The sequence below is a fragment of the Pseudorca crassidens genome, chromosome 10 (genome assembly GCF_039906515.1).
Source record: "Pseudorca crassidens isolate mPseCra1 chromosome 10, mPseCra1.hap1, whole genome shotgun sequence".
NCBI classification, from domain to species: Eukaryota; Metazoa; Chordata; class Mammalia; order Artiodactyla; family Delphinidae; genus Pseudorca; species Pseudorca crassidens.
Window position 1 is genome coordinate 29,297,090 of NC_090305.1, and position 144,179 is coordinate 29,441,268.

Consider the following 144,179-nt stretch of genomic DNA (forward strand, 5'->3'; position numbering starts at 1 on the left):
GGAGAACTGAAAAAATTCCCAATGCCCAGGCCACATCCTGTTCCAAGTAAAGCAGAATCTCTGGGGTAGGACCAGGCATCAACGCGTATGTTTTAAACTCTCCAGCTGATTCTAAAGCGCAGCTACGTTTGAGAACCAAGTTGCTGGTCTCTTTATGGCATACAGTTGATCTAATGCTTTATGGTCGTTTGCTGTCCTTAATCATTGAGCCAGAAGCAATAGAAAGGCGTCTGTCACAGGAAATAATTTACTGAGAATCATCTTAGAAAAAGGAAATAAATTGGGGTCAAGGGTGTGCATACCTTCGCAAAGTTTTCCCTGGGTCAATAAGCAGCTGCAATTTCTTCGGCGAACGCCAGGCGGCAACTTCTCCCTCCGCGCTCCTCCTGGACCGCCTTCCCACTTCTGATCGCACAAAGAGCCGGCCTCCTTCGCGGTGACATCACAAAGGGCCGATTCCCCGCCCCTTCAGCACCACCACGTGTGTCCCCGCGCCCGGCGGCCACCCGACTCATTCCCTCGCCGGCCGGTCTGGGCAGCGGAGGAGGGTGGTTGGCAGCGGCTGGAGGCTTCGCTATGGGAAGTTGTTCCTTCGCTCTCTCGCGCCCAGCCCTCCTCCCTGGTTCTCCGCAGCCGCTGTCGGAGGAGAGCACGGGGAGGCGCGGGTTGCAGCCGCGGCTGCTTCTCCCCGCCCGGGCAGCCGCGCAGCTGGGCAGGTGCTGAGCGCCCCCGGAGCCTCGCTCGCCGCCTCCCTCCTCTGTCGGGCTGTCCGGCTGCCGCAGTGCACATGGAGTGTTGGAGGTAGATGGGCTCCCGGCTCGGGAGGCGGCGGTGGATGCGGCGCTGGGCAGAAGCAGCCGCTGATTCCAGCTGCCGGGGGGCCACGCGCCCCGGGCGCCCTGCGAGCCCCGGGCTCAGCCATGGGGATCTCCGCGAGCAGCAGCACCGCCCCGGCCTCCTGCAGCCGCATCGCCGGAGCCACGATGATCGCGGGCTGCCTTTTCCTGGTGAGAGCTCGGGGTTGCTGGGGGCGGGGGGGGGGGAGCCGGGGGCGGCGGCCGCGTGGGAGCAGAAGGCACCGCGCTCCGGGAGCCGGGCGGGTCCTCGGGCCGGGGCTGCGGGGGGCTGGGGTCCGGCCGGCTGGGTCGGGAGGTTTGCGACCGAGGGAAGGCAACACAGCGGAGGACTCGGACCGGGTCATTTGGGGGAGCCGTAGGGCTCAGCCGGGACTCCGGAATGAAGGCGAATTGTTTTCCTTGCAGTCTGGCTGCGCCGGGCGAGGTGCGGGAGGTGTCCACCGGTCTTCCTGCGCATTTCAGGGCTTCTCCCCCTCCTCGGCCCCTCCGGGGGCCTCCACCCCCTCCACGCACCCCCACGGCCACCGGCCGCTGCCCCCGCCGCGTGGAGTGGGGCTGGGGCCGCGGGGTGGGCGCCGAGGCTGGCGGCGGCCGCCGCTTTGTTGCAGCTGCAGTGTCATGTCGGGATGCTACCGCAGTGGGAGAGCGCGGGACCTGTGCGCGCCGGCTCCCAAGACCGCCGCGTGCATCCGCGCCTAGTGTTCGGCGCGGGCGCCTCGCCCCCTCCCCCCATCTCTCCGCTTTGGCTGGGTGGGTCCCGGTTTCTGCACGCCCAAAGAAGAACCCTGAGACCCGCTCTGAGGCGCCTCCAAAGCGCCGGCTCGCAGCCAGGCAGCCAGCGCGTTGGCACTTGAGTGGGGGGAGGGGGAGAGAGCTCTCCATAAAGGAAGCTGAATTTTCTCCAGTCTTTCCTATCGCTCGCTTACCTGTGGCCGGGCAGGTGAGCCTGCAGGGTGAGGCAGCTTCCTCCTTGGGCACTCGGTCTGCATTCAGCTCCAGGGCGTGCTCTGTAGGTAGTCCTTCTGTCACTTATCTGGTCAGAGCCTGAAAGCACCTTTGACCCAAAACTTATCCCCAACTTCCCCAGAACCCTTCCCCTTCTTTGCAAATGTTGGGGGGAATGGGATGAGTTAGGGGGAAGAAAGTTGACTTAAGATCAAGCCCGAGCCACCACAAGCTTCCCGTGCATATCTTTTTGTCTCCTCAAGGAGGATGGAGATTCTTAGCTAAAGGCCGAACAAAAACAAAAAACAAGAGCCTATTTTCATGGCAGGGCTGTGTCAGGGAAAGGCAGGCTTGCTGTCTCCTTCTCGCAAAGGGCTTAATGCCTGGCCAGCCAAGATCTCTTAGATCCCAGGGCATTGCAGTTGCTATGGCCTGGGAATTCATCCTACAGACACTCTGGTTCCCTGTGTGAGGGTGTGTTTTAAAGGGGAAGAGAGAGACTAAAGAAAAGTTCGGTGCTGTTAGCATTTATAATGAGGCAAGTCCCAGTCTTCCTTCAAAGACCCTTTTCTGCCCATTTTATAGAAATGGCAAAGTCAAGATTTTTATCGTTGACTCAAGGGTGGTGGGTGATGAGCGGTAGAGGGGGAAGGTCTCTTAAAGCAGGGAACCTGGATTGGACAGTCTTGGTGTGGAGAAAAGCCCATCTAAGGCCCAGGGAACATTGATCCTAAGATGAAGTAGGTCCATCCTTCAGCTGCCTCCTGGTCAGCCTAGATCTACTACTGTGCCCCACTGTGTGCCACCCCACTACATGCCTGTCCGATCCCTCCAACACATCTGATCATTAAGCTCCCCATAGAGCCCATCTCTGGGTTAAGTCTTAAGTCAGTGCAGTATTTCATTGACTTTCCATTTCTGCATGAGATGCTTAAAGTAAGGTCAGAACGTAATCCAAGTGCAGCTTGCTTTAACCTCCGGAGAAAGAGCCCAGCTCCTTTTCCGAAATCATTAAGTCCAGTTGACCTAAAAATTGTGCACTGAATTTGCAACTGAAGACTTGAGAATGTAAGTTTGGCTGTCTTTAAAAAAAAAAAAAAAAAGAAATTTATAGTCATGTTTAGAAGCAATCTCAAGATATTAACTAAAATGAGTCCTTATTCTTCTGCTAATTATGATAAGAAAGGTTCCACTTCAGTTCACGGAATGGCCTAGAGTTGACCCCTTTGTCCTGAAGGGAAATTGAGAGGGTGGACCAGGGGTCACCAGGGTGGGGAGGCAATGTCTTTTATTTTTCCTATTCCCGCTCTGCAAGCTCCAGTCCTCAGCCCAGGCATTGTTACTGTATAAAATGATGATCTCATGGGACTTCCCTGGCTGTCTAGTGGTTAAGACTCCACGCTCCCAGTACAGGGGGCACGGGTTCAATCCCTGGTCAGGGAACTAAGATCTTGCATGCTGCAAGTCACGGCCAAAAAAAAAAAAAAAGATGACCCCATGACATCGTTATAAGGATTCTTTATCCCACTGGGATTCTTGGCCATGTGAAAATGGCAGACTCCAGGTACTGGAGCTCAGGTAGACACGGAAGCACGCTCAGAACACTGCCGGGGCCAGTGGGGAGATAATGCCCTACCCATTCGTTGCCGTTAGCTTCAAAAATAATAAACCCAATAAAATGTTTTTTTATTATGGCTTTCCATCACTCTTCTTCTTTCAAATATCTCCTTTTTTGGGTGACAGTGTTTGTTGTTGTCATGATTTTTGACAATTTCTTTCGTGTGATGACAGGCTAACTGAAAGAGAACTTACTATAAGCTTTAAAAAATCTTTATATAATATATATACATATAACATATAATATGACTATTATTATTGTATGTGTCAGGTGCTTTATAGAGAGTATCTCTCTTACTCCCAACATCTCTGAAGCAGGTGGGATGATTTCCATTTTACAGTTGGGAAAATGGAGGCTGCAAAAACTTCATTGATTGTCCTGGGCCACCCAGCTCCCAAGGGATGATGGCACTGGAGCTGGGACCGAGGACAGCCTGACTCCCTCTCCCACTTCATGCCTCCCTCCTGTGCCACTCTGCAGGTTTCACAACTCCAAATTGCCCGATAATGAAATGTAACAGGAGAGAAGGCTCACTGGGGGAGAGTTGAGGCTGGTGGTTTGGTCTGTTGCAGGACGTTGATGAGAATTACACCAGTGCCTTTGGAGGAAAGTGTTTTCGCTGCTTGCACTTCTGTCTCTGATGCGTTTATTTTTGTTGTTGTTTTTTTTTTTGGCCACACCACGTGGCTTGTGGGATCTTAGTTCCCTGGCCAGGGATTGAACCCACGCCCTGTGCAGTGGAAGCACGGAGTCTTAACCACTGGACCGCCAGGGAAGTCCCTGTTTCTTTTTTGTTTTTAATTAATTAATTAATGTGTTTATTTTTGGCTGCGTTGGGTCTTTGTTGCTGTGCGTGGGCTTTCTCTAGTTGCGGCGAGTGGGGGCTACTCTTTGTTGCAGTGTTCAGGCTTCTCTTGTTGTGGAGCACGGGCTCTAGCCTCGCGGGCTTCAGTAGTTGTGGCTTGTGGGCTCTAGAGCACAGGCTCAGTAGTTGTGGCGCATGGGTTTAGTTGCTCCGTGGCATGTGAGATCTTCCTGGAGCAGGGCTCGAACCCGTGTCCCCGGCATTGGCAGGCGGATTCTTAACCACTGCGCCACCAGGGAAGTCCGAAAGCCCCTGTTTCTGATGCGTTGAGATGTCTGTGTGATATTGGAAAGTGAACCACACACTGAAAGGCAAAATATTGCGTGTTTCAGGGCTTCCCTGTTGAAGCCCACACGCCTGGAGCCCATGCTCCGCAATAGGAGAGGCCACCGCAATGAGGGGCCCCCGCACCTCAGCGAAGAGTGGCCCCTGCTCGCCGCAGCTGGAGAGAGCCGCGCACAGCAACGAAGACCCAATGCAGCCAAAAATAAATAAATAAAATATATTTTTAAAAACCCCAAAAAACAATATTGCGTGTTTCAGGCCAAAAGTCTGAAGAGCAGATAAATGAGACCTTAAGGTTTGTGCCGGAGTTAAGGAATGCCCTAGAAGGGCTTGCCCAGCATGACACAACACACTCAAAGGTGTCTCTTGCCCTCAGGGAGTTGCTTTGACTGGACAGATAGAATATTGGCAGTGGGACAGTCAGAAGAAGGGAGCTGTAATTGATAAGGAAATGAGGTCTGAAATTTTAGAAACCACTCATCTGCACAGATTATGAATTCCAGATAGGACAGTTGCTGTAAGATCCTTCAGCTGTGCTAGTCTAGAAAGTCCCAAGTATGGTGTTTGTCAGTGTCTTTGAGACTAGATGTCTAGCTTAATGCCATCTCCTGACCTTTGCTTATCAAAGTTAATTTGATAATTTGATAGTACGTTTGGTGTATAAATGTACGTGGCTATCAATAGTGCTGGTTGGGTTTCACGCGTTCAGAAAGAATCAGTGGATGAATGTACTCAAAATAATACACAAAATGGGATAGATGTTAACATCTTTAAACTACTTGAAATAATTTTGGCTTTTAGTCTGAAAGTCAGAAGAAGAAACGTCTTCCTACTCTCAGAATGATATCTAGTAGCCTTGGTAGGGAAAGTGACTTATGACTCAGAAGAGTAGGGAATGCAGACCTGTCCCGGAAGGCAGGGTTTCTCATGTACCCCGGGAATCTCCCATCCCTGTTGTCAAAATTTATAGAATGGGATCGAGCTTTCTCATCTGAATTCTCATCTCAACTGTTTCTAAAGGCATATGGCTGAATCTGTCTCAGGCCCAGTCCGAAACAAATAAACAAACCTACCGTGTAAAGAAAACACACAGGCGCACCAAATCAGCAAGAAAACGATTCCTTGTCATGGAATGCATGCTACCTTAAGTTGAGGAAGTACCTGGGACTATATCGGCATAGGTCCACCAACCGGCTAGATTACATATTTTCGTGTGGCTAAATTTGAACAGAGTCTTTCAAGCTGGATGTGGTTAGCACAGTTAATGCTGTCTTTTCCAGCACTGTTTGCAGAAGGCCCCTTTCTCCAGGTGGATGGGGTGAGTGTGCGTGGGCTCAGTCTGCTTGTAGATCAGAAGACATCACATTTCACCTTACACGTGACTCCATCTGTGAGGATGAGAGGTAACGTCTCTTCGGAGATTCCATAGAGAAGTTGCAAATGGGTTTTGTACTCAGCCGACCCTTTATAAAGCATTCAAACTATAATTGGCTCAAGTAGACTTTAGTGTGTGTGTGTGTGTGTGTGTGTGTGTGTGTGAGAGAGAGAGAGAGTGATGGGAAATGGCCAGCTGCATCATCAGATCATTCAGGGGCCAGTGTGCATTGAGTGACTTTTCTTTCTGTCAACTGCCATGCTTTTTTTTCCGGTAAGCACTCGCTCTGCTGGCCCTCTTCCCCCAAGCAGGCCTGGCAGACTCTGGTGATGCCAGGTCTCCCGGCAACTTCCTGGAAAACTCAGGTGCTTCTCTTCGGTGACAAGAGCCTCTCATCGCCCTTGGGCGTGTGCCCGACGACCATTTGGAGTGATGCAGTCTGGAACATGAGGCGCAGCTATGTCTGACAGAATGAAAACGGAAGCCGTGATAGGAGTTAACCTGGTCCCCAAATTGAATCCCCGTTTAGCGGTAGCGGGACCCTGGGCATGACTGTTGCTGGGATAGCAGCTGCTGAGCCTCGATTCTTTAGGGGCGGGGTGAGGTCGTGAATAAATACTGGCCTAGCCCCAGTGTTTGTATTTGTCAAATACCAAAAAGTAAACAGGCATCCTAAATCGGCTTGTGTGCTGCCACCTGGCTACTCTACCACCTCCCATTTCCAGCCTGAGTCCAAGAGGAGAGGAGCCAGGCAGAGATTATAAGTAGGGAGGAACCTGGCAGATGTTTAAGTGTCTGCTGAACGCTCACGAGAGCTGTAGAAACCTGGCGCTCACGGACGTTTAGGCCGTTGCTTGAAAGCAGTGGTGACCTCACGCTTCGTAAGAGCTGCTGAAGGCCTCCAGGAACGGTCCGTTCTCCTGGCTTCTGGCTCTCTGGAGTTTTTCCACATGTTAGCACCCTGGCCTTGGAGATGATGGATGCTTGCAGTGGTGGGAAAGTTGCGCTCAGGGGGTCCTCAAGTAGGGGTGGGACTGGGCGGGGCATGGGTGGGGAGTCGGGGCAGCGTGCTATAGCCCCATCTTCTCATGGCGAGCGGGGGCCACTCTTCATCGCAGTGCGCGGGCCTCTCACTATCGCGGCCTCTCTTGTTGTGGAGCACAGGCTCCAGACGCGCAGGCTCAGTAGTTGTGGCTCACGGGCCCAGTTGCTCTGCAGCATGTGGGATCCTCCCAGACTAGGGCTCGAACCCGTGTTCCCTGCATTGGCAGGCAGATTCTCAACCACTGCGCCACCAGGGAAGCCCCAAGGCTTCATTCTAAACGAAAAAAAACAAAACCAAATTTAAAAAAGACGGGGCTTCTGGGACTTCCCTGGTGGTCCAGTGGTTAAGACTCTGCACTTGCATTGCAGGGGGGCAGGGGTTTGATCCCTGGTCAGGGAACTAAGATCCTGCGTGCCACATGGCGTGGCCAAAAAGTTAAAAAACTAAAAATAAAAAAGAGGAGGCTTCATAAACGAAGTCACAGCAAGGCTCGTGAGCTTATCTTGATATAATTTTTTTTAATTTTATTTTATTTATTTATTTTTGGCTGCGTTGGGTCTTCGTTGCTGTGTGTGGGCTTTCTCTAGTTGTGGCGAGTGGGGGCTACTTTTCGTTGCAGCACGCGGGCTTCTCATTGCGGTGGCTTCTCTTCTTGCGAAGTACAGGCTCTAGGCACATGGGCTTCAGTAGTTGTGGCACGTGGGCTCAGTAGTTGTGGCTCACGGACTCTGGAGCGTAGGCTCAGTAGTTGTGGCGCACAGGCTTAGTTGCTCCGAGGCATGTGGGATTTTCCCGGACCAGGGCTCAAACCTGTGTCCCCTGCATTGACAGGCGGATTCTTAGCCGCTGCACCACCAGGGAAGTCCCGATATAATTTTCCGTTTGCTCTTTGGCCACCAGGACTGCTTGGTGGCTCTAGTTCTTGGAGCCATTTGCTAGTCTGTTTTGGGAGAAGGAGCCTGAGTTGAATGGATTTAGGAGAAAGGAAAGGAGTGAGTTCATGGGTTCTGGAATCCAATGAGCAGTGATGGCTTTAAGAGGCCTTTGGCCCTGACAGCCCAGAGGGAAGGAATAGTAATGGCTCTTAATATGAATCATCGATGTTGGTATCGTTAAGCTTCTATTTATCGAGCATGTTACCATTGACATTGTGTTGAATACCTTCTACAAATGATCTCAATAAAACCTTGAAGTCCATGAGGTAGTAGCATTAGTCCCATTTTGTAGGAAATGAGGCTTAGGAGAAGTTATGGTCAAGCAGTTGTCAACTGCCAGAGAGAGAGTTCAGATCTAGGCCGACCTGGCTTCCTACACACTGCTCTTTCTGCCAAGATGTGGGTAGGGCACAAGTAACCTTAATTGACTGGAATTTTGTTTCCCGTTAAAGGAATGCTTTTACCTGAGAGTCGAACATTCTCTTTCCACTGGGTGAGCATTTCTGCTCCACGATGGCATTTGGACGTTTAGCCCAAAGGGCTGATTACAAAGTAAAAGCAACCTGTGTGTGTGTGTATTGAAAGGGGAGGGCATGGAGCCATTGGCAAGCATTTTCCTATGGTGTGATTCTGACAAGGAATGGTGCTATGGTTAAGATGGAAGGATACTCCTGCACATTGAAATGTTATAAATAGGGAATAGACGCTTTGCTTTCCTGCTCCTTGGGTCATTTTGAAAAATATTTGCTTAGTGAGTAACAGTATGACACGGGTTCTGCTTAGCATGGCAGTTTCAACTCATCCTGAGAACTTGAGGACCTCTTGGGCTTTTTTCTTTGCTGCCAGCCTGAGTATTTGTATAGGATCAGTGCATGGGTTTGCCTCATCTGTTATTAGTATTTTCTTTGTTAACTTTTCATTTCAGGTCTCTTAGAAACTGGTTGGGCTCCATGATTTGCGTGGTCTTGTAGGTGATGTGTTTGTGTTTGGCTTATCACACTTGTAGCGCTCTCCTAAGCAAGGTTTTCATAGATTGTAGGTGCTGAGTAGACTAAAGAAAGGCATAAGGGGAGAAGAAATGTTATCACTGGTTCCAGGAAAGAGATTGGCATTCTGGTTTCCCAAAGAATCCTTTAGAGACAAGACCATAATCTGATATCAACTTAGGTATGGCCACTTCAGCATAACCAGGGTTAATAGAGGCAAGAGGATGGGAAGGGGGAAAAGTACTCAAAGGCAAATGGTGACAGGTTCCCAGAATAATCTAACTGGGCGTTAGTCACTCCTTGCTCTTCCTTTACTTCTGGACGTCCATGGCTCTTCTCTCTTTGGTTGAAATCTTGTGTACCTGGTCCAGGAGAAATACGAAATCGGACAAGATCTGGGTATGCTTCCCTCCCCATGTGGGATGCTCAGGGCCAGCGTTACTCCATTTCAGCTTCTTACTGACAACAGACAATGTGCTATTCATCTTTGTGTTTCTGGCTCAATGCCCTGACACATAGTAGTTAAGCAATAAATGATTGTTGAATGAATTCCAGAAGGATTTTGCTGTAAACTAACTGTTCATTCATTCTAGACAAGTTAGAGGGTAGTGAGAGCTTGATCTATCTCTCAATACTTTGAGCTACATCTCAAGGGTATTTGAGTTACTAACAAGGAACATTTTATTTATTTATTATTATTTTTTTTTTAGCCACGTTGCACCGCTTGTGGGATCTAAGTTCTGTGACCAGGGATTGAACCTGGGCCCGGGATTGAACCCGGTCCCTTGGCAGTGAAAGTACGGAGTCCTAACCACTGGACCGCCAGGGAAGCCCCTTCCCAATTCATTCTTATTCTTGGATGTTACACAACCATTCCTGTACGGTTAAAACTAATATGTACGTGCTTGTGCTCTGCGTTTCTTTCTGTAGCTATTTTTCTGTGATCTTACAGGGACATATTTTTCACTCATTTAATAAATATTTATGGTGCATCTGTTAAACATCAGGCATTGCTAGACTCTGGGTATGTGATGGTAAAAGGCTATTAATGGGTCCTCCCTCTTGAAGTTTATAGTTTATCAGGGAAGACAGAAGTGTTGATATTTAAAGACTAATCTTCTGAAAGAGCAGAAGGGTGAATATTCCAGTAAGAGGGAACAGCACGTGGAAGGGCCCAGAGGTAGGAAAGGGCCCACATGTTCAGAGACTGGAAAGAAGGCCATTGTGGTTGGTGCTCAGCAAATAGAGGCAGAGGGAGCATGGACTGAGGTTGAAGAGGTGGGCAGAGGCCAGACTGTACAAGATCTTTAAAGATACGAATATGTCAGGATATCACTCAGAGTACAGTGGGAAGCAGGGTTATAATATGGCTTTAATTAGATTTTTTTTTTTTAATAGATCACCGTGGCAGTTCTGTGGAAAATGGGTTGGAAAGGAGAAACGTAGATGCAGGAGGCCAGTTGGAACCTTTTGCCATAGTTCAGGGGAAAGATGATGGTTCTGGGGCAGTGGCAGTGAACATGGGGGGCTACCAGTTAGATCTGCAAGAGTTTGAAGAGAGTTTCCTGATGGTGAAATACGAGCGGGCAGGTGCGGTGAAAAGAAAGCAGTCATCAAGGCTGGCTCCCTGGCACCGTGTGGCTTGTGGGATCTTAGTTCCCTGGGGGGCACAAGTGTTGAAACTATGCCCCCTGCAGTGGAAGCTCGGAATCCTAACCACTGGACCGCCAGGGAAATCCCATGACTCTCTGCTTCTTGAATTTAGTCTTTGATGGTCTGATTCCTTTGAAGGGGAGGCTGGGGAAGGAGTGGGTGGGATTGGGGCACCCAAAGTTTGGATGTGAGTTTGAGGTGCTGTGATTTGTGTCAGTGCAGTCTTCATGCCCGCCAGTTTTTAAGTCCACCTCTTCTCTGGTTGGCCGTTTGTTGAGTCATCCCCCTGTTGTTGGACACTTAGGTTATTGTCATTGTTTTCCTACTGCAAGCGAGCAGCAGTAATAGAGTTGTCTCTGTACAGACGAGCTGCTCTTTTCCCTTTTGGGTTGTTCCCAAAAGTGAGGTGCATTTGAAGTGTATTCCCCAAAGTGGAATTGCGGGGTCGCAGGAAATGAATGAACCATTTTATGGCTCGTGCTGCATGTTGCCAGATTGTCTTTAGAAAGACTACATTCATTAAGAACATCACCAGCAACCTATAAATGTACCTTCTACCCCACAAGCCTGCCAACGTTGAAGTTTCTCATTTTAATTTATTTATACTGCTTTAATATAGGCATGTAAAGGTCCTTGGTTGTGCAGATTTACATTTCAGTAGTTGCTAGGGATATCATCAATTTATCCATGGGATAATTTCCCTTGTAATGTTTCTGTCTCAACTATTGAGTGGAATTTGTGTTAACCTCCTTTGCATTAATTCTTTACATTTTTAGTTGTAAGCTTTTATTAGCTATATGTGGCATATATTTTTCCAGTCTACTTTTAATGTTTTTATATTTCGTAATGCAAACATTTCTGTTAATGTTTTTTTTTCTTTTTCTTTCTTTTTCTTTTTTTCAGCCGTGCCGTGTGGCTTGCAGGATCTTAGTTCCCTGACCAGGGATTGAACCCGGGCCACGGCCTTTAAAGTGTGGAGTCCTAACCACTGGACTGCCAGGGATTTCCCTCGGTTAATTTCTTAAACCTATTTTCTGAGAGTATCAGAAAATGAGTGTATCTTCTTTTGTGTCTGAGAGTATCTTCTTTTTTGTTGTTGATTTTTGTTTTCATAGTCAGACATTGATCTCTTTTTTTTTTAACATCTGTATTGGAATATAATTGCTTTACAATGGTGTGTTAGTTTCTGCTTTATAACAAAGTGAATCACATAGACATATATCCCCATATCTCCTCCCTCTTGCATCTCCCTCCCACCCTCCCTATCCCACCCCTCTAGGTGGTCACAAAGCACCGAGCTGATCTCCCTGTGCTATGCGGCTGCTTCCCACTAGCTATCTATTTACATTTGGTAGTGTATATATGTCCATGCCACTCTCTCACTTCGTCCCAGCTTACCCTTTCCCCTCCCCGTGTCTTCAAGTCCATTCTCTACGTCTGCGTCTTTATTCCTAGACATCGATCTCCTTACAGATGGGCTAAATCAACTATTGCTATTACTTTAAATTTTATATTTGATCTTTTTAATGTTGGGTTTATTAACCTTTCTGGAATTCAGCATCATGTTGGTGGTGAGACCTACATCAGTGTGTTCTGCAGAATGTTCATACTCCTAGTGTGAGTAAAGGATTTCATGGTCAAATAAGTTTCACCATTTTCTGCAGCCCTCCCTCTGGGCCTCCTGGGGCCATCATCAGGCTGCCATTAATTGTGCCTCTGCAAGACAGGGCGCCAGTCAGGAGCATTTCCTAAACTTTTAGACCAGGGGTTGGTGAACTTTATCTATAAAGAGCTAGATAGTATTTTCGGCCATGTAGACCCTGTGATCTCTGTGGAAACTACTCAACTCTGCCTCTGTACTTTGAAAGCCGGACCTAGGCAATGCCCAGAGGAATGAGTGTGGCTGGCTTCCAAGTAAAACTTGATTTGTGGACACCGAAATTTGAATTTCAAATGATTTTTTTCATGTGTCACAAAATTTTATTCTTCTGTTGATATTTTTTCCCCAACTATTAAAAATGTAAAAGCCGGAGTTTGTTCACCGGTGTTGTAGACCCTAGAATCGGGAACCTCTGACTTAACTTCTTTTCCCTTTGTCTCCAGGGTACCGACTAGTAACACATCCTTTCTCCTCTGTGTTTTCTCATTTGCTGTATAGTAAGTTTATCTTCTAAATCTGTTTGGAAACGCCAGTTGGTCCTTGCTTGTCTTTTACCTCTTTGCCATGCGGTCTGTATGTTTTGTTCTGTGTGGGCTCCTAGCCTAGTAGCGTGTGTTTTAGGATTACAGTGTTTTTTGTTTTTTTTTTTAATCTAGAGTCTTTGACACACTTATCAAGAATCGGATATTTTCGTGTTTTTTTTTTTTTTTTTTTTTTTTGGCCGCACCTCACGGCTTGTGGGATCTTAGTTCCCCACCTAGGGATGATGGAACCCGTGCCCTCTGCAATGAAAGCACGTAGTCCTAACCACTGGACCTCCACGGAACTCCTGTGTTTTGTTTAGTTTTTTAATAAAAAGGAGGCTACATATTTATTCTTTAGTTAGTGTTGTAAAAAAACAGGTATTATTTATTTTTTTATTGAATGAAAGTTTCTTTAAATTCTGTAGTGCTTTACAATTTTCAAAAGTTTCATACACGTGATTCGTATTCATATAATCCCATAGGAACCCTTTTTCCCCCATCCCCGTATTGCTTCTCCCCCTTGCCTCTTTCCACTGGTAACCACTAGTTTGTTCTCTATTGGATATTTGTGTTTTAATTGAGGTGTTTTAAAAAGTTGTCTAATCCCAAGGGACTGAAGCTAAACTAGAGTAAAATGACAGTAGAAGGAGTGATGATTAAAATAACTAACATTCATGGAGAACTTCCTTGGGTCTTGCGTGTTCTACCTGCTTTATGTGTGGTAACAATTGTGAAAACAACCCTAGGATTGTTATCCTACGTATTATTTTTACTGCATTATTATTAAAATTATTTAATTGTATTATTATTATCTCCATTATATTAATGAGGAAATGGAGACACAGGTCAAACCACTTCCATACCCTCCCCCTTCCTCCCTCCCCCGCCCACCCCCAGCTCCAAATCAGGATCTGGTAGAGCTGGGCTTGCTCAGATGCTTCAGGCTAAATTAGATTTTGTTTATACTTTCAGGCTGGAGTTGCTGGCCTGGCTGGTGGTGTTAGTTTTGCCTTGGTTTATATGAGGATTCTATAAATTCTTAGTGAGGCCAGAGGCATGTTTCCCCTACACCTTTACCTGTCTTATTTATAAGTTGGCTTCTCCACGTAGGTGGGGTCTTAGCCTATAGAATTAGCCATCGTGATGGATGGAGGGAGATGCGTTTCTGTGGTCAAAGACCTGAAGGCTGAGTACACACTCTTCTGCATTTAGGTTCCAGGGAAGACAGCATCCGGGTTAGTTCAGTCTTGCCCATTTTTTTCCCTTTTCCCCTGTGTCCCCCGAGCTTGCCTCCTTCCGGTCCTGTTGTCAGCACATTCTAGCCTCAGCATTCTCTAGATCTGCCAGCTTTAACAGCAGTCCCTGCTTTTACCCTAGCAACAGAAGGCTTTTTTATATCAGAGAGGATAGTAGACAGTGCCAGAGCCAACCACATTTATATAACACAACTGAGAACAGGTCTGTCCGTGCTTTGTAGAAGCTTTATCCCTGGTGCCTTTCTCTTTGTACATTCTTTTTCTTTCTTCAAGTCTAGAGAATTCCCAGCAGTCAGTGTCTTGCGATTACAAATTTAATGTGATGCTGAAAATAAAATGGTCAGAACTTCTGGGGGTGTTTCTACCCTGCCTGGTTTTTGCTGTTTGAGCATCTATTAGTATGTCTTATAGTCACCATCTCAGGAATAACTTGGTTCCCTTTTCCTTGTTATCGTAACCACAGTAGCGGAGATTCCTTTTGATGTACTAGTTTTAGGCAGCATTGAACCATTTTCTATAGCAAACTCACAAGTGGTCTTCCTGCTGATCCCTTACGAATAGACAAAAGTTTATCACTGTCTTGAGTTTGCTCATTTTCCATGAAAAATGATTGGAATTTGATAGGGAACAAGAATGACATAAACACGTTGTACTTATAAACTGCGTGGAATTTCTTCCCCATTTGTTTGAAGGACGACGTCACGGGGTAAGAATTGTTAGAGAAATAGGCATCAGTATTCTGACATGTATCAGCACAGCTGGTGCTTCTTGGGTCCATCTCTGTGCCCTAGAGTAGAAGCGATATAACAGGACAGGTGTGATGTGTATCACCAAGGTGAGTGTGGAGGCCTTTATAGCTGGTCGTTTTAGAGCTACCTCTTCCCTCCTTTGAAATTTGCTTTGTCTTGGGTTTTCCCTTTTAATCACTTCATAAGTATTTACAGTGCTCCCATATCCTGTACAGTTTGGGGTGGTACACTGATATTTGCTCATTTAACCATGATTGGTGGTGAAATAAGTGTCCTAAGTACATGAAATTTTTCAAATAACTAAAGTTGAAGCTAAGATGGGACATAGGTGACTTGCGGAGAATAATCTCATTACACTGCTTATAATTCCAAGCACCAAGTTAGTGTAATCTTTTTATGAAACGAAGGGGAGGTATTTTAAATTCTTCGTTACATTTGCTTGTCATCTTAAGCACCACACAAAGCATAATTCTTATAAGCCAGTTTTGGTTCTGTTAAAACAGAGTGATATCCTCAGGGGCTTTGGAGGCGAAACTATCTGCCTTTCCGCCGAAAGGTGCCAACCTGCTTTATCTCTTGAGTGATGATGGCTACGTGGTGGAGGCATTTTGGTTTTCTCTCACTTGCCCTTATATCCGTGCTCACGCCCAGCAACCTCTTCCATCCCCACCTTCTACTTTGATGCTTCTAATTACTTACGGTCTGCAAAGCCATTCATTCATTTAGCCAACAAACCCTCGCCAGTTACACCACACATTGGGTACTGTCCTCAAGGACTTGGAGAGCATCAGAATGTAACAGAGTCTATTCTTATCCTCATGGAGCTTGTGGTCCAGAGGGGAAGACAACACTAAGCAGATGAATGTGTAACTACAAAATAAAGGTAGTCGTATAGGAAAAACAGGGATGAGGGGATGGATAAACAACAAGGTCTTACTGCATAGCACAGGGAACTGTATTCAATATCCTGTGATAAACCATACTGGAAAAGAATATGGAAAAGGATGTATATATGTGTATAACTGAGTCACTTTGCTGGACAGCAGAAATTAACACAACACAATATAGTAAGTCAACTATATTTCAATAAAATAAATTTAAAAAAATAAAACATTTATTAGCCTAAAAAAATGTATATGAGGGGAGAATATGAGACCAGTTTTAAGTTGGGGAGGGGAGGGCAGGGATGGCATTTCCAAGTAAGCCCTAACTCTGGTAAAGGTTTTGCATTCCATCGTAAGTCATGTGGGGAGCCATTGAGAGTTTTAAGCAGGAGGTGGAAGGATCAGATTTGGCGTGTCCGTTGCAATGGGTGTCAAGAAAGGAAGCCACGAACTCCATACTCTGCTGGACTCTCCGAGGAGGTATGAGTGTTTCTGTGAGTGAGCTCCTGGTCCCTGAATTTTTTGACATTTCTTTTGATGGCTGAGCACAGGTATTGGCAGGCTTCTTCTTTTTTTTTTTTTTTTCTTTCCTGTAAAGAGCCAGATAGTAAATACTTTAAGTTTGCAGCCATATGGTCTCTATTGCAACTCTCCAACTCTGCCGTGAATAACATGAAAGCAGCCATAGACAGTACGTGAATGAATGCCGAGGTTCCCATAACACTCATTTACAGGAACAGGGGGCATGTAGCTTGCTGACCGTTGGCTCAGAGGATACGTTGTTTATCATTTCCATGATCTTCGTCACAGGTGGTTGAGCAAGGAAGGAAATGCAATCTACGTGGTTGACCCTGGCCTCGGGCTGCTTATAATCATTATGGGAAGATAAGTATGTACACTGAGGAAGCCGTCAACTAACATTACAAGGCAATATGTTCGTTAGGCACCAGCACGATGAACAGAAGAAGCAGGAAATGTGTTGAAGAATTTGCTCATCGGCTTGGCATCTGGGTGTCTAGGAATGGTTGTAAAGGCTTCATAGAGAAGGTGGAACTTGATAAACAATCACAGACACCTTGAAGAGGTTAGAGTTGAATACAACCTAGTCCAACCTGATAATTTTACAAGCATGTAAAACCGGGTCCAGTTGATCTTAAGGCAGAGTCTGGACAAGAACACAAGTCCTCCGTTCTCTAAATCTTTGCCCAGGTATTCTTCGTATTTCAGGTCTGGTGCTCTCGTAGGCTGAAAATACGTATCTAGTAAATTCATAGTAATAAAGAGGGGAAGGAGTGAGAGGTTCCTAGTTCTTTGGTCCTTGAAGAAAGGGGTTCTCGAAAGACTGAGGGCAGCATAGTTGTAGCTGTCGTTTGGGATGAGAAGGAAAGAAGAGGGAAACTGGGGTGTTGTGTGGGAAGGGAAGGAGGCGAATACGGATTATAGAAAGACACATGCGTACACTGACACATGGACAGAGAAGCAGTCTATGTGTCCTTAATAGGAAGTATCTCTCTTCTTTACCACGCGCATGTTCAAAGGTATAGCCATACTGTTGAAGAGAGCTTGACCGTTATAGAGAAGGAAGTACCTATGTGTTCAGACAGGGAAAGATTTCGGTGATGCAGTATTAGAAGGTGAACAAAAGCAAGTCACAGAATAGTGGGTGTGGCCTGTCCCCTTTCTATACGTAAACCAAACCCAAACCCAAAGTAGCTGAACTGGCCAGCTGAAAGCATGTATGTGTGTTTTATGTGTAAATACTCAGAAAACGGTCTGGAATGGTGCACACCAGAATGAACAGTGCGTTTCTCTGGGGAATGGGTGGATTTGAGCAAAGACTTAAACATTTCACTCTATTTCATAATTATTAAAATTGTGACAAGAATGTTTATTTTTGTTATAAAAAGAATCATGAAAAAAGAGTAATATTAAAACAGTAAAAAGTGCCAGGTTGGGTGAGAGGCAGAGGGAAGGGCTCTGACCGTGGGACTGAGCTGTCTCAGAATCATAGGTGATTAGAGCCCCAGGAGGCCCGTCGTGGTTCAGGGGGTCTAAAACTTAGTTGGGGATGAGAATCACTTGGAAAGCTTAACAAGCAAACCAAACCAAAGCAAAACAGATTCCTGGCCACACTGCAGATCCACATGATACCAGGTGATGGGCTGGGGATGTGGACTTTTAAAAAACTTCTCAGGTAATTTTGATGCTGCGTTTGAGGCCCGAGTCTTTGTCTGAAGCTCTGATTTAGTTTCCCTGCCTCTGTATCAAGGAGAGAAGTAAGGATCTTGATCAGGGAGAGCCAGCTTCGGGTTTTCTGGCTCCTGTTCTCCTGAACTTTTCTCAGTGACTGTGTCTCTCGATGCAGGTGTTTTCCCTAACATCAGATTTTCGGTATCATCTAAATTTGTCTTTACATTTTATAGGGAACATTCTTAAATACTGTTTTGTTTTGGTTTTTTTAAAATAATTTATTTATTTTTGGCTGCATGGGGTCTTTGTTGCTACGTGTGGGCTTTCCCTAGTTGTGGCAAGCGGGCTGCACTTTGTTGCAGTACATGGGCTTCTCATTGCAGTGGCTTTTCTTGTTGCGGAGCACGGGCTCTAGGCGTGTGGGCTTCAGTAGTTGCAGCACATGAGCTCAGTAGTTGTGGCGCGCAGGCTCAGTAGTTGTGGCACATGGGCTTAGTTGCTCCGTGCCGTGTGGGTTCTTCCCAGACCAGGGCTCAAACCCGTGTCCCCTGCATTGGCAGGCAGATTCTTAACCACTGTGCCACCAGGGAAGTCCCTTAAATACTGTTTTTGAACTTGACTGTCCTCCTCCCCAAGCTTTGTGCTTGGGCTCCTAGGCGGCTGCAGGTTGACTGTGGCCTTCAGAGGCTCAACAAACAGGATGTGCATCTAAAAACATTAATTCTGTTATTTAAAGCTCGTTAAGAATGCCAAGGGCCTGCCTCTGTTTTACAAAATACAAACAAAAAACATTTACCTTTGTCTACTGGTCAACTCCAACCGGGTCACCTGTTAGGGAAGTAGCAGCTCAAATATTTGCCGCGCTGCTTCTCAGCTGACTTGTCCTGGTATCAAGAAATGGCCACGCAACCTCTGGGTCATAGAAGGAGGACACTATTCAGCAAGTTATTTTCCTCTTGCATTAGGATTTTGACTTCTGTGTAGCGTTTTTAATGCGAGTCCCAAAGTGCTTTCACATTCATATTCTCCATTGATTTTACAATCAGTTCGAGAGGTACTGTCAACTTCATTTTACAGATGGAAGAAAAGGAAGCTGAGGCAAAGGTCAGGCAACAAAACCAAAGCTTCACAGCCAGGAGATCAGGCCCCCATACGGAACTGGAGTCTGTTTCTCTCTCTGTTATGTTGCAGCCGCAGTGTTAAAAGGGTACAGAACGGGTCAGACCTTTCATGGGAATGATGATGATGGTGGGGTTGGGATTCTTCCATCCTTTCTCCTCCTCTTCCCGTGTAACACCTTCTTGGTTTTTGTCCCCCCACCTGCTTTTTCCTTCTTTCAGCTTGGATTCCTCAGTACCACCAGGGCTCAGCCGGAACAGAAGGCCCCAAGTCTCATTGGCAAATACCACCATGTCGACCGTGTCACCGGCCAGGTGCTTACCTGCGACAAGTGTCCGGCAGGAACCTATGTGTCTGAGCACTGTACCAACACAAGCCTGCGTGTCTGCAGCAGCTGCCCCACGGGGACCTTTACCAGACACGAGAACGGCATTGAGAAATGCCACGAGTGTAGTCAGCCGTGCCCCCGGCCGATGATTGAGAAATTACCTTGTGCTGCCTTGACTGACCGAGAATGCACTTGCCCACCTGGCATGTTCCAGTCAAATGCTACCTGCGCCCCCCACACGGTGTGCCCTGTGGGTTGGGGGGTGCGGAAGAAGGGGACGGAGATGGAGGACGTGCGGTGTAAGCAGTGTGCTCGGGGGACCTTCTCTGATGTGCCTTCCAGTGTGATGAGATGCAGAGCGTACACAGACTGTCTGAGTCAGAACCTGGTGGTGATCAGGCTGGGGACCAAGGAGGCAGACAACGTCTGTGGCACGCTCCCGCCCCTCTCCAGCACCACCCCTCCTTCCCCTGGCACCATCAGCCTTTCCCGCCCTGAGCACATGGAACCCCACGAAGTCCCTTCCTCCACTTATGTTCCCAAAGGTAACTTAACTCATGAGTTATGTATGTGAGGAAGGCTTTGTGCCCCGTGGAGGTACCGAGAATGGGCTTGGACCCAGGATATTTTCTCCATCTGGTCTATTCCAAAGTCACCCCTTGAAGAAAGGGCTTGCGTTTTGTGGCTATTTAAAGTCTAGCTTCTTTGGACCTGTTAGAAATATTGAGACTCAGAAGTTATCTATTGGGGGGAGCAAGTATCTGAGAACTAGGTGACATCAAGCTAGAAAATAAAAACTGAGAGAAACGAGGTCAGCGTGTGGCCTTATGGAAGTCACTGAACTTCTCCAGGCCTTGGCTGCAAACTTGTCAATCGTATGACACCATAAATGAGTGATTTAGCTGTTTTAAGGTCCCTTCTAGATGAAAGGTTTTCCAACACCCAGTCAATGCTGGGGAGACACAGCCTGAAGGTCAGAAGGAGGAGGGGAGAAAAATACCATGACATCTGGAAGGGAGGGATGAATGTTGGATCTGAGGTGGGCCAGAAAAGGAAAGTAAGGCAGAAGCTTCAGGAAACAAGCACATCCGTGTCACATTGAAGGTAACTAGCGTTCACATCTAGAAAAGAATTTCTTTTTTTCAAAGGACTTTATGTCCTCCATTAAGTGTATCCCAGTTTTCCTCAGAACTCATTTTGAACCTCAGGCAAGAATAACATTGTTTTTATTTTCATGTCCTTTTTGATTAAATTTAATTTTCATGAGATGACAGCCAGTGTGAGCTGTGCTTTCCAGCAGACTCTCACGTGTTGTTACGTTTGACCTTCCTGATGACTCCATAAGGAGGGCCTTCTCACAACCGCCAGTTGAAATGAAGTAACAACCTCAGAGAGATCCCATGACCTGCCCAGGTTTCCTCAGGGGTTGATTCAGGCCAGGTCCTGTCTCTTGGGACTCGAATTCCCAGGCTTTCACTCCTTAATAGAGAATGCTTGTGGAAGCTTCTCCGAAAGCAGTCCACGGAGCTGCCTGCCCAAATCTTGTTCCTCTTATCACCAGCACATACTAAGCAAGTCCTGCCCTGATTTTACTCACTGACCTGTCTCACCGAACCTTTCACTAGTCAGACTTAGATTGGAGTTCGAGCTCTTTTCTTTATTTTAGTCATAGTCTCCACTTTACCACTGCACCGTGAAATAGCCAACTGGTGGGAGAGTAGCAATAACGAAACTAAAGGACAAAGGAATTCAATTGGAACTAGTTTTCTGAATAATCAAAACAATTAAGGGTTGACTCAGTATGTGCAGCACAGAAGCTGCTGTGAAGCTCAGACACTGGATCCCTGAGGATGCCCTTGGTTTTGACATGAGGAAGTGAGTTTAGCTGTTAAGCTGAGTTTTCACCTTCTCCATAAAGGTGCTGTCAGGGTCCTTATGAAAATGTACAATGCCGTTTATTCTTAAGCTCCAAAGGTCGTCTTTTCTTGGATTATCTGGCCTGGTTTGGAGATGTCTAGGAAGAGGAGGGAATGTATAGAGCCCCACATATAGAAAAGCTCTTCCCCCCTCCTTACTCTTTTTTCTAGGCGTGAACTCAACAGAATCCAACTCTTCTGCCTCTGTTAGACCAAAGGTGCCGAGTGGCATCCAGGAAGGGACAGTCCCTGAGAACACAAGCTCAGCGAAGGGGGAGGAAGGTACGAACAAGACCCTCCCAAACCTCCAGGTAGTCAACCACCAGCAAGGCCCCCACCACAGACACATCCTGAAGCTGCTGCCGTCCATGGAGGCCACCGGGGGCGAGAAGTCCAGCACGCCCATCAAAGGCCTCAAGAGGGGCCATCCCAGGCAGAACCCACACAAGCACTTTGACATCAATGAGCATCTGCCTTGGATGATCGTGCTTTTCCTGCTGCTGGTGCTTGTGGTGATAGTGGTGTGCAGCATCCGGAAAAGCTCGAGGACGCTGAAGAAGGGGCCCCGGCAGGATCCCAGCACCATTGTGGAAAAGGCGGGGCTCAAGAAATCCATGGCCCCCACCCAGAACCGGGAGAAGTGGGTCTACTACTGCAATGGCCACGGTAAGCCTCCCACCTTTCCCCCTTGCTTCCAGATCCCCCGCCTCTCCCTGCCTAGTCCCTGTGGGCGGAAGGAATGGGAAATGCAACGTTTCTGGAATCTCCTTTGAATACCAAGTGCTGTTGGATCTCAGTCGTGTTCCGAAAAAGGAGGTGGTCAGCATTCGACATAATAACGCTCAGAGAGAATAACTCCTCTGTCACCTGTCCCCATGGCACAGTTAGAGGACAGTGTTTTGGCATCAGAGACGTGAGAGTGACCTTTAGGGACTTTGTTCAACCTCATCATTTAACAAGTGAGGGAATCAAGTTCAGAGAGGTTTGGCTGCGTTGACCCAGGGGAGTCTTTTGTTCGGGACAGATGGGACTGAATCCATGTCTCCTGACTTTGGAGCCCTTGCGTCTTCACAGGGGACTGCTCAGAAAATTGAGGGAGGAAAAAAACAACTTGTCTTAAATTTGCCTTGTTGAATTTGAGCCTTGCTTTTAGGTTCCTATCACTTTTCTCACATGTACTTTTTCCCCCTTATATTTTTAGGATCGCATTTCTATCAGGAAGATCGAAAGGTCTTTTGGGTTTTAGACACTCAAAGCTTAGTATATCGGTTATCATCTGAGGCTGGGCCCTGTATCTTTTTCCTAGTTGTCAGTGTGTGTGGATATAGGCTGGAATATTTCATTTCTTCCTCTTTTGAGGGCAAAAAATAGCTTATAGAACTTGTCCTAACAGCTAAGTGTGATCTGAAGACTACAGTTTTCAGACTGTGGCAGTAACTTCCATTTCTTTAATATTAAATGATATTTCAGCTCAAAGTTTTGATAATCCCATTTGGGATCGTTTTCCTTAAAGATAAAGGGGTGGGCTTCCCTGGTTGCACAGTGGTTGAGAGTCTGCCTGCCGATGCAGGGGACGCGGGTTCGTGCCCTGGTCCGGGAAGATCCCACATGCCGTGGAGCGGCTGGGCCCGTGAGCCATGGCCGCTGAGCCTGCGCGTCCGGAGCCTGTGCTCCGCAACGGGAGAGGCCACAGCAGTGAGAGGCCCACGTACCGCAAAACAAACAAACAAAAAACAAACAAAAAAAAGGTAAAGGGGTAAGCTTAACTTCCTAAAAGGTGGTTTGGCCTTTTGTATTGAGTCTTAAAAATGTTTATACTCTTTGACCCAGCAATTCTATTTTTGTGAATCTATCATAAAGATATAAACCAGAAATATTTAAAAAAAAATTTAAGCACAAAGATCTTGAACTTTTAATTCAGCATTATTTATAATAAATAAAAACTGGAAATACTCAAAGGGCTGGTTTTAGGGAAATGGCTATGTAAATTATGGCATATCTATATAGTAGAATATTATGTTGACACTGAAGATTTTATTATGAAGTTTTTTACTTTTTACCCATGACATAGGAAAATGTTTATACTAGGTTAAAGAATGGGAAAAAAAAAAGCTCCCCACTACACACTTTATAGAATATTATCCTAGTTCTCTTAAAATTTAGGAATAAAGACTGAAGGAAATATGCCAAAATGACGATGTTTCTTCCAGTTTGGTGGGATTTGGTGAGATTTATGTGGATTTTTTTCCTTCTTTATTAGTTTTCTGTCTTTTCCCCAAATTTTCTATGATAAGTACATGCTACTTTTGTAATCAGAAATGTAGAGAAAGTTTAAAAGAACAACTCATTTTGCTTCTTTTTGCTAATTTATATGAACGATCAAACCAAGTGAAAGTCAGACTGGGGTGAACCTCCGACTTGGGATGAGCCTATACAGACTTGAATAAAACAACCCTTTGCAGGCAACCATCTGGGCAAGGGAGGCTCCAATTCTTCCTCCTTTTTAATAAAAAATTTTTATTTGGATATAATCGCAAACGTATGGAAAAATTACCAAAATAGTACAAAGAATATCTATATACCTGTGCCCAGATTGACCTATTGTTAACATTTCGCCCTTTTGCATTATCATTTGCTCTCTTTCTATAAAAATATAAATTTTATATTATAAAATGTGCCATGTAGAATAATCTGTGTTATATATAATGTTATATAATGTTCCATAGTACACAATATATAGCATGTATATGCACCTATATACAGACATAAAATAATTTTTCTGAACCATTTTATGACCATTTATGCCTAGATTCTTCAGTATGTATTTCCTAACAATAAGGATATTCTCTTAAAAAACCAGCACAGTTTTCGGCTTCAGGAAATGTAACATGGATGCAATATTTTAATTTGCTGTCCATATTCCATAGTTGTCAGTTGACCCAGTAAGGCCCTTGATAAACAGCATACTTTTTCCTCTGGTATAGGGTCCTGCCTAGGATCCTATATTTCATTAAACTGTCCTTTAAGGTGGCCAGGCAGAACACTTGTTCTAATATATCTAATTAGCAGAAAACAATGTTCACATTGTGCTTAATTATGTAAATATTTGGAACTCTCCTCTCATCATTCATTTTATTTTTTAATAAATTTATTTATTTATTTATTTTATTTCTGGCTGCGTGAGTCTTCGTGGCTGCACGCGGGCTTTCTCTAGTTGTGGCGAGCCAGGACTACTCTTCGTTGCGGTGTGCGGGCTACTCACTGTGGTGTCTTCTCCTGTTGCAGAGCACAGGCTCCAGGCACACAGGCTTTAGTATTTGCAGCACGCGGGCTCAGTAGTTGTGGCTTGAGGGCTCTAGACCACAGGCTCAGTAGCTGTGGCGCGCACGGGCTTAGGTGCCTCAGGGCACGTGGGATCTTCCCGGACCAGGGATCGAACCCGTGTCCCCTGCATTGGCAGGCGGATTCTTAACCACTGCGCCACCAGGGAAGCCCTCACTTTATTAAAGAAACGACTCCATTGCTTTAGTAGCTGGATTTATAGATTAGATTATGGTCAGCTATAGTTCTAAACTCTCTTGCAGTGCAGTTTTCGGAATTCTTGAGAACACAGGGAGTTGTAGAAGTAAATCTGGTCCAGCAGCAGAAAGCAATTTAATACCATGATCTTAGGCATTCTTATGGCCACTGTAACCTTGTAAACTACTATGTCTGTGTCCTTGAAGCAATCCTATTTTGTAGAAGGAATGGAAGTGCTAAATTAAACAAAACCTGAGCCTACCTTCCGAGAAAGCAGTATTTCAGCAATACACTTCTCCAACTAAATCGCAGTCGTCTCGCTCAGATGTTATTATTTCTTCCAGTAGTTGAACCTTTTTCCCTGGGATTTTGCATTGGGAAGTTTATGTTTAAGGTGTTTTTTTAAGGAAGGTCTGTTTCCAAATTGCTATTCTCAAAGGTACACCCAGGTAAAATCCCATAACAAAGAGAGGTTCTGTTTCAGAAAAACCATTCCAGGTGCTCAGAGAGGCCTCTGGAAACAATACCATGTTGATCTGATTGCAGTGAGTTCTGGGCAGCAGATAATCCTGTATAATAAGATCGTTTTCTGGTCCTTGTCCATTTCACACTGAATTGTTCAAGAGGACGAGGGTGGGGATAAAATCGCCTAGTCCTGTGTATTCTGTATAAGAGGTCGTGTAGGACCTCACTTAACCCTTACCCGCCTTAAGCAGATGGTGCCGTGCTCCTGAATGCCTTGGAGACCCCCAGCACTGTGAAGCCAGCCCAGTGGTTCCCATCTTTCTCACCAACAAGAGCCTCTTTTGGTTCCACTCATCCTTCTCTGCCTTCCATGGGTTTACGGTTTTAAAGCTGAACTCCACAAAACTGCCTCCCTACTTCCATGGAATCCTAGTGTTGGAAACACATGACGAGACCTTATGTGGCCAGGAGGATGGGAGACTGAGGGGCTGTGGCATTTTGTATGTTTCCTTCCTTTCTAGAGTCATAGCAATTTTCTGTTGGTAGATTGGGACTGTACTGTGGTTTCCTGTAATACGTCCTTTTCAGCAGCAGGAATTGAATGTCCATTCAGAATTTATTTAAGAGTTTATTACTAGGTCCAAGTATCATCAAGATGTAAGTCTATTGTTAATGCTTAATGTGCCATGTTTTTGTCTTTTTCTTTTTGGCTATGTTGGGTCTTTGTTGCTGCGCGCGGGCTTTCTCTAGTTGCGGCGAGCAGGGGCTACTCTTTGTTGCAGTGCGCGGGCTTCTCATTGCGATGGCTTCTCTTGTTGGAAGCACGGGCTGTAGGCGTGTGGGCTTCAGTAGTTGTGACCCATGGGCTCTGTAGTTGTGGCTTGCAGGCTCTAGAGCGCAGGCTCAGTAGTTGTGACACACAGGCTTAGTTGCTCTGAGGCATGTGAGATCTTCCCGGACCAGGGCTCGAACCCATGTCCCCTGCATTGGCAGGAAGGCTCCTAACCATTGTGCCACCAGGGAAGTCCCTTTTTGTCGTTTTTAAAAATTTTAGTTCTTTTGATAACATAACCCAAGCATAATGGGGCAAGTGGGGTTCCAAAATGTTCAACTTAAAGCTTAATGTGGGTTCATGTTATTTGGGAAGTTACATGGAAAACAATATTTTTTTTGTCTGATCGCTTTGGAAACAAAAAGCACCAAAGTAAGGAGAGTGACACTCCTTGTGTACGCACTGACCGTCCATTGCACTGAGAAAGTCTCAAGTGATCTTAAAACAGTCACCTCATTCACTTCATTAGGATTATGGATCATACAGAGCAGTGTGGTTCTGTCCCAGTTAAGGACAGAGATGGCTTGAGAACGGGAGCCAGTGCCGTTCTCTCGGTGCCGTTTCTAATATGGGTCCTTGCTATTGACTTTCCTTCCTTTGTTCCTCTCCTCCCTTCTGCCTTCCCCACTTCTCTCTCTTCCTATTTGTGACCTGTAACTATTTGTGATGAGTATGAAGTTGGGTTCCCAGCAGCCCCGTTGCCCTTGGGATTTTGAGGGGAAGTTTGGAAAGCAGGTGAGGTGTGGAAATTGCCCTGAAATACTTGCGGAGGAGGTTCTGGATAGTGAGAAAGGGAGCAAAAAACGGACAATGTCTCTCTTCAGTCACATTCCCTTTTTCTTCCAGACTTCAGGCTATGAAGAAAAATGAGGGGAAAAAAGGGTGAGAGACAAAGGAATTGGACTTACCTTGTTTAAACTGCACTTAGTTCCTGATGGGCACATTCATAGTCCTGGATCTTAGGGAGATCGGAAGCATTTGACGGGGACAGTAATCCTTCCCTGTGTAGTTTCTTAAAGCGCGTGTTATATAAAGACAGCGTCTCCTTTCAGTGGACTGCAGGAGGGATTGTGAAGGTAGCTGGTGGATGTTTTCTCAAGCAGACCGTTTTGTACCTGCAGCAGCAGCAAAAATGCAAAGGGCTCATTCTGTAGAACGAGATACTAAGATGCTATTTCTTTTTTTTAAATTTTTAAATTAAAAAATTTTTTAAATTGGAGTATAGTTGATTTACAATGTTTTGTTAGTTTCTGGTACAGCAAAGTGATTTGGTTATATCTATCTATCTATCTATCTATCTATCTACCTACCTATCTATATTCTTTCTTAGATTCTTTTCCATTATAGGTTATTATAAGGTATTGAATATAGTTCCCTGTGCTATACATTAGGTCCTATAGTAGTCTGTATCTGTTAAACCCAAACTCCTAATTTATCCCTCCCTCACCCTTTCCCCTTTGGTAACCATAACTTTGTTTTCTATGTCTGTGAGTCTGTTTCTGTTTCATAAATAAGTTCATTAGTTCATTTGTATCATTTTTTTAGATTTCACATGTAAGTGATATTATACGGTATTTGTCTTTCTCTGTGTGACTTGCTTCACTTAGTATGAGCATCTCTAGGTCCATCCATGTTTTTGCATAACTTTGACGTCCCAATCTGTACCTAAAGACTGTTCTTAGGGAAAACAATGCTGCTTAAGGAACAGGACAGAACTGGCCTAGTGCACTTACTTAAAAGGTTCAGATATTGTCCTGGCACTGAGCTCTATTTTAGATCTTGAGTTTCTGGTAATATATTTTTTATTTCTTCCATCCTTTCCCCCATCCACAACTCACTGCTCAAGCAAAGCAAAACAGGACATCATCCTGCCTTACCCAGCAAACAAGCAGATGCACATCCCCTCCCATCTCTGTGGTCTTTAGGTTTTACTCAGTAACGACCATGTTCTCAGTTCTGGGTCCCTACAAATCCCAACAATAGGCTGAGAATAAATGCTTCCTTTCCTCCCAGAATTCTGGTTCCTTACGAATCCCAGCAATAGGCTGAGAAAAACTGCTTCCTTCTTTAGGATTGGCCCCGTGTGGGAGAAGCGGTTATTATTGGGGCTTATGAAGGAAAACCATCCCTCAGTTTTGCAATTCTGCAGACTTCATCCTCTTTCGAGGGGAAGCAGGAAGATGCCATGGAATTGTAAGAGCGGAATTGTGATTGTGTGTCTCTTATAAATATTTCCCCGAAGTTGCAGGGGTTGGTTAGGGACAGATGCTGAGTAACTGACATCTGTGCCTTGGATGCATTGGAACAACATCAATATACTCTTCAGTCAGGTTTCAGGAATGACATAACATTTTGCCTGAATTATTAAAACCACTATAAGCAGTGTTGAGAAATGAAGAACGAATGAAGTGCATTAGGAATTCAATAATAAGTACTTTTCCACTTTACATTTTTCTAAAGTGAGATTAGGGAGTGTTTGCTACCACCCACATAGGCAAGATCTTGAGGTGATTTTGGGGTGCAAAAGATGGAATAAACCGTGACTTACTAATATAATTTTCTAACCTTATAAGAAAGGTTTCTGCTACCATTAAGTTTTCATTGTCTACTTTTCTTTAACAAAGACTTGTATCGTGCTTACTGAATGCCATATCCTGTTCTAAGCATTTTTTATAAATATTAACTTAATTTTCTTAACCATATGAGGTAGGCCACTATCATTGCCATTTTACAGGTGGGAAAACTCAGGTACAGAGAATCACTTGCCCGAGGTCGCACAGCTACAAAAGGGCAGTGCTAGGCTTTAAACCCAGGCACTGATCTGACTCTGGACACTGCCCCTTGATTCTTAGAATCTGGATTTATTTTTCTGGTTCTTGGAATCTGGATTTTAATTTTTCCAATGTTAGAAATTTCTAGTTTCTATGGTTGATTTTTTAAAATTGTGCTCAATCAAGAAAAATTTATTTCCCTTAGCAAAACCCAGCTTGTTCTGAAATAAAACAACTGAAAAATTGTCACCCATGATGAGTTTTCCTCCATAGAAGTCACCCCGATTTCCTGCTTTTCACTGTTTTCTTGGATTGCTTGAAATGGAAAAATTCTAAAGCCAGATACCCAATGGCTGAAGGCTCTGAGGGCTGTTTGAAAACATAAAGGCTGTTTCAGATAAGTCAGAGGTGATGGAGTCGTGCTAATTGGAACTCACATCTGTTGAACTTGGTGGTAGTTTTCTCAGCCCCAGGCAGCAGCAGCTGCAACCGAAGAAACTCTCCTCCCTTTGCCAAAAGGCTCCTGGACTCCAAATTCTAGACAGTCATCCTGTCTGTCAGCCCAAATTTCCTACGGGAAGTAGACTTGAAGTGTAAACACCGGGAAGCCGGGCTGAAGGGAGCAGATTATTCTAGTTAAGAGGTTGCTGTGCCCTTGCTCTGCCCCAGGGCCGCAGTCATTTTCTGGGAGCAGGCAGGAACAGGCGGGCTGGTCTCCATCCCGCGCTCCCCAACCCCGGTCTTCGCCACCTTTGCTTCCGGTAATGCTACTTCCAGCCGACGGCACCTTTCGGTTGAACCTCTAAGATGTTTGAGAATTATAAAGCACCCACAACCACTGCAGTAGAAAAGCCTCTTATTGCGACAGCCTCAAAAGCATTATCTCGTGCACAGAGTCTAGAGTCTGTCATACAGAGTGAAGTAAGTCAGAAAGAGAAAGACAAATACCGTATGCTAACACATATATATGGAATTTAAGAAAAAAAAATGTCACGAAGAACCTAGAGGTAAGACAGGAATAAAGACACAGACCTACTAGAGAATGGACTTGAGGATATGGGGAGGGGGAAGGGTAAGCTGTGACAAAGCGGGAGAGAGGCGTGGACATATATACACTACCAAACGTAAGGTAGATAGCTAGTGGGAAGCAGCCGCATAGCACAGGGAGATCAGCTCGGTGCTTTGTGACCCCCTGGAGGGGTGGGATAGGGATGGTGGGAGGGAGATGCAAGAGGGAAGAGATATGGGAACATATGTATATGTATAACTGATTCACTTTGGTATAAAGCAGAAACTAACACACCATTGTAAAGCAATTATACTCCAATAAAGATGTAAAAAAATAAAAATAAAGCACTAAAAAAAAAAAAAAAAAAGAAAGGTGTGGCCTTTGCCCTTGGAAGGCTGTTGTCCTCCCCAGGCCCACCCACCAATGGCTTCTTCCTCTAGGCTTTAGAGGACAGGTGTTTATGTTTTAAATGTATATTTTTTTCTCTAATTTATCGAACAGCTTTTGAATTTAAGCTGTTTGGGATACTGAAAAACACATAAGCATTTTCCCCACGTAGGGCTAAAATACAAGTAGAAAAGAAAATCCTTACAAATAAGTGTCCTTGAATCAACCTGGTCAGGTATCATGTAAGCAGATTTTGCAGAGAAGGAGGAATTTCTCTAATTCTGTTGATTGTTCTTCACGAGTAATTGGTCGTTACCCTTGCAGCGTATGAACAGAATTTGTCGTATTAGGTTGTTGATGGTATGTCAGATTGTAAAAATTAGGCGAGTTCAAGTTTATAAATTAAAAAAATAATAGTTCTCACTATATTTCGTCAAATCTAAGACGCACCATTATTTTATACACCACTAAGGAAAAAAGCACACTGCAACCAAGCTACGGAAAGGCATTGGTTAAAAACATATATATCACTTATGTGTGGAATCTAAAACGCTGATACAAATGAACTTATCTACAAAACAATTAGACTCACAGATTTGGAGAACAAATTTGTGGTTACCAAAGGGGGAAGGAGTGGGGGAGGGATGAACTGGGAATTTGGGATTAACAGGTACATACTACTGTATATAAAATAGATAACCAACAAGGACCTACTACTGTATAGCACAGGGAACTATATTCAATATCTTGTAATAACCTATAAGGGAAAAGAATCTGAAAAAGAATACCTATCTATCTATCTATCAATCTACCTATATCTGAATCACTTTGCTGTATACCTGGAACACTGTAAATCAACTTTATTTCAGTTTTTAAAAAGTGCATTTAGATGTTTTAGCACCTCTAAAATATGGTAGCAATGTTTTAGCCCCAATCTGGCCTCTTTTCCACGTAGTCTGACAGCACGATTCTCACTGCATTGTTCGGTTCTGAGTTTTCCTCTACGGCCTACTGGGTCCCTTGGTTCCCTTCTTCCTGAAACACTTCCTTCGGCTTCCTGGACTCCACCCTCTCTTGCTCTCCTCACACCTCTCTGGCTGTTCCTTCTCCAGCTCCTTGGCTATTTCCTCCTCTTGGACCCCCACCTCTGAATAATGGAGAGCCCCGGGGCTCAGGACTCAACCCTCTTTTCTACCCTCATACACCCCTTCCCTGGGTGACCCATGGCTTTAAATGCCATCTATCTTCTGCTAATTCCCAAGTGCATCTACCCAGCCTGGAGCCGAACTCAACATACAGATAGCCTCCCACCTGCCTGATGGACCCAGATGTCCAAGAGGCACCTCCCACTTAAGATGTGAAAGCCTGAATCCCGAACCGTGCTGTTCACATCAATTGCCCAGCGCAGAAAATGGCCCCTCTGGTCTTCCTGCTGCTCCGAGCAAAACCTTAGCATCATCCTTCACTCCTTTCCTGCTTTCTCACCCCATATTCAAGCCATTAGCCAATCCAATCAGCACTACCTTCAAAATAGATGCAGAAGGCCACCATTTGCCCTCATTTCCACAGCCACCACCCTGGCCCCAAGGCACTGTCACCTCCCTGCTGGATCATTGCCATGGCCTCTGAACTGGTTGCTCCACTTCTGCCTGTGCCCCTTTTAGTTTATTCTTTTCACAACGGCCAGAGTGATCCTGTTCCATGTAAGTCACATCGCGGCAGTCCTGTCCTTGAAACGTCAAAATCCCCAGTGACTTTTCACTGCACGGGGAGCGGCAGCCTGAAAGCCAGTGCAATCTGTACTCCCCTCCTGGCCATTCGTATCTAGCCTCTGACGCCCACCACACTCCCCATCACTCACTGTTGCAGCCACACTGGTCTTCCTGCCCTCTTTGTACATGCCAGCACCCATCCTCCCTTTCTACCTGCGGTTCCCTCCGCAGGACTTGCTCCCTCACCTCCATCAGGGCTTGATTCCAACGTTAGCTCAGTGGAGCCTTCTTTGAGATATCAGGGAGAAGGCCCCATATTTAAAATTGCAGCCCTGCCCCCTCGGTCCCCTTCCCCTGCTGTCTTTTACTCCTTAGCACTCCTGGCTGTGCAACGTATGGAATATTTTATTACTTCCCGCGTTCCCCAGCAGAACGCGGACTTCACCAGGAAAAAGGATCTTGTTTTGCCTCATTCGCTGCCACGTCCGCGATGCCCAGAATCGTGTCTGGTGCTCAGTAAGGGCTCAGTACATTTTCATTATATGAATAAATGAGCAGCTTCATACAGAGGCTGAGACAGGGAGGAAGAGGGCATTTCGTGTTGTTTTGTTTTCCTCCTGGAATGAAAGAAAAGGTTATTAGTTTTGTCCTCACAGCCTCAGTGAAATTTATATCTTCCATTCCTACCGCTTTGATAGAGTTTGCCCTTGGTAAACAGTTCTTCCATTAACCGCGAGACCTTTGCACGGTGGCTTTAGCGGCTCCCGAGATTCATCTGAGCTTGTAATGATTGCCCATTGAACCTTCAACAAGATACTGATGAATTCAGCTTTGGAAATCACTTTTGGGGTTTCAGGTGAAATCTAAACAGTTCCTCCAACTTTTTACCTCAATAGGGAAGGAGTATTTTTAACTTGGGGCCAAACAAGTTCCCGGCGTGGATGAAGCAGTTTCCTGTGTGATGCTTTGGGAGTGATCGCTTTAGATATAGTATGGTTTTTGTCTTTTGTTTTTGGCCACGCGGGATCTTAGTTCCTTGACCAGGGATCGAACCCACGCCCCCTACAATGGAATCGTAGAGTCTTAAACTCTGGACCGCCAGGGAAGTCCTGATAGAGCATGTTTTAACCATCCTATGACATGCTGGTTACTGCAAAAAAAAACCCATGCACATGTGGGGTTGTTGCTTTTAGGAGCATTTACTGTGTTATCAGGCCAGCCAGACCGTGGCCTGGATAGCTTATCTCTGGAGGAGGTTTCCGCCATGGTGGGACCTCTTTGCCTCGTGCGCTCTGGGCCCTCACATGGATTCAGTGGACCGCCCTCAATGGGAAGAGGGCGCCAGCAGAGGGAGAGGTTATTGCGCAACGGCTGGGTTCCTGTGCCAGGAAGCCCACGTTTCCCCCATTGGCAGCCCCACGTGGGCCTTTCTTCTTGTCATAGAGACTGTAGATCCGGCGGGGCTACACGGCAAGGATGTGCATTTGGTTCCTTTCAGGGACTTAAGTTACAGGGGCTAATGGGGTAACAAATGGTGGGGAGGAGGTTCAGGCAAGAGGGGAGGCATGTAAAAAGGCTCTCGTTCATTCATTCAGAGATATTCATTGTACTTTTGTTATGTGCTAGGCTCCGGGAGTAGCTGGGGATAATGGTGATCGAAGCAGACATGGGGCTCGGGCAGAAGGTGGCCAGAAAAGGCGTCTCTGAGGACATGACCATTGTACAGGGAAGGCCATCATGGCATGCTAAAGCCAGACTTTTTTTTTTTTTTTTTTTGCGGTATGCGGGCCTCTCACTGTTGTGGCCTCTCCCGTTGGGGAGCACAGGCTCCAGACGCGCAGGCTCAGCAGCCATGGCTCACGGGCCCAGCCGCTCCGCGGCATGTGGGATCTTCCCGGAGCGGGGCACGAACCCGTGTCCCCTGCATCGGCAGGCGGACTCTCAACCACCAGGGAAGCCCCACCATGGCTTCTTAATGATGGCACTCATTTCAGATATTTATCTCCAAAAGGAAGGAGCGTTAATACCTTCTCTTGAAAAGGTCAATTCAGGTTCGTATTAAAAGAGGAGGAACTTTTTTTGCATACTGACGTTGACATTGAGCCTCCGATGAGGGTTGTCACCCAGATTATATCTGATTCAGGGTTTTATAACGCATGGGAAAATGCCATGTCTTCCACAATAACCCAACTGCTCACCTCGTGCCTTTTCCTTGAGCTCCCTCACAGCAGAGCTGGGCAGAGTCCGCTCATTCGGAAGAACCCCCCGAGTCCTGTTATGATGCCCTGTGTGTGGCGGGGGGCAGCGTTGACCTCTCACATGTGCCTTTCTGTGGGTGGTGCCCCTCTTGTGCAGAGGTGCCCCTTCGGACACATACTGGTGAGGTTCTGAAAAACCCAGGAGGCGAGGATGCTGGTGCCCGGCCTCATTGTTCAGCGCCTGTGGTCCTGGTGCTAAAACCGATGTCTATGCAGAACTCCTTCCGCCTGTCAGCTTCGTTGCCCCAGTGACTCTTGTCCAGAAATGCAGGGGACAGAGGAAGGAGAACCAAAGTGCTTTACAGGTTTAACACTTGACCCCGTACATCTCCTTACCCAGCCTATGAGATAAGAGGTGGTATTTTCGTTACTGATGAGGACACTGAAATCTTAGAGGTCATTTGCCCCATGTCACACAACTAACAAGTCATGGAGTTTGAAACTGTATCTTGGGATTAGCAAGTTTATGATCTTTCTACTACCTGCACCTTCAAAGTCACAAGCCATTTCCCTGGTGCCAGAACCACCTTCTCATACACAGCCCCTGGCAAGTACAGCCCCTGGTTTATAGGGCTGGGCTGCGTCATGACTCCTTTGGAAACTTCAGCCATTCTCCAGAGCTCCAGGACCTGCCATCACAAGAAAAGCGAAGTTAAGCTCGTTGCCTATCAATCAGCACTTCTGTGGGTTGACGGTTGTCAACCTCTTTTCAACCTAAGAAAAAAGAGATTTTTGGCATCACGCTAAACAAGTTAGATTAATTCAACACATGGTGACTGTCTCCATTCTAGATGAAAATTGTCGGAACGCTGATGGACAGGTGACCAGGGCACCGGGCCACGCAAAGATTTGGTCTCTATTTTACTAGCGTTTCACATTGAGATTGATCATTGGGGTAGGAACTTTCATTTTGGGGGCTTTGTGTGTGTTTGTGTTTCTTTAACAATGCTTTTCTAAATCTTTCTGCCGTTTGACAGTCTAGCTGTGGTCTCTTTAAATTGCTACAGTTTCAGGGGTTGGAGAACTTTAGCACGTGGGCTCATTTGTACTGCTTATGGCCGCTGTCACCTAACAACAGAGTTGAGAACTTGCAACAGAGACTGTATGGTTCTCAAAGCCTAAAATACTTATTCTTGCCCTGTACAGAAAAAGCTTGCTGAAACTTCCTTTTTTTTTTTTTTTAAAAAAAAAAGGGTACCATAGTTTTAAAGGAAAGAGCTACACTTGCTAGCCCTAAAGAAAAACTTTCCAGGCATCTGCTTGGTCAGTAATAACAGGCCAGGAAGAAGTACACGCACCATGGTCTATGCCGAGTGCATTCATATGTGGACTGTGCCCTAGGAGCATCATTCCAGCGAATAGCAATGTTCCTCTGCGATACCATATTCCCTATTAACCACAACAGAGGTACCACTAACTAGCTGGGCAACCTTGAACTAGTCACTAACCTTTCTACCTGAGATTCCTCACCAATAAAATTAAACATTAAAAAAATTACGTATCCCACATCATAGTATGTATAGGTATGAAGTATATGCAAATATATCTATATATGTGTGTTATATATATGTATGTAGCTTTAAAAGGAATAATAACATAAATATCAAATACAATAATAAAATAAAAAGAAGACCCATTTCCCCACCATCCAGCTTAGGAAATTGAACCTCAGGAATACCTTTGAAGTCCCCTCTGTGCACCTATCCAGTAGGGGACAGCTACCGTACCCCCCCCCCCCAACGGTAGCTATCTCAATTTAGTTTAATCATTCTACTGCTTTGCCCTATAGTTGTATTGTTTAGTGTTGCCTGAAACTTGTTTTCTAAACGAAGAGCACTTTCAGATCCCATCAGATTTTGTACTTCATCAGTGTGACTTCATTTTCTTGGTGCTAAACTCCTTGTCTGAAAATCTCCCAAGGGCTTTCAGTCCAGCAAACAAAGTTAACACACACAGTGGCTGCCCAACAAATACTCTTGAAATATTCCGCAGGTGTTTCTTTTCCCTTTGGTGGCGATAGTGGGGTCGGGGGCAGGGTACACCAAAGCCGTGGGCTAGTTCAGACTGGTCTTCCCTCCTCCTGCTGTTTGTGATCCTGTGCTAGGCCGAGAGGCTGGGGTCTCCGGAGGTAGTGGTTGTCTCTGTATTTATCAGCTCCGAAGGGGGAGGGGCCCGTGGTGGGGAACCTTGTCGATCCAGGCTGGTTCACAAAAGTTGACTCCATGTTTCCATAGTAAAAGAATAAGGTGAAACCTGATTCGTGGACCTAAAATTTAGCCTCCAGTCAATTTTAGTTGAAGGAAAATCTCATCGCACCCATTCTTCATGTTTTCCATTTTTTTTTAATTTTGTGGCAGAAAAAAAGTATAAATACTGGCTTTTGGAAGAAGGAGCTATTGTTAAGCGTAAGCCTTTTAAACTCTGTAATTACTCTGTAAAGCCTGTGTGTTTCCATCAGAAATGCATTTAGTCTTAAGTTGTTGTGCCCAGTGTATGGAACATTTATAATGATGGGGTACTTCCAAAAATAAATCCACTCTATAGAAAATGCTAATCAGCTCATCCCCAGGGACCACACTGAGTATCTGCATTGTACAAATGAGGAAATGAGCATGACAGTTAGTGGTTTGCCCAAAGCCGCACTGTCACTGGCACTACGAAGATTTGAGCAAAGGGCCCACATACAAGAAAACAGTCATGTTTCCATGTAAGACACTGTGGGCCTTCGTTAACTTGACCTAAATTAAGATTCGGGGGCTAAGAAGCCTTTTGGTGTTTGGAGGAATCGACCACACCAACCACCAAGAGCTGGCTTGCTTCTGAAAGTTACCTGTGGGGTTTTAAATAAGATATGCTGTTTTTTGAGGTGTCTGTTTGCTTGAAATCAGAAGCTCTGTATCTGGCTAAACATTGCTATGAAAACTGAAAAGCAGCGGGTTCAAGTGTATTTCACACTGCCGGGGAAAATAGTGTGGGAAGTACAGTCGGGTCTCAGTCTGTGGCATTCTACTTTTACAGTTGACAAGAAAGCAGCCTGCTACCAGGAACTTACTTTCCAAAACCATTTTCAGGGGGTTGGTTCAGGATGTCCACGTAAGTCTTCCAAGTCATCTGCTTCAGTGGGATTGCGTGGCAGAGGAAGGGTTTCCATGGAGGAACCACAAATTCCTCCATTTACAAGGAAACTTCGGGAATTGTTATTGCTCTTCTCAGGCAAAAGTTGATAGCTCATTTTATAAATATTTTCCCCAACAACTGATTGGAGCAAAAAAGGTTTTTTTCTTTCCCGCCCAACTAACCTCTAGTTAATTGAAAAATTCAATTAACCATCACAGTAAGCTCCTCTTCTCTTCTTTTGCTTTCTTCCCCAAGTTTCACTTGGGAACTTGACTTCATTTTTTTTTTTTTTTTTTGGCCTCGCCCTGTGGCCTGTGGGATCTTAGTTCCCCGACCAGGGATCGAACCCGTACTCCTTGCAGTGGAAGCACAGAGTCCTAACCATTGGACCACCAGGGAATACCCCCCTGTGTTTTTTTTTTTTTTTTTTTTTGAGTAGTAAGTGTTTTAAAGACTTTTTTTCAACTTTCCTTTTAAATTGAAGTGTAGTTGATTTACAGTGTTGTGTTAGTTTCTGGTGTATAGCAAAGTGATTCAGTTATACACATATATATTCTTTTTCAGATTCTTTTCCATTATAGTTTATTATAAGATACTGAATATAGTTCCCTGTGCTATACAGTAGGACGTTGTTGTTTATCTATTTTATATATAGTAGTTTGTGTCTGCTAATCCAAAACTCCTAATTTATTCCTCCCTCACTCCCTTTCCCCTTTGGTAACCATAAGTTTGTTTTCCACATCTATGAGTCTGTTTCTGTTTTGTAAATAAGTTCATTTGTGTCATATTTTAGATTCCACATATAAGTGGTATCACATGGTATTTGTCTTCTCTGTCTCACTTCACTTAGTATGATAATCTCTAGGCCCACCCATGTTGCTCAAATAACACTATTTCATTCTTTTTTTTTTTTTATTCGGCTGCACCGGGTCTTAGTTGCGGCGGACGGGCTCCTTAGTTGCAGCTCTCGGGCTCCTTAGTCACGGCTCACCAGCTCCTTAATTGTGGCTTGTGAACTCTTAGTTGCGGCATGCATGGGGGATCTAGTTCCTTAACCAGGGATCAAACCCGGACCCCCTCCACTGGGAGCTCGGAGTCTTATCCACTGCACCACCAGGGAAGTCCCTATTTCATTCTTTTTTATGGCTGAATAGTATTCCATTGTGTATCCTCTTTGTTAGCTGTAGTTAGCCAAGACGTTGTTAACTATAATAACTCTGGTATCTGGGTTTGTGAGTATGGCCTCATTCAAAGATACGGTGGTATTGATTCAGAAGACTCATTCACCTGTTGTGATACCTACCAGAGCCCTTACTGTGGGGTTATATATACACTCCCTGGATAAATTTGGGAGAAGCCAATACGTAATTGCAGAGAGACGGTACCTTAAAGAGGAAGACACCAAAGTGTGCCACTCAGGGAAAACCCCACCTCACAGAGGGTCGGTGCCAGGCGCTTATCCTGAGTTGTCAAATCCCAAGATTTGATTTTGGCATTTTTACCCTCTGTTCATCAGATCTGGGGACTGCAGACCCATGCTGATTGAGTTTATAAGTAACTGATGAGCCAGAATGACTCCATTTATAACGTTATCCAGTGAGTTGGGTTCAAAACCCAACGCACCTACCTTTGTGATATTGGGCAAGTTGCCTGACTTTTCTGTTTTGTTTTTTTTTTCTTACCCGGTCAGTTGGAATGTTAATGAGCGAATGCCTTCACATAATACCTGGAAGATAATAGCTAGTGTTAGTATATTGTCATTTTGCTGTTGTCTTCATTATAACTGTGCAAGTCAACTTTAGGAGACTGACTAATAGATCAGAAAGTTGCCTCTTGAGCATAGGATTTTAGAGCATGGGAAGTTAGAAGTTCTGAAGGAATGCCCCCATTGGGCTGGATCAGTTGGGAATTTCATCAGTTGATGTACAAGACACCATAGCCAGACCCTCACCACCCATTACCCAGACCCTGCTGGATAAACTCCACTGCAGTTTGAACCTGTGGCTTGCCTTTTGTAGATTTTATAAAGTCGCCACTTTTTTCATCTGAGAGTCTCTAGTTTATTTGGTTCCAGTTTTTAGCAGCGATAAAGGAATCACTCTGAGTACTTTGTTTGGGTTTGACTTTCAAAATATTGTTTAGGGGCGATTTATTTTTCTTCCAGGTTGCTCCTCTGGTTCCACGTTCTGGAAGTGACATTTGCAGGAGGGTACCTAACTAGTCTCCAGGATGGCCTGCATGTGCAGTAGGAGGCCCTGCATCCCTTTGACGGACGAGAGCCATGGGAAAGCATGCTTCTTTAAGTGCATTAAAACAGATTGGCCTTCTGTAAAGACCTCACATATCTGTATTTGTGTTTTATTTTATTTTGTGTCTGGTATAGGTATTGACATCCTGAAGCTTGTAGCAGCCCAAGTGGGAAGCCAGTGGAAGGATATCTATCAGCTTCTGTGCAATGCCAGCGAGAGGGAGGTGGCCGCTTTCTCCAACGGGTACACGGCGGACCACGAGCGGGCCTACGCAGCACTGCAGCACTGGACCATCCGGGGCCCCGAGGCCAGCCTGGCCCAGTTAATTAGCGCCCTGCGCCAGCACCGGCGCAACGATGTCGTGGAGAAGATCCGTGGCCTGATGGAAGATACAGCCCAGGTAATGCAGCCCGGATTGTCTGTCTTTCCCACTAACCTTTAGGCCCCTGTGCTTTACCAGGTATATGTAATAAGGAGAAAGAACTGAGAGTCGGTGTCTAGGTTCTGTCTCTCTGTCTCACTCACACACACACACCCCTCTTCTAGGGCAGTACTTCTCAATGGTTTTCCATTAATCATCTAGAGAACTTTTTAAAAATTTTGGTATTTGGACCCCACTGTAGACCAGTCACTGTAGGGACAGGACTAGGAACCAGTATTTTTAGGAATCAGTATTTTTAAAAGCTCTCCAAGTGATTCTAACGTGCAAACTTGAGAATCTTTGCCTTTGGAGTGGATTCTGTCATCAGACTGTATGGCTAGATCTATTCCTTGTTACCCAATTTACAGTTTCATTTTGCATAACACATTTTGAACAAAAGCAAGAAGGAAGACTTTTTTCTATTCCCTTTCCCTTCCGGACGATATTTTCTGTGATGTGGTTTAAGAACGCTCTGTCTTACTCCTGAGTACCCCCAAGGATGCAGGTGGTACTGGCAGTATTTAGTAATAGGATTGATATTTCTTCTTGGGCTTGTCCAATCAGTGCCTCAGATGAAACTGAGGGGACCCCGGAGTGTGATTTATTTATAATCGTTGGTCCATGAGCCCTGGCTTTGGAGTCAGACAGCACTGCATAGGCATCCTGGCTCTGACACTTACTAGCTGGGTGACCAAGGGTACATTACTTAAACTTTCTCTGCCTCTGTTCTCTCCGTTGTAAGCCAGGTTTATAGGGTTAATTAAGACTGGAAATAAAGTATATAAAATGCCTGACACATTGAAGGTGTTCTGTAAATTGTAGTTATGGTCATGATGTAACTCATTTTACTTAGCCTTTCCTTAATCATAAGGTGCTTCCCTGAAAGGCCGTGAATTAAATACAAATTTGGCTATTGAATCATATTTCTTAGACTTCGATTGAAGTTTTGTAACGTGTTCCCAAAGGAAAAACGCTGCCCTTGGGCCTTGATAAAACCCGCTTAAAATTTAAAAGGCAATTCAGCCTGTGTTCTTTTCCAGTGGTCCAAACTCATTACCTAAAAGTGCAGGGGAGAGATTTTCCCCCTGTCCACCCTAATCTACTATCATTCTGTACCACAGTTGTATATCAAGGGACTCAGTTTTATACATTTAAGAAGTCCAAGTGCCTTTATCTTTCTATACTAACAGTGTAGTGTTTCTTCATTATTGAAATAGACATTCATCAGGTGGATCTTTTATCTAAGTGACTAGATAAAAGTTCATCGGTGCTAATTGACTTTAAAGGTAGTCTTTAAAGCCCCTGGTGTATTTTTAACTTTTTTGAAATGTGGAATTTCAGAAAAGAGATTTACTAATAGAGTCGGGGGTAATTATTCAAAGGCACACACCAGTGTCTTGTGACTTTCTGCGAAATGATCTCAATTAAGTATGGTTCACAACTAAAACGAGGCTTTGAGTAGCTGGATTTGGGGAAAGGAGAGATGCTTGGCCCCCAATTGAGTAAAATGGCTGCAGTTCAAACAAAGGATCTCAAGAGGCAAAACATTATTGTGGGGCTTCCCTGGTGGCGCAGTGGTTGAGAGTCCGCCTGCCGATGCAGGGGACACGGGTTCGTGCCCTGGTTCGGGAAGATCCCACATGCCGCGGAGCGGCTGGGCCCGTGAGCCATGGCCGCTGAGCCGGCGCGTCCGGAGCCTGTGCTCCGCAACGGGAGAGGCCACAGCAGTGAGAGGCCCGCGTACCGCAAAAAAAAAAACAAAGAAAAACAAAACAAAAAAAACATTATCGTGCTTCCTTGGAGTGCTGGCTTTAAGGAAAGAACTGCTAGGGCGAGCAGAAGATTTGAAGAAGGATTTAGATGCTTGCGAATAAGCCACTGGATCGCCTTGATAATGCCTCCAAAAAAGAGAAAATGTAATCGATGCGATGTTCCTCCAAAAAGAGAAAATGTAATTGATGTCGGTTCAATGGAATATTCAATAAGGTGGAAGGATGATCATGATGTATTGTTAAGGGTTCGTGATGTATTGTTAAAGGTTCAAAGGTTTCTCATTAGAAAAAACAAATATAAACATAGGGAAATGCATACATGTTAATATTATTAAATCTAGGTGGTTGAATTAGAAGTGATTTTTTAAAAATTATTTTCTATAATGAAAACATTACTTTTGTGGTTTAAAACGTTTTTTTAAATGACAGCTGAAAAGGCCCACGAGGAAAGATAGGTAGGGCTTTGTTTTACTGTGCTGAATTAAAAGACGGAACCATCCTCATTTTAATTGAGGAGAAGCAGACAGTGGTTTACGCGCCATCCATTCTTCCTTGAGGACTGGCTGAGGTTTGCTATGTTGGGTCATATTTGCCTAAAACATACTTTACTTTTGGGTTCTGCAGATCCGTCTCCTCTCTCTGTGTACACTTAGCAATCACTTAGAATTTGGGCCTAGTCTTTAAGGTACTTCTTAATGGTGGTAATGATGGTGGTAGAATATTGCCTATACCAAATGACGTTGGTATGCTTCTCTTATAGTACCATTGAGTTTCATCAATGTTTATGGAGCACACTTTATTCCAGGCACTGTCCTAGGTGCTGGGAAAAGTGGGCCAAAGGTGCAGACTCCATGGAGGAGACTACACGTCAGGGAGAGTGATTATAGCAAAAATCACTGCGTCAATGAATAAGAGACCAAAACCCTTAGTCCCCAAGTGCCAAGCTCTTGTTCCTTTTAGTTTTTTCCTTCCTCTTATCTCCTCCATATACAAAAGATTCCAGTATCTATTTTTTGTTGTTTATTTTGTAAGACACAGTGACATCAAGATATCTTGTAGCCTTCTTCTTGGTTCTGGTGTAGCCTGCATGTTAGGATGGAGGCTGAGAAGGCAGTATTAAGCTTCTTGTTCCATGTTTTAATCATGTCCATCATTGTCTGGCAGTGTTGTGGACCCAGCTCTTGCCCTAATTTTAGCAGCCAACGAGCATGGATTTCTGGCTGCCAGCTATTATTGATTGCACAGTTTGCTTATAGTTTATCTCTGAGATTTGTGGAGTCAAACAATAGAATCAAAACGCAGGGGGCATAATTGAGACCTAGTTTCCATTTTCTAGTGGACCTGTATTCTGTGTGTACGGTGGTACTGCTGACAATTTGAGACTTTGCCCCAGGAGTTAATGGGCTCATAATATGCAAAAATGACTCCGTGTGTGTGTTTAAAATGGTTAATGTTTTTTCCTATTCATGAGCCTGAGAACACCTATGTTATGTTCCACTCGAAGGATTAGCCCCAGTGTTCCCTTTAGTTACCTCTCTCAGGGACAGCTGGTCGGTCCATTATTAACCATGGTGGCCCATTAGCCATTTTGGAGTTAAACACATCCAGAGTCTTACTTTAAAAAAAAAATTTATGCATAACAAATTATACAGTAAAATTTACTTTTTGGTGTACTGTTTTTTGCATTTTTTTTAAACAAGTTTTTAGAGCAGGTTTAGGTTTAAAACAAAATTGAGAGGGATGTTACAGAGTTTCCTGTATACTCCCTCCCCTCACACATGCACAGGCTCAACCCCTCCCCTCACACATGCACAGGCTCACCTGTTATCAATCTCACTCACCAGCATAGTACAGTTTTACCAAGAGTGAACCTGCATTGACACATCATAATTACCCAAAGTCCATAGTTTACCATAGGGTTCACTCTTGGTGTCATACATGTGCTATGGATTTGGACAAATGTATAATGACATATGTCCATCACTATACTATCATACAAAATACTTTTACTGCTTAAAAAATCCTCTATGCTTTCCCTATTTCTCTCTTCCCCATTACCCACCTCTCTCCCACATCAACCACTAAACTTTTCCTTGTCTCTTACAGTTTTGCCTTTTTCAGAATGTCATATAGTTGGAATCATAGAGTGTGTAGCCTTTTCAGGTTGGCTTTTTTCACTCAGTCATATGCATTTAAGCTTCCTCTGTGTCTGTTTATGACTTGAATGCTCATTTGTTTTAAGCACCAAATAATATTCAGTTGTCTGGATATATCAGTTTTATGTATTCATTGACCTCCCCGACTCTTTCCTTCTCTGAGGTATGAGCTGGGTTTTTCAGTTTGCTCTTCTTTCAAGTTCAACATCAAAACTGAACCCAGCCTTCCAGAATCGTCTGAATTCTTTCCTTCCTGGTCATGAGCTTTTGGGAGAAGCAGTAAAGCAGTGGGACAATAGTTTAGAAGTTACTGGGACTTTGCCGAAACTCTTTAAAAAACAAAACAAAACAAAAACCTAACACAGCCTTCCCAATTTTATGTTCTCTCTTTTTTTCCGTCCTTTTACTTTGATTCTTTTCTGTGGCTTTATTTCAAGAAAGTCTTGTTCATAAAGCATTTCTTTATTATTCTACTTTTCCTCTTAACTTCTTAGTTACACATTTTTTCTTTACTTTTAATGGATACCCCAGAGGTTACAACACGCCTACTTAAATTATGAGCCATTTTATAAGTGTGTATTTTCGACTACTTTTCAGACCACACAGCAGCCTTAAAAGACTTTAATCCTATTCCTTCTCTGGTATTGTGTTTTTGTTGTCATACGTTTTAACATTACACATTTCTTAAACCTCCCAAAGGCACAGTTATTACGGTTTTACACAGTCAAGGTCCACATGACCCACCTGCTCACTGATATTTTCTGTTGTTCTTCATTCCCCATCTCTGCCTGAGATCATTTGTCTTTGGCCTAAATAATACGCAGTATAGGTTTCCGGCAGTAAACTGTTTTTCTTCATCTGGAAAATGCCCGCTGACTAAAATAAATTGCATTATCTGCCCTTTGTTTTTGAAGGTGAGCTGGAAGGTAGAACTTAAGCTTGATAGTTATTTTTCTTTCAGTACTTTCTTGCGTGGGTTTAAGTTTCCCCTGCTAAATAAATAGCAAAGGAGGGGAATGTGATTTTATTTTTAAATCTATATTACATAACGAATTACGTGTGCAATATTATACCAAGGACTTTGGGCAATGCAAAGACAAGGAGGACAGGGTCATTGCTGTCAGGGAAGCTTACCATTGAAGGGAAGAAACGTATACATATCAATGTTTAATCTAAGGGAGTAAACCCAGGAGGGAGGGAGGAGGAAATTGGTGGATGTACAGTTTATCGACATGAAGGCTGCAAATCGGGATGTCAGTGTGGAGATGTGTGCCGGGTTAAATTCCTGTCCAGGCAGCATAGCACACTGGGGACTCAATGGTCAATTACTTGACCTCTCTGCCTCAGTTTTTTCCTGAGAAAATGGGAGCACCCTTAGTGCCTGTCCTTTGAGTTGTTGTGAAATTAGGTCAGTGTGACCCACAGAAAGCTCTTGGTGAATGTTTACCATGAATCATTGCAGTTATTCCCAGGCTCTAGCGGCAAGAGAGGTGGAAGAATGTTCCTGACCAGCTCCAACTCACATGGTGGATCCTTTAAATCCTGAACGCCAAGGGTTGCTCAGTGTCGGATGGGAAGGGACAGCCAAGTCCAAGACTGCTTGACAGGTAGATGGTTGAGCACCAGAGTTGCCATCTGCGTTCAGTGCCCAAGAACTGGAAATTCTAGTAGTTGTAGATGTTTATTCCTTACTGGCTGAGTGAGCGTTCCTAGGCTGGCAGGGATGTTTTCTCTAGTGAAGAAACAAAGGTGATGGTGTGTGTGTAGACAGGTCTGCTCTCAAGGGCTGTCAGAAAAAGGACATGAAATTGAGCAACTGGATTTCTAGGTTTCCTTACTTTCTTTTCTTCTTTTTTTGTGGGGGGGGACTTTGTATATTCAAATAGGCTTACCCAGTACTGTCATTTTCTTTTCTTTTCCCCCTCACCTTGGACTTGTTTTTTTCTCTCTAGGAAACCTTGGGCAAATGATTTCTCTGACTCAGAGTTTTCTATTTAAAATGGGAGTTCAAGTGCTTTTCAGAATTAAATCAGATAACAGCTTGTTGAACTGTGGGATGTAAAAAAAATGAGGTAATGAAAGTGATGCTTACTGGCTAGGTTCGGAAGTCGTGGTGATTTGAATTTTCCAGCATTCCTTTATAGTTTCATTTTGAGAAAGGGAGGCAAAAGGAATTTTAGGTACATTTAAAAATGATAAACAACAAGGTCCTACTGTATAGCACAGGGAACTATATTCAATATCCTGTAATAAGCCATAATGGAAAAGAATATGAGAAAGAATATATCTACGTATAACTGAATCACTTTGCTGTACACCAGAGACTAACACAACATTGTAAATCAACTACACTTCCATAAAAAGAAATGATCATATTAAAAACAACCACAGTCATTTAAAATAATATAAAGTGTTACTTTAGCTTCCTGCTTTGACCAGAGATTCATAAATGAAAAGAGTTGGTGTTGATCAGGCAGGGGGTTTGGGTAGCTCAACCCCCCTGCCCTCCTTCGATTAGCTAGATTAAAACTACACTGTAATGTACCAACCAGTGACTCTGAAGCCAGTATTGTTGTGGTTAACTTCTATGGTAGTAGAATGATTCTTTGTTAGAGATTCTTAATCCTTTCCAGAAGCCACATAGGAAACCTACATCCCAGGGACAGAGTTTTCTCTCTCTCTCTCTCTCTCTCTCTCTCTCTCTCTCTCAACTATAGTGGACTCTGTGTTGGAGATTGAGTGGTTTTGCTCTGTATAATCAACAGGGAGAATCTACCAGTGAGGCGAGCAGTGGGCATTCTATTTGCGAGGACGGTACCACTGCTTTTGCTGCAAAGGGAACTACGTGATTTTTTTGTTGTTGTTTTTCTTACCAGCTGCAGGATGCAGCTGTCTTTATCTACAGTGTGACTGAGACCAGCTCTTTTCAGAAATTTAATATAGCGAGGGTGAGTGGAGGCAAATACCAGCTGTACCTTTAGCTGTTGACTTTTTGGCTTTTCAAATCTGTCTTTAACTTGCCAGTTGATCATCTCTTAGAAAACAGGGATTATTGTCCTAAGGCCTTAAGATGTTAGCTAAACTCACATGTGTCGAGCCCCTGACTTCTGTGTGACCACTGTGTGGAAGGTCATTTCAGGTCAAGTTACTTAATTTGCAGGGTGTGACTGTGGGCTCTGGGGAACTTGTGAGGTGGTGAGAAGGGGACATTGTAAAGGCATTGCTGACACACAGTAGGCCCGAACATTGAGTGATGCTTGTGTTTTAGGTGGTTATTGTGTACAAAGGAGCCATGTCTATGAATAAGCCTTTAGACTTTTAATGACATTTCAGGCCATTCTACTTGTTATCACACTCCAAGGTTTCATTCAGTTAGTCAACAGTCTTTTGTCGAGCGCCAGCTGTGTTCCTGGTACTGTGTAAAGAAGAAAGGTGTGTGCCTTTCAATAGCTCGCTCACTGAGATGGAGACACGTGCAAATAATGACAATTCAGTGGGATAAGCAAATGTATAATAGAAGTGTGCGCGAGGAATTGTAAGATAGCGTCGGAAGGCAGGGGTATGCGACCCACCAAAATATACCTAGAAAATAAGAACAGATATATATATATTTCCTTTTTTTTTTTTTGGACACAATATGCGGCATGCAAGATCTTAGTTCCCTGACCAGGGATCGAACCTGGGCCCACAGCAGTGAAAGCACCAAGTCCTAACCGCTGGACCGCCAGGGAATTCCCTACTTCTTGAAATTGTAGCCGTCTTGTAAGCATCTGGTGAGATAGAGTGTACATAGTAGAGGTAATGATTGTAGATGTTCAGTCCTGCACTTGACATCTACTAGGGGGGCTCAGTGAATCTTAGCTACTGTTTTCCAGGTTGGAATTTGAACTCTACACTCTCCTTTTTTGACTCAAGAGCAATACCACTCTACTTTCTGTGAAAGGAGATTAAGGAGAAAGGGGACCAGTGTTTGCTGAGTATCTATTGTGTTCCAAACACATTGGGTGCTTTGCATCTGCTTTTATCTAGCAAGCTTCATGGCCCTGTGAGATATAGGTCAGTATTAGAATTAAGATATTATTTCTGTATTTCGTTGAATGCCATGGCAACCATGTATGTACCGTTGTTATAGGTACCACTAAGAAAGCAATAAAAACATTGCTAATTATAGTTGTTAGATACATCCCTATTTCAGAGACGTTAAAATGTGAAAAGAAATATCCACCATAGAATTAATGAAATATGGTAGTTGAGCTTGAAGAGTACAGGTTATTGGGGGAAAAGTCTGGGAAACAGATTCTTGGGATCTTGGGATTGATATACCCTCCCTCCCCAACACACACAGACTTACACATGCTTTTTGTGTTTTTTAGTAGCCTTTAAAGATGAGACAGTTTAACACAAGCAATTTATTTATCATTCGTTAATGGAACACCCATTTTGTTTCAAGCCCTGTACCAGGCACCGGATATACTAAATGAAAACACACACTGTATACATTGGAATACTACTCAGCCATAAAAAAGAACAAATTTTTGCCATTTGCAGCAACATGGATAGACTTGGAGAGTATTATGCTTAGTGAAATAAGTTAGACAGAGAAAGACAAATACTGTATGATATCACTTATATGTGGAATCTAACAAACTAGTGAATATAACAAAAAAGAAGCAGACTCACAGATATAGAGAACAAACTAGTCGTTACCCACATGAAAGGATGCTTAACATCACTAATCATTAGAGAAATGCAAATCAAAACCACAATGAGGTATCACCTCACCCCAGTCAGAATGGCCATCATCAAAAAATCTACAAACAGTAAATGCTGGAAAGGGTGTGGAGAAAAGGGAACCCTCTTGCACTGCTGGTGGGAATGTAAATTGATACAGCCACCAGGGAAAACAGTATGGAGGTTCCTTAAAAAAACAAAAATATAACTACCATATGACCCAGCAATCCCACTACTGGGCATATACCCTGAGAAAACCATAATTCAAAAATAGTCATGTACCACAATGTTCATTGCAGCTCTGTTTACAATAGCCAAGACATGGAAGAAACCTAAGTGTCCATCAACAGATGAATGGAAAAGAAGATGTGGCACATATATACAATGGAATGTTACTCAGCCATAAAAAGAAATGAAATTGAGTTATTCATAGTGAGGTGGATGGCCCTAGAGACTGTCATATAGAGTGAAGTAAGTCAGAAAGAGAAAAACAAATATCGTATGCTAACATATATGAAATCTAAAAAAAAAAACAAACGGTTCTGAAGAACCTAGGGGCAGGACAGGAATAAAGACACAGATGTAGAGAATGGACTTGAGGATATGGGGAGGGGAAAGGGTAAGCTGGGACAAAGTGAGAGAGTGGCATGGACTTATATATACTACCAAATGTAAAATAGATGGCTAGTGGGAAGCAGCCGCATAGTACAGGGAGGTCAGCTCAGTGCTTTGTGACCACCTAGAGGGGTGGGATAGGGAGGGTGGGAGGGAGACGCAAGAGGGAGGGGATATGGGGATATACGTATATGATAGCTGATTCACTTTGTTATACAGTAGAAGCTAACACAGTATTGTAAAGCAATTATACTCCAATAAAGATGTTAAAAAAAAACAACAACAACAGGGCTTCCCTGGTGGCGCAGTGGTTGAGAGTCCGCCTGCCGATGCAGGGAACACGGGTTCGTGCCCCGGCCCGGGAAGATCCCACATGCCGCAGAGTGGCTGGGCCCGTGAGCCATGGCCGCTGAGCCTGCGCGTCCGGAGCCTGTGCTCCACAACGGGAGAGGCCACAACAGTGAGAGGCCCGCATGCCGCAAAAACAACAACAACAACTAGTCGTTACCAATGTGGGGGCAATATAAGGGTGGGAAATGGGAGGTACAGACTATTGGGTATAAGATAGGCTCAAGGTTGCATTGTACAATATGGGGAATATATCCAATATTTTGTAATAACAGTAAATGGAAAGTAACCTTTCAAAATAGTATAAAAAAGAAAAAAAAAAGAAAAGAAAACACACACACACACACACCTGAAAACGCAACAGGAATCATCCCTCAGGATGCTGGCCGTTTTATAGGGGGGATGCATATGTGAGCCAAACTTTAGAATACATTCTGTGAGACTGCCTCATAGAGGACTTGCAGTGGGCTTTTCTTTTTTTCCTGAGACACAGTGTCTCAACATTCAGAAAAGTCTGCGTCTATCAGTTGATGACATTTTCTACCCCTTTAATCCACACCCTTATTGGCTTTCTCAAAATGTGCATTGGAGGGAAATCAGAATCAATATTGTGAAAAGAAGCTTATTTTCTCAATCAATTACCAGTGCTGGATATCATATTTTCTTTTTATTTTAAAGCCAAAACTTATATTCAGATGAAGCTTAATACCTTTCAGTTTTGGCCTAGCTTCTCCACCCTGTGTTTGTGAGACTGTCTGTTCATCTGTTGTAACCCAAGTTCCAAAAGTACGTACACTTACTGATAAGGAATTGTATCTCAGTCAGCAGTAGGTTTTATTGTACACTAGTTAATTTCAACATTTTAATCGCTTATTCTTCACCAGTTCCTTAGGAGGGACAGCTGTCACTACTGAATTCCTCATTATTTTTTTTTTTTTTTTACAGAAGGAACTTTGATTTATCCACAGTTGGGCTGAGTCAGGGGGCAGGCTGGAATGACCAACCATTAAATTGGCTTAGGGAAAAAAGTACTAGGGAAAAAGATGGAGGAAAGTTTTTATTTTTATAATCACAACAATAAGTAAGGCTCTTCTGAGAATGATATAAAACACAGAAGGCATACAAGAAAGATTCAACTACTTAACAATATATATACAAGCCAGAAAACACCTTATGTAAATCAAAGACAAAATAATAACTGGGAAAGTTGTTTGCAATATAGGGTTAATTTCCTTTAATAATGAAGAGCTTTTGCAAATTAATTAAGAAACCAACCATCCAAAAGCAAAATGGGCAGTCTGTGAACAAGACAGTGCACAGAAAAGAAACACTGAAGGTTCTTAAAGGTATACAGATTTTTATTTATTTATTTATTTTTTACCTTGCTCAAATAAGAAAAATTCAAATTGAAACCTACACTGAGATACAACTTTAACCTTTTAGACTGGCAAAGAGGGAAAGGTATGACACCATTCTTGTACTGTGAAGGGAATAAGGGTGTGTACACCAATGGGTGTGTACATCAGCCCTGCCCCTTCAGAGGGCCATCTGGCGTCTTCTACCTAAGGACGTGCCCATTGACCACGGACATTCCACTCTTAGGAGTACGTCCTACATATATTCTTTTTTTTAATTTATTTAATTTATTTTTATTTTTGGCTGCATTGGGTCTTTGTTGCTGCACGCAGGCTTTCTCTAGTTGCAGCGAGCGGGGGCTATTCTTCGTTGCGGTGCTTGGGCTTCTCACTGCGGTGGCTTCTCTTGTTGTGGAGCACGGGCACTAGTCATGCGGGCTCAGTAGTTGTGGCTTGCGGGCTCTAGAGCCCAGGCTCAGTAGTTGTGGCGCAGGGGCTTAGTTGCTCCACGGCATGTGGGATCTTCCCGGACCAGGGCTCGAACCCGTGTCCCCTGCATTGGCAGGCGGATTCTTAACCACTGCACCACCAGGGAAGCCCTACATATATTCTTTTTAAAAAAAGATTATTTTATTGAAGTATAGATGGTTTACAATGTTGTGTTAATTTCTACTGTACAGCAAAGTAATTCAATTATACATATATATACACACATTATTTTTCATATTCTTTTCCATTATGGTTTATCACAGGATATTGAATACAGTTCTTTGTGCTATATAGTAGAGCCTTGTTGTTTATCCATTCTCTGTATAATAGCTTGCATCTGCTAATCCCGAACTCCCAATCCTTCCCTTCCTGACCCCATCCTACATATATCCTTATATACATCCCACATGTGTGCAGAGTGATGCAAGTATAAGTATTCATTGTAGTGTCCCTCATTAATAACAAAAGAGTGGAAGCAACACAAATGCCCTTCAATAGAAAACTGGTTATGTAAGCTGTGGAACATCTATACAGTGTAACAGTATACACCTATCAAAAACAGTGAGTCAGCTCTTTATGTGCTAACCTCAAGAAGTGTTTTTAAACAAAAACGGGCAAGGTACAGGACAGTGTGTTTGTATACCTTAACCCCATATTGTAAAAAAAAATTGTAAAACATGAAAGAGAAGGTCTGGAGTGGGGTGGAGAATATATGTACCTACCAACTGGTATAAGTTTAGACAATGTCTGGAAGAATACACGGGGAATTGGTAACAGTTAACACTGGGGGGGTAGGTAAGGAGAAGCTAAAGTCAGGGTTTAGTGAGGGGGAAGTAGTTTCAGGGTCCCCTTTTGTACCTGTGGCATTGTGTACCATGTATAATCTAACTCTAGTGGCATGAATCCAATTAATGATTTTATTAAACACTAATTTAATCAAATTTGGGACGTTCAGAAAACTTGAGTCACAAAGGTCGGCTTGAGCCTTCTTATTGCAAGGTCATGCATTTCCTGTGAAATTATTTTCTATCCTCCATACTTTTTAAAAAAACATTCTAAAGGCTTTATTTAGCACCAGGTAGGCTATTTCATTATAACAGTTGTTAACTTCAAGACAGCCATTAAAATAACTTACTGGCAGCTACTGAAGGCCCCTTGGACCAGTATCTCAGTCTGGGGTTGGGTGGATAAATACTGTAAGATTAATGTACCCCAAATAAAGGGTCAAAGCTACTGTACAGTAAGTGTCTGTACATAGCTTAAGTACACAGGTGCCTTGCAAACTTGAAATGCACAAGACCTCCTTTTATATAGTTGCATGCTTCTATCTTGTCTTAAGGCAAGCTTATGATTCTTGCAACCTTTTTTCATGATTAGAATTGTCCAAAGGCTTTTTTGTGGGAAAGGCTTCCTAATAGGTCTCATTGAGTGAAGTTTACGAAAACCCGAGGCATTTCCAACAGCACAATCTTCTCCTATAATGGTGGGGCCCCCTGACTTATCTCTCCTCACTTCCTTTTTTGAGAAAGCTAGCGGGTGAGTCAGCTCAGGGCTGCAACATTACGGTTGATGTCAGCAGCCTGGACTGCTTGGCAGACACATGTGCCAGCAGCTGGTGGCCACGCCCTCCTCTCCTCCCTCCGGAGCCAGCTGGTTCTTACCAGTTTTGGCAGCTTTGCACAGCACTGCTTGTGGCTTCCTGTGGCTGCCCCCTCGACCCACCGTGCACCTAGTCCTCTTAAGTTCTCTTGCTAGGCAAGGATTGGCCACCAACCACACCTTGGCTTAAACGTGGGTGGATTTGAAATGAACTCTTAGACATGATCAGAATTAGCAGATGACATATATACACAAGACTCTGACAACTGCCTTGATTGGGGCTTGAGATACTTAAAGGAGAACCCAGCCATGGCCAGCTCGCCTGGGCTAGTGTTTAAATGGAATCTTAAGTAAGGTTGCAGTTGAAGCAAAATTCTTGAATTATCCTGTGCTTGGACAGATGTAGGGGGCGTGCAGGGTGTCTTTTAAAATAATTCCCCAGTGGTTTGGGCAGTTTTTGGTCACGTGAATCCTGTGAGCTTCCTGAGGGTGGGTGACTTGGTTCTGCAGGTGCTGCTGTTGGCTTGCAGCTTACCTGGGCAGTGCATATAGCTCACTGTTCACTCAGCTCTGTTGCCTCTGTGGTCTAGCTCAGGGGTTCCCAGGGAAGCTGAACAGGGCATCTTGGCATTGTACTCCTGTTCCTGCTTCCATCCCGTGACCTCCAGTGAACCCAGGGAGATCTAGACAGCATAACGCTGCAGTGTCCGCTTGCCAGTTGATGATTTACGTTTAAGTGTTAGCACTGTTCCCTACTTATGCAATGGAAGCCCCTCTGTGCTTCCCTTTCCTGTGTTCTGGGCTGGGCCGGAGAAGAAAGAAGGAAGGTCAACAAAAGACTAAATAATCAGAAGCCTAGGAAAAGTTTGGGGAATTTCTGTCTTCAGGTTATTTGGCCCTTAGCCTTCTTGTTAATTTATTTATTGTCCTAACTTTCAAAAATAAGACTTAGGAAACAAAGAAAAGTTAAAACACAGTACAACAAACACCCAGGACCTACCACCTAGATTCAACAATTATATTTTGACATCTTTGCTTTATCTATATATGTGTGTATATATTTCCAGTCCATATTCCTCTTTCTAAGATTTCCCTCCAAATTTCTTATAAATGATAACCCTTCTTTTAAAGGTTTAGGAATCAGCGTCTTCTCAATTTCCTCTTAAGTTTTTTCTTTTTGTTTGCAAAAAATTTTGCTGAGTAAATTTGGGTTGTTCTTCTTAAGACCCCTTTCTCTGGGTTGGATTGAACAAGAATTCACACTCGGAAGAATAATTAAAGTCTGTCCCCTATCAGCTGGAACTTTAAAGAAACCCACCTATTTTCCCCCTTTTCTGTTGGAGGCGGTGTATTTGTTTTATTTTTTTTAGGGAGAAATCCTCGTATACAGGTATTCTTTAGTATCTGAACTTAGGAATTGAATAGATTCAGGTACATGTTTTGTGATAGGGCTGGTAACCATCATTATCTGAACCCTCATGTAGATCTGAAGTCCTGGAACCACATAGCTTTGGATGACAAAGCGTTTCTTATCATCCGAAATCCTGTTCTCTCAAGGTAGGAACTACATAGATCCAGATATCAAGAGATATTTGTATAGCAAGGAGGAAAGTGCTCGTTTTTATCAGAGCCCAATCTTACATACCTACATGGACCTATGGGAGGTCATGAAATCTAATTTGATCTTGATTACACGGGCAGCTGGGAGAATGGGGGAAACAAGCTTCAGATAATATCATCATCCTTAAATAGCTGTAGTCATGTCTTTATTTGTGACTGTAATTCCTTTGAGATAAACCTTTAGTGGAAATTGAATTTGTGTTTTTTTAAATAGTCACTGGTCTGTTGGGATCGGAAATATTTTCTAATAGAAAACAGTTATTGGCCACAGTTGAAGTGTCTGGTTATTTACATAGTCTCTCATCTTTATCTATTTTTTTAATTTTAATATCTTTATTGGAGTATAATTGCTTTACAGTGTTGTGTTAGTTTCTGCTGTACAACAAAGTGAATCATCTCTACGTGTACATATATCCCCATATCCCCTCCCTCTTGAGCCTCCCTCCCACCCCCCTATCCCACCACCTAGGTGGTCACAAAGCATCGAGCTGATCTCCCTGTGCTATGCAGCAGCTTCCCACTAGCCATCCATTTTATATTTGGTAGTGTATATATGCCAATGCTACCTTCTGACTTCGTCCCAGCTTCCTTTTCCCCCCACCTGTGTCCTCAAGTCCATTCTCTACATCTGCGTCTTTATTCCTGCCCTGACACTAGGTTCATCAGTACCGTTTTTTAGATTCCATGCATGTGCATTAGCATACGGTATTTGTTTTTCTCTTTCTGACTTACTTCACTCTGTATGACAGACTCTAGGTCCATCTACCTCATTACAAATATCTCAATTTTGTTGCTTTTTATGGTTGAGTAATATTCCATTGTATATATGTGCCCCATATTCTTTATCCATTCGTCTGTCGATGGACATTTAGGTTGCTTCCATGTCCTGGCTCTTGTAAATAGAGCTGCAGTGAACACTGTGGTACATGAGTCTTTCTGAATTATGGTTTTCTCAGGGTATATGCCCAGTAGTGGGATTGCTGGGTCATATGGTAGTTCTATTTTCAGTTTTTTAAGGAACCTCCATACTGTTCTCCATAGTGGCTGTATCAATTTACATTCCCACCAACAGTGCAAGAGTGTTCCCTCTTCTCCACACCCTTTCCAGCATCTATTGTTTGTAGATTAATTGATGATGGCCATTCTGACCGGTGTGAGGTGATACCTCATTGTGGTTTTGATTTGCATTCCTCTAATGATTAGTGATGTTGAGCATCTTTTCATGTGTTTGTTGGCAATCTGTATGTCTTAGAAATGTCTGTTTAGGTCTTCCACCCATTTTTGGATTGGGTTGTTTGTTTTTCTGATATTGAGTTGCATGAGCTGCTTGTATATTTTGGTGACTAATCCTTTGTCAGTTGCTTCATTTTCAAATGACTTCACCCATTCTGAGGGTTGTCCTTTCGTCTGGTTTATGGTTTCCTTTGCTGTGCAAAAGCTTTTAAGTTTCATTACATAATCTCTCATCTTTATCTCAGGGCAGTCATCCAGCTGAGGTTCAAGATCTGCCACTGAGTTACAGGTCCTTGCAGACTGTATGGGCCAGGGCAGCCCCTTGTGGTCATGTGATGTCTTTGTATTGAGTTTACAGGGTTTGTCAATTTCTGTAACTGCAGTGGGTCCAGACAGGGAAGTGACATGACTCAGCAAAGAGGATTACTTGGAAACTAGACCACGTCTGATCTTGAGTCCTGGCTTCTGTGATCTTGGGCAGGTTACTTAAACCTCTTAAAGCCACAGTTTTCTCATCTGTAAAATGGAGCTAATAAGAGCTACCTTAACATCAAATGGATTCCATATATTTCATGCTGAGTTGTTTAGCAGAGTACTGATGATGGCTTATGTTTTAAAGCCCCTTTTTGTTTACTGGATCTGAGTAACAAGCCGGTCAACTCAGATGGAATAGCAATTAGTTTCCGTTGAATTTAGCAAATGGGTTTTCGAAAACCATCATTAAAGTGACAGAAGTTTTCACAAATGTAACATAAGAATTCTTCCTTCTTTCTAAGTGTTGGATGAGGTCTGGAGGGAAAGTTCAGTAGGAAGGTGATTTTTAATTGCAAGGTGCTTTCTTCTTGAGTCTATCAGACATATCTGGCTACAGAGGGGAGAGAAAAGGATCTTGTGGAATCTGATTGAGTGATGCCAGGAACCAAGGGGTTAAGTTGAACCATTTTAGCAGATTGGCAAGGGGCATCAGGGCTGGGTAATTAAGGCTTCATTTCAGGGGATCACTGATGCATCAAAGTTGTTAATTAGTTTTATGAAAACAAATTGTGCAACCACAGGGAGATTGTAATTAGGTAGTAATTGAAAATAACTCAGTGGTAAACCTTAGTTGAGGAACCAGTGGAAGTAACTTGGAAGGAGAAAGGGAGTTGGGGTCTGTAGGTGGGGAGTGGGGAGAATGAAAGAGCCATAGTGAGACAAACAATAAGACAATTTGAAGAGAGATGACCTAGAGTAACCTTCTTCTTTTAGAAATGAGGAAACAGATCTGAAAAGGGGTGTGGTTTTTCTAAGACCACACAGCTAGTTAGTGGTAGATTTCCTTTCTTCCTTTGCCATGATGTTCCAGGATTGTCATCACTTCGAGTTTTAGGAGTTGACTATGAAGATCATGAAACACGCTGAAAAGAAGGCTTCTGGGGCTGGAGTCTTCCACCCCTGCCTGTTTGCAGAGTATCCTCAGAAATGCTGCTCCATCATAGGAGAGAAGCAAAGTCGTCTCACACTCTTGTTTCACTTATATGCCACCCTCGACATGGCAATGGCTTCAGCGTCCACGGCTCCACCATCCCCAGGGCTGGAGAAACATTTCAGCCTTCCACAGTGTGTCATCCTCGGAAAGGCCAGTCAACAGGGAAGTGCATTTTGTTTGATGTTAAAAGAGGAGCGTTATTTTATTTTATTTTAATTTTATATTGGAGTATAGTTGATGTATGATGTTGTGTTAGTTTCAGGTATACAGCAAAGTCATTCAGTTATACATATACATCCATCCATTGTTTTTCAGATTCTTTTCCCATATAGGTTATTACAGAATATTGAGTAGAGTTTCCTGTGCTATATGGTAGGTCCTTGTTGATTATCTGTTTTATCTATAGTAGTGTATATTTGTTAAGAGGAGAGTTATTTTTGAGGTTCAGTTTCAGGTTGTGATTTGATTGTGCACCCAAAGCGGGCATGTCAGTGTGGGGAGCTGGTTGAGGGAGGAGTGGACAGTTGCAAGGACACAGCTGGAAATGGCTCTTTCCAGTACAACCCAGGACAAGTTATATCATTGTTCTCACCGATACTGCTCAAACCTCTGTAGCCCAGAGGCATTCAAGCCCACGAATTTTAATCAATAGCTTGTTTACCTAATCCCTTTGCATGGTTCCTCATACTCAGTGGTTCTGGGAATCTGGAAAGGAAAATAGTCAGGTCAGCAATGGAGTTTTAGGTATGACTCAGCTGTCCTATAAGGTGAACCACTTATCTCTCTTTTCTTATCAGTTTAGACCAATAAATACAGTACCTGGAAGGACAGAGTGTGTTTGTATGGAAACTAATCAGGAGGACATTTGGGGCTCATTTGGCCAAAATAAATTTCATGGTCTTGAAGTTCATACAATAGACTCGTACTGATTTGGGTTACTTAGGGAGCTCTCCCCTCAGGATCCCTGCCTTCTCCCCCTTTTTGGTCTGTCTTACTGTCTCACCCTGATTTCTCAAATGAGTCTTCTAAGTTAGCACGGTTACAACATGGCTATAGAGCAAAAAGAACTCTACTTTTCAAGTTTCTCCAAAGGGACTTCAGATATCTGGTGGATCCATTGCCTTCACTGGCCAAGTTTTCCCAGAGGCCTTTCGTTTAAGTCTTACTATTTGCTTCACCACAGTAAGTTGGGAGGAGTGTTGTCCTTTTGTGCCTGTGAATGCTTAAAAAAAGTAAAGAGAGGAGCTCAGCCAAGTAGATGATTTTCCAACTGTCCCGTTCCTTGGCTACCAATATAAATAAGAGCTGTTGCGGCCACATTTTCCAATTAACAGAGGGAAAATATACTTATCAGTGGTGACTGCTTTTAAAAATAACATTTATTGTTTTTCTAATTATAAAAGTTAATATGGCCCTGTAGAGAATTGGGGAAGCTTAAAGGAGAAAAAGGAATAAATTCATCCACTCAGGATCTCTTTTGTGACTATTTTGATAAGTTTATGTTCAAATCTTTTCCAAGAGGATACAACCTGCTTCTGTGGACATCTAGCTTTCTTGTTTAGAGCGTTTGTCTTCTCTTTTAGTATCTGAATCTTATTATAAGTGCTCTTTATTTGCTCTAAACTCAATACTGAACCGTGAACTTTCTGAACTAAGGAAATAAAGAATTAATTTATTCCACACATCCTGAGGCTTCAATTTCTTATTAGAGAAGTCACAGGTAACACAATGCTTGAGTTGCAGTGCTGCAAAACAATTTTTTTTTTTTTTTTTTGGTGGTACGCGGGCCTCTCACTGTTGCGGCCTCTCCTGTTGCGGAGCACAGGCTCCGGACGCGCAGGCTCAGCGGCCGTGGCTCACGGGCCCAGCCGCTCCGTGGCATGTGGGATCTTTCCGGACCAGGGCACGAACCCGTGTCCCCTGCATCGGCAGGCGGACTCTCAACCACTGCGCCACCAGGGAAGCCCTGCAAAACAATTTTGATGGATATTGTCAATAGTAAGGTAAAGGGAGGAAAGAAGTAAGTTTCTAGGGGCAAATTTTTTTTTCCTTCTAGGAAAAAAATGCAAGTAACTTTAGAGAAATCTGCAATGCAACCAGCTACTGTGTATCCTGTACATAGTGACAGATATCTATGCTTGGTAGAGGAATAGATTTTCTAGAAAGATGCTTGTCAAATGGTCTCTGGCTTTAGCTGTGGTTGTGAGCTCCATTGTGGAGCTTCTAAAACCATTCCTAGCGGCATTTTCCCATTCACTTGACTCACTGTTAATGATCGGACAGCATCAATTCAGCATTCTGCCTTCCAAATTATGTTAGAAGTCATGTACTTAATTTCCACTGATAATATCCTTTGGCAAAATTGGGGGGAATATTAAATATTGAAAGTTTTGAACTGAGTTCAGGAAATAGGTGGGTGGATTTCTTAGGCTGTTGGCATGTGATTTGTGGACAGGAATTTCTTTTTTTAAGCAAGAACAGTGCACTATATTGACTGGCCGGGTCATCCAATGTACTGTCCCTGAGAACCAGAGCGTAGACAAGTGTTCTTTGTCTAATCGAGTGAATAAAAAACATGTTTTGGCATGAATGGCCATGTGCATTTTCAGGGAGGAGGGGCACATGCATGCCAGGGCCTAATGAATTCAAATCTTAAAAACGTATCCATAAAACTTGTCTGTGGATCAGAAGGGGGCTGGTAGGAATGCGTGATATCCAAGCCTTAAGACTGCACTGGAAGCAGAAGCAGGATGTGGGTGGTTGTACAAGGGAAAAATGCTGTTGGAACATTAGATGTGCCGTGTCAGAGACCTTCAGAATCTGCACAGTTTCAAGAATTTCTCAGGCTGTAAAGCTTGTAAAAGAGGCAGTTGTGCTTTGCTTTGTGCGTTTTACAACTGGTGAACGTCATCCTTTGAAACAAGGGGCAATGCCTTCCTGATTGAGGAGCTTGAAAATGTTTCTCTTGACAAGTGGGAGTCTAGTCATGAGGTTTCTAATGAGCGGTGATTAACAGCTCCGGGAAGAGTGCACATCACTGTCTGCACCCTGCCCCGTGTCATCTGGCCACCTGGCTCCCAGATTTCCCTCTGTGCCAGAAGAACCAATAAAAATATAAGTCAACCGACTAGGAGATGCCACCAGTGTCTGCCAGATTTCTAGGGTATGGTGTCAAATGACAGGGGCAACTAGGGATGTCCAGCTGGCCTGAGTTGAGCACTGACTTTCTCCCCGGGTTTGTGTGCCATCTCTGGGCCGTAGTCATTTCACCTGCAAAACGGGGTGATACCACTCATCACTTACGCTCATCTCCACTGTGCACCCTGGTACAAGCCATGATTACACGTCACCTGCCCGCTCACTGTAGCAGCATCCTAACTAGTCTTCCTGTGTTGATTCTTACCTCCCTAAAATCCAGCCTCCATGCACCAGCCAGAGCGGTCATGATGCTCACTGTCTCCATCTGAAACCATCTTGTTTGCTTGCTTTCTTGTTATCTTCTCTCTGATCCCTGTCCTGGAATGCAAGCTTCACGGTCTCCCTTACATCCTGAAGAGCCTATCCATTGGCTCCAGCGGGGTGGTTCTCCCTCTCTCCTTCCAGCCGCTTTTGCTCTGGTGTTCTCCTGTTCTCATTTTTTTCAAGCAGTTTTATTTACTTCCTGAGCTAGCTTGAAATGGGAATCAGGAAACAGAGGGTTTAGTTTTAGTTCTGCCACTTCCTGGCTGGGTGCCCTAAAGACAGTCACTTACCTTCTCTGGGCCTGTCTCCTTACTTGTAAAGAGAGGGTGTATTTGTTTGCAAGGGCTGCTATAATAAACTACCACAGACTGGGAAGCTTAAACATCAGAAGTGTATTTTCTCACAATTCTGGAGACCAGAAGTTTGAGGTAAAGCTGTCAGCAGGGTTGATTCTCCTGGGCGTGTCGAAGATGGCCATCTTCTCCCTGTGTCTTCAACATGGCTTCCCCTCTGTGTGTCTGTGTCCTAATCTATTCTTATAAGGACATTAGTCATATTGGATGAGGGCCCAGGTGTACCTTAGTTACATCTTTAAAGGCCCTATCTCCAAATATAGTCATGTTCTGAGGTCCAAGGAGTTATGAGTTCAACATACGAATTTTGGGTGCACATAATTCATCCTGAAACAGAGAGGAATATGCTGGATGATATCTAAGACCATTTCCAGCAGGTACGAAATTATATTTTTGTTGGACATCTTCCTCCTCACTTTCTTGCCCAGTTTCACTCCTATGAGGTAACAGCTTGGTGCGTATGCCTCCTAATTTTTAATGTTCACACATATCCTCTCGTACATTTTGAAGGGGGTGTGTGTGTGTGTGTGTGTGCATGTGTGTGTATCTAGCAATAATGTAAGTGATGGACTGTCAAAATGGGAGAAGTTATCCACAAAATACTAAATGGAACCCAAAAAAAGCATCCAAGAAGGGCTTTTAATTTCATTTCTTTTCTATAATTTTTTAATTTAAAAATTATTTCTATCTTTATTTTTTATTTTAAAAATTGAAGTATAGTTGATTTAGAATCTTGTGTTAGTTTCCTCATGTACACCAAAGTGATGCAGTTATTCACATATGTGTATATTCTTTTTCAGATGCTTTCCATTTGGTTTCTATAATTTTTTTTTTTTTTTTTTTTTTTTTTTGGCTGCATTGGGTCTTTGTCGCTGCGCGCGGGCTTTCTCTAGTTGCGATGAGCCGGGGCTACTCTTTGTTGCGGCGCGCGGGCTTCTCATTGCGGTGGCTTCTCTTGTTGCGGAGCATGGGCTCTAGGCACGTGGGCTCAGTAGTTGTGGCTCGTGGAATCTAGAGCGCAGGCTCAGTAGTTGTGGCACACGGGCTTAGTTGCTCCGCGGCATGTGGGATTTTCCCGGACCAGGGCTCGAGCCCGTGTCCCCTGCAATGGCAGGCGGATTCTTAACCACTGCGCCACCAGGGAAGTCCCAGTTTCTATAATCTTTGAAGTATATAATTCAAAATGGTTTCTTTCCACAGCTGGAAACTGACAAGCTGGCTCTCCCGAGGAGCCCCAGCCCGCTTAGCACGAGCCCGGTCGCCAGCCCCAACCCGAAACTTGAGAATTCCACGCTTCTGACGGTGGAGCCCTCCCCGCTGGATAAGAACAAGGGCTTCTTCGTGGACGAGTCCGAGCCCCTCCTTCGCTGCGACTCCACGTCCAGCGGCTCCTCGGCGCTGAGCAGGACCGGATCCTTTATAACCAAAGGTACGGATGGTTCAGACCCACATTCATTCTTCAGCCTCCCCTCAAAGAGCCCGTGGCATCTCTCCCTCCATCAGTTCCCCATTCCAGTAGGGGCTGGGTCATCTAAATGACCTGCCCTGGACTCCGAGGTGAGGCTGGCCTGCGCGAAACGACGTCATTAGCCAGTCGGGACCTGCCTAGAAAATCTTTACAGCCCCGACTGTCTGGCCGGGAGCCTGGAGTGTCCAGGAGTATCGGTCACCCTTGATCCTCATGATGCTATCGAGTGTGTGTTTCGGGGAAGGTCTGATAACGTGTGGTCTGGCAGGTTTTATTTGTGTGTGTGCAAATTATTTACTAGGCTTGCAGAATCCAGGGATTTAAAGTATAACTTATCTTGAGAGAGTCTGGGGTAGAGGTTTTAGTGACTGAAATTAAATTTCGCTCTGTTAAGCTTGGTTGCAAATAACAATGTTTTAAACATCATGGGTTGGTACTTTCGGTAAATAATTTGCCACTTGCAGTTTTGAATAGCAGGGTAGGGAATTAGCATGTACACTATACTGATGACAGGTTTTTGTTAGGAATTTCCTAGTTTGGGTAACACCGGTTATATTTTACCGAAAGGGGTATATTTTATGTTGTTTTTTATATATTTATAAAATAATTCTATTTCACATATTTATATTTTATACTTTATATATTCATATATCTCTATACTTATATAAAGATTTATATTTTAGTTTATAATTTATGTTACATATTATATTTTAGAGAATACATCTTATAAATGGTAGTAGAAGTTATAGTTCCTCACTCCATTGTAAGATATGACCCAAGAAGCAATATTTTCTTATTTATGTGCTTTTGCTCTAAGCAGTTTAATTTTAAAATATGACAATGTAATTAGGAAGTCAGATAAGCCGATTATTGACTTGGAATGTTTGAGGGGAAAGGCTGGGCTCATATCTTTGCTTACTAACATGTTATAGATGGGGAAAGTAGTGACGTTTTGTTTTTGTTTTTGTTTTTTTAAAGTTTCTTTAAGTATTTCAGCATTCTCCTGAGTTTTAGGAGAGCTTCGGAGACGTCATTTGAGTCTAGGCAAACGTCATGTTCCATCAACAACGCATTCAAGCAGATGAGCAGATCCTTGTCTGATCTCTGTTACGCACATCTTGTTTGTTATCTTACGTGCCACGTCGGTAAAAACCATGGTGGTGTTTAAAAATGTGCCTGAGCTTCGCTGCCTCACCTTGCAGGGTGGGATGGGGACAGCCTGGGGAGAGGGTCGCTGTCACCGTAGCTCTCCTCCGTCCCCCAATACAGTCCCGTTACAGCTGTCCCCTCTCCTCTCCTCCCTGCAGAAAAGAAGGACACAGTGCTGCGACAGGTGCGCCTGGACCCCTGCGACTTGCAGCCTATTTTTGATGACATGCTCCACATCCTGAATCCCGAGGAGCTGCGGGTGATTGAAGAGATTCCTCAGGCCGAGGACAAGCTGGACCGGCTGTTTGAGATCATTGGAGTCAAGAGCCAGGAAGCCAGCCAGACCCTCCTGGACTCTGTTTATAGCCATCTTCCCGACCTGTTGTAGAACACGAGGAATACTGCACTCTGGAAATTACTCAATTTAGTGGCAGGGTGGCGTTTTTATTCTTATTTTTTTTTAATTTTTGTTTTTTGGTGTGTGTGTGTGTGTGTGTGTGTGTGTGTGTGCGCGCGTGCGCGTGTGTGTGTTTAACAGAGTATATGGCCAGTGTTTTGAGTTCATTCTTTCTTTTTAAAAACCCTCCTGGGAAGTTAGCATATAAGCCTTTTCAACTGTTTCAGAATATCCACCACTGAAGTTTTTTTAGGTTCCATATTTTCTCTGTCTTGCCTTCGTATGTATTCTCAAAATTGTTCTGTGCACTTTAAATTCACTTAATGTATCACAAATACAGTGTGGCTTTTCCCACACACTGGATTATGAGGCTCTTAACTTCTTAAAAGTGTCATAGCATCTTGTGAATGCTATAAGCCGTCTTCATGTCTCAACATTCACATCTGCTTTATTATTATTATTACTATTTTATTATTTGCCATTTATGAATTTTCTTAAGGGTTCAAGAAACGTAAGACCCCACTGAGTTACTGTAACGCAATTAGATCTTGAAGTACCTTTTTAACATGCCTCGTTGGGTAGTTCATATTTATGGCTGAAACTTGACCACACTGTTGCTGATTGTATGGTCTTCACCTGGACACCGTGTTGAATGCTTGATTACGTGTGCTCCCCTTACGCTATTCTGCTCTGGGCTGGAGACATGAGATCCTCACAAGCCATCATGACTTGCTATTTGAGTGGCTTGACAACTGGGCCACCAAGGAACTTGAACTTCAACTTTTAGAGATTGAGCTGTTCTGGAACATATTGCTGCACTTTGGAAAGTCACAATTGAAGTGCTGGTGACAAATGACACCTTTTCCAAAGGGAATTTGTCCAGCTTTGCTTTACAAGATGTCTTGTTTTTTATACACACATAGTCGATAGGTCTGGTCTGCCCTCAGGGCCTCGGTCTTGGGGGGTTTCCTTCATTCAATCACTTTAGTTAAAAATGGCTGCAGCTTTAAGAACTCTTGTCTGATCTATTTGCAACTCTGCTCCCATTTATACACGTGCTCTTTGATGCTTAGTTGCTGAATTCTAATGCAAAGGTGGTGTGGACTCCCTTTGTGTGGGTGGGGTTTGTGGGTAGTGGTGAGGGACTGATATCAGAAAACTGCCTTCAAGTGTACTAATTTATTAATAAATATTAGGTGTTTGTTACTTGAGTAGTTGAGTGTATTTAATCCTTGCCTTGTTCGTGTGCTCATGTTATAATTCTTTGATTAGTCTCTTGGAAAAGTGTATTCTAAAACCTGAGCGTTTCTAATCTGTGAACCATGCACAGTAGCGAAGGTTTGTGTTTGGAAAAGTACCTAGAGATTCATAGAGAAGGGCTTGCAAGCATTGAGGATGAACAAGCATTTCCTAGTTTATTGGGGGCAAATCCGAGGCTCCTGCTTTTGAGATTGTCTCTGCTTTAAGAAATGAGGATTTGGAGGTGGAGAGGGATAAATGCTGGCTAGGCTTTGGATTATATTCTTCTTAACTCAGTTCCATCTTGGAAATTAATACTCATGGGTGGGTCTATATAAGTTCATGGGCCTGTCTACACAAGTTCATAGGCTTCTATATGAAACCTTATTGCCCCTGATTAACTTCAGGGGGCTTTCTTGGCAGTATGGCAGGGTAGCATCTTATGTTGGTGGGCTATATTACATCATATTTTATCTATTCTGTTATATTTTATATTTCATTGCTTATCTCCCTTAGTTTGGGAACCCTGGCTCCACAGAATTCCCACAGCCAGAACCCTTTGAGGGTTCAGCAACTTTGAGTTCCTCTTTCAGGGAGAAATGGGAAGTAGATACCCTGTCTGAACACTTTGACACCCATGTCAGTGACATGAAAGGGGTTTTCTGGTTTTGTCCGCTTCCATGTGACTGGTTTCTAGAGCGCCATCCTGGGATTTGGTTTCATGGTTCTCGGGCCAAGTTTCCTTTCCTCTTTGTCACCAGAAGATAGAAACTCTTCACAAAAGGAAAACAACCCGGAATGGGTCCTGGATGGTGTGGAGGAGACAGATTTTTTTGTTTCTCAGAGGATTTCAGGACTGCCACTTATTTTATGTGGGGTTGAGAACATCATAAATGAATGAAGCAGCGTTAACGGTAATTTGTAAATTATTCATAGCTTGGAGATGCTTTTATTAATCTTTTACACAGCTTTATACTTTACAAAGTACTTTTCATATTATGTTATTGAATCCTCACCACTATCCTATAAGACAGGGACTATAATTTGTGCCCATTTTATAGATGAAAAATAGGCTTATTTTAAAGGCTAAGGAACTTGCTTAAGGGCCAACAGCAGAGCTGTAGAGATCAGACTTGAATCTGAACCCAAGACTGTTTATTCAGGACTGTTTATCCAGAACTCTTTTGTCAGGCTGAAACAGTGGACACAGAGATCATGGTGATAACATTTATCTGGGTTATAAGGAAAGCCCTATACCTAAGTTCAATAAATAATTGTGGAAATACAGGGAAGGGGTGGCATCTCTTGATGATCCAGGGGAAAGGGACATAGGAGTTGTGGTTAAACAGAAGCTGAATATTGAATTAACATGATATATAGCTTTTCTTAAAAAAAAAAAAAAAGGCAACCTTTAACTGCAGTATTAAAAAATAGAATGTTCTGGGCTTCCCTGGTGGCGCAGTGGTTGGGAGTCCGCCTGCCAGTGCAGGGGACACGGGTTCGTGCCCCGGTCCATGAAGATCCCACATGCCACGGAGCGGCTGGGCCCGTGAGCCATGGCCGCTGAGCCTGCGCGTCCGGAGCCTGTGCTCCACAGCGCGAGAGGCCACAGCGGTGAGAGGCCCGCGTACCTCAAAAAAAAAAAAAAATAAAATAAAATAAAAATAGAATGTTCTGATTGGAGCTGATGATAATCTCATTTGTATACTATCTTGATCACTTTGGAGGTTTTCTCCGATTGGAGCTGCCCTGCCTTGAGGGATCTGCTGAACTGGAAGGTCTCCACTGTGGGGTTGGGGGGGAAGAGTAAGAAACAGAATTGGGAGCAGTGGCTGGGAAATCTACACTCGATGAGGAAGACCCATGGAGGCAGGGGAAAGGCTACCTTCAGTGATTTGAAAGGCTAAGCAAGAGACTCTTTTTCTTTAGAGAGTCATACTGTCTTCTCTAGGCCAACTTAAGCTAAATGCAGAGGAGCTTTGACACAACTAGGTGAGGCTGGTTTTCAGAGAGAATGATTCCTCCTCTGAGGAGAACTTGGACGTGCTTCCGTGCTTCTGAACCTTTCACGTAAGTAAGCGTCGTCTGGGAATCAGCAGGCTGCTAAGTAGACAGATTCCCGGAAAGTTCAATTCAGGAGATTTGTGGTGACGTGGAGATCGAGCTTCCCACACGATTCTTCTGGAAATCCTCATTGGGTCACATTGAGAAAAGTGCTTTAGATCCTTGCCACTGTGGACTGGGGACCAGCCGAACGACATCTGGGAGCTCTTAGAAATGCATAGTTTGAGGCCACTTTGCTGTGCTTCTTAAACTTTAATAAGCCATGAAGCACTTGGGGATCTTGTTACAGCACAGATTCTTTTTCAGTTATTGGCCGGGGAGAGGGGGTGCCTGGGTGGCACGGATGCTGCTGGCCCCCAGATCACACTGAGGAGCCTGAGATGAAGCTTCGGTTTCAAAGGGACTTACAAAGAGTATCACTGATATGGGAGAAGCTTGCACCAATTCCACAGGAGAGAAGAAAAAAATCTCGGATGATCTAAAGAGATTTCCACCATCAGGCAATCCAATCCTGGTCAGAATCTACCGGAATCAGCCAGAGGAGCTTTGAGAAATCCAGTGCCCAAGCTCAACTCCAGACCAATTATGCCAGCCTCTCAGGGATGGGACCCCGACATGAGCATTTTTTAAAGCTCCCCAGGAGATGCCAGTGTGTAGACAGCTTGCACAACTGCTGATTTAAGAGCTCGTGAAGAGAGTGTTTCTGGAGCCTCACCCCAGATCTGATGGATAAAGCTTACAGGGAGGTAACCTGGGGATCTGCAACTGTGATTTTGCTATAGCCAGTCCCACTCAACCCTGCAGACTTGCTTTAGGACACATAACCCTGCTGTAAAATGTTATGTAACTGTTAGCGGGCTTCCTTGGTGGTGCAGTGGTTCAGAATCCGCCTGCCAATGCAAGGGACACGGGTTCGAGCCCTGGTCCGGGAAGATACCACATGCCGCGGAACAACTAAGTCCGTGCGCCACACCTACTGAGCCTGCGCTCTGGAGCCCACGCGTCTAGAGCCCGTGCTCCGCAACAAGAGAAGCCACCGCAATGAGAAGCCCGTTCACTGCAGCAAAAAGTAGCCCCCGCTCGCCTCAACTAGAGAAAAGCCCAGTGCAGCAACAAAGACCCAGTGCAGACAAATTAATTAATTAATTAATTAATTAAATTTAAAAAATGCTATGTAACTGCTAGGAATTGATACACTACCAAGCATAGTTGGGGCAACATCTTATGGCTTAATTACACTGAAGAACCCACCTGCAACTAATCAGTTCTTCATGGCTTTGAGCATAATATATAAGGTATGATTAATCAAGAATATTTGGGAAGTGATGTTAGGAACATATGATTAAACAAGAACACTTGGGAAGTGATGTTATCCTGATTTATGTTTCTATCTGTATATTTGATTGAAGGTTCGCCAATTTCAAAGAAATGAAATAAGGTATCATGAGTCATAAACCTGCACTGACTATATCATAGAATCTCAGACTTTTACAACACCTGGGCCACTGGGGCTTCCATCTCATTGTACAGTCCTGTAGATGCAGCAAGGTCCTATCTTGACCTTTGACTTGAGAAAAGTCAATGTGATCTTTTGTTTAGCAGAATTGTAGCCCTTACCTTTGTAGGGAACATTGGACATCGTCCAGGGAGACTGTGTTTTTTCAGGTGGGAAGTTAGGGCACTGGTATAAATCATAACATTGTGGCGTCCTAGAAAGAACACCGGATTTGGGGTCAGAAGTCCTTAGCCCACAGCTGCTGGAGGTTTGAGCACATCTGAGCCATCTATCAGAGTAAGGGAATATCCCAGTGGCTAAAGAGGCCCTGAGAGTTCTAAGGAAGCAAGAAGCATAAGACAGACACTGTTACCATGATCGTCAGGTCAGGCTCTGGGTCAGAGACCAGAGACCAGAGACCAGGACATATAAGAAAGAAAATTGATACAGGGAAAAGCAATTAGAAAGTGAGAGTGTGGAGCTGATAACCGAGGCAAGGCTTTGGCAGAGCGAGAGATTTCACCTTCACTTTCTCCTTGGCCTGAAACCAAGTCCAGGGTCATAGGCCTGGCAGGGGTGGGGACAGACTAGGGAATTATGGATTATGAGCTTAGCTTGAGTCAAGACAGAACCTGAAGGTCCACATGGGAGCCCAGCTGGGAGACAGATGGAGGAGGGTTCCAGAGGGTGTGTGTCCCAGGGATCTAGAACTCGTAGGTCACAAGGACAACTTTCAAGGCCTCCCAATTTAAAATCAGTGGTGGCCCAAAGCAGGAGTAGGGTGGGAGATGAGCCAAAGCCCAGACAGTAGGATGTTAATACTTAGAAGGCCAGCAGCATGGGTTCGGCAAGCAGCCCCTCAAAGATGGAAATAGGGGCGGAAACCCACTCGTGATGGTTTGAGAGTGGAGGATTTAAAGACAGGGATTTTAGGCTCCAATTTCTCCCCCAAAGAGCCCTTCCTCCCCTAAGATCAGATCTATCTCTGGAGTTGGGGACACAATTGCCTTTATAGATGAGGATGAGGGGTGAGTGGACGGCACTCAAGCAAGACAAGACAAGCAGGGCATAAAAAACCATGGGAATTGAGGAAGACAGGTGAGTGAGCCCCTGATTCCAAGGGGGAGCAAGTGAGTGGAAATGAAGTCACTTCTGGATGCAGGGGACCTGGGATTGTCCTGGAACAAGATTCTTTGTGGTCCCTGAATGTAAATATCATAAAATATAAAACTAGATCTCAACGTGGTCAAACTCTTACCTCTACCATCCAAACTTGTCGTTGAGTCATCTTCCTGAAATTTAGTTTAATTCTAACTCCAGCTCACGTCTGGCTCTGCCCCCGACCCCTGGAGGGGAGGGTTCCATCAGAAAGCAGCTTGTCCCATGGTACACGGTCTCTTCTTGATCACACTAGGGCTTAGGTAGCAAATAGCCTTTCCCTTTTTATAGAACATTAAAAGTGATAATACTAATATATAGATATAGATGTAGATCTAGTTATAGATAGTTAAATTTAGTAGCTCCAGATCTCTATGGTCCAGGAACTAGATATCATGTAAACAGAAGGAACCTTAGAGGTCATTTAATCACACTTCTCACTCCAAAGTGCTCTATTGCATACTTCACTGCAATTCAAATTCATGACCCATGAAACTTGAAAACAACCCTCCAGCCCCTGAGCTCTAAAAGTAGTCAAGTGCAACAACTCAAGTGTAAAGTGTGGAATTTTCAACTGCCAAGAAAATTGGGGAAGTGACGAAAGAATAGATAATTCCATGGCAATGATTATCTACACACTCCAATTCAGTGGTCAATGGATTTCATTTTGAGTTTTACAAACCTAACTCAAAGCCTCAGCTACACGATTAAACAGCTCAAGGGCTATGAAGTGAACATTTCCAAATATATTTCCACAGGTGCATTACAGATACAGTCAACCTAATAAAAACAGCCACCATAAAAATGATTTGTCCACATCACCTCCTTTCCATCCTAATTAGCATTTGTTTTGCTGCACCAAGTAAAAGAAATAGATAAAAATAATAAGGTCTGGGACTTCCCTGGTGGCACAGTGGCTAAGAATCTGCCTGCCAATGCAGGGGACACAGGTTCTGAGCCCAAAACTTATGTAAAAGGTGTGTGTCCCTTCTCCCTTTCCTTTACAAAACATATATCCTCATCATGAAATGCTATGGTATTTTGGATGTGCCTCAAAATAATTTGGCTTTGGGCAGGGAGAGAGTGGGATGTCTGTGAAACAAGCCTGGCCATGAGTTGACTGTTGTTGCGTCTGGGTGATGAATACGCTGAGGTTTATGAAACTTTTCTACTTTTGTATAAATTATTCATAATAAAAAATACAAAAGAAATCCTCATCAGGATTATGAATCCTGCTCTGGTTAAGTAATATTCCAGGCTGAATTATATACTAACTGCTTGTTTATGCACGCCTTCAACAAAAGTTAATGTGTCCGATACTTGACAAGACATCGCATATTTACTGTGGTAAATGCAACTGTCCCTGTGTTTCCTGCTTCCTCCTCAACGTGAATCCTGGTTGCCCTGAACCCTGACTCAGTTCAGGGATGATTTATTCTGGAGGAGATGGTAAGGGTTATTAATGGTCTCATGGCTGAAAAATGGGCAGAGATTTCTCCTCTCAGTGGATGTCACAGAGGGCCTCTTACATATTCAATAGCTATCAGATACGGGGACACTTACCATGCTATCTCTCTTAATTGGTTCTACTCATCTACTATCCCTAGAAAGGAAATTTAAGGCACAGAGGGGTTAAGCAACTTGTCCAACATCACACTGCTAGTAAGGAGCAGATTGAAGATGTGAACCCTATGGTGTCAAACTCCAAAGTCAATTCATTTAATCGTTAAGAACTGCCCAAGTCAGCCCTATAATCACATCCATTTCATTTGTGCTCATACCTCCCCACTCTCGAATACTGGCTTTAGGGACAATGTGCTCACTCCCTTTCTCCCATGTTAGAGGTTAATTTTTTCTCTCTCTTGTATTCCTGATGCCTGGATTGTCTTAGGTTAAATCTGATTCCTCTTACTCCTCAGATGTAATTTTTCCCCACAGCTATATTATTTTTGGTTCCAGGGTCTTTGAAATTGCCAATTATGGGATGTGGTGATATGATGGCAAAGAAAAAAGAAGAGAAAGAGGCAGAGGCATCAGTTGCTGTCTTAAAAAATTACTGAAGACCTTTCCTTTTTCTAGAGACAGCTCATCAAAGAGGTAGTGAAGGCTCACGACAGTAATAGCTAACATTTAGTGACTGCTCCATGGGTTCAAAGGCTGAGCACTTTATATCAGCTTTCCTACTTAACTCTTAGAATAACCCAGTGGGGTAGGCACTATTACCTCCATTTTACAGATGAGGAACTGAGGCTAATAGAAATTAAGCACTTACCTCAGGGCACACAGCTAGTGGGCAGCAGGCGAGGGATTGGCACCAGGGCTGCCGTGCAGGTGGGGTCACCTCTTTCTAATGGGCACAAAGATGTCATACGGACTATCAGATGCCCTGTGTGAACCTGCGCAGCAGACTTGGGAGTCAGACCATTGACTCTTCATCTTGCTGCCTGGGAGCTCTCTTTCCCCAGAGCTCAGAGTCTACATTCCCGGGTGTGCTCCGGATTGTTACAATGACATTTTGAGGAGGGAGAGATCCATGTGAACTCATAAAGAAGCAGGATTCATGGGAGCAGTCAGCCCAAGCCACGCTTGAATGGATAAGCAGATTATTTTTAGGCAGAGGGAGAAGACAGGATTTCCTGCATAAGAGAGGTGAGAGAAAGGCAAGGGAGTTAGGAATGAGCAGACAGAGTGAGTGTGCAGCGAGGGGAGGGATCTGAGGATGGGGAAGGAGGCAGGGCTGAACTAGGGGCGCCTGGAAGGGGGCAGAGAAGTTGAGACTTGAAGCAGGAGGCACTCTGGAGCCAGGAGAGTGATCCGATCCCGGGAGCAGTGAGATGAAACCATTTTTTAGGAGGATTAGGCTGGCTGGGGCATAGGACGTCTTGGTCTTAGGCAAGTTCAGACCAAAGGTTGACGAGAAGTCCTGAAGGAGGTATCCTATTCTGAGGTCTGGCCCAGCGTTGGTCCCCCAGACACAGTGACGGCAGCCTGCTTAGGAAGGATGGACTCACTCGGGGGCCCTGACTGTGTGTGTCTGGGACCCATCCCACCACCAGCTTTGCCTCCATGCCATCCCCTCACCCACCATTTCCAGGTCACGGAAACCAAAGGACTCAGCAGGCCGGGGTGTTCAGAGGCAACTCCCAGAACTTGCCTGGTCTGGCTCTCTTCCCCTGCAGAGAGGACAAAACATTGCTCAACTTGGTCTTTGCCGTCATGTGTCCAGGGCTGATCTTGGCTTCCCTTTGGCTCATCTTATACCCCCTGTCCTCTGTGCAGCCCTTTCTCCCACCTGTTCATTCATTGCCCTTCTTGAAACCTTCTCTAACTTTCTCTGGCTCCTTCTCATGGAGCTGTGGAGGAGAAATTCCACTGCCAGTCCCAGGGGCAAGGTTTGGAAAGACACAGTATACGGCCCAGCCTGGGAGGGTGACTTAATGAGAGCACGAGCCTCATGATTCCTCCTCTCGGGCATTGGCGGTGTTTTATAGGTGACAGAGAAGGCTCCCGGCGAGTATTTGTGCGCCGCCCCACTCAGGTCAGGAACAGAGTCTGAGCTGACATTCTCGCTCACCCAGAGTCTGGTCCAAGCTCACCATCATCTCCAGGTCCTACCTCTCCATTGTGCAATGGCAGGGCTAAGTCCTTTCCAGCTGCAGCCTTCAGGATTCCCTGAGGACCTTCCCATCCTCAGCCCTGGCCGGAGTGGAATCCTGGCTCCAACCAGGGCTGTGGCTGCCCAGAGAGGGCACATGAATGCCACCTCCATGTAAGAACCACTCCCGCAAACAGCAGTCACACACGTGCTCACGCACATAGACACACGCACATCTTTGCTTCTCGTGACTCTGACCGCTCTCTCTCTAAGAGGATGCATTTGAACTACACTTCTCCCAAGAAGCTTCAGTGAACCTGTGCCCTTGTCACTAGAATCCTCCTGCAACGTGTAATGGCCCTTGGTTAAGACAAAGCTAAGGGAAATTCTATATGTATCATGGACTCATGTGGTCCCTAAGTCATAGCATCTCTGGATCCTCAGATCTGCCCCATATCCTTGAATTGTCAGACCCTCTTCTCTGCTATTCTCATCCCACAGCAGCAATAGCCAACAGGGGATGGGTAAGTCGAGTACTGGCGACTCTGGCATGGCCCACTGTGCTGTTCCAGACTGGGGCAAGCCAGGGTTTCAGCTTGAGGGAAGATTTCAGTCTGGTTAAGGGAGACAGGTGACCAGTCCTGCAGAGAGGCTTATGAAGTAACTACCCAGAGAGGGGAGAGGCTGTCAATGCCACAAGGGTCCTCCTTTCAGCCAAGGAGCTGATAGGTCCAGGGAAGTTTGCTAGAGGTTGTGCCTGCAGTGGAGATGTAAGGACTGGGAGGATTTGTGTGGGGTGGATACAGGGAGATTTCCCAGGAGAACATGAACCGAGAGGCATGTGAGAAAGAAGACGTCCAAGATGAGCCTGGCCTTGCCTGTTTGAGGCAGGGTTTCATGGGCAGTGGGAGATGATGTTGGAGAGAAGAAGGAGGCATCCGTCAAGGACGCTGGGGATGAGCTGAACGGCTGGCACCTAGAAAGGTGGGCCCATGTTGTGCACGTCGCCGCTGAGGAAGGTCAGCTGATTGTAGCGACTTAGTTATGAGTTAGCACGGCGAAGGAATCCTAAGAAGACAGCCTCGAGGAAGGGAGCACTGACTAGAGCTCAGTTTGTTTTTTCAGCCAATATCTTTCCTTAGAGTTGAGGTTGGCCTTCCTTGGCTCATTCAACTCCCTACAGCTGCTTAAAGTGATGCCTCATAGACTTTGAACATGGGTTACCTGTAGGCAGAACAAATTGCTAGCAATATTGGCAATGTGTGTGTGTGTGTGTGTGTGTGTGAGAGAGAGAGATTGGGATCGATTGAGGACTGATAGAGAGATAACACACTGAGAAGGTAAGGGAGAAAAGACAGTGTACTATCTTACTGTTGGTGCTCAGTAAAACCTCGTGCTGAATAAATGCTGCTGTATTAAACTGAAGGACAGAGAAGATTTGCAGAGCTGGACTGGACCACCATGCATTCTCTCTCTGGTGGACTCTTCAACCAAATCAGCACCATCTAGTCACCTCCTCGGCAACAGAAATGCTGCAAAATGAGGGAGATTGGATGTTAATTTCCTTGGGGATATTTTTGCTCTTTCTTGTCCTTAGGTTCTGTAGTTCTTCCTATCGTTGGATTTATTTTTATTATTTATTTATTTATTTATTTTGTGGTACGCGGGCCTCTCACTGTTGTGGCCTCTCCCGTTGTGGAGCACAGGCTCCGGATGAGCAGGCTCAGTGGCCATGGCTCATGGGCCCAGCCGCTCCGCGGCATGTGGGATCTTCCCGGACCAGGGCACGAACCCGCGTCCCCTGCATCGGCAGGCGGACTCTCCACCACTGCGCCACCAGGGAAGCCCCTACCATTGGATTTATTAACTTTGCTCCACAAGGAGGCTATTAACAGTACCCATAACCCCAGGTAAGTCACCTTATAAATGCATGGCCCCTTGAGAGTGTGATTGCTTCCACATTAAACTCTCACCCCTCCTGAAGTTACACAAAGGTTGTCTGAGTCTGGTCCAGCACTGCCGTGGTCAGTGATGAATGAAAGGTGACATCTGCCATCTTTCTCAAGGAGCTGAGCTCTGGTTCCTGTTAAACAAGCAACCAATTAATCAAATAAGTGCTAACTGAATGTCTATTATGCTTTCAGTATTTGGAGGTAGCCTCTTGTCCTTTGATACTCCAGGAATTTTAACTCTGACTTGAACTTGCACCTACCCTTACTCCAAAATCATTTGGTTTCTCTTAACTACTTTTGGCTCTTCCTCTGGAAACTGAAGAAATAGCTCTGCCCTAAGTGCTCATGGGGCAAGTACAGAAATTGGGTAACTAAGAATCAGTACAAGAAATTCTTTGTTATTGAGTTCTCCAGAAATTTTGGATGACATGGATATATTCCCTCTCATTTTAAAGGTATGAAACATTTCACACCAAGAGAAAAGAACAGAGAGTAATATCACAATTGTCTGGGTCCCCACTACCCAGTTTTGTCAGATATTAACATTTAACCATAGTTGCTTCCTAATTTTGTTTTCTAAAGAAATGGAGCTTTGGACTTTAATCCCAGTTCTATTGAATGATGAGATGAGTTGGCTATTTCTGTGCTTTTTCTTTAAAATGCGGTGAAAGGTGGGGCTTTGAAAGGGAGGAGGTGACAAGAGTTCCAGATTCCATTGCAGAAGAATTATGTAACATGTTAATAGAAATTCTAAAATATTTTACAACTGGAGTTTATCAATTGTATGAATTTAACAGTCTTTAAGTTGCTCTTAATTTCCCCAACTACTAAATTTTTGAAAGGTTTTGGAAGTCTTTCAGTCTACAACATAATAAATCCATCGAACACTGTATGGTCCTTGCCCTTTTCAAATCAATCAAATCCACATAATCATCAGGTACTTAGAATTTAAGAATATGACTTATTCTTTTGGTTTTCGTCCTTAGAAACCCAAAAGCTCAATGTCATGTTTCTATTTTGACTTGGTTTAACGTTCCCTAGGTTGTTCTTTGGAAAGAGAGATATGTGTGAATATTAACTTAATTTCATTAATGAGTTGCTATTTGAGTCTTCTGAGCTTGAAAGTTGAGTGGGTTGTTTCCCTTGAATCACAAAGCTGGCTCGTAGAGTATTCATTCATACAGAGATCCAATCTGATAACATCGTATAGAATTTAGAATATGTAAAGCATATGAATAATAGTGGAAAGATTTTGAGAGGCTAAAGATGACTCTAGCAAATCCTAGGATTATAGATACCATTAAAAACCACTGTCTCCAAGGATAAAGATCATGGCATCCGTAACATGTGCTTACATCAATGCAAGCTAGAGAACAGTCAGTAGAGTTCAATTTGGATGACGCCACTGCCCAACGCACTTAGAAACTATGAGAGGTTTAAAGGTGACTAATACACAGCTAGTTCATCATCAAGTTGTATAGTCAGGGAGACAGGTGTGTATGACTAAATAGATTACGAGGTAATAAGAAGTCAGTGCTATAACAGACATACAAAGGAAATTCCATATGATCAGTGCGATGGGAACAGTTTGCTAATTCAGCAAAGATTTATGTAGCCTGTACCGAGTAATCCATTTTAACTGGCAGGAGTGCAGGGAAGCTCAAAATAAGATTGTATTTGGTCACAAAACACCGAGCTGATCTCCCTGTGCTCCGCCGCTGCTTCCCACTAGCTAGCTATTTTACGTTCGGTAGTGTATATATGTCCATGCCACTCTCACTTTGTCACAGCTTACCCTTCCCCCTTCCCATATCCTCAAGTCCATTCTCTAGTAGGTCTGTGACCACCTAGAGGGGTGGGATAGGGAAGGTGGGAGGGAGGGAGAGGCAAGAGGGAATAGATATGGGAACATATGTATATGTATAACCGATTCACTTTGTTATAAAGCAGAAACTAACACACCATTGTAAAGCAATTATATTCCAATAAAGATGTTTAAAAAAATTGTATCTGGGGACTTCCCTGGTGGCATAGTTAAGAATCCGCCTGCCAATGCAGGGGACACAGGTTTGAGCCCTGGTCTGGGAAGATCCCACATGCTGCGGAGCAACTAAGCCCGTGCACCACAACTACTGAGCCCACGTGCTGCAACTACTGAAGCCCGCGCACCTAGAGCCTGTGCTCCGCAACAAGAAAAGCCACCGCAATGAGAAGCCCGTGCACCACAGCAGAGAGTAGCCCCCGCTCGTTGCAACTAGAGAAAGCGCGCGTGCAGCAACGAAAACCCAAAGCAGCCAAAAATAAATAAATAAATAAATTTTTTTTAAAAAGTATGTTCTGTTATCTAAAAAATAAATAAATAAAATAAAATAATACAATAGATGGAAAAAATTTTCAAAGATTTTATTTGATTTGATCTTTAAAAAAATGGCTAGGCTTTCAATAGGAAGAGAATTGGGGATGACAGTCTAGGTAAAATAGGGAAAGAAGCAGGAGAGGAGGAAAGTGGTGTAAATGAGGATACAGCATAAAGATGTAGTGGTTTTTGAATTTCCTCAGATTTGTCTGTAATTCCAATGCCTCGCTTTTAATTCATTTCTCTCTCCACTGTGTTCTAGCCTTTGTCTACATCACTTGCTCAGAGGGCTTCTGGCCAGGTCATCAATGATTTCTCCATTCCAGATCCAATGGACACTCTTTAATCCTCATCTTATTTGACCTCTTGGCAACATGGACGCTGTGGTCTGCTCTTGTCTTCTCACTCCTCCTTTGGTTTCTACAACACCTTGTGTTTCCTTCTTCTTCTCTAATCTCTATTCTCAGTTCCGTTTCTCTGGCCATCCCTGCTTGCCCCAATTCTTTATGCATACATTTTCTTCTCCTGTAGTAGACACTCCCTTCCCATATTATATCTGAATAATTCTTATTTACCTTTCAGGTCTCAGCTCAGGAAGTCTTCCATATCTTCCTACTCCCCAGATCTTGCCCCGGTGTAGTCAGGAACCTCTAGATGAATGCCCATAGCACCCAGCTATCTTCCTAGATTGGTGTTTACAGCACTGTATTTTCATTGCTTGTATCATCGAAATCTAAACGCAGAGGTCATGTTCACCATTATATTGCCAACACTTAGGACAGAGGTGGGCTAATACCAAGCGCTTAATAAATACTTCTTGTACTTCTTGAAGAATGAATGGTTTCTCCAGGTGACATCAGGAACTCTGGGTTGGTTACAATAGGGTGTATGCAGAAAGAGAGGAGGGGACAAATAGGTTGGGAGAGATTGTTGGCTTTCAAATCAAAACATTTTAACTGCGTGCTATAGACAAAATTGACACTTGGAAGAGAGCTGAGAAAGAGTATGCCGTGTTCTAGCGTTAGTCTAGTAGTCTGTTCTGTTAACTGGTGCAGTATGACCTGAGAAGTAAGGCACATAGGGTAGTCTGGTTGAGCGACTGTAAGAACAGAAAGACGATGATGCACTGAAGAGGCATAGTGACCAGAGGTATGTTGGGGGATGATGAAAGAGAGGATGTATTCTCTTCTATACCACTACCATTCACTGGGACAAGGGGCACAGAGCGAAAGCCAGGATCAGAAGGAAGAGAGTGAGCTCATTCTTTTTTTTTTTTTTTTCATATACGGTTTGAGCTGACAGGATATTTTGGAGATATTTCAAAGAGACATTTGGAAATTCCAGCTTGTAGCTCAGAGGAGGTTTGAGCAAGAGATGTGGATTTGAGAGACATTTGACAAGAAGTAATGTTTGAAGACATGAAGGTCACCAGGGAGAGAGGAGAAAGGAGAAAGAGGGGGACCTTGAAGAAATCTCTCCTTTTCAGTGGAGAAACACAAAGTCAGCAAAGAAAAGATGAAGACGTTTTTCAAGAAGGGTAGTCACAAATATTGTTGGGGTCAGAGTCTTCAGAGTGTGGAAAAGTAACTTGAAAGTTGGTGGACAGCAGGGCAAAGATGGAGAGAAAGTTATAGTCTGACATGCGTTTCAAGAGAGGAGAGACTGTTGAGTTTAAAAGGTAGAAAGTTATGCAGAGATGATCCAGAAGCAACAGTGGAGTGGAGGGTAATGAGAATGTGCCCTTTCTTGACTGAGATATAGGAGAAATTAGGAAGCAAACTTTACTTGAGAGGGTGAAAAGCTAGGTTAAAGAGAAAGGTGGGTGTTCAGTAGTGCAGAGAAATGAAAGGGGAGGAAAAGGTGGAAGTGTTTAAGGCCAAGGTCCAAAGTGTAAAGAAATTTACTGACAGTGGAATGAGAGGTCCTAAGGTTACAGTAACAAGGTTTAACCAGTCCATACATTTTCACTGAGTCAAGTCAACCTGAAGATAGAGCACACACCTCATCAGCTATCTGTGCAGGTATGTAAACTACAGGTCTGTTACATTTTATCATAGTTAATTGTGTGTTTTATAAAAATAATCATTAATTAGTCATTAGCATTCCACCTTCCTGATTTTTGTCCTTTCAGACAACCACTCTCCTTCTGTTATTTTCTTTAAATGGACTCATTGCTTTCTTATCCTCATTTTAAACAAGAATATCCATGAAATCACTGGTTCATATTTGTATTTTTGTATTCTGTAAATTAAATACATAACAGTTAAAATACAAAAGGTTTATACAGGTAGAGCCTGGGGTCTGACAACTTGATTCAAATCTTACCTCTACTACTTACTAGCTGTGTGACCTTGGGCAACATACTTAACCTCCCTGTGCCTCAGTTTTCTCTTACGTAAAATGAGGATGTTGTTGGATGCTCCGGCCCACTATGATCTGCTCCTTCTCTCAAACTCTTCAGTCACTCTTCTTATCTTGTTTTCTGTACAACCTACTTGTCACCTGTCACATACTATTCTCACTCTTTCATTCCAGGAAAATTACTGAGCACTTACTATGTGCCAGTCACTGAGAGGTTGAAGTCTGGACTGAGTGCTCAGTAAGGTCACCGAATAAAACTTAACTCACAACTTTCAGGTTGTGCGTTCTTCTTTAGCTGAAGTTTTCAACATCGAAGTGCTCATGACATTCTTATTTTGATTTGCTATCTCACTTCATAGGACCTGGGACTATACTGCCTTGTTAGAACTCCAAGGCTTACCTGATTCAGAGACAAGTGAGAAGCCACTTAGATTTGGGCTGGGGAAGGGTGAGGAACAGGGCAGAAGTTCTAATGCCCAGAGAAGTGATGATTCAGTAAATAGCAGGAATGTCCCCATCTGTAGATAAGGTGACAGAATAACCTTTAGCAGACTTTCCTCCCTGCCTGGTACTTATTGACACAGTGAAATCTTGGTTCACATTTCAAATCTCTACCTGAAGAGTTTCCAGAGAAACACTCTTTAGTAGCTCTGGTGGATAAACAAAAAGCAGACACAATGCCTCATATCAACAGATTGATTGCTGCTCTCTTTCTCCCCACGTGTAGAAAGCTTTCAGGCTCTGAGTGAGCTCTCTCCATTGAAGAAGCTGTGGACTTCAAAGGCAGTCCATCACGGTCTCTGATATCTGTCGAATTGAATTTTGGAAACTGCAAGGAACCTCATTTCCAGTTCAAGCTCTGGGTAGGTTCTGGATTTTAAACAAAAGGGGTGAAACTCATCTGTCTGGTTAATCAGAAGTCCTTTTGGATAAACACCAGCTAGTTCTCTGACATCTCTGAAGTACAGAGTTTCTTCTGAGGGTCTTAATTGCCTGAATTCTATAAAAAAGAAAGTGAAAATGATGACACTTTTTAGAACTTTCAGGAGCTAGATTTCAACGTATCATGAATTGATCTATTTTTCCTCTACTTTGTATATCAGTAATATACACCATAAAGGCAAATCAATGCTCATCAACTATACTTAGTTATAAACTACATTCAAATTGAGATCTACTGATTGTTACTGGGCATCTGTAACCAACTATGTCATTTCATACATGTCATCACATTTTATCATATTAATCTTCACAACAAATTAGTGAGATATTATTAATCCTGTTCTAGAATTGAAGAAACTGAGATTCAAGGTCACTTAGCTAACATCTTCCTCAAATTGTAACTACAAGAAAATACTTTTTAAAAGATATTGTTTTCTTATAGTGAACCTCAAGGGTCCATGAACAAATACAGAAAACTGTACGAATAACGATTTTCAACGTATAAATTGTCATGAGATGAACAGGAAACTACTGCGGGCCTTAGGCTATGTCTTGTTTTTCTTTTTATCCCCAGGTCCCAGTATAAAGAGAGATTTAATAAATGTTTGTGGAACAACATGGGTGAATAATAATGATTTCCTTGGGCCTTGGATAGATGTATACACTTGAAGGAAATAATAGAATTCTAGAACTGGAAGGGATCTTAGAACCTCTATGCCCATGGTTCTTCAAACATTAACATGGGGCATCAGAATCCTCTGGAAGGTTTGTTAAAACACAGACTGCTGTGTTCCAGACCCCTAGAGTTTCTGGTACACAATGTCTAGGATGGGTTTGAGCATTGGCATTTCTAACAAGTTCCCAGCTGAGGCTGATGTTGCTGGTCCCGGGACCACACTTTGAGGATCACTAACCTGTAACAACAATAACTAACATTTATTAAGTGCTAATTATGTGACAGGCACTGTGCTAAGGGCATAATTCATATTATGTCATTTAATCCTTACAGTAAGTCTAAGGATGGTGACATTAGTAGCATCCTTATTTTACTTATAAGAAAAATGAGACCCAGAGAAGCTAAGTATTTTGCCCAGATTCATCTCTCTAACAATTGGTGGAACCATGCATTCAGGCTGTGTAATGTCAGATCCGGCACTCTCACATGATGTCATAGAACTTCACAGAGTGAGCTGCCTCGTACATTGGTCCAGAGGAGGAGACGAATGCTCACCGGAAGTGACTCACCCAAGGTCACACAATGAATTGGAAGAGGAGTGTGAATGAGGACACAGGCTTCCTAATTCTGCATCTGCCTTCTTTTGCTATAGAGCGCTGGGAACGGACAAGGGCTCCACGCTTTCTTTCAGTTTAGATTTCCCAGGCCATCACCTTCGAATCAGTTTGAGTGCTACAGATGTCCCTATGGTGTTCTGATATCTTAGTTGTTTTCCTTATTTACTCACTATTTCATAACTAAGGGAGGTGGTGGTTTCCATATAGGAGAGAGTTGGGGTTGACGGATGAGTCATGAGGTTGGAGGCTAACTCCCAGGAAGGAAAAGGGTTAATCAGACTGATGAATGGCTAAAGAGTGGGTGGAAGAAATGTCTCCATGTGTCTTGACAAGTCCTCTGTAATATCTCAACCCACACTTAGAAAATCCAGCTCTCAGGGACTTTAGGTCACTGTACCTCAACCTCCCGAGTCTCCCAGGGATGCTGGGAAGGAGAATTAAGAATGTTTGGTTCGCAGAAGATTGGGCCTGGGAGGGCTCTAAATAACCCTAAATTCAGTCCCCAGAGCTCTGTCCTTAGACATGCTGTACCTAAGTCCCAGAGTGTGCCCTCTCCTGGGCCAGCTGTTGGACAAACATTTATAACGAGAGGCAGCACAGCGGACAGAGCCCTGGCCCTGGCTCACGTTTTTCCTCCCAAAAACAGCTTCATGAACTTGAACAGAACTATTATCTTTCAGAGTTGACTTCCTCATCTCTAAAAGGGGTATGGGAAGCAGGATAATGTCTGCCTCTGAATCCCTAGAACAATTGGGTGAAAAGATGCATGTTTTGTAGCCAAGATGAGGTTAGAATGACTGTTGTCACGACCCAGCTACTCATCAGAAAAGCATTTTCAGAGTCAGCACAATCACGGACGAGCTTGTTAAACTGCTTTTTTCTTTTTCTCTGACTTACAACGGAGAGCCCACTGTGGTAGCTTTTCTGGTAAAAATAAGTGTAAAATGGAGGCGGTGCCTGGAATACCGATATTTAGTTGAAGCCAAGTGCATCTTTGGCCGATAAAATGCCATGGGACTGCTTGGTCTCCAGTCACACCAAGTTACAGGTCCTGAGGATGTCCATGCAGTGTATGAGCTTGTGGTGGTGGGGACAGACAGCTTTGTGACCCTGCCTCTCGCCTGACCCTCAGTCCCAAAGGTCCTGGAATCCCTCTGTTAGCTATGGTTTGGGCACGTTAGTGGTCTTGGATGGTGGCATCTTTCCTCATACTGAGTTATTCTTAATTAAGCCCACAGGATTCAGCCTGGTGTTCTAGTCCCTGGCCAGTCTGTTCCCAGCCAACCGTTGTCCCTGGCTTCTACCTTGTGTGACCTGGGTCTCCTCTCAGTGGTAGAATGTTATAGGCATGGGCTCTGGAAACAGAAAAACTTGGTTCCTAATCCAGCTCGATTCACTGTTCTTAACTAGATGGAGCTATAACTTTCCCCACTTCCGTGCCCTTGCTCACACCATTACCTTGGCCTGAAATGCCATCTCTGCTCCTTCACATAAAGGCAAACTCTATTCACCTCTAAGGTCAAGTGCAAATACCTCCTGTGAGCCCTTCCTTTTTTTTTTTTTTTTTTTTTTTGGCCGTTCCACTCAGCTTGTGGGATCTTAGTTCCCTGACCAGGGATTGAACCCGGGCCCACGGCAGCGAGAATATGGAGTCCTAACCACTGGACCGCCAGGGAATTCTCAATTCTTCCTTAACTGCACAACTAGGTGTGATCCTTCTTTGGAGTTATCTCAGTGTTCTATCTCGTCACCATTTTTTATATCTTGGCTTTAATTGTTCCCAGAGCTCTCTCTCTTCTGAATTTCTACTTTGAATCTCTGCCATGCAACCTATCACACAGCAGGGTTGCCAGATAATATACAAGACACTCAGTGAAGTTTGAATTTCAGATGAACAATGAGTACATTGGTTTAGTATAATTATGGCCTAGATATAATAGGGAGAATACTTACGCTAAAATTTCTGTCGGTTATCTGAAATTAAAATTTAACTGAGCACCCTGTATTGTGTGTGTGCATGTGCGTGTGTGTGTTTTAACTTTTTAACAGATAGATGTGCACTTTTCTGGATCCTTCACTGAAAGGTACAAGATGTGATGATAGCAAGCTTGTCACACTTGCATCCCCCAGTGTTTCTTCCTCAAAGAAGTTGCTTGGTAAATGCTTGTGGATTAGTAAAGGGACTGTCACACCAGCAGGTATGAGCACAGATCCTAAGAGCCTTAGCTTTGGAATCAGAGGACCAGACCATGTTGTGTTCCCATCACTAGCCTAACCACGTGTGCCTTAGCAAACCACCCACTCTCAAATCGTGCTTATCTGTGAAATGGTAAGAAGACAAGGGTATCTGTTCTGTAGTCACTATCTACCTTCTGTCCTCTGAACGCACATTAAGGGCTTAGCAGAGTGTCTGCTCCATAGAAAACGTTCAGTAATTGTTAGCTGTTACTACTGGAAACACTGAAATACATTCAGACTACATAGCTTGAGTGTAGCAGCAACCACTTTGCTACAGACAGTAAGGACTCTATAAAGGAATCAGTTATATATCATTCGGAAACATAAAAATGCAGGATGGATCCCAGACTTCCTTTGGAGAAATGTCTTAACTCATTTGGTTTTTCTTTCCAGTGTCCCAAGCCAAAGGTATGTCCTACTCTCAGGCTAAGGTATTGTCTGGCTTTCTACGATGTCAGTTCTTCATCTCTTGTTCTAAGCCTGCCTTGTCAGCACCTTGAGATGTTGTAGCGCCTCATCCAGCCCTTCACGACCATATTTTACTTCCCTCTTCTTCCTTTCCCCTGGTTCTGGGTGCTTTGTTCCCCAACTAGAAATTATTGGCAGCTTCCTTTGGATAGTTTTGCCTTGTGTGTGTGTGTGTAATGTGTTGAGAGTGTGTGTGTGTGTGTGTGTGTGTGTGTGTGTGAGATGGGAGAAGAAATAAGTCATTCTGGCATCTCCTAATTATCCAGGCCATTAGCAAAATCACTCACATCTGACATGTATTTATTGTTACTGGGCTACGTGCAAAACCCACTCTCCCCGACTTTAATGGCCCCTCTACCAGGCACCGTGAGATACTTGGCTTACAAAGTCCCATCAGATCCTCACAAGAGCTCATAAGGTAGATGTGCTCAATTTTGTGGATGAGGAAACAGAATGAGCGAGGTGAGGAACTCGCTCTAAGGTCTCAAGGCTGGTACCTTCTAGCTGCGATTCAAACCCAGTTTCTTGACGCCAACCCTCTGGCTCTTTCTCTGAAGCCAAGAGTTCTTCACCCTGGCTGCATTTAGAATTTAGAATCAACCCAGTACATACAACGTATTGATGTCCGGACCCTGTCATCAGAGATTCTGATTTAGTTATTTTTGACAATCATCGCAATTATACTGCTGTCTTCTTGTCCAGTTTACTAGGATATAAGACAAAAAGATCAAACACAGTCTACTTTGATCTCCCATAGTCCCCACTTGTGGAACTTGGGCCCTAAAACTTTCCTATGATTTGTAGTCAAGGATTATTTGTCTCAGTTGCTGGGATTAATCCTAGATATAAACGTGTTCTGTGTAGCTGTGGACATATGGACACAACTGCTCAGAAGTGTTGAGGTGGAAGCAACAGCATATTCTGCTCTTCTGCTGTGTGAAAAGAGTTCTTAAGAAGGTATTTTGGTGACTTTTCCTCCCCAAGTTTATTTTACATTGCTTTCTTTGGAAATCTTTTGCAGCAAGTTACCCAGTTTTCAGAGACTTGTTTCTTCTCTGTTGATCTTCAGTCTACGTCATCTTTCTCCAGGACAGGCTGGTAGCTGGCCGAGGCTGTGCAATTCATTTTATGTGCTCAACTGACTTCATCTTCTTCTTTGTTTCCATTTCTTTTTAAGGATTTTGCTTATTGTATTCCCTTTTTCCTATTCTCTCATCTTCAGGATACCTTAGAAAGTCTTCCCCGCCAAGAAAATTGTCATGTGCCATTAATGATCTATGTTTGAAGTTGATCTTTCTTTCAATACCATTGGCCTACTTCTTTGGACTGTGATCTTTGACCAATTTCATTTTGGGGAATTTCAGGGGTTTTTTGTTGTTGTTGTTGCTAAATGAGGCGTAACAAAATCTAGCACTCATGATTTCCGTGGAAAATTCATTCACTAAACAAAATTGACGGAGCGGTGGTGCAGTGGTTAAGAATCCGCCTGCCAATGCAGGGGACAAGGGTTCGAGCCCTGGTCCGGGAAGATCCCATGTGCCACGGAGCAACAAAGCCCGTGCGCCACAATTACTGAGCCTGTGCTCTAGAGCCCGTGGGCCACAACTACTGAGCCTGTGTGCCACAACTACTGAAGCCCGTGCACCTAGAGCCCGTGCTCTGCAACAAGAGAAACCACCACAATGAGAAGCCCGCGCACCACAGCAAAGAGTAGCCCCTGCTCGCCGCAACTAGAGAAAGCCCGCGCACAGCAACGAAGACCTAACGCAGCCAAAAATAAATAAATACATTTATTAAAAAAAAAAATTGTCCTGTTTATTTGTTTACTATGTCTCCTCCACTCAACTGTAAGCTCTTCTAGGCACTGAGTCTGTTTTGATTACCGCTGTGTACCTGGTGCCTAGAATCATGGTTGGGTTTAGCGGGTGCTCTGTAAATATTGCTGGAATGTTGACTATTGAGTGGACTTGGGAGTCTGACATGCTGGGTTCTGAGTTTCTGCTGCACCACTTACAAGCTGTGTGTTTGTGACCTTGGGCAAGTTAACTTCTCTGAACCTTCATTTCTACCTTTGTAAAATAATAAAAATAGTAGTAGTAGTAATAAACCTCATATGGTGGTTGTAAAGATGAAATGATCTGTGCATATAGAGAAACGAGTTCAGCGCCTGGCACATAGAATATCCTTGTAAGTGCTAATGAAGATGATGATGTTACTTAGAAATATTGATTTTCATGATAATATTATTGGGGAACAGAAATATATTCCAAAATTTAAGAGCTACTAACTTCAAAAAATAATAGCTATTCAGCTCCAGTGGGGCAAATAAATGAAGTAGAAGTTTGTCCACTTGCCTGTCCCTATATATTTTCATCCTGTAATGAGTTTCTATTCAAGAAGAAGAAAACAAAAAAGTTGATTGAATTCATTTACATGTAAATAACCAAGAACTTACTCTGATAATTTAAGGAAATATGAGTATCTTCTCTTGGCCGTAGGAGGCTGCTGATGGGGTGCAGGAAGACTTTAAAAAGAAGGTGGAAAGCAGCACGCATGCCATGGAACCAAAGGGCCCTGGGAGCATAGGCAGCTCATTCAAGCGGCAGTTGTGAGACCCATTTATTTGACTTTCTTCTGTTTGCACAGATAGAAACACCCTGCAGGGTTTATTAAGAGCAGATGTATTAAATATCAACACTGAAAACTGGTTTAACCGGGAAACAAATGAGCATTTAAAAACAGAAAAAAGAGAGAATGAACAGGAGTCGAGAGAGAAATGTGACAACTTACAGGAATCCTAGCCAGGAAAAAAGTACCCAAGTCAAGGTCATAGCCAGATACAGTCAGTCACATAGGGAAGAGAGAAAATAGGTGGGACCGCTAGGGAGCATCTGGAATGCTGGTACCACTGAATTCATATTTTGGGGAGATTAGAGCTTTCCAAAAATATACAAGAGGTCATAGGGGGACCTGGATATCCTAAAAGTTTTCTTCTTTAAAATACCTACAACTTATGAATTAAAGATTTTTTTTAATCTTATACTTCAATAAAAAATTTGTTAAAATTTTTTTTTAAATCTTTCAAAATGTATCACTATGCTGATTGCAAAGTAAGAGGCAAAATAAATGAACAGATGAGGAAGCAGAGACGTAAGAGAATGATGACGCTGACGGCTCCCCTGTGGGTGTCTTTCTACGCTCAAGTGACCCAGAGACTTGGTTTTAATATCTGCACAGTCTACGTGAGACAAAGTCCAGGGAACATGAGAAGTCAGATCAGAGACCCTCTTATAAAGTACTTTAACCCCAAAGAATATCTCCTCGGTGACAGTTGAAAACAGGAACTTCTGCAACTCCATTTCCCCACTGAAGAGGATAGAAAGGAAACTTGCCTGCGTTAACAGGCTCTGGATAACAGGAGGAAGAAGCTGAGAATTTATGACCACAGGTTAACCTTTTGCAGGCTTGCAGCCAACTTCACACTTTCCCTGTACTTTGAAAAACCCTAGTTGATAGTTTGTTTTAATGGGGCCAAGTTTCTCAGTCTATAAACAAATCAAATCCACACTGAAGGAATCACCTTTATCATAGACCTTACCGATGCCCAGATGTAAAATTCCACAGAACTGGAGTTCACAACTGAAAAAAGGATCACAGGGCACTTGAGGAAACAAGGCCTCATGAGAGAGAACCAGCAAAAACAACAGACAACAGGTATGGCCTGGCAGACGCTTCAGCTATTCGGTTATTGATTATGGAATAAATTGAAGTATATTTAATATGCTTATCAAAGAAAAGATGCTATCAAATGGATGAGTAAAGAATAAGAGATTATTGAAAATGACTGGGCCAACTGGACAAGGAAACAGAACCTTCAGGACCAAACATTGAAATTAATAAAAGTAAAAATTATTACGTTTGAAAGGGTTGCATAAGTACCTACATGATTGTACTACCTTTGATTTTGTCTCTTGGTTCCTGAAGCCTAAAATATTCACTATCTGGCCTTTTACAGAAAAGCTTTGCCGACCCACGTGGTAGAGGCCCACGGTCATCCTGAGGGGTCAGCTGAGTACCACACAGGCTGGGCTGACCACAGCAGATGAGGGACACGAGGGGATTGAATGAGGGAGGCCAAGCAAGACTCAGTTGGACACAGTGTTGGTCCTCACAACGAAGTGGGGCTGGTTTCCTGTGTCCATGAATATAACCGGAGGAGCAGCCTGAATAACCCCAGAGGCGTGATGGAACCCGGAGGGCTTGCCTTCTTAACTTTGATGTATGGGGTAGGGACATAAATCTTTGTTGCTCATGAATATCAAAAGTTGAGAGCATGAGTGTGGGGAGGTCTGGGGCAGGAAGAGATTGGTCCATGAATATCATTATTAAGCAATTATGGTTGGCATTCTGCAAATAGAACAAATTAAAAAGGAAAGGGAGAAAGGGGATTTCTTTCCCTGAATCGCACGTCTCTGCAGCATACCTTCTGATGCTCCCTGATTGCCAAATGTGGGTCCAGGCCAAGTGAGTTTTATGGCCATTGGCTGCACCTGGATGGGCCTCAAAGCTTTGTTTCTGAACACCAAGTGCCGACATGTTTGCCCTGAGAGGACTCAGGGAGGGGCGAGGATGCTGGCAGGAAGCTTTGAGGTGGCCCCAGAGTGGTGTAAGCTGCAGGAAGCCAGTGGGGGTAGTGATTTGGGGAAAGGAAAGCAAGAGGCTTGCCACACCCCAGGGTGTTTCTCTGAATGTGGACACCACACCCAGTCTGTCCAAGGCCCTCCCAATCATGTGTGCTCACTTCTCCCCCGTGCTTCAGAAGGGGACAACAAGGATGGAGTCTTAGAACAAGGAGCCTCGTCGTGAGTAACCATTTTCTGAGCCTCTATTATATGCCAGGTGCTTTAGACAACAATCTCATGGAGTAGATATTCACTTCCCCATTTTGCAGATGAGGAAACCGAGGCCCAGGTAGATGCATTAAGAACTGGGTCCAGGGCCACAGAGTGAGTTAGCAATGAATTCAGGTCTCCCTCCAGATTCAACCCTTTCTTCCCTACCAAGCAGGTGTAACCAAGAGCCACATGGAGTGAGCAATACCACTCCTCCGGCAAGAACATGGAGGAAAACAGAAAATTAAGTCCTGCTGCCCTCATGCCCCCTCCGCCATGCCCTGGTCTGACGTCCAGTGTTACTCTGCTAAACAGAGTTAATTTGCCCCTAAATGTCTCTAGTGACTTATCACGGCTTTTTTTGTCTGACATGTTAACACGAGCCTCAGTGTAACAAAAGTACTGTTATCAGGAAGTTGTCAGGGAAATGCTCACGTGTTGGAGTGTAGAGGTACAGAATGGTGTACTGAGATTTCCCGCTGGGAAAGATGTATGAAGTACTTGGGTTTGTGGAAAGTTAAGAGGGTCTAACCCTGATGCTGGAGGAGTTGACAGGTAACACAGAACAGAAGGAAGGTTCTAGCAGGGAATAGAGGGTGGATCACCCTGACAACACCTGAGTAAGGAGGGCAACCTGGGGTCAGTGTGTGGAGACAGACTCCATTCACAGGCTTCATGGATGTCTTGAAAGCTGGGGTTAGAGCTCACCTTCAACTGGATGGATCAAAAGGACAACGGGAATTCTAGCCACAGGTAGAGGGAAGGGAGAGGAAGGGCATTGTGATGGCTGTTGCCCTTGAGAGCATCGTGCTAAGTGAAGTAAGTCGGACAGAGGAAGAACAATACCATATGATCTCACTTGTATGTGGAATCTAAGAAAAAGCGAACTCATGGAAACAGAGGACAGGTTGGTGGTTGCCAGAGTTGGGGGGTGAATGGTGGGAGAAATTGGTGAAGGTGACCAGAAGTTACAAACTTCATTACAAGATAAGTAAGTCCTGGAGATGTTATGTACAGCATAGCGTGTACAGTTGACAATACTGCACTGCATACTTGAAAGTTGTTACATGTCAATATCACAATTAAACTAGAAAAATGCATTATATATAATTCTATGTATTATATACTATATTATAGAGACTATATATATTTTGTTACTGGTGCACCTCGTTTTCTTATTGTGCTTCACAGATATTGTGTTTTATACAAATTGGACATTTGTGGCAACCCTGCCTCAAGCAAGTCTACTGGTGTTGTTTTTCCAAAAGTATTTGCTCACTTCATGTCTCTGTGTCACATTTTGGTAATTCTCTCAATATTTCAGACTCTTTCATTATTATTATACTTGTGATGGTGATCTGAGATCAGTCATCTCTGATATTACTACTGCAAAAAGATTATGACTTGCTGAAGGCTCACATGATGGCTAATGTTTTTTATCAATAAAGTATTTTTGAATTAAGCTAGGTACTTTGTTTAGACATAATACTATTGTACACTTAATAGACTACAGTATAGTATAAACATAACTTTTTTATATGCTCTGGGAGACCAAAACATTCGTGTAACTCGCTCTGTTGGAGTGGTCTGGAACTGAACACACCATCTTTCTAGAATCCTCCTAGGTTTGTGTCTTTAAAAAATTTTTTTAAATTGAAGTATAGTTGATTTACAATGTTGTGTTAGTTTCAGGTGTATAGCAAAGTGATTCAGTTATACATATGCATATAAAAACTCTTTTTCAGATTCTCTTCCATTATAGGTTATTACAAGATATTGAATATAGTTCCCCGTACTATCCTTGTTTATCTATTTTACATACAGCAGTGTGTATCTGTTAATCCCAAATTCCCAATTTATCCCTCCCCTCCAGGTCTGTGTTTTTGACATGACTGACATATTGAGGAGTTTTTTCCCATGGGAATTTGTTCTATCTCCTAGATTACTGTGTATTAGTGCTTTGGAAACTGGAGAGCAGAACAGGTATCTGAGAATCTTTGTGAAACAAAATGTTAAAATGGTACCTTCCTAAAAATAGCAACCAAAAGAAATTTGCCAATTTTCCCATATCGTAAAATGAGATGTTAGACTATCTAATTTACCGTTCCCTTCTGAACAACCCAATGGGGACCAATAACTCTAAATCAAATGGGTAAAACATTTTTTTAATGACTGTGAAAGGAATATGTGATTATAATGAAAATGCAGAAGAGTAGAAGGAAAAAAATACCTTTAATTCCTTGTACCAGAGAAAACTGCCACTAATGATTAAAGCCTACGTATAATAATCATGGGATCTCGATCAGGGGAACGACATTAACTCTTGGTTAATTTAATTTTATTTTATTATGATCTTATCGTAGTACATTATCATATTATTTTAACTTTCAATAGAGGAAGCATTTTTGCATCTTATGGTAAACTTCTTGACATAAACGAAGAATTTGATTTCCCACAACTGGATTTTCCATCCAGCTGACAGCTCTAAGACCTTGGACAAATCCATTCACCCCTATGAGCTAAATTTTCCTAACTGTAAAGTGAGCTGGTTAAAGTAGACAAGTCCTAAGGTCACTTTCAGTTCTGAAATTTAATAATTCTAAGGCATGCATGGTCTAGTGTGTGACCCCTTTCCAACCCTTGTTATCTGATTCTTGTTTTCCACTCTTCTTACTCATCCACCTTTCTTTCTGTTCTCTTTTTGCCAGTTTATGCTATAGTTCCTGATTGAGCAAGCTGTCTCCTGGCAATGTTATGAGACACCCCCCCCCCACCATGTCCCATTCCAAATCTTTTCCCAGAAGCCTGTAAACAATATATCCAGGCTGCTTGGGACACAGTCCTCTCACAGACCCTGGAAGTTGACTTGTTTTGATGACCTCTGCCTGGTGGAGATAAAAATGAAAGACTGTGCTTGATGGCTCACATAATCAGTATGGAAGCCACTTCATCTAAATCTTCGTTCGCTATGCTCTCCAAGTCCTTCCTGGCTTGGAGAGAATCTGGTTGGTAAACTCCAGGGCCAATAACACATGCTTTCAATCCCAAAATAGCAATGCCTAACACATGTTTGATCCTGACAAAGGAGGAAAGTTTCCAGCAGTTTTCTTAAAGCTATACAAAAGGAATCAATAGTAAATTCAATAGAGGAACTTGCCTTTGATGACTGGGACAGCTATACAAGCTGGTAGAGAAATTTTGGATGGTTGGAGGAAGAAAAGAATAAGATCAGAGTAAGCTGTTCTGAGCATTGCTCAGTAAGTTTCAAGGTGGCAGTGTGATTGAAGGGGAGAATGTAGAAATGACTGATACACCTGGACAATTTATAAAGTCAGAACTCTAAGGGGAGATGAAGTTCACTAAAGGAGGTACAGGCATGGCTCCAAGGGTAAAGTCCAGATTTCATTAGGTGTTGTAATGACCATGAGCAGGTAACATCAGAGTGGAACTACCCCTCCAAAGGAATGGAAAAGGAGGTGTGACTTATTTGAATAATGGTTGATTTGGGCAGATCCAGAACTCATGGACGTTTGATCTTTCACTCTGGGGGACTTCCACTGGAAAATCTGGAAAAGTATGCTAGGAAAACAAATATCTTGGCCCCAAATAAAAATGCAATGGAAATGTGTATACAAATATATTTGGCCAAGGAACCAAGAACACCTAAATTTTATACCATTGTCATATTTTTCTAGAAGAGCGCTGAAGGAAATACAACAATAATGAACATTTATGTAACACTCTGTGCTCGGCACTGTTCTAAGTACTTTGGACTTATTAGCTTGTTTAGTCCTCATAACTAATGTCATGTAAAGGGAAGGCTAGCGTGCTGGATGGGTCATCCATTTGGGAATTGAAGTAACCTAAATGGTGCAGGACATGAGGCAGAGAGGAAAATGGGCCAGGCATCGAAATCCATGATTATGGAAAAGTCACTAGGAGACTGAGAAGGAACAAACTTGAAAAAGAGGTTGAAAGTATCTTAACTAACTCTCTGAGTGATTACTTACCCATTCAGGTGTTCATTCAACATTTATTGAGATGTGCTACAGGGTATGCCAATGTTCAGCTTTAACAGTAATGCAGAGTTATCTTAAACGGTGTTGGTACTTATACTCCTATCAGCAATGTAAACAAGACCCTAATTGCTGCTCATCACTCCAAACTTTGATCTTGATAGAACTTTTCATTTTTGACATTTCAAATAATTTTATACCTAATGATATCTTATTGTTTTCATTTTTATTTCTCTCATCATTCTTGCAAATGTATGCTAGTAGACCTGTGCAAGAATGACTATAGTAGCATAATTCACAGTAGCAAAAAACCTGAACTCAACTCAAATGTCAATGACAGTTGAATGGATAAAATATTGAGATGTTTATACAGTACAATATTATACAGTAATTAAACAGTCACTGCTATAAATAAGAACATAGATGAACTAGATTGAAAAAAAGCAAGTTCCAGGAGAATATATACAGTATGATATACTTTTTTTTTCTTTATAATTTATTTATTTTTGGCTGTGTTGGGTCTTCGTTGCTGTGCACGGGCTTTCTCTAGTTGCTGCGAGCGGGGGTTACTCTTTGTTGTTGCGGTGGCTTCTCTTGTTGTGGAGCACGGGCACTAGGCTCACGGGATCCAGTAGCTGTGGCACACGGGCTCAGTAGTTATGGCTCGTGGGCTCTAGAGCACAGGCTCAGTAGTTGTGGTGCATGGGCCTAGTTGCTCTGAGGCATGTGGGATCTTCCCGGACCAGGGCTCGAACCCGTGTCCCCTGCATTGGCAGGTGGATTCTTAACCACTGCACCACCAGGGAAGCCCTTTTTTTTTTTTTTTGGTATACTTTTTATAAAGTTCAAAAGCCAAAACAATATACTGCCTAGGTCTATATATGTATGATAAAATGGATTAATTTTTTTAAAGCAAGAAAATGACCCTCAACAGAGGGTCTTTGCTCAGGGACCCAGGCTGATAGAACAATAAACATCCCAAATGCTGGTGATTACTATATGTTTTGATCTCATTACCATTCTACAGCTTCTCAGCTTTTTCTCCTTTAATTTCTAGCCTTGGGTTCAATGAATGGGAAAAAAAGGAGTTAAGAAGGGGCAGTGATGAAGAATCTTAAATACCAAATAACACATTAGAGTGGAAGACTTAGGTTGAAATACTACTAGACATGGAATTTTCCATTTCCAACAATATTCATATACATATACATGTCCTTTCCTATGCATTGTGGTCATGATTTCCATAGTTTATTCAGCATTTCTAGCTCTGGTCATATTCAGTTAAAGGATTCTTAACTGGTAGTTCCCATTAAATGCATTCAAACCAATCTCTTTTACATGAGATCTGAGCTTATGCAGGAGTCTCTGCTAGTCTGTTTAACTTTTCATTGACAATCCCATCAAATAAATTAGTAACTGGCTCAAGCCAGAATATACTTGAGTTTTCAGGGGTTCAAGCCAATTTAGAGATCTCTCAATACAGTTAATTAGAGGATTATTGCCCTTTTTTTTCCCAGCCAGATTTATTCTCTGATAAACGTGCATAATCAGGGTTTTGTTTTGTTTTTTAACTTAGTAGGACCCTCTTTCACTCATCCCCTAGCTGATCCATTCATATAGTTTGTCAGTTTCTGGTTACCTAATGGTGACTACCAATTATTGTTCAATCACTCATTCAATAAACATTTGCACTAAAACTTTTCTAAAAAGTACATGTATAAAACATAAAATTTATAGTAGCACGGCACTTAATATGTCGTCAATAGACGTTCATGTCATTACTAAGCACAAACGGAATTAGAAAGTACTTCGAAATGATAACCATGGACCTGTTAGTTACCATGGATTTTACAAGCTTCCCTACTCCAGCACTGAAGCTATTCGTCCTTAAGTAGCAGAAATTGTGAAATAACATAAAAGGAGTCACAGAGTTTAGTTTGAGATTAGGGAGACTGGGTAGAAAAAGGAAAAAGTTCTCTGAGAATCTGTTGAAAATTAAGACCATCTCCTTTCCTATTTCTCTTTCTTACAAGTTGCCCACCTTGGGGACAGGCTGTGCTCATCCATTGATGTGGATGGAGGAGTCTCTGAAAAAGTCATTGCAGATGTTTGGGGGAGCAGTTCTTCTGGCTGTCATAATCGTTCCTACACTTTTTGAAATATTGTCCTATTATCCTGCATCTTAGCGAGCCCAAGATACAACAGGAAAATGCTCCTATATCCCTTCAGAATAGATTTTCAGCTTGTGACAAAAGGAGCAAAGTGTCTACCCTTCCTTTCCCACTTTGAAGACTCCAATCTCAGGGACAAGAGCCTGAAATCTTTGCTTTGTCCACCCTTCCCACCCCAATTCTGACCTAATTTGCAGCCCCCTGGCACTCTCTTCTGCAACTTTCCCACGTGAAGTTATTTTCCTTGACTGTCCACTCAGTTTATTCTGGGAGAATGTTCCTCCAAGCTCTGTTGAGAATCTATTCCATTGCTGAATTACTACTGCAATTGCAAATATCCTAAAATAGCTTAGATTTCTCCTGCAGCTTCAATCACCTCTTACTCTGCTTGAAACCCTTCCACATCTTTCCGTTGCTCTTGAGTTAAAGTCCTTAGTATGGAGGCTTCCCTAGTGGCGCAGTGGTTGAGAGTCCGCCTGCCGATGCAGGGGACACGGGTTCGTGCCCCGGTCCGGGAGGATTCCACATGCCGCGGAGCGGCTGGGCCCGTGAGCCATGGCCGCTGAGCCTGCGCATCCGGAGCCTGTGCTCCGCAACAGGAGAGGCCACAGCAGTGAGAGGCCCGCGTACCGCAAAAAAAAAAAAAAAAAAAAAAAAAAAGTCCTTAATACGCCTTGGAAGCTTATATGATGCAGCTACCGTGTGCCCCTCCAACCTAAATTTGGGCCCTTGCACATTACCCCTGCTCCATCCTGTCACTCTCAAAGCTCCAGGCTATTTCCTCCTAAGTAATTCCTGTTCTTATTTGGTTTCACCTTGTTTAATTACCAAGGAGCGTGATTATTGGACTGTATAGTAGGAATATGTTTAGTTTTGTAAAAAGCCACCAAATTGTCTTTCAAAGTGATTGTACCATTTTGCATTCCCCCCAGCAATGAATGAGAGTTCCTGTTGCTCCACATCCTCCAAACCAAAGTTTGGTGTCATCAGTGGTTTGAATTCACACCCTCCTAATAAGCGTGCGGTCGTATCTCATTGTTGGATCATGTTTTTGGTGTTGTCTCTGAAAAGTCATCCCCATACCCAGGGTCATTTAGGTTTTCGCCTGGATTACCCTCTAGGTACCTTTTTCATTTTCTGATGAGGAAAGTGAGGGACAGAGAAGTGGAGTGACTTTCCTGGTCACTTAGTAGCTGAGGAAGGAAAGGTCAAAATCTTTGCCTCCTGAATCTTCATGCAGTGCCTTTACCTTGCTGACTCAGCAACCTTTCTTCAATTTAATCCACACGGTTTTTCTGGACAAAACAGTCCTTTTCTGTTGGGAAGGCACATGGCCTTCCAGGGCCAGATGTTCAAAGCTGGTCCTCTGAAGCTTCTTAGCCCTCATGTGTTATCCCATCTCCTTACACAATGAAGAGAGTGGCTGGAGTAGGTGCTGCAGTGTGTTGTCTAGGTCCCTTGGTAACACTGAAGGACCCTCTTCCTCCAGCTGCAGGGAGCATTGTCCCCAGAGCCCTCAGCTGTCCATCCTCTTCAGAATTATTTAAAAAGGGTCGCCTTACTCAAATTGAAGACCCGCTTCCTGAGTCAACCTGTATCTAATGCCTAGTTGATGTGGATACAACGTCTGGCCCTTTGCCCCAACTCTGCACAGCCCTCCAGGTCATCCCCGATTCTGAGCTGCCTGACGAGTCAACTGATGCTTTGTCAAAACTGCCTTCTAACCCAGCCTCTCCCTCTGCACAGTCCTGCTTCTGAACCCTTTTTCTTCCACAGGTATCACGCTCAGCAGCAATCTGGAATAGATTTCCTACATGCTACCCTCTGTCTCAGCAACTGCTTCCTGGGAACTCAGCCCATGACAGTTGGTGCCAGGAGTGGTTTGAGAAACCAGATGCTACGATGAGATTTTGGAGCTGGGTCACTTGCCCCTCAGTTGGCAATGGGGACCTCCACCCACCAGACAGTGCCTGGCACGAGACAGCTGTGCACTTGTGAACACGTAGACTGGAGGTGAACTGGAAAATATTCTTGTGGGAGAGAATGTTCTCCAAAGTGCCATGTTTGGGAAATATGGGAAATGGAACTCTAAGGATAGTGAAGTTGGGTAGCTCTTGCTAAGCACAATGTCCACTAGCTGCATGGACTCAGCCAGGAGTCATTCTTCCAGTCCCTGGTATATAATTGAAGAAGACGTATTTGGTAATAGGCACAATCTTGACATTGGTTCCTTGGCCTGGGCAGTAAGAGCTATTGTAATGGGGAAGACTGGGTGGAAGGAAGCCTCTGAAATTGCACCCTGCTCCTCTAGCAGGGTAGTAAGTGAAAAAGAATACTACATCCTTGGGGAACAAAAGAAATGAGTGTCATCCTTGAAATTCTTTCCCATCCTATCTCCATTACATTCACCAGTATGAGCCTGAAAAAACCAGATGGCTTCTGTGGGATGCTTGTAGGTACCACAAGCTCAGGCAAGGACTGGTGCTAATTGCAGCTGATTCCTGAGAGTATTTTTTTAGATCGGGTAAGCATAGCCTCAGATTCATGAAACGTGGTCCTTGATCTGGACAATCCATTCTTTTGTATCTCTATCAGAAAAACATATCTGGAATACTATAAATTTACTTGGACAACTATATAAATGTATAGTCTGGCTCTAAGGCTGTGTTAACTTTCAGACATCTGGACTGGCTGGACATTCCATAGAACATCCACTGGTCCACTATATGGATGGAATCATGCTAATTGGATCAGATGAAAAAAATAATGGCTAGTTCACTGGAACCCCATACACTTCAGAGGATAGAAAAAACCCTGAAAATTTTGGGGGCCCCATATTAGCAACAATTTTAGGTGTCCAGTTATTTGGGGGTATATCAGAACAGGGCAAATTATTTCATCTTGTGCCTCCTGGCACAAAGAAGGATGCTCAACACCTGGGGGGCCTCTTGCTGATCTAGAAGCTGCACATTCCACACCTGGGAATATTGGTCCAGCTGATATACCTAGTGACATGGAAGTTCACTAATTCTGATTGGGGGCTGGGGCAGGAAAGAGCCCTGAAGCAGGTCAACGCTGCTATGCATTATTTGACCTTATGACCTTGTAGACCTATAAGATTAGAAGTATCCCCAGTGGTGGGAAAAGACTCCTCATAGAAGTTATACTAAGTACCAAAGAAGAATCACAACACAGACCATAGGATTCTAGAGCAAGACCATACCAATTCCAACAAATAACTTTATACCTTTTGAAAAACAGCCGCTGGAGTGCTACTGAGCCATGGAAGTGATGGAATGACTGATCAGGAGACACCAGTGATCATGGAGTCAAAAGTGTCCACCATGGGCAGAGTTCTTTTGGATCCACCTAGTCACAAAGTTGGACAGGTCCAACAACCATCCATTGCAAGAGGGAAGCAGCACGCATAGGATGGCAGCATGAGCAGGGCCAGTGCTATAGAAAATAGAGATTGTTTTTGAGCAATAAAAATAGTCAAGATTTCTGGATAAGCAAGATTTCCAAGCAAGTAGCCCAGACAGATTCACCGTTGCAACAGAACCTCTCCCTCAGCTCACACCTATGACCATATGGAGGATCCTAACAACCAGCTGATGGATGAGGCAAAAACCTCAGCTTGATTCAAGGGGAGATGGCTGTATTTGTGAGCTCACGTCACAGTCCAACAGGGGTAATTAACCCTGATCATCAGGACCAAGTATGGTTTCTGTTATACAATGGAGACACCAGGAAGTCACCTGGGCGCCTCTCAAAATTCCCTTGTTTGATGATAAAAGAGTGCAGCAGCCACAGTCTGATAAAGGCAGGATGACCAGGACTGAGATTCCTCAGGGATGAGGACATGGGTGATGCCACGAAGTAAGCCACCAAGACCCCGGAAGTGCTGGCCAGGAGGTAGAAGAATCTACGATGGTTGAAGAGGAAGGAAATAATGACCGTTGGTTTTGACCCTGAAACCAGCGGTAGCACCCAGGGCTAACCTTCCTCTTTTAAGTTTCCCTCAAAAGAATCTCCTCACCCCTCACAACCCACCCTGGGATTCTAGAGGCGATGTTTCCAGAACTTAAAGTAGTGGATTTAAATGGTATAAAGGAAAGACTAGTGTATGCAGTGATGCCCTGTCTAGCTTCCCCATCAGCACTTGAAGGGCTTATGCCTCTACCTGCTGGGAGTGCTATGTGCGGATGCCCTTAGCTGTCAGCGCTTTGCAATATTTACCTTGGCTAAAGAGAGTTGCTCTGCCCGAGGCCACACGCCTCTTTTCTGCAGCAGCCCACATCCAAAGACTGAAGGTGAGTGTCGAAGAATGCTGGTTTCTTAGTGATCGCTGTGTCCTCAAAAGACAGGAAGCACTTTGCACGTGGTCGTTTATTAATACATGTCTGTTTATTTGAACTGGAAGCTAGTAAGGGATGAATGTCTGAAGTCTTTATGGTTAATCCCAAAGCAAGGTGCCAACTGGCCTGGCAGGGAAGCCTCCAGGCTCGGAGCCGGCCTTGTGGAAGGGGTAGGTTGATGCTAAGGAGTTTCGCAAACCTGATTCTCTCTACCCACAGCCTTCAAATCAATTCCCCTTCCTTGTGAAACCTTACAGCACTTGTAGTATATGCCAGAAAGTGTAATAATTTAATATTTTAATTGGCTCACTCTTGTTTCATTTGTGATTATCTTTTTCCATAAAAGTATATACACCCTTTCAGCATAAGGACCAGTTTGTAAACACCTCCATTTTCTCTAGCACTTGGCGTAGAACTGAGGACTTAGAAGAAGAATATTTGCCCATCAGCTGACCTCAAACCCACCTAGTGGGTACAGTTTATACCCCCAAATTTCCAGGTACGGTGGCAAAGCAGTTTTCACTATAATTTGCTGAGTATCTGTCATACGAAAGGAAGGATAGTGGTGAAGAAAGATGTAACAGATGAAGGGGGGAAAACACAACACTGTGATTCCAAAGGGGGACTACTTCTCTGTCTCTTTCAATCTCTCTCTTTGAATTTCATCACCAGGAGTAAAAGACTCCTTTATTGCTTTTCTAGATCTGGAGTGAATCAGCATTAATGTTTCTGGTTGTTTGTTTAGCAGAACCATCTTCCATATTCCTCGAACCCTGAGATCTGGGCAGCACACGCTCAATTGAAAAGAAAAAAAGAAGAAAAAAGTAAAAAGGGATGTGATGAATTGGGAGATTGGGATTGACATATATACACTAATATGTATAAAATGGATAACTAATAAGAACCTGCTGTATAAAAAAAAAATTTTTAAAAAGTAAAAAGGAAGTCTTCCTTCTCTCTTTGCTTCGCAGACCTTTGAAATTGATTCAGTGCATAATATTGGGTTGTTGTGGTAGTTTTAAAAATCCCTGGTTTATGCAAATAGGGATAACACTTGGAATTTTGGAGGCAGAACTCTAGAATTGCCAGTGTTTTCTGGCTGTAGGCTTTTCATTTATAGTCCATTAAAAATTTGCCTCGAAGACAGGCCTGACAGTGTGAAGACTGCACTAGCTTCATTTTCCTCCACATTTTAAGGCCAGCTGGGGCTTAATGTTATTTTCCTGTGGCATTTTGCTACTGGTGTCACTGTGAGATATATTAAGATGAAGGAGATATGTCTGTGCCTGAATCTCTAGACTTGTCAGCTAAGGAAATAATTTTTATGAGTTATTATTGCATGAAATAACCCGGTTTAAGGAAGAAGTAACCAGCATCTATATTTCTCAAAATACCCCAAAGCAAAAACAGTCTGGACTTTACAAGACAAAATCTTTGTTTATCTGCATTTTATTATGCTGTGTGTGCTCTAAGAAGGGAGGTCTTGTTCAAAAGTTTCATTTTACTGTGGTAGAAATTTCGGGATCAAAAGTTCTGAGTTCAATAAAAAAGATGTCGTACATATATACAATGGAATACTACTCAGCCATAAAAAGAATGAAATAATGCCATTTGCAGCAACACGGATGCAACTAGAGATTATCATACTAAGTGAAGTAAGTCAGAAAGAGAAAGACAAATACCATATGATATCACTTATATGTGGAATCTAAAATATGGCACAAATGAACATATCTATGAAGCAGAAACATACTTACAGACATAGAGAACAGACTTGTGCTTACGAAGGGGGAGGGGGGTGGGGGAGGGATGGAGTGGGAGGTTGGGGTTAGTAGATGCAAACTATTACATATAGGACAGATAAACAACAGAGTCCTACTGCAGAGCACAGGGAATTATTTTCAATATCCTGGGGTAAACCATAATAGAAAAGAATATAAGAAAGAATGTATATATGTTTATAAATGAGTCACTTTGCTGTACAGCAGAAATTAACACAAATTGTCAATCAACTATACTTCAATAAAAAACTAAGTTTAAACAAGTTCTGAGTTCAAATCGTAGTTCTGGTAGATATTGCCTTTATAACTTTGATTACTTATTCTCTTATTGGCTCAATTTTCTTATTTCTAAAACTGAAACAAAAGAGATGATACTGTGGTGGTGGTGTGAAAATTAAGGAAAAAACTTAAATCATCTGGAATAGAGCATAGCACAGACAGGAAACTTGGGAAACATTAGTTGCTTATTTTCCACTCCTCTTTTTATTGTTTCTATGAAGAATGAATCAACAATGGCCACAGTGGGATAACATCTGCCTGTCTGCTTGAGCTGCTGTAACAAAATACCATAGACTGAGCAGCTTAAACAGACACTCATTTCTCACAGTTCTGGAGGTTGGGAGGGTGCCAGATCAAGGCGTTGGGAGATTGGGGTCTTGGTGAGGACCCTCTTCCTGGCTTCTCACTGTGTTCTCATATGCAGGGGGGAGAGGGAATCTGGTCTTTCTTCCTCTTCTTCCAAGGTCATTAATTCCATCATGGGGACCCCACTGTCTTGACCTCATCTGAACCTAATTACCTCCTCAAAACCCCACCTCTACATACCATCACAGTGGGAGTCAGGGCTTTAAGACATAAGTTTTGAGGGGCACAAACCTTCAGTCCATAACAACATCTGCATGACAGGCAGTGATTTCAAAGACTGCAACTTTCTCTGTCTCCATTCCATACTTCCTTTCTCTGGTCTCATTTGTAGTGCCCACCTCGTGCTCACTAGTAGGGAAGATTCCAGAGAGAGAATCCTAAGCCCCAAAGGACGCTGTGAGGTTGTTGAAGTTCGAGGAGCGTGAATCCCCCATATCTCCCTAGAGGTAAGAGAGAAGAAGAAGATGGAGGAGGTAGGAGAGATGGAGCCTAATGTGGCTGCCACACGGTCAAAGACCTCATTTGCTGCAAGGTGGGCAGTGGGGGGGGGGTCCCAGTGGCTTGTGACTGGTGACACTGAAGCTGGAACACAGGCTTCATGTTAGGGAATTAACAACCGCTTGCAACTCCACTTGGAACGCCAGGCTGGGCAGATCTTGTTTGCTACACCGCTATGAGGCTTAGGACAGCCTTGGTCCGATTGCCCCAGAGCTGACAGCAAGGGGAGGTTAAAGGAGATGAACTCATGAAGAGTTCGGAGGGAAAGTTTTGAGTTTCTTTGGAGGCAAGAAGATTTGAGTGACTCAGAGAGGCTGCGGCAGGTATGCATGAAGGGGTGGGCGTAGCTGGCAGCAGACCACAGCTGCAAAAGGAGAAATGATGCTCTTCTGCACCCCACCAGCAGGCAAGATGGAGACGGGGTACCTGGCAAAATATCCCCCTCCTTCCTTCGTTCCATGGATTTCCATAGGCTGCGTGCCGATTTTAAGAGGTACACACTGAAATGTTATCTATAATATTTTCAGTTGAATTAGATTTTAGTTGTATAAAAATGATAAGTAAGAAGAGGGGAAAGAGAAAAGAGCTAGCTGTGATATAACATAAGTATTAGATAGGGTCCCAGCAGCTGAAAGTTCACACAGAGAGATAAGACCTAAGTGCCTAGAGCAATGAGAAAGAATAACTGTTGCGTTTGGGGTAGAATGCCAGAGGCAGAAAAATCAAATAAAGTATTACTCCAAGTTCACTGGAAGATAGGGAGTCCATGAAATCGGAAAAAGAAAACGTCTCAGCTTTCCCATTCATTAGGCTTAGTGACTGCTAAGATTCTGTTTTCCCCTCTGTAAACTGAGGTTAACCCTATTCTACAGGGCTGTTATGGGGGATTGAATGAGACGGAACATGTTTATAACTTAGGATTCTCAGTTGCAGGCAACAGAATCCAATTTGGACAAGTTTAGGCTGAAAAATAATTTATTGGAGAATGGGTAACCTACAGAATCTCCGTCAGGACGAGCGAACTGGGCTTAAGGGCTATGTAGTCAGAGACGGCTAAGATTTGGTAGAGGATCTAGTCTGGGGGCGGGGCAGAGGACTGGCCCCCCTCTTAGTGCTGGGACACTGGGAGCTGTTGCTAGAATCCCCCATCACTGTTGCCCTAGGAAACTGGATCTGCCTGCCAACATGCTCACCAAAATGGAATCTGCACGGTACCCACTCCTTTATGCTACAGGCTTCAAAGCAAAGTCTGAAGCAGGTGGCTCTGATGTCAAAATCTAAGTCATATGTCAGGCCCCAGCTGCAAAGCAGTCCAGAGGAGAATGTCTGGTGTCTATATGGAGGAATCGCCCAGTCACGAGAAGGGTGTTGAAGATGCTGGGAGACTGAAGGGAAAATGACAAACGTTTACTGTATACATATGTCTTCAGTTCACATTCATCTGAGAGCAAGGCATTCAATTTGGCAGTGAGGAGGGCACAGGAGGAGGCTGAAGGGGCTCCAGTCAGAGCTGTGGGCTGGGAGAACCTCTAAAAATGGTTCTCCCAGCAGCATCTCTGGACCCCACTGATTGAGGGATGTTGAATTGGACTCATGCTGATGAAATTCTTTAACCTCAGTGTTAGTTTCCTCCTCCTGTGAGAGGCTGGTGAACTCGTTTTTAAGGGTAAGCAGAAGCAGCCCTCTGATGAAGTCCACTAAATAATTCGGCTCACTCTTTAGCATCAGCTTAGTCCCCACTTCCATTCTTCACGTGAACATCGAAGTAGAGTTCATAAATGGTGCATCGCTGTACAAGCCTTGCTAAGGCAAAATACTCATTGAGAATCCAGGCCCTTCCCCTGTAATGAGAACCTGGTAAAAACAAGCAAACCAAACAAATAAACAAACAGAAAACCTATTCTCCAGGAAAAGAAAGAGACACACCTGACACCCACCGGAGGAGTCTGCTGAGTGAAAACAAAAGATTTTTCTTCTCACTGTTTCTTTTGTTACCATATAAAGAGGCTACTGAGATTTCACTAGCTGGCCGGGCTCTGTCGTGGGCAGAGGGACAAGCACGATTCCTGTGGGCATAACTGCGTGAGTTTTCCTTTTTTTTTCGTCATTGTTGACTGAAGCAATCGATGGTTTTCGGTTCCTCTTTAACATCCTTCTTTCCCTCTACCAACCCTCTGAACTGCCCAGGGCCCTGATTGAAAATTCGTGGGTCAGCATAATTCTGCTTGAGGACTTGAACCCAAAGTAAAGATTGTATGGCTGGTGTCGCCACCGTACCCTCGGATCTGGGCTCTGTCTTGGCACCAAGCTGACATTTGACACAAGTCTTGAGCAAATGACAAAGAGGCAGTGTGACCTGACACAGCAATTCCCAGATGCCAGGCCCTCTCAGGGGACAGGAAACTGGGTCACTCTTCCTGAGATGGATGCTCTGGGGAAACCTTGAACTTGTTTGGGGCCCTGGCAGGTGAGGGTGATGGCTGAAGTTGGGGAGGGGGACAGAGGGGAGGGAGCTCTTCCAGCGGTGTGAAAAAGGCAGCATCTCACGGGTAAACTGCAAACCCCCAAATCCCTCTGTCAGACAGACCCAGATGGGCTGACGGGCAATCCTCTCTCCTGCCCCCTCCAGGTGCCCTGCAGACGGCATCTCACTTCCTTGATTTCCCTGCCCACTCCACTGCCAACATGCTTTTTTTTGTTTTGCGGTACGCGGGCCTCTCACTGTTGTGGCCTCTCCCGTCACAGAGCACAGGCTCCGGACGCACAGGCCCAGCGGCCGTGGCCCACGGGCCTAGCCGCTCCGCGGCATGTGGGATCTTCCCGGACCGGGCCACAAACCCGTGTCCCCTGCATCGGCAGGCAGACTCTCAACCACTGCGCCACCAGGGAAGCCCTACCATGGTCTTTTAAACAAGATTTCAGCTGCTAAGATCGTTAAAAAATGCACGAGCAAGTGATGGATTCCTGCTTCCCTGGGGTAACTCTGCCCAGTTAGGGCCCCTCTTGCTGGATTTCCTTTATGAAAGATAGTGAGAGTTCTTTCTGGAGCACTAAGGCTACTCCCCCCATTCTTCTATATTCTTACAAGTACAAAGGGACAGGAAGTCTCTCTTTCTCTTCCTCCTATGCTCTCTATTCTCCAGGGGAGGGGAGAAAGCACATGGTGTTACTCACAGGCCCTTGGAGCAGGCTCTGTTGGACTATTTTTAGAGGAGGGCAATAGCATCTGTGAACACACCAGTTCTATATGGACTGGTGTGAACTCGCTGGGCTGCTGCTGACAGCAGAATCATGGCAGCAGTGCGAGATCCTTCCTAGAAAGCCCTGCTAAGACGGCTGTTCTGGTTTGAAGGCGAATAGAGGCAAGGAAAGTCGTAGATGCAAGTTTAGGGGCCCTTCATCAAATACCCTTGAGAATGACTAGCCTTGTGCACTGGTTCTCAAAATTCGGTGTGTTTCAGACTCACCGGCACGGTTGGCTAAGACTCAGGTCATTCTCTGGGGCCACCTGCAGAGGGTCTGATTCAGTAGGTCTGGGGTGAGGTCTGAGAATCTGAATTTCTTTCTTTCTTTTTTTCAAATTTTATTGAAGTATAGTTGATTCACCATGTTGTGTTAATTCCTGCTGTACAGCAAAGTGATTCAGTTATACATAGATACATTCTTTTTTTTTTTTTTTTTTTTTTTCGGTACGCGGGCCTCTCACTGCTGTGGCCTCTCCCGTTGCGGAGCACAGGCTCCAGACGCGCAGGCCCAGCGGCCATGGCTCACGGGCCCAGCCGCTCCGCGGCATGCGGGATCCTCCCGGACCGGGGCACGAACCCGCGTCTCCTGCATCGGCAGGTGGACTCTCAACCACTGCGCCACCAGGGAAGCCCAGATACATTCTTTTTCATATTCTTTACCATTATGGTTTATCACAGGATATTGAATACAGTTCCTTGTACTATACAGCAGGACCTTGTTGATTATCCATCCTACATGTAATAGAATCTGCATTTCTAACAAGTTCCTGGGTTTTTTTAAATTTTTATTTTATATTGGAGTATAGTTGATTCCCAATGTTGTGTTTGTTTCAGGTGTACAGCAAAGGGATTCAGTTACACATATACCTATATCTTTTTTCAAATTCTTTTCCCATTTAGGTTGTCACAACAAGTTTCTGTTAAACCCGCTGATGTGGCTGGTTTGAGGACCACACTTGGGGAACCACTGGCCTGGAGCCTCATTCCCCCAACCTGCTGTTGGTTACACAGTATTATGGAAAGGTTTTGGAGTTTGGAACCAGAGAGCTATGAGCACAAAGCCTGTTGCTATTCCTCATTACATGCATGGCCTTGAGCAAGTTACTTAACCTTGCTGGGAATTAATTCCCTCCTTGCTGTAAACACACCCACTGATGAGGTCATCTCTGTAAAGCCCATAAGCACAGTGCTTGGCAAATGGTAGGTATTTAAAGAACAATCACTCCTTTTCTTTCACTGCCCTTACTGATACCTTTGGAAAAGTCACTTGAAGGGGGAGTGCTAGGCCAGACTGACCTTCCAAATCCTGAGGGTGCACGAGAGCCCCTGGGGAAAGTTTACAATTATACACGTCCCTGTCTCCTTGTTCACTACCTGACTCACAAGGGGTGGGGATGCCGCCCCCTCCCCAGGCAAGGAGAGAGTCTCAGAGCCCTGAGGGAGACTCCGAGGGGCAGCCCTGCCCACCTCTCCAGTGTATTTCCACCTGCCTGACTTGAGGACTTCTCAGTCCCTCATGAGGTTCCCAGCTCCTTCCTAAGAGAAGCCTTTGCCCAAATCCTTCCCTCTGCCTTTTATGCTTTTTCTGCACCTTCAGTCTGATAAACCCCTATCCTGCATTTTCTTCAGCTCTCAACTCAATTACCATTTCCTCAGGGAAACTTTGACCATCTATCTAGGCCTGAACATGCTAAGCTCTCATAGAACTGTGTACAATTCCTTACATGTTTATATTTGATTAAATTATAATTAATATCAGTATCTCTGTTGAACTATAAAGGGTGAGAGCCTTTGTCCATATACCTTTATCCTCATACTAGGTGGTAGATGTTTATCATGCATGTGGTCATCTGGTAATTACAAATGGTAATTGAGACATGATTTGAATCCAGGCATTTTTACCTGGGAGCCCATTATATCTTAACTATATGCTAACCCTGACCCACCTGTAAAAATGTGGCCAGTTCTCTTCATCATGAGTCCTATATCTTGAAGACAGAATGCAGAACTCATGTATCTTTCCTTGCAACTTCAGTTCAGGCAAGTGGCCCACGCTCTACCAGTGACACTAACCTGTGTGAGGCTGATGGAGGAGTGATGATATGAAGAAGCAGGTTCCATGAGGAATGCGTCTTTTAGCCAGGATGGTGGTGAAGACATCAAGCTTTTAGAAGACAGGAGTGGTGAAAGTTCTGGCATCTGACATCCAGCAATGTGGGCACAGTCTGTCATGTTCATGCCCGTTCTGGGGCAGTGAGCTCTGCCTGGAGTAGGCCTGTGGTTGAACTGGGAACTGTTCGTGCATCGGTAGCCTCCATACAGATTCTCTGGGCCTCCCACAGATTCCGGGAGATAGCTAATACACAGGAACTGTTCAATTCTTCAGATTAAACTGGCTAGAATAAATCTGTAACTAAGAACCCCTGTACTTACATTCTATCCCTGGAATAATGCATAGCACGTAACAGGTGTTCTGTGATATTTGTTGAATGGAATAATTCAGTAAGTCTTTACTATGCTTGAGCACATGCATAGGAAGCTGTGTGGATTGATCCTGACAAACTTATTAATGTCATCTATTCCAGTAGACTGTAGAATCCCTCAAGATATTTGCTGTCCCTCCATAGAAAGGATTAAATTTATCTGCTTCCTTGATGCAGGCTTGGCCATGTCTTGCTGCGGCTGGTAAAATGCCAGCAGAAGTGATGTATATCATTTCTGAACAGAAAATTTAAGAACCAGCATCTGAACCTCTGAGTTCTTTTATTTTCCCTCTCTGATAAGAGGCAAGATTCCAAAAAGAGACTGCTCTGTTAGCTGAGGTCCTAGAGAGAATGGGACATAAAGAAGGGATGAGGCTAACCTGCAGTGAACATGCAGCATGGTGGAGGGCAAGTCAGGGAGATGTTGACGTTGTTTATTTCCTTGGTATAACCTAGTTTGTCCTAATGGATACACCCGCTTATAGATGCAGACACCAAGGACAAATGGTAATTGAGATATGATTTGAATCCAGGCATTTTTACCTGGGAGCCCATTATATCTTAACCATATGCTAACCCTGACCCAGCTTAATGAAGAAGACAAAAGTAAAAACCAACAGCAATCATCGATATAATTATGAATGAGAAATTAGAAATAACCACACATTCTGAGGATGTTTAAAGCACTATTAAACAGCACCTTGCAAGACAATATGCAAATGTATTTGGAGACTTGGATGAGAGGATAATTTTCTACGGAACAAAATTAACCTCAGAAGATAAAAAGACATGAAACAGAATGACCACCACAATAGAAATGGAAAAAATTATTAAAGATCTACTACCCACCTCCCTGACTCCTACACCTGCTGGCCACTGCTGAAAATATAGCGTAGATTCCTTCATGGGTGAATTGTTTCAAATCTTTAAGTAACAGGTAATTCCAGTGCTATTTAACCTGTTCCAGAGCATTGAGAAATATACAAAGCTTTCAAATTATTTTTAGAAAGCCAAAGTAACATTGTACCAAAACCTACAAAGATAGCACTAAAGAAGAAATCTAACATCCAATCTCATTTAAGAATAGGGCTGACAAATCTTAAATTAAATATTAAAAATACATAACTCAACAAAACATTAAAATACAGCAAATGAAATTCATTTCGCAAGCTAAGTACTTGACATATATTATGATAATGCATTCTACTAATACAGATCAAAGAAAAAAATGTTCACCTCAATCAATGGCCAGAAGACATTTAATGAAGTTCAATAATTAGTTCTGATTTAGAAACACAGACAAACATGCAAACACATAGGAAAACGATAATAGAAGAACACTTTCTTCACCAAACAACAATAAAAAATGTATTTCAAGCCCTAAGTCAGACATTATGTGACTTTAAAAGACACTAGAAACTTTAAAACAAGGCTCCCCACTCTCAGGACTATTTTGAGACATTGTTTGCTATGCACAGTCTACTACAGTTAGATAAATGTAGGCGTAAGTGACAGAAATACTATATCAAGAAGACTAAGAAAATAAATTGGATAAACTATGAGAACAATGAGATCTCAAAAATGTAACTGTTTTCACAAAAGTAATAAGTACACATACACAGAACTTTTGTTTCTTCTTAAAATAGAGTAAGAGGGACTAAATTTACCTTCCTAATGGAAACAACCCAAAACCTGATGAAATATATAAAACAACAGTTTTTGAAACAATGGTCAACAGGCAGTGAAGCACATTGATTCCTGAAACAGGGAAAGCAAACGATGTGAGTCTTCTGATTTCTCCAGTTTACTGCCTTTAGACAGTTTCCAGCCTGTGGTTCAGGGAGAGGAAACCAGGTGGAACTCAGCTGATTCCCTGAGTTGAGGAAATTGTTTTAGGAAAGAGCAATAATTCAGGGAATAGAAGAAAAAATTTTAAATCTTCAGAGGATCAAGAGAAGTTACTGCATCCATAGAATAAGACTAACATCTTAGTGAAAGGAGCAGTTCAAGACAAGAAGAATTCTTGGAAGTTCGAAATATGAGAGAAGGAAAATAAAGGAAGGTTGGAAAATAAAGTTAGAGAAATTTTCTTAGATATAGAGTAAAAACTAAAAAAACAAAACAAAAACCCACACAAAAAACCCCTGAAAAGTAAAGAGAAAAATTAAGAAACTTGGAGAATCAACCTAGTAAATAATAAGAATTCCAGAAATAGAAATTTTAAAAAAAACAAAAAACTGAGAGGAGGAAGAAGAGTATTAAAATAATACAAGTAAACATTTCACAAGAGAAGAATTTGAGTTTTCTGATAGAAAGAATACACCAAGGACACAGTACAATGAAAGAAAAAAGTGATTCATATAAATGTGTCTCATCATGAAATACCCATAAATTGGGAATAAAGAGAAAAAAACATAAATGTTTCTAAGAGGAAAATTAGACCATTGTTGGAAGAATAAGAATGGTATTTGTCTTCTCAATATACATACGGGAAGCAAAAAAAACAATCAAAAAACATATTCACAATTCGAAAGAAACGATTATTACTATTATTTTTTTGTGTGTAGAGGGGGAGCTGAATTCTATACCCAGCCAAGCAAAACAGGAGTAAGGGACTTCCCTGGTGGCACAGTGGTTAAGAATCCGCCTGCCAGTGCAGGGGACACAGGTTCGAGCCCTGGTCTGGGAAGATCCCACATGCCACGGAGCAACTAAGCCCGTGCGCCACAATGACTGAGCCTGTGCTCTAGAGCCCACAAGCCACAACTACTGAGCCCACGTGCTGCAACTACTGAAGCCCGAGTACCTAGAGCCCATGCTCCGCAACAAGAGAAACCACTGCAACGAGAAGCCCAAGCACTGCAACAAAGAGTAGCCCCCGCTCGCCGCAACTAGAGAAAGCCCGCGCACAGCAACGAAGACCCAAAGTAGCCAAAAATAAATAACTAAATTAAAAAAACAAAACAGGAGTAAGAGTAGACTACGACTATATTTTAAGACTAGCAATGTCTCAAAAATGTATTCCTCGTAAACTCTTTCTCAAATGATACTGTAGCATGTGCCTCTCAAAAACAAGGGGTTAAAAAAAGAAAGAGGAAAACATGGGACCAGAAATTCAGAGAGGGAAGGGAAAGTCCCAGGACTGCAGTGGAGCAAATCATCCTCAGTGGGAGAGGAGGAAGGATGGCTCAGGTGAGATTTCTTTAGGAAAAAAATTGAACTGATAGATTTTTCTGAAGGAAATGACTGCAAGGAAATAGATTCAGACGGGTTTTACAATTCTTTGGGAGGAATTATCATCAGTAAATTTATCTACTTACATGTATTAGATAAGTCTTGCTCTAAATTTTTTTCATCCTTTTAAATACGGCATTAGTTATCAATAACTTTTATACCTTTCCAATGTTAAAAGAAAAAAATTCAAAATGGTAAAATTATGACTCTCCTACAACTATAAAGTGAACACATGTCAAAGATTTTATTTAAGCCATCAATTAATGAGGAAACCAGTAAGATATTACAACCAGTTCAAAGGAGAATCCATAGAACAGATGTTTAAACAGGCAATCGGTAATACTGAAGAGGATTTCCTAATAAATGCAAAACCAGTCTCTTCCACTTGGGAGAAATCAATTGAATTTCTGCTGGGCACAATTCATTTGCATCTTTATTGACAAGATTCGTTTGCATTACTATCAGTTTTCTGTAATTTATAAAGTTGTAAAATGGCTCAAAGACAATGAAAGGCACCTATCCTATGGCATCAGTTAACTCTGAAAGGTCCACTAGATAATGTATAATAGTTCATTGAAAGAATATTCAGGGTTCTTTTTGGCCCATTGCAAAGTTTTTTTTTTTTTTTTTTTGCGGTACATGGGCCTCTCACTGTTGTGGCCTCTCCTGTTGCGGAGCACAGTCTCTGGACGTGCAGGCTCAGCGGCCATGGCCAACAGGCCCAGCCGCTCCGCAGCATGTGGGATTCCCCCGGACCGGGGCACGAACCCGTGTCCCTTGCACCGGCAGGCGGACTCTCAACCACTGCGCCACGAGGGAAGCCCTGGGTTCTTTTTAAAATTTTTATTTTATATTGGAGTACAGTTGGTTTACAATGTTGTGTTAGTTTCAGGTGTACAGCAAAGTGATTCAGCTATACATCTATCTACCTATCTATATATCTATCTATTCCTTTTCAGATGTTTTCCCATATAGGTTATTACAGAACACTGAGTAGAGTTCCCTGTGCTATACAGTAAGTTCTTGTTGGCTATCTATTTCATATATAGTAGTGTGTATCTGTTAATCACCAACTCCTAATTTATCCCTCCCCACCACCTTACCCCTTTGGTAACCATAAATTTGTTTGCTGTGAGTCTGTTTCTGTTTTGTAAATAAGTTCCTTTGTATCATTTTTTTAGGTTCCACATATAAGTGATATCATATGATATTTGTCTTTCTCTGTCTGACTTACTTCACTCAGTGTGATAATCTCTAGGTCCATCCACGTTGCTGCAGTAAACACTTGTTAAACACATTCATGGGGGCTTCCCTGGTGGCGCAGTGGTTGCGAGTCCGCCTGCCGATGCAGGGGACACGGGTTCGTGCCCTGGTCCGGGAGGATCCCACATGCCGCGGAGCGGCTGGGCCCGTGAGCCATGGCCGCTGGGCCTGCGCGTCTGGAGCCTGTGCTCCGCAACGGGAGAGGCCACAGCAGTGAGAGGCCCGCATACCGCCAAAAAACAAACAAACAAACAAAAAAAACACACATTCATGAATGAAAACCTTTGCAAGCATTTTCCTGTCTCCTTCTCTCCACTGTTAATACAGAAATAACTGTACCTATTTCGTCAGAATTCCTGCAAAAGGGATAACTTCTGGTAAATGCAAATTTTCCAAGACACTCATGAGTAATCAAGGTTTAATTTATTCCAACATTCCCAAAAATGCTTATTTGCTTTTGCACCGGGGTATACATTTTTACTCTTAGGGAAATAGGTGGGGATTTCAGAGCAGGCTGAAGGGGAAACTGTTTTATTCAGAGGTGTGTACACTCCACTTGTTGGGGAGGTTGACAGGGACCCCTGGGCTCAATCCTGCACAGAACAGGACTGTCACAACTGATGCCACCACACTTACTATGCTACTCCTTCCTTTGTCCCCTTCCACTTGAGTGCTCAGGACCACTCTGCTTTTCCTACATACCATCCTTTTTTCCCTCTATTCCTGCAAACTGAGGCCATGCGGGGCTGGCCTGATCCCAGCACCCTGACTACTCCTTTCCAGAGTGTTCCCAGAAGAGATTCACAGCTAATCCTGACTTTCTTCTACGTGCCTCCAATAATGATGGGCTTGGCCCAGTCACTTCCTGGGTATTTTCCCACAACACAAAACTTCAGGGTAACCCCTAAAACCGGGGTCAGCCTCTGTAACTGAGACCATCCACTTCAGTAACTTTCATTCCTTTCCCATCATTTCCAATAAATTTATTTCCAAACTACCACTTACAAGACACGTAGCCACCTATCAGTTTAAAAAATTTTTTTCATCTGTTTGGTTCCAGGAATTGGGTTTCTTCACAGAAGTCATTGCCCAACTTCTTGTTTAAATGATTTAAGACAAAGCTTTGTGGGCTTCCCTGGTGGTGCAGTGGTTGAGAGTCCGCCTGCCGATGCAGGGGACGTGGTTTCGTGCCCCGGTCCGGGAAGATCCCACATGCTGCAGAGCGGCTGGGCCCGTGAGCCATGGCCGCTGAGCCTGCGCGTCCAAAGCCTGTGCTCCGCAATGGGAGGGGCCACAGCAGTGAGGCCGGCGTATGGCAAAAAAAAAAAAGACAAAGCTTTGTAATCTAACATAATGGGCTTTAAGAGAATAGGTTCCGCGCAAAGAATTTGAGATACCTGGGCTGAACCCCTTTTGTTGGCTCCCACAGAATGGGAAAACCAGTGTGTGAACCTCAGGACCCACTCTTCTGGGCTCAGCCCCCCTCCCTGAACTAACAGCTTTGTAAATTTGCGTTTGCATTTTTACTGTCTCAAGCCATTCATAGGAACATCCCATTTTGCCTTTTAAAAGCCAGGTTAATAATGTTAGAATAATTTGGCAGTGAAATGACATTCAGCTTTCAGATTTAAATAAGGTAGGGAAGGAAAGCCATTAGTTTCCTATCCATCCTTGGGGGTGGGGGGGTGGGCGGCAAGTGCATCTTTAAGAAATTAAGGGAGAGAATAGTTCTATTTAGAAATCATTCAAGTTTCTTTCTGACATGTCATGCTTAATATCTATTATCCATTTTCCTTCTCTTTGTGCTTGACTCTGAATACTTCCTGACTCAGAAGCTAACTTTAATCTTCTGCTTTGTTTCAAGGCCTGTATTAGATTAACCTCTTTTTCTTTCCTTTGGGAATGACTGATTAGCAAGCAGACATTAAATTTAAAAATTCAACTCTGTACAGTGGATTTTCTCAAGCTCGCTAGACCTTGCTAGCGATAGGGATGGGATCCTCTGTAAAACCGTCACTTCATGTTGGGTTGTGGTTGCCAGAAAGACAAAATACCTTTTGGACCACATCTGGAATAACAGATACAGGGCGCTATTAATCTATTCTTCTATCCTTGCAGGGTGAGATTTCAGATTTCTTAAAGTCCAGGGTCTTGGAAAGAAATTTTCAAAGTCCCGAGGACAAAGGAATTTGATAAGAAATACTTCCAATAATTGTAGAATTCAGGACTAAATGAGTCCAAGTATATAATTTAACTCCTTCATTTTAAAGGTTAAGAAAATGAGATGCAAAGTTAATTCTGGGTGTGGCTCGCAGATTTTTGCAGGTCTGGCTAGGTTTCCCGTGAGTACTTTCTCTAATGCACTACCCACTGAATACAGGCACTGGAATGTATAATCCGGTTTCATTCAGCCTGTTCTGAATTTTAATTAATTGCTCCTTCTTACAAGGTGTTCCCTCAAATGTCCCCCAATCCCACAGTCCATTCCATTCTGACCTCTGTTTTTTTCTATCTTCCTTTCCCTCCGATCTTTATTTTTCCTCTTTCTGCTTTTACTTATTAAAAAGGCTAAGGCCTGAATAAAGTACCAGGTAATAGATTTAAGGGTCGTGATAAATATGAAGATGTTGGAACTGATAACACTACCTCACATTCCATTGTTCTTTCCAGCAAAGCTCCTTCAATTCCATTTTCTCCTCTCATTGCAACCTAGGAGATGAGTTAGGCCAATATTATTTTTGTCATTTTATATGGAAACCAAAGCTGGGGTAAGTGAACTGATATGCCTGAGGACGCCACCCCAGGAAAAGAGATGAACTCAGGGGTCAAGCCTGTGTTTTAGGACTCTGAACCTAGGACCACACTGCGTCTCTTGAGTGTGGTTCGCTTAGAGAGCGAGTCAAAAGACACCTTGCTGCCAGCAAGTACAAGGTGATTAAACTATCACAAAGGTTTTGGGTAAATGTAAGGGGAAAACAAATTCTGATGGGTCAATAAAACATGCGAATTGTTCACTAAAGGAGATTGTGTACCGTTTCCCTTAGTAGAGGGTTTACCTGATGAAGCAGGTTCCCAGTTATTCCCTGAAGCATTCCAAAGTGTGTTTCCGGAAGACAATTCAGCAATGTGTGTCCAAAACAGTAAACACATGACTCACAGTTTCGGGCAAATTACTCAGTATCTTCTAGGTCATTTCTTCATCTGGTAAAAATAGGGCTTGGGAGAGGATTAAATACAGTAACGTTAAATATCCCGACATATCTAGTGCATTCAATAAATATTGCCAGTGTTTAATCATGATATTTTCACTTGTATGAGGAAATAACAAGCACAAAGATTTAGCGATAAAGACATTCTTAACTGTATTTTTGTAAATAATAGTGAAAAGTTGGAAACAACCTATGTCCAGCAATAGGGAATTGGTAAAACAGGGCCTTCTGGTACCGCAAGGTGCTAGACTGTTAGACAGTCATTTAAATGATTATAAAATATGTTACTACATGGTAAGATGTTTGTGGTTTATTATATTTTAAAAAAGCAAATCATAAAGCATTAAGGACGCTGATTTTTTTTTTTGTTAAAGTATATATATACAAGAGAGATATAGACATAGATAAAAATCTGAATGGGGTTACGTCACTATGTTAACAATAATTGACTGGGGACAGGATTATGAATGCTTTTAACTTTCTTATTTTTGCTTATCTGTTTAAAATATGTTTTTCCACCAATGAACATGTAGTTTATGTGAAAAAATGTTGTATTTATTTGAAAAATTTCAGGCTTTCTTGCCTCCCATTCTCTTCGTCAGTTTTGCTGCCAGGCCCTAGAAACAGACAACGTTCCCTAAACCCTCACTTAACAAATAACCCTTACTTATCCATTCCAGGCCAGGCACTGTTCTACACACCAGTTGTAGAGGTACACAAGATGGGCAAAGCTGCCCCCAAAGAGCTTACACTTGAGTGGAAGGAAGCCCTAAAATAAGCCCATAAAGAAGGGGGAGTAGACCCCGCATCCCGATGAGGTGTGTATTGCTGGGGGAGCTGCCCCTCCTAGCAATTCTAGCAATTCTCTCCCTCCTCCTCCAAGCGCCAGGCAGCCTGAGGCCCAACGTCCTTTACGTCATTTACGTGGATAAAGGCGGCTTATCTCTTGTTAAAGTGCAGCGATCTCCTTGCAGGGGAATGTGCTGTGTCAATACTGGTAATTTACACCTTAGTATGAGTCATTTCCTGAGAGCAGATTATCAGACCTTGATGGGGGAAAAAGGGAAAATGTGAAAGTACACTGAAGACCAGGTGGGGGCGAAGGGGTCTGACTTTACAGCCCCTCCGCCTTCAGAAGAGTAGGGGGCATGAAGATGGGGTGGGGCTGGCCTGGGTATGCGGTAGGCACGAAAGCGGGCAGGCGAGTGGGGTCCACCTTCATGCTGTTTTTTAGTTTGCCATGGACTGACCTTGGTTCCAGCAGCTTCCTTTCAGATCTGAAAGCCAGTGTCACCTTCTCTTTCCCTGTTGTTCTGAAGTGAATTCATGTTTTAAATGTACGTTTCTTCTACTCAAGGATTAATTTTTACATTGTGTTGTAGTTACAAATGGAGGAGCTCCACTTCTCTTCTAAAAATAGATGATCATTACGGACAGGGTTTGTATCTATGGATCTTTGTAAGGTTCAATAACGTCTTTCAGCAGACACAAAAATAAATACTCTCCTCACGGTGGCACAGTTTGGGGTACATATTAGGTGTTGGATAAGAATTTGTTGGATGAGTTGAGCGAAGGAACAGATGAATGCAACATTTGCTACACATGGGTACCACTCAACCATCCACACCGGGATTTCACGCAACAGCAAGTTACCATGGCAACGGCCAGACTGGATCCTCTGCCACCGTGTTCCATTCCCACCCTCTCCCCTGGGCCACAACATGTGGAAAAAGGCAAAGCCTGGATCTGAAAATATTTGAGCCACGGGGCTCGTACTTAGCTACGTGGTAAAACAGACGATCTAGCTGCAAATATGACTGGCTCCGTAGGGCCAATACTGTGGTAACTGGGCGGTAATCTTGCAAAGATCAAAGGGAGCTTTGATTTTTCTGAGGGAAGGATAGAGCCAGGAGGAAGAGAACTATGCTTGGATGGGAAGAAATTTCAAATACCAGCTAGGTGTTTAACAATTCAGTTGAATTTCAGACGGCTCAGTTGAATGCCTGCCAGTTTTTCCCCACTAGCCGGACCCGACGGTCTTGTCAGGCTCGTGAACTCCAGCAAAGCAGAAAGAGGCTTGAACTTCTGGCATGTATATTTACAGACCATTAGAGACATGAGAGCAATCACAATAATTCCTGGAGTATATATCCTCCCCTCCCATAACCTAAACATACTGTACCCAGCCTGGGCATTCTAATCCCTCCTCACCCTAACCATATCCCTGCCCTTTACTGTTTCCCTAGCAACTTGACAGCATGGGGAAAGGGACGGGGAGGCTATAAAAGGAGCCACGGTACACAAAATGAATTATAACAAGGGTGTATGGCTGGGAGGCTTGGTGTAGTAGAGGGTGGAGGGGTTGACCTCCCGTGGGCTTTATCTGTGTTTCTCATCTCCATCTCCCCCAATCCCCTTGGCTGTGTTAGTTCTCATATCTGCACCAGGCAGACAGAGCTGAGCATTGATAACTTCCAGTTTTCAGAAAGGTAGCTCAAAGGAGAACAAAGAGTGAAGGGTGACTTTTCCTAAATCATGAGGTTTGACCAAAATTATTTTTAGAAACTTGGCATTTTTATTCTGCTTTTGTTTTTTGGTCCCAGTATGCAGATGACACCAGGGAGACTACTGGTACCAGGCAACACTCCAGGGAAAGTGCCGTTTATTATGTTTTAAAAGGTCCAGTCTTTTATTATTATTATTATTATTGGAATATAGTTGATTTACAATGTTGTGTTAGTTTCAGGTGTACAGCAAAGTGATTCAGTTATACATATATATATATATTCTTTTTCAGATTCTTTTCTATTATAGGTTATTACAAGATATTGACTAGAGTTTCCTGTGCTATACAGCAGGACCTTGTTCTTTATCTATTTTATAAAAAGGTCCAGTCTTAATATACGACATGGTTGAGGCATCCGGTCCCACTTTTCCACAATTTCCTTGTTCTACTCCATGGGTTACACTTTATTTCTTTGTCAAGATCCTTTTGTTGTTGTCGTTGTTTAGTTCCTCATCAAGAGTGTATCACTGATAGAACATACCCCTATGGAGTGTCACACAATGGTTTCCAACAATTATGCAAAAGTAATTTTCCTTGATGGTTCATCATTGATTGTTCCAGGCACTGATCTAGGCCTTTGGAAAACCAAGCAAACAGATGGAAACCTCTGCAGACATTCTAGTTGGGGAAGAAACGGTAACTACTAGACACTATAAATTACGAAAATTTTGTTAGAAGCTGACAAATAAAGTGGTGGTAAGGGGGAGGTAGAGTGGGACATAGTGTTTTAACTTTAAGATAGGGTTTGCAGAGCGGGCTGCACCGAGAAGGTGACACTGGTCCAGAGGGACAGAGCCGTTCTGAAATCTGAGCGAGGACATTCGGAACAGGGGAAGCCCGCTGTGGAAAGGTTGGGGGGCATGCAGCTGGTGCTTTTGAAGGGGGCTGGGGCTCAGGATGGAGTGCAGAGCGTACTGGAAAAAGAGTAGGAGGTTGGGGCTCAGATGAAGGAGTGGGGCAGGGCTTGTCTTGGGCAGATAAGCCTCGTAGCTTTGACTTTGAAGAGAATGGGAATGTTTAGAGAATTTAGGTCCAGAAGGGACAGGATCTTTTGTTTTAACAAATTCTAAAGGGAACAGGAAGGCCACTTTAGGAGGCTACGACAGTAACGCAGGCCAGAGATGGCACTGCTCAGACTGGGGTGCTCACCGTGGAGGGGGTGAGTGGTCAGATTCTAGATGCTTTGTGAAAATATTTCTAATAGGATTTCCTGATGGGCTGGAGTAAAAAAAAAAAAAAAAAAAAAAATCTCACTATGATACGCACTTGTATGCTTGCTTGGTTACACTGAAGAGTGGTCGTTGGAATGCGTACCAAACTGTTAACAATAGTTACCTGGAGGGCAGGAAATGACAGGACGGGAGGAGGATCTTGGCTTTAGATGTGTACATTTCTGTGTTGTTTGGCCGGTTGTAAATCACGCTGTTGCTTTTTGCTGTTTAAAAGCCAAAACCAATAACTTATTTGTCAAAAGAGTACCCCGAGGCTCCTTTAACTTGCTCCCACCTGCCTTTTAATACCGGTGGGGCTCACAGCGATGTGTCCCTGGCCCATTTCCCAATCCTAAAAGCAGAGCTTCGGCTGTTCGCATTGGTTTTTTTCACCATCTGCCAGGTGCTCTGGCACTGCAGGGAATAATGTATACCCTTTGGCTCCACGTATATTAAACGCAAATGAAAACATAATATCATCTCTGAACACTCCTGCTGTCTCTGGTGGCACTGGGCACCCCAGAAGAACACCTCAGGCAATTTGGGTGGCTTTATGCCTCTGGATACAAGTTGCTTCTCAATATCTGGTGTCATTAACACAGAAAGAAAGGAAGCTTGAGGTACCCCAGCCTCTAAGGCAAGAGGAGGGGAGGGGGGCAGACTGCCGACATCTCCTTTCCTTGAAATCTCTTTCTTTTCTTTTCTCTCCCTTTCTTTTTAGCTATTGCAGGTCTCAGGAGGCAGAGATGACAGTCTCAGGAGGCAGCTGAGGCTTTGTCCTGGATCTGCCCTCCGCCCATATCCCTGCCTGGCTCACAGAAATATTATCATGGTGAAAGGAAGGAATGCTTTCTCCCGTGCAAGGAGTTCTGTAGCCTTTGTTTACCCTAGTCCATGGGTGGGGATGGCGGGTGCACTCTGCATTCTGCCTAAAGATATCTCCAGTGTGCTTCAAAATATTTGTCACCCACACAGAGAATCCTGCAAATCCTCACCGCAGAGGCCTGGAAAGGAAACTGCTGAGAAAGGTCTGCTGAGAAGGACTTCCTCTCACCTGTGTCTCGCAGCAGCAATTCTAGAGATCAATGGTCTTTGTCTTCTAGGCTAAGATCTCGGCTTTCTGCATGTGTGTATCCGATTTTGCTCCGTGTTTTGCTCTCTGTGCTAATCGCAAACTTGAATGAAATGCTCAATATCACTTCCCCACAAACCCAAGATTCTTCGGGGCATGGGCGCACATAAGACCCGGGTACAGCTCCGACCGTCCTGGTCAGGTGTTGCCTGGCCTCCATCAAATTGGCCAGAGTGTCCCAGGTACCGTTCTGTCGACATCCTCAGGTGTCTGCCAAGGGGTCCCTCATCCAGGTCCCGTTTGGCACCCTGGTGCTCTGCACTCCTGATCCTTTTCTCAAGGAGCAGAAGCTCAGTTTGTGATGAGTTAAAAACACTCCTTCTATGAGTGTAAATGACTTCTATTTATACTTGGGTGTCTTTTCCAAAGACAGTCCTAGGACTGGGTCTGATATCCTCAGAGCTGGGGGGTCTTCAGACCTGACGGTACAGAGTGCTGGTGTCACCCGCCCTTGGTTGTCCGTTAGACCCACAGCAAAGCACTGGTTTTCTCTTTTTTCCTTTCAGCGCGTACGAATGCACTGTCGCCGAATCCCTAAAAGCAGCTATTCCCCAAGTTCTCTCATGCGTGATGAGACATCCCTCAGCTCTCTTTGGACGTTACTTCCGTTTTTATTTATTTTTCTTGTTATTCGTAAACATTAAGACAAACCAAACGGCTGGTTCCTTCTCCCATCCATTCTGAGGGCATGTTTCTCCTGTATTAAACTAAAATTAAACTCTGTCCCTAAAGAGTAAGCCTGTTTGAGAACTCAGAACCCTTTCACACTGCCTCGGTTTACCCAATGATAAACGTTGAACTACACTCTTGGGCATAATTGAGTTTGACTCCAACGTTTGCTCATTAAAGAGTTTATTTGTTAATAACCCAACTCTTAGACTGCATATGTCTCTGCGTCCCCCAACTTACTGCTTTTAACCTTAACTCTACAATTAATCCTTTCAGTACCCCAGGAAGTAAAATGGGAATTGTCCCTTATTTAGTGGGTATGTGTTGAATAGAAGGTAGGTATGAATTGTGACCCTTGGAACAAAGGGGCTGGTGAAGTGAAAGCACCACTATGGTTATTATAATGAATAATAACAAAATTGCATCACCGACATGCAGCTACACGGCTTCTCCCCTGCCAGTCCTTTCACTTTGCTTGTAATGTTTTATGGCACAATCTTTCTGAGCAGCAACCAAATGCAGTACTTATTTTGCAACCTGTAGGATCCACAAGCCAGAACCCGAAATAAGGGAGTTATTAGTGATATGGAAAGCCAGGGCTAAAGAGGGAGAGAAAGAGAGAGAGAGAGAGAGAGAGAGAGAGAGAGAGAGAGAGGGAGAGAGAGAGAGAGGGAGAGAGAGGGAAGAATTTTATCTGTAGAGAAATGACTTTTTTTTTTTTTGGCCATGCCATGCCACTTGTGGGATCTTAGTTCCCCCACCAGGGATTGAACCTGGGTCCTCGGCAGTGAGAGCACAGAGTCCTAACCACTGGACCGCCAGGGAACTCCCCAAGAAATGTCATCTTTTGAAAGATCTGGGGGCAATTATCCATATATCTTCTATAATATTAGGTAATTGTCAACTCATTACTCCTTTTTTTTACAGTATTGATAAGATCAGCACTAAGTACAACTGTAAGTTTATTTATAATTGCTTCTGAAAAACCATGCAAAGGAATTTAAATGGAAGATTATTTAGCCATTTGTAGAGACCACTAGGAGTCTAAAATAAAATTTTGAAAAAGTCTGTCTTACTTGAAACTTCCATAAATTTCTAGCAAATAAGAGTCATAAGTATAGGGGTTAAGAATATGGGCTCCAGGGACTTCCCTGGTGGCGCAGTGGTTAAGAATCCGCCTGCCATTGCAGGGGACACGGGTTCGAGCCCTGGTCCGGGAAGATCCCGCATGCCGAGGAGCAACTAAGCCTGTGTGCCACAACTACTGAGCCTGTGCTCTAGAGCCCGCGAGCCACAACTACTGAAGCCCGCGCGCCTAGAGCCCGTGCTCCTCTACAAGAGAAGCCACTGCTCAACGCAACTAGAGAAAGCCCGCTCTCAGCAACGAAGACCCAATGCAGCCAAAAATACAAATAAATTAATTAAAAAGAAAAAAGAGGGAACATGGGCTCCAAAGAAAGAGTGTCTGGGTTCCAAGCCTGGCGGAGCTGCCAGGGTGACCTTGGAGGAGTTGCTCAAGGTCTGTTTTCTCATCTGCAAAATGGGTACGATAACAATAAGTAACTCACAAGGCAGTAGAGAGGCTTTTATAACAATCATCATCATTTCCTGAGCATGTCCTGTTTATTGGACACTTTCTAAGCCCTTAATTTCCACAACAACCCCAGAGGATCGTCCATAGAAGTCAATTAGGCTATGCACGCAGCACCCTTTAGACTGTGCCCAGTCATGCTAAGACTTAATCAAGGCTACTTGTTTTTCATGTCCCGAAGCAAAGTGAAATCATCACGCCTTTGGAGCGAAATAAATAATTTAACAGGAGGGAGGCGATTTCAATAGGAGGCAATCTCCGTGAATCTCGCATATGAAGTGAGTTCATTTGAATTTGCCATCAAGCTCCCGCTAAATGAAATCAGTTGGAGAGCTATAACTTAAGGCTACAATTAAAGGGCGAATTAAAAGCAGTGCCAGCAGGTTAGGTAGTGGGGACAGGCCTCGCAGCGTGCCGTGCACGCTAGCTTTTGGCTTCCCGTTTTCCTTAAAGCAACCCGAGAGGGCTGTGGATTAAATGGTGGAAAAGCAGTGACCGGAGGCTTTGGGGCCAATGTGTGAAGCCAGCTGAATAAAAAGCAAAATGATGAAGGGGGATGAAACACAGTAGAGCAGCGATTTCCACACTTTTAAGTTTCAGGATCCCTCTACTCTTAAAAAAAATTATTGCAGACTTCAAAGAGCTTTTGTGAACATGGGCTGTTTCTATCTTATTTTTACCTTATTGGATGTTAAAGACATTAGAAAATATTTATTAACTTAAAAATAATAAAACTTATGTATTGATAGCATAAATAACATCATTTTTATGAAAAATAGCTATATTTTCCAAAACAAAAAAGTGTTATTGCTTTACAGTTTTTGCAAACCTCTTTAATGTTTGGCTTTTTAATAAATAGCTTGATTGTTATATCTACTTTTTCGTTCAGTCTGTTGTGATATAACATTTTGTTGAAAATCTAGCTTGTCACGTATTTAGTTGGAAAAGGGAGAAATATGTTTAATAGCCTTTCAGGAAATTATGGATTTTCTTCTTTGATAATACACTAAAATTTGACAGGTGTTTGATTCTTTTTTTCCATTTGTCTTTACTACTGTTTCCAAGGAAATCTTTTCTTTTTTTATTGCAGTATACTTGGCTTACAATATTGCATTACTTTTAAGGAGTACAACATAGTAATTGTATATTTTTATAGAATATACTCCATACAAAGTTACTATAAAATATTGACATTCCCTCTGCTGCACATTACACTCTTGTAACCTATTCACTTTATACCTAGTACTTTGTACCTCTTAATCCCCTTCACCTATGATTTTTTTTTAATTAATTAATTTATTTATTTTTTTGCGGTACGCGGGCCTCTCACTGTTGTGGCCTCTCCCGTTGCGGAGCAACAGGCTCCGGACGCGCAGGCCCAGCGGCCATGGCTCACGGGCCCAGCCACTCCGGGGCATGTGGGATCTTCCCGGCCCGGGGCACGAACCCGTGTCTCCTGCATCGGCAGGCGGACTCTCAACCACTGCGCCACCAGGGAAGGCCTCACCTATGATTCTTAAAGACGAGTTGCAATGTGACATTTCAAGCTATATCAATGAACTTTTCATACTCTATACAAATGCAACAGAATGAGAGTAAAAAGGGAAAATCATGCCTCCTCCCCTTCTTCCTCCCCCTCCCCTTCCTTCTCTTCTCCTTCTTCTTCTTCCTCTTCCTCTCCTTCCTCCCACTTCTTCGTTGAATAGTTTTGACCTCCAAGACACCCTGAAAAGGTCTGAGGGGCCCCTAGGGCTTCCTAGAACACATTCTGAGAACCACTGTCCTAGGTAAATAATCTCTCTCTCTCACTTTTCCCCCTTAGGCTCTTTTAGTCGCATAGCATAAAGATTTGCTCCAGGTTATCTCAGAAGAGGTGGCTTTATTTTATGGCTAGAGATGACTTGGATCCCTACAGGTACATTCTCTCAGGCTCGCTTTCATGAACTACATATTCTTCTCCCCAGGACACCTTACCAGCTCCATTCTTTCCTCTCCTTTCTCATACTTTCTGCTCTGTCAACTTTAAACTAGCCTCCCTCTCAATAGCAAGACGTTTTACCTTAAACTCAGGTAGATAACTGCACATTCCCTTGATGTTTTCAAGCCCAGAATTATAAGGGAAGAACTCGAATTGGTCATATTGCGGTGCCAGTCATAGCATATTCACGGGTGACACTAAGACCAGCTGCCCTTGGGCCAGGTGTCCCTCAGAGCCCATTAGCTGTGGGTGGTAGAGTGGGGCACCCAGTACAAAGTGTATTTCTTCTGCGCTCTTTTTACAGTGGCTGAGAATTTACCCCATTATGATCAAAACTGCACTTTCTTTTGAAACTTGCAGGTTTCTCAGTGTTCTTCAGGGGTTCCCCGGGAGACTCCAACCTACTAGGAAGTGGAATGTAGCAGCGAAACAAATGCGTGCGGAGACATGTGCTTGGATCTGGATCCACTTGTTACCTGGTGACTTCGGGGAAATAATTTAACTTCTTAGTCCTAGAATGTAAAGTGAGGATGACAATGGCCCTTAGGGTCATAGTAGGATTAAGTGGGAGCGCCCATGTAAAGTACTCATGGTACAGTGAGTACCCAGAGGAGTTAGTACTCATCATTAAGCTTTACTTCAGCATTGGACAGGTGGAGGCAGCTCTGCCCAAGAGGATGGAGACCAGCCCTTGCACCCGCTCACTAATATGCCTCTTTTTCTCTTGCCTGATTCAGGTCCCCTTTCCCTCAATCGCCAGGTTTGCCTAGTCGGAAATAGTACTATCCTCAGTCACTTAAGCACTCGGAAGCTTAAACAGCTTTTCTGCTTTCTTCTCAGTTCTATCCTTCTCCCCCAGCTTTCTCATGTCTTCTTTCCTCTTTCTTATTCTCCCACTCCCCTTCCCCTTCCAGTGTTGCCCCTCTTCTTCCCCTGTCTTTCTCTTAGTTACAATACGTGATAAGCTGCTATAACAAAAAGACCCCCAAGATCTTCTGGCTTAAAAAAGGTCAAAGAGTTTATTTGTTTCCCTTTTTGAACTGGTCCAGAAGCAGTGGCTCAAGGAGGCTGTTCTCCATCAGGCCATTTGAAGGTCCAGATTCCCTCCTTCATGTGGTTCTTCCGTCTCCTAGGATACAGGGTTCATCTGTATGGTTGAAGCTGGCTCGTTCGACATCCACACAGTCGAGCCCACAGGAAGCGGGTCAGAGGAAGTGGAGGGCAAGCAGATTGCTTTTTTAAAAAATGTATTCTGGAAGTTGGGACACTTGCTAACACTTAGGTTCAAGCGAAGCTGGGGGGCTATGTGCTCAGCTAAAACCCAAAGAGATAGAGTCCTTCTCCTAAAAGGAAGAAGTGGAGAATGGGGACAACTCTTAGTCTTTGCCATGACCCTCAGTCTATCAGTGGGACTCCCAAGGCACGGAATTTAAGGTTTTAGCAGCACGTTTCCCAAACTTTATAGCAATTGAAAATGCTGTCTGTTTCCTCTGCCTGAAATGCTCCCACCACCCACCTCCCCACCTTTGTCGGTCACCCTAGTGTGAGGTTTCTGCACCTGAATCTGAAACACTCCTGCCACATTCAGTTCCACGTGGACCCAAGAAGGGAGAAGAGTCACGGACCTTCAGTGGGTTCCTCACCCAGAGCTAGGCCCTCTTTCAGTGGGTTTCCAGCTTTCTCTCTTCCCTTTTCAGGGCACATGGCCTCTGATGCCCTGGCAGTAAGAGGACCTTCCCATAAGGCCACTGGCCTGGGAAGGTCATAGTAGAGCTAGGATAACATCAGTTTCAACAATCAAAACTTCTGATTGCGAACAAACCCACTTCTTCTATGGACACCAGAGGAGATAAGAGTGTGGGCTAGGCTGGAGATCGTTTCACTGAGGAACTGTGATCACCCTTTAGGGTGATCCCCTTTAGGGATTCATAGCTGGCAAGAGACTCGATTTAATTCACTTACAAAATTTTTATTAGGCGAATATCAACATACTCGCAAAGGTTTCCCTCTGCCCTTTTTATAACCATGTCAAAATCTGCCACTCAATTATGCTAATTCTTTAGTTTGCACTCAATGGGAAACATCATTTAAGAGGGAAATGATATTTTAAATGGCCTTTCTAAAAAAAAAAAAATGGTTCTGAAGAACCTGGGGCAGGACAGGAATAAAGACACAGACGTATAGAATGGACTTGAGGACACAGGAAGGGGGAAGGGTAAGCTGGGACAAAGTGAGAGAATGTCATGGACATATATACACTACCAAATGTAAAACAGATAGCTAGTGGGAAGCAGCCGCATAGCACAGGGAGATCAGCTGGGTGCTTTGTGACCACCTGGAGGGGTGGGAGGGAGACGCAAGAGGGAGATATGGGGATATGGAGATATATGTGTATGTATAGCTGATTCACTTTGTCATACAGCAGAAACTAACACACCATTGTAAAGCAATTATACTCCAATAAAGATGTTTTAAAAAATAAATAACTGGCCTTTCCTTATTACTCTATTTGTGTCAAGCCTAAGTGATTCACATGCCTGTGCAAACAAAAAGTAATTGTGACGTCACCACACTGCTGAGGTCTGGGGAGTGACCTCTTCTAGCGTGTTGTCAACATCTATTTTATGGATTCTCAACTCTCCCTTTAGCCTTAATCTTTGATCTCGGGCTAGAAAGTTATTATGTCATGAAATCAAATGGGAGTCTCAAGTTGAATACCTTGTCATTTTTTTATTCTAAGTTAATAACACAGACATACTTTTTTCTTATAATGAAATAGCTACTTATATGTTTCTTCAGTCCAATGAAGTTCATGACACAGGCATTGCAAAAAGAGTTCTTAAAATTTCCAATTACTTATGTAATGGCTTACTTTCTAAGTAGATGAAGCTTACATTAACAATGTCTTGATGGGTGGACCTAGAGATTATCATACCAAGTGAAGTAAGTCAGGCTAAGACAAATATCATGTGATGTCACTTATATGCGGAATCTAAAAAATGATACACATAAACTTATTAACAAAACAGAAACAGACTCATAGTCGTAGAAAAAAAACTATGGTTACCGAAGGGGAAGTGAGGGGGTGGGAGGAGGAGAGATAAATTAGGCGGAAGGAATTAGCAGATACACGCTATTATATACCCAATAGATAAACAACAAGGACCTACTGTATAGCACAGGGAACAATATTCAATATCTTATAATAAACTATAATGGAAAAGAAACTGAAAAAGAACATATATATTATATATATATATATATATACACACAAACACATATATATAACAGAATCACTTTGCTGTGTACCTGAAACTAACACAATATTGTAAATCAACTACACTTCAATTAAAAAAAAAAAACCAATATGATCCTGAAAAAGCCAGTTAAGAAGAAGGAAAATTATATCACCTGCCAAGTGTTCTTGGTTTCCTTCCTCCCCAGTTCAATATTTTAATCAAACATTTGAAAGAAGTCTTAAGTAGCCTGATTATTGATCTGGGAATAACACAAAGTTGGGAAGGATGGTAAATAAGTCAGAACCCAGATTCGAAGAGGTCTCAATAAATGAGATTGGTAGGCATATACCATCTCTGCAATATAGTTCAACATGGATAAATGTTTGCCTTTAGACAGACAGAAACAAAACAAAACAACCCAAACAGCTAAATACGTATAAAAGAACCCAGTTTGTTTGAAAAAGATAAACTGAAATTAACTGACCAAAAGGCAATACAAAGTCAACTGTGACTGCCACATTGCTGCTAAAAATCCAATGTGGTCTTAGGGTGCATGAAGGGGAAAACGGCGGACAGCGTAAGGTGGGTGATAGGTCTGTTAATTTTTTTCCTTGTTTTTTGAGATCATACTGCATTTAGAGACTTTTCGAAAATTCTGGATGCTACACCTTCAGAGGCACAGTGAGAAACTAGAATGTATTCAGAGGAGAGTAAGTGTCAAGGGTTTTGGAAGCAGTCATATATGAACTGGGGACTGTTGTACTAAAAATCGATGGCTTTGGGGAGACTTGAGAACTATTCTCAAATCTTGAGATGAGCTGAGAACTCAGGGTTGACTTTGCAAGAGGGAACATTATTTGCTCCCCTATGCTTTCCCTTATAATTTCCCTTTTCCCTGGAAATTTTACTGGAAATGGAAGAATGCTATTATTTTATGTATAAATGTCAAGTAATTTCTGGTGTTATTTTGTAGTACCTTCTTCCTATTCTTCTAGCTATCTCCTGTGACAAATAATAGCACAATCTCCCCCACTTTAATATCTTCAGAAATAGTTTCATTTATCTAATGAGATTCATCCTTTCTGGATTCAGAATGAAGGTCTAAACACCCTCTAAAATGACTCCATGAATCTGCTCTCTTATCATCCCCACACCTTCACCGTCCTTCCACTTCTTGATTTGATTATTCCATCAGAGACTACACCTCTGTCATTCAGGCTCAAAACCATGGGGTCACCTTCAGCTCATCTGTAGTCCTGAGATGCAACCCGATTTTGTCCATCACACAGTGGCCTGGCCCAACCCAGGGACCCTGACCAGAAATATGTGGTTTCTATCCCATGTGGCAATGGTACATATGTTATCAAAGGCTCCTGTTAAGTGCAAATCAGAGATTCTGCACATGGGCTGGAGGCTGGGGAAACTTGAAGGAGCAGCTCCTGACTCTGCATCAGGACGGCCAACCCTGAAAGCTTCATCCTGGAAAGGGTCTGGCGGATGTTTAAGGGCGATCCCCTTCACAAAGTCGCCAGCGTATCTCATGATTTGAGTGTAATTCCTAGTAAGCAGGGGGATGGCCTGCATGCTCCCTAGAGCCCTTCCCAGTCAGAAGGATGTGACTTACTCCTTGTGAAGCCCCGGAGTGGAGAACAGCTGAGGATTTGACAGGAAGTGGTAGGAGATGGGAATTCAGCATGAGGCAAGATGTCTTTGTTTTTCTCAGCCTCCTGGGTCTCCAGGGCCCTGGGCCAAAACGCTGGAGGCTGGGAAATGCACAGGAATGTCTTTAGTTCATTTCTTCAGATGGAGACTTAGATAATCAGACTCTAATAGAGACACAGACATAGAGAACAAACCTATGGACACCAAGGGGGCAAAGGTGGGGTAGGATGAATTGGGAGATTGGGATTGACATATACACACTACTATGTATAAAACAGATAACTAATGAGAACCTGCTGTAGAGCACAGGGAACTCAGTGCTCTGTGACCTAAATGGGAAGGAAATCCAAAAAAGAGGGGATATATGCATACATAGAGCTGATTCACTTCACTGTACAGCAGAAATGAACACAACATTGTAAAGCAACTATACTCCAATTAACAAAAAAATATTTACCTTGATTAACTTGTGAGTTGAGAGAGGAGCCAGAGGTCACCATGTACTTCATTATACCCTCTAATGGCTGAGGTACAGCCCAGGGCATTGAGAAGGGCAGAGAGCTGGCCTCAGGGCCATCCATAGATCTCTTCCTTCCAGTTATAGGTGGTCTACTTTGAGCAACTCAGCCAGGAATTTAACTTTTCAGTAGGTCTGGTGAACTGGGGACCAGCCTTCACATCTCTTTAAGGGCCTGCAAAGAGTTCCCAACCACTAAGAAGCCTGGCAGGAAACTGTGGGAGCTGGGGACACGTGTGACCCCTTATTCCCAGTTCTCGTGCTCCCAGCTCGTGCTTCTAGGACGTAGGGTCAAAGTTGTGGAGTCTGGGGAATTCTGGGTAATGTTGCAAAACACAAGCTGCAGCTCGTCTTCCTCATACTGCCTCAGATTATCTGCTCCTGGTAACCGTGTTGTGGGAACCTGTCCCCAGCTGATGTGGGTTATCTTCAGGGATGCGCCTCCACTTAACCCCATTCCATCACTGAACTGACAGTGTGCTCTTCAGGGACTGTCGGGAAGGGCAGGTGAACTCCTAGGACCCCTCGGCCTGGGGAGTCTGTTGGGAGCAGCAGGCCAGTTGCATCTGAAGTTTTCGATGATCTGTTACAGGACGTTCAGGAGGTCACGTCTTCTTCTTGGGGGTCTTTCCCATAATTTCTGGTCACAGGACTGGCTGTTCACTGGTGGGAAATTCTTGATGGGACCGGGGTCCTCCTTCTAACCAAGATTATGGACTTTGGCTTTTGTGGGGTTTTGATTTGTTTGTTTTGGTTTTTTGTTTGTTTCTTTTCTGCCATTTCTACGGTTTAATTAGAAAAAAGAATTTTTTAACATATCTATTAATAACATGTTTCGTTTCTAGCAGAGACAGATGCTATTTGTGTCCCACCCAGAAATAATAATAATAACAATTATGTATTGTGTGCTTGCCTGGGACCAGTGAGTATGCTAAGTGCTTGCCGTGCTTCTCTTCACAGCGATGCTGTGAAGGCGTCTAGGATAAGGCACCATTCTAGAGTGACACAGCTACCAAATAACAAAGGGAAGGACCAGGTTATCTTCCCTTTAATTACTACTCTACAAAAAAATGTCCTGTTGTCCTGATCTCACCTCTGAGACTCAGCTGTGAACACACCAGCTATGATGCATTCTCTTACACAAGCTCTTTAAAATTTTAGAGGGAGAAGGGTATAATTTTCTTGAGCAATTTAAAAAATATCCCTTCATAATTCATTAAAAACAAAGTTATTCAGCAAATTAGAAAGAAGGAAGGAAGGAGGGAGGGAAGGAAGGAAGAAAGGGAAAGAAAGAGATGGAAGAAGAAAGAAAGAAAAGGAGTCAACACTATACCACTAATATTTTGAGGTTTTTTTTCTGTAGTATTTATCTCAGGCATAATGCTTGAAGGATAAAGATTCAAGTAAAAATTTAATAACTTGGAACTCACATGGCTTTCCTAAGCTGGCTGAGAGTGGATAGCTTATTTAGGAATTCCAGTGCAGGCAAAGGTCAACAGATTATAAGGGACTAAGGTTAGAAAATGCGTGTGAAATAGACAGGAAAGGAGGCTGAGGACTCTGCAGGCTGGTCTCACCTGGCTCAGGACAGTGGGTGGTAGAATGTGCTGGAAGCACAGGGTGGCTCTGGAATGCAGGTAGAGTCCTGCAGCTGGAGTTTGCCTCTGAGTCTTGGAGCCCCTTCCTAGGGTCTTCACCGGCAGAGTTCTGATTAAGACACCTGGGCAAAAACAGTGGCTATTGGCTGTGTTTCTGTCAGTGACAGAGGGAATCATGATTTAGAAAGTTAGAAAGAGTGTAGTTAGAGGGAGAAGAGTCAAGACAGAAGAGAAGAGTGTAGTTAGGGAGAGAAGAATCAAGACAGAACAGTCATTGGCATCCAGCCTTTCGGCAATTGTCATTAGCAGCGCATTGAGTGGGTAGGTGGAGAAAGGAACCAGTAGGACTGGTCGTGGGTTTTTTTTCTTACATATTTTGTTCAATATCCCTTCTCTGGGGGCTGGGATAAATTAGGAATTTGGGATTAACAGATACACACTACTATATATAAAATAGATAACCAAAAAGACCTACTGTATAGCACAGAGAACTATACTCAATATATTGTAATAAACTATAAGGGAAAAGAATCTGAAAAAGAATAAATAAATAAATATATATATATATATATAACTGAATCACTTTGCTGTACACCTGAAACTAACAGAACATTGTAAATCAACTCAACTTCAATAATTAAAAAAAAAGAAAAATCCCCTCTCTGAGAAACTTTCACATCCCAGTGTAGACCATAATAGACAGATAATTGTGGCATTTGATTACCTTCTATAATTTGTGTTACGAAATTTCCTGTGGAAGACAGAAAATCTGTTTCTTAAATTTGCAGCAAATATAAATTCATTTCCACCTAAAAATAATTTTATATATGTTGTTCAATATCCCTTCTCTGGGAGCCGGATTCTAAGAAAGCAAACAACTTTGTTTGGACTTCAAAAGGTATAATTAAGGATGCAAGACATAGAAACATAAAACAAATCATAATGGGAGGTGTTATAGGTCGCCAGAAATGGTTATGTCAGGGACAAGAGACATTCATGCCTTAGAGGACTCAAAGTTTGATGATTCCATGGTGCATGATTTATCAAACTGTGGGTCTCAGCCCCTCAGTGGGTTGTAAAATTGAGTGGATTATGTCCACCATATAAAAAATACAGTAGAAAATATCAAAGTGCATTGTGTGTAGGAAGGTTATGCATTTCATAAGCATTTTTTTATGTTATAAACACGCACACAAGTGTACATGGTGGGTTTCATTATAAAATATATTTCTCCTCACAGATTCAATCAAACAATTTCAAAGATGTTCCATTCACCAAAGTAATCTCCAACCTAGATCTTTATTACCATTTATTAAATGCCTAAATATTTCCAGGCCCATTAATAACAATGCTTAAGAAAATTTTTTAGGAAGTGACAATGACGCACTCCCTGTCTGAGTCAGCCAGAAGACTGTCTTCATGATGATAACAGCTTACGTTCACTGAACACTATTTGCGTGCTGGGAATCATGTTAAATATTTTTCATCCATTATTTAATCTACTTCTCATAACAACCCTAAGAGGAGGCTACTATAATTCTTCTTATTTTTCAGATGATTTAAGAGAAGTTCCCGGAACTACAGTAACTTGCCCCAGGTCCCTCAGTTAGTAGAACTCAAGCCCATGCCTGTCTGACTCCACAGACAAAGACTTGTACCACTACACTGCATTGTTTTTCAAGAACAAATCCCTTTTTGTGGCTGAGTAATATTCCACAAAAAGGGTTTTGTTCTTGAAAAACAATGCAGTATGTTGTACAAGGCTTTGTCTCTGAAAGTGTAACATTTGCAGAGATGTGGATGGACCTAGAGACTGTCATACAGAGTGAAGTTAAGTCAGAAAGAGAAAAAAAAATCATATGTTAACACATATATGTGGAATCTAGAAAAATGGTACAGATGAACCTATTTGCAAAGCAGAAATAGAGACACAGATGTAAGAACAAATGTATGGACACCAAGGGGGAAAAGGGGGGAGTGGGATGAATTGGGAGATTGGGATTGACATATATACACTACTATGTATAAAATAGATGACTAATGAGAACATCCTCTTTGACACAGGGAACTCTACTTGGTGCTCTGTGGTGACCTAAATGGGAAGGAAATCCAAAAAAAGAGGGGATATATGTATACGTACGGTTGATTCACTTTGCTGTACAGCAGAAACTGACACGGCAGTGTAAAGCAACTATACTCCAATAAAAAAAAAAAAAAAAGAAAGAACAAATCCCTCACAGAAAGTCTTGTCATTTGTAAATCTTCTTTTGTGGCCTCTTTTAAAATGTTCCCCAGTTAGCGCTAGGATGAGTCAACCCCCCTCGGTCCCCACGGAAGGTTGATAAAGAGTGTTTCTTCAGTCATGGGTGTGGAGGGTGGGGTAATGCTGGAGAGAGCTGATTCTTGGTCCGATTCTAAGAAGCCTGTCCCATCCTCTGCCTACAGACTCTGTCCTAACAGGCCTGAGGGCTTAGATTCAGTGGATCCTCCCACTGAATGGCAGGCATTTCCCTCATTCCTCGCTTCCACCAAGAATGAAGTTTCTTCCCCAACCAGAGAACAACAGCAACAAAACGTACTAGGAATACTCAGTTTGGGACTCCCTGGAACTAGAATGAACTTCTCTGGGTCAGACATCAGCAAACTTATTTGAGGACAAAGGGCCAGATAGTAAATCTTTTTTTTTTTTTTTTTTTTTGCGGTACGCGGGCCTCTCACTGCCGCAGCCTCTCCCGTCGCGGAGCACAGGCTCCGGACGCGCAGGCTCAGCGGCCATGGCTCACGGGCCCAGCCGCTCCGCGGCATGTGGGATCTTCCCGGCCCGGGGCACGAACCCGCGTCCCCTGTATCGGCAGCATCGGCAGGCGGACTCCCAACGACCACGCCACCAGGGAAGCCCGATAGTAAATATTTTTGACTTTGCGAACCATGTGGTCTCTGCCAGGAGGCTTCAATCTAGCCATTGTAGTCAGAAAACAGTATGGGCAACACTTAAATGAATGTGGCTGGATTTGGCCTCAGGGCTATGGGTTGCCAACCCCGGTTCAAGAGCCTAAAACTGAATCTTCTCTAATGGCCAGTTCGGGAGAAGAAAAGCATATAACTTGGCTCAATTTTTAGTTCTCTATTCCCCCGGAATCCTTTTTGCTGTGTGTCATCCTCCTCCAATATTCAAACAACTTTTTACCAGCAGTCCTGCATCAAGACCTAGGAAGCTGTGGAGTATGGAGGGTATCTGGGTTTTGTTCCCGAGATCCTCTTGTGTTGGTAGGTTCACGTGTCATCATGTTGAGGTGTGGATATGTGGGAGGGTCTCCCCATCCGGGTCCAAAAGAAGGACTCCTGTGAGGCACTGTGTCCTTCAAGATTCTTCTCTCCTTTACTCAAGAACAGGATTTCAGAATAGTTTTCACCAAATGAAGCCAACATCTTCCACAAATAACTGGCAGCAAAAAATGAACCCATGGCTTACATCGCGGGTAAAGTCTGTGTTAAATAGCGTTGCCCTCACATAGGAAGTTTCCCTTGACTAAGAGAAAGCCCGCTGTACCCCACATCCCACCCATACCACAGGGCTGCTGTTTGCATTTTTCACCCTCTGTGAGTCTATTCCTTTAGCTTCCAGTTCAGCCTCTAATTAAACAGAGGGTAGCCATCCTAACATAGTGTTGAGCTTGAAACTAATGGTGCAAAATGGTCAGTAATGTGACCTACTGGTTTCCTAAAATTATGTGTATTTATCTTCCTTCCAGGATTCCTTTCTTCCTCTGTCCCTCTCTCCCTTCCTTCCTTCCTTCCTTTCCTTTCTTTCTTTCTTTTCTTTTTCTTTCTTTCATTCATTCTTTCTTTCTTTCTCTTTCTTTCTTCCTTTCTTCCTTTCTTCCTTCCTTCCTTTCTTTCTTTCTTTCTTTCTTTCTTTCCTTCTTTCTTTCTTCCTTCCTTCCTTCCTTCCTTCCTTCCTTTCTTCCTTTCTTTCTTTCTTCCTTTCTTTCTTTCTTTCTTTCTTTCTTTCTTTCTTTCTTTCTTTCTTTCTTTCTTTCTTTCTTTCTTTCTTTCTTTCTTTCTTTCTCCCCTCCTCCTGTTCCTCCCCTTCCCTCTCATTCGCTCTCTTTTTTGTGTTAACAATCTCCTAATACTTTCTTTTTAAAGAAATTTTATTTATTTATTTTTTATACAGCATGTTCTTATTAGTTATCTATTTTATACATATTAGTGTATATATGTCAATCCCAATCTCCCAATTCATCCCAGCCCCCCTTTCCCCCCTTGATGTCCATACATTTGTTCTCCACATATATATGTTAATATACAATATTTGTTTTTCTTTGTCTGATTCAGTTCAACTCTGTATGACAGTCTCTTGGTCCATCCACGTCTCTACAAATGACCCAATCTTGTTCCTTCTTATGGCTGAGTAACATTCCATTGTACATATGAACCACATCTTCTTTATCCATTTGCCTGTCAGTGGGGATTTAGGTTGCTTCCATGACTTGGCTATTGTAAATAGCACTGCAATGAACATTGGGGTGCATGGGTCTTTTCGAATTATGGTTTTCTCTGGGTATGTGGTTTCCTCCCAATCCCCAGTAGTGGGATTGCTGGGTCATATGGTAATTCTATTTTTAGTTTTTTAAGGAACCTCCATACTGTTCTCCATAGTGGTTGTATCAATTTACATCCACACCAACATACAAGAGGGTTCCCTTTTCTCCACACCCTCTCTAGCATTTGTTGTTTGTAGATTTTCTGATGATGCCCATTCTAACTGGTGTGAGGGTGATACCTCATTGTAGTTTTGATTTGCATTTCTCTAATAATTAGTGATGTTGAGCAGCTTTTCATGTGCCACTTGGCCATCTGTATGTCTTCTTTGGAGAAGTGTCTATTTAGGTCTTCTGCCCAATTTTTATTGGGTTGTTTGTTTATTTAATATTGAGCTGCATGCGCTATTTATATATTTTGGAGATTAATCCTTTGTCCATTGATTCATTTGCAAATACTTTCTCCCATTCTAAGGGTTGTCTTTTCATCTTGTTTATAGTTTCCTTTGCTGTGCAAAAATGTTTAAGTTTCATTAGTTCCCATTTGTTTATTTTCGTTTTTATTTCCATACTCTAGGAGGTGGGTCAAAAAAATCTTGCTGTGATTTATGTCAAAGAGTGTTCTTCCTATGTTTTCCTCTGAGAGTTTTATTGTGTCCAGTGTCACATTTAGGTCTTTAATCCATTTTGAGTTTATTTTTGTGTATGGTGTTAGGGAGTGTTCTAATTTCATTCTTTTACATGTAGCTGTCCAGTTTCCCCAGCACCACTTATTGAAGAGACTGTCTTTTTTCCATTGTATATGCTTGCTTCCTATGTCATAGATTAGTTGACCATAGGTGCATGGGTTTACCTCTGGGCTTTCTATTCTGTTCCATTTATCTATATTTCTGTTTTTGTGCCAGTACCATATTGTCTTGATTACTGTAGCTTTGTAGTATAGTCTGAAGTCAGGGATTCTTATTCCTCCAGCTCCATTTTTTTCCCCTCAAGATTGCTTTGGCTATTTGGGGTCTTTTGTGTCTCCATACAAATTTTAAGACTTTTTGTTTTAGTTCCATAAAAAATGCCATTGGTAATTTGATAGGGATTGCATTGAATCTGTAGATTGCTTTGGGTAGTATAGTCATTTTCACAATATTGATTCTTCCAATCCAAGAACATGGTATAACTCTCCATCTATTTGTCTCATCTTTGATTTCTTTCATCAGCGTCTTATAGTTTTCTGAGTACACGTGTTTTACCTCCTTAGGTAGGTTTATTCCTAGGTATTTTATTCTTTTTGTTGCAATGGTGAATGGGATTGTTTCCTTAATTTCTCTTTCTGATCTTTTGTTGTTAGTGCACAGGAATGCAAGAGATTTCTGTGCATTAATTTTGTATCCTGCAACTTTACCAGATTTATTGATTAGCTATAAGTAGTTTTCTGGTGGCATCTTTAGGATTCTCTATGTATAGTATCATGTCATCTGTTAACAGTGACAGTTTTACTTCTTCTTTTCCAACTTGTATTCCTTTTATTTCTTTTCCTTCTCTGATTGCCGTGGCTAGGACTTCCAAAACTATGTTGAATAATAGTGGAGAGAGTGGACATCCTTGTCTTGTTCCTGATCTTAGAGGAAATGCTTTCAGTTTTTCACCATTAAGGACAATGTTTGCTGTGGGTTTGTCATATATGGCCTTTATTATGTTGAGGTAGGTTCCCTCTATGCCCACTATCTGGAGCGTTTTTATCATAAATAGGTGTTGTATTTTGTCAAAAGCTTTTTCTGCATCTATTGAGATGATCATACGGTTTTATTTTTCAATTTGTTAATATGGTGTATCACCTTGATTGATTTGTGTGTATTGAAGAATCCTTGCATACCTGGGAAAAATCTCACTGGATCATGGTGTATGATCCTTTTAATGTGTTGTTGGATTCTGTTTGCTAGTATTTTGTTGAGGATTTTTGCATCTATATTCATCAGTGATATTGGTCTGTAAATTTCTTTTTTTTTTGGTATCTTTGGTTTTGGTATCAGGGTGATGGTGGCCTTGTAGAATTAATTTGGGAGTGTTCCTTCCTTTGCAATTTTTTGGAAGAGTTTGAGAAGGATGGGTGTGAACTCTTCTCTAAATGTTTGATAGAATTCACCTGTGAAGCCCTCTGGTCCTGGACTTTTGTTTGTTGGAAGATTTTTAATCACAGTTTCAATTTCATTACTTGTGATTGGTCTGTTCATATTTTCTATTTCTTCCTGGTTCAGTTTGGAAGGTTATACCTTTGTAAGAATTTGTGCATTTCTTCCAGGTTGTTCATTTTATTGGCATAGAGATGCTTGTAGTAGTCTCTTAGGATGCTTTGTATTTCTGCGGTGTCCGTTGTAACTTTTCCTTTTTCATTTCTAATTTTATTGATATGAGTCCTCTGCCTCTTTTTCTTGATGAGTCTGGCTAAAGGTTTATCAATTTTGTTTATCTTCTCAAAGAACCAGCTTTTAGTTTTATTTGTCTTTGCTATTGTTTTCTTTGTTTCTATTTCATTTTATTTCTGCTCTGATTTTTATGATTTCTTTCCTTCTACTAACTTTGAGTTTTGTTTGTTCTTCTTTCTCTAGTTCCTTTAGGTGTAAGGTTAGATTGTTTATTTGAGATTTTTCTTGTTTCTTGAGGTAGGATTGTATTGCTATAAACTTCCCTCTTAGAACCGCTTTTGCTGCATCCCATAGGTTTTGGATTGTCGTGTTTTTGTTGTCATTTGTCTCTAGGTATTTTTTGATTTCCTTTTTTATTTATTCAGTGATCTCTTGGTTATTTCATAATGTATTGTTTAGCCTCCATGTGCTTGTGTTTTTTACGTTTTTTTCCCTGTAATTTATTTCTAATCTCATAATGTTGTGGTCAGAAAAGATGCTTGACATGATTTCAATTTTCTTAAATTTACCAAGGCTTGATTTGTGACCCAATATGTGATTTATCCTGGAAAATATTCCATGTGCACTTGAGGAGAAAGTGTAATCTGCTGTTTTTGGATGGAATGCCCTATAAATATCTATTAAATTTATCTGGTCTATTGTGTCATTTAAAGCTTGTGTTTCCTTATTAATTTTCTGTCTGGATGATCTGTCCATTGGTGTAAGTGAGGTGTTAAAGTCCCCCACTATTACTGTGTTACTGTCGATTTCCTCTTTTATAGCTGTTATCAGTTGCCTTATGTATTGAGGTGCTCCTGTGTTGGGTGCATATATAATTGTTATATCTTCTTCTTGGATTCATCCCTTGATCATTATGTAGTGTCCTTCCTTGTCTCTTGTAACATTCTTTATTTTAAAGTCTATTTTATCTGGTATGAGTATTGTTACTCCAGCTTTCTTTTGATTTCCATTTGCATGGAATCTCTTTTTCCATCCCTTCACTTTCAGTCTGTATATGTCCCTAGGTCTGAAGTGGGGGGGTCTCTTGTAGACAGCATATATATGGGTCTTGTTTTTGTATCCATTCAGTGAGCCTGTGCCTTTTGATTAGAGCATTTAATCCATTCACATTTAAAGTAATTATCGATATGTATGCTCCTATGACCATTTTCTTAATTGTTTTGGGTTTGTTTTTGTAAGTCCTTTTCTTCTCTTGTGTTTCCCACTTAGAGAAGTTCCTTTAGCATTTGTTGTATAGCTGGTTTGGTGGTGCTGAATTCTCTTAGCTTTTGCTTGTCTGTAAAGCTTTTGATTTCTTCATTGAATTGAATGAGATCCTTGCCGGGTAGAGTAATCTTGGTTGTAGGTTCTTCCTTTCATCATTTTAAGTATATTGTGCCACTCCCTTCTGGCTTGTAGAGTTTCTGCTAAGAAATCAGCTGTTAACCTTATGGGAGTTCCCTTGTATGTTATTTGTCAGTTTTCCCTTGTTGCTTTTAATAATTTTTCTTTGTCTTTAATTTTTGTCAATTTGATCACTAGGTGTCTCGGCATGTTTCTCCTTGGGTTTATCCTGCCTGGGACTCTCTGTGCTTCCTGGACTTGGGTGGCTATTTCTTTTCCCATGTTAGGGAAGTTTTTGTCTATAATCTCTTCAAGTATTTTCTCGGGTACTTTCTCTCTCTTTTCTCCTTCTGGGACCGCTATAATGCAAATGTTGTTGCATTTAATGTTGTCCCAGAGGTCTCCTAGGCTGTCTTCATTTCTTTTCATTCTTTTTTCTTTATTCTGTCCCGCAGCAGCGAATTCCACCATTCTGTCTTCAAGGTCACTTATCTGTTCTTCTGCCTCAGTTATTCTTCTGTTGATTCCTTCTAGTGTATTTTTCATTTCAGTCATTGTATTGTTCATCTCTGTTCTTTAATTCTTCTAGGTGTTTGTTCTTTAATTCGTCTAGGTCTTTGTTAAATATTTCTTGCATCTTCTCAGTCTTTACCTCCATTCTTTTTCCAAGGTTCTGGATCATCTTTACTATCATTATTCTGAATTCCTTTTCTGCAGGTTGCCTATCTACACTTTGTTTAGTTGTTTTTCTGGGCTTTTATATTGTTCCTTCATCTGGTACATAGCCCTCTGCCTTTTCATTTTGTCTGTCTTTCTGTGAATGTGGTTTTTGTTCCACAGACTGCTAGACTGTAGTTCTTCTTGCTTCTGCTGTCTGCTTTCTGGTGGATGAGGCTATCTAAGAGGCTTATTCAAGCTTCCTGATGGGAGGGACTTGTAATGGGTAGAGTTGGGTGTTGCTCTTGTGGACAGAGCCCAGTAAAATTTTAATCTGCTTGTCTGCTGATGGATGGGGCTGAGTTTCCTCCCTGTTGGTTGTTTGGCCTGAGGCGACCCAGCACTGGAGGCTACAGGCTTTTTGGTGGGGTTATTGGTGGACTCTTGGTGGGCTCACACCAAGGATTACTTCCCAGAACTTCTTCTGCCAGTGTCCTTGTCCCCAAAGTGAGACACAGCCACCCCTCGCCTCTGCAGGAACCCTCCAACACTAGCAGGTAGGTCTGGTTCAATCTCCTATGGGGTCATTACTCCTTCCCCTTGGGTCCTGATGCGCACACTACTTTGTGTGTACCCTCCAAGAGTGTAGTCTCTGTCTCCCCCAGTCCTGTCAAAGTCCTCCAGTCAAATCCTGTTGGCCTTCAAAGTCAGATTCTATGGAAATTCCTCCTCCTGTTGCCAGACTCCCAGGTTGGGAAGCCTGACATGGGACTCAGAGCCTTCACTCCAGTGGGTTGACCTCTGTGGTATAAGTGTTCTCCAGTTTTTGAGTCACCCACCCAGCGGTTATGGGATTTGATTTTATTGTGATTGCACCCCTCCTACCATCTCATTGTGGCTTCTGTTTTGTCTTTGGATGTGGGGTATCTTTTTTGGTGAGTTCCAGTATCTTCCTGTCGATAATTGTTCAGCAGTTAGTTGTGATTCTGGTGCTCTCTCAAGAGGGAGTGAGCACAAGTCTTTCTACTCCACCATCTTGAACGAATCTCTCCTACTACTTTCTAAGATGATATATCCTAGGAACCAGAAGGTCCTTTCTCGACCTAGTTACAGGTTAGGGGTGAGGATATCAGCTCGAAGGAATGAGTGGTGAACTAAATTGCTCTGTCTAGGAAAAGAAACACGGAGAAGCTGGGAGAAAGATCTGGGCATGAGGAGGCTGGTGCCAAGGGAAATGAACTTGGGCAGAGTATTGCGAGGAAGGCTGGGGTTGACGTTGGGACAGTGGTGGTGAGGGCTAAGGGTGAGCAAGCTGGCAAGCCTCTTCCATCTCCTCTTTGGAATCTTCAGGAACACTTCAGACTAATGCATTGGGGGATTGAGTTTTTATTCTTTGGGTAGATAAAGAAGCATGCTAGTGCAGTGTGAAGACAGATCTCCCCACCAAGACAAGTGCTTTATATGTGCTTTATTCTCTTTCTTACATGTACACCCTTACTCATATATACATTATATACATTTTCCTTATATAGATATGCAGTATACAACAAAACCACCAAAATCTTAACAGTTGTTAATTCTTCATGGGGGGGGTACCAGCCATTTTTATTATTCATTTTAATTTTTGGGGTATTTTCTGAACTTTGCATAAGGAACATGTGTTAATTTTATCCCCAGAAAAAATGAAAGAAACAGCTCTTTATCAGCTATTTTCAGCTAAGTGTTTATATAGAGGGAGAAGAAAGAGAGAAAGACTGAACGCTGACTATTTGAAAGGAGCTAAAGGGAGTGCTGGAGGAGGAAGCTGGGGCATCCCAAATCTTCCCAGATTCCATTTTTATTGAGGGATGGTGGGATAAGAACATTAGAAAAGCATAAATATAGCATTGCATTTCCTTTCTGAAATCTCTCAGGGAAAAGGCATGGACGGGGAGCAAGAGTGTTGGTTGATGAGACATTTTCCCACGTTCTGGG

General features: G+C 43.1%; 1 protein-coding gene across 1 annotated transcript; it reads left to right on the forward strand.

Annotated features, from left to right (window-relative positions):
- Window positions 1–478: 478 nt before the first annotated feature.
- Window positions 479–65,356, forward strand: TNFRSF21 (TNF receptor superfamily member 21). The gene is made up of 6 exons (XM_067752746.1): window positions 479–1,007; window positions 19,168–19,819; window positions 21,362–21,856; window positions 39,644–39,909; window positions 62,332–62,560; window positions 63,907–65,356. Exons 1-6 carry the CDS (start codon window positions 921–923, stop codon window positions 64,134–64,136), a joined length of 1,959 nt encoding a protein of 652 aa, XP_067608847.1. The 5' UTR covers window positions 479–920; the 3' UTR covers window positions 64,137–65,356.
- Window positions 65,357–144,179: the final 78,823 nt, after the last annotated feature.

Coding starts and splice junctions, on each gene's coding strand:
- TNFRSF21 (XM_067752746.1), top strand. CDS start 921: ATGGGGATCTCCGCGAGCAGCAGCACCGCCCCGGCCTCCTGCAGCCGC. Junction 19,820..21,361: donor CTCCACTTATGTTCCCAAAG/GTAACTTAACTC, acceptor TCTTTTTTCTAG/GCGTGAACTCAACAGAATCC. Junction 39,910..62,331: donor TGATGGAAGATACAGCCCAG/GTAATGCAGCCC, acceptor TTCTTTCCACAG/CTGGAAACTGACAAGCTGGC.